This window comes from Heterocephalus glaber, unplaced genomic scaffold (genome assembly GCF_053883595.1).
Source record: "Heterocephalus glaber isolate CG9 unplaced genomic scaffold, H.glaber_assembly_v1.0 deba00001461, whole genome shotgun sequence".
NCBI lineage: Eukaryota > Metazoa > Chordata > Mammalia > Rodentia > Bathyergidae > Heterocephalus > Heterocephalus glaber.
The window spans coordinates 4,825,994-4,970,172 of NW_028258308.1; the positions used below are offsets into that span (position 1 = coordinate 4,825,994).

Sequence of the window (144,179 nt, forward strand, 5' to 3'; positions counted from 1 at the left end):
CAATTCTATGTTTTCTGAAAGGCTTACAGAACATTTAATGGGTGCCTCTTTGCTTTTATTTAGTGTGGATCATATTTTCAAATTATAGGATGATGGTGGTTCTGGCTGAAGTATTTTCAGTAATAGTAATTAGAACAGATTGCAATAAAAGAAGCCAAATAATGTTTATATTTTTGGCTTTATATCTGTTCCGTAAGAACTCCACCCCTCAACTTTTCCCCCTAAGTTCTGGGAGTCCCTTTATAAATTATCTAGGATGTGCTGTCAAGAAGCTCTGTTATTTGTCCTATAGTGGCTGAAATTTTCTTCTTCTCTTATTCTGACTCTCTCCAAAGATGGTTGAGTTTGGCAGGTGCCTCAGATGTTTGAGGTAATTGACTGATATCTTGGAGAAGTATTCATTTTTGCAGGCATGTGCTTTTGGTTTCTCAGACACAGGTGCACCTCAATTTACAATGGTATTACATTCCTATAAGCATATCCTAAGTTGAAAATGCATTTCTTACACTTAACCTGCCAAGTATCACCGCTAAGCAATGCATGCAGTGTAAATGAGACTGTTTTCCCACTGATCATGTAGCTGTAGCTCACTGCTGCTGCCTAGCATCACAAGATAATATTAGGAAAAAAATCAAATTTAAAATTTGAAGTAGAGCTTCTACTATGTGTGTCACTTTCATAGCACTATAAAGTCAAAAAGTGGTAGGTTGAATCATTGTAAATCAGGGACTATTTGTACTTTAAATATTAGCTTCTACTACTTCTTCATTATGATTCTGAGGGATAAACATGAATTCATAGAAATAGAAATAAAAGGAAAATCAGAATGTTAATTACACTTGGTTCCTCTTGTAAAAACTTGTTCTCAAAACAAATTTGCTCATTTTGATTTCTTTATCTATAACATTGGGACAATAACAATATTTGCCCTCACAGGATGTTTGAGGTTTAAATACAATAATGTACATTAATTAATTTGCTAGTAGAAAGCTTAGCACATATAAAAACCCAATAGTTACTAGCTGCTCTTATTTTTGCTGTTGAACATTAAGTCCTAAACTAAATTTTATGAAAATTTACTTTCCAAATGTGCCCTAGCTACAGATATCCATCTGTGTTTCTCTATATTTCAAGTGCTGCTGCTACTGTTGTTCTTTTAGCTTCTGTACATTGGTGCTTTAAAAACTCTTCACTCAAGTCCTTCATCTCAAAACTGTTTATTGCTTCATTTTAAAATAATAAGAGATAGCAAATTGACAAAAGGCTTCCTTGTTTTCCTAAGGGAAGTAATTATAATTATGCAAAGCAGAAGGTAAAATTATAATTTGCATTATATTTTATTATGCTCTACCAAATATTCATCACAGTATTAGTAAAAGAGCTATAAACCTTAGTAGACTTCCAGAAAATAGCAATGAATGCATTGCTATTGAGGAGAGTCATTATAATGCAGGAAAATGCCTGTTTCATTAAACCTTAAGGGAAATTGCACCGGGTCAGACTTGTGGGAATCAATAGCACCCATTCTTCATCTTACAGGAACAAATGATGCTGAAATGACTCAGATTCATGTACATCATAAATAGCAGTATTGGACTTTGGCTGTTTTTTTTTTTTTTTCCCCTTCTGGAGTTAAGCTTCTCATGTTAGAATTTATGAGATGAAAAAAAACTCAGTGAAGGGGAATCAACTGAGGCCAACTGCTGTGTGGGGAAAAATCAAGAGTTCACATGTTTAGACTTGCCATCCTACATATTTTAATAAATATCAGAGGGGTGATATTAGCAAATGTTTACAATGACAATTCATTTTCATGGTTTGGGCTCATTGACCGAGGCAAAGTAATTAATAGCTTTATTTTATTTTATAGAGTAAGCAGCACATTGTGTGTAATATCTAAACTGTTTAGGTGATTGATGTGTTCATTGCATCTTACGGCTTATGATAATAAGTGCATATATCATACAACACGGCCTAAAACAGATATGTCCTGTACCACTTTCATCTCACTCTATTTTCATTATAATTTTCTATCCATATACACTGCACAAGATGTACATACTTGACTACTTGCCTGCAAACTTATGTATTTCAAACTACAAATATTGCTGTTTTAGGAGTCTGCTGGGATGGTTTTTCTACTTCACACTCTTTGAAATTGATCTAGTAGGAATAGCATAATATTTCAAACCTCTTTACTGCAATATAAGCATACTAAAAAGACTTTTTATGTTGATGATTGCCTAGTTATACAGACTTACTCAATAATAGTAATAGTCTTAGAAGGGTTCAGAACTCTGATAACCACATATATTTTATAAATGTAAATGTCATTCTTTACTAAGTTCATGGGTAAGGTGGATTTTATTGATGACATTGTGGTATGTGGTATTTGCTTGCCTGCAACTTTCAAAAATTCTTCTATTTTCTTAAAATTCCTGGTAATGAGACTGAAACAAATGTTTAAAAATCAAGATCAAAGGACGGGGGTGGAGTGGCTGGCTATGTCTGTTTCCATAAGAGGGCAGTATAGTATTGGAAAGAAAACATAATAACGTGGAGGTAGTTTCCGGTACCTTAAATTTAAAATTAAACCTTTTCCTGCAAGGGGACTAGATGGTATTTCAAATCACACTAATAAATCTATGGGTTAATAACATGTGAGTCAGAACAGCATGTACCATAATCACCGCTGTTGATCCATTTGTCTCTCTTTGCACAGTATATTGATTTTTTCTCAGAATGTAACAAAGAAAGAACTTTATAAAATTCTCTCATCTTTAAACTCTGCTTGTTAATATATTCCTGTTGCCACTCATCTATTAGTTATTTTCTGACAGGTAACTATTGCTGTTATAATTTAGAATAGTCTTGAAAAGTAGTTGCTGTGTTTCTGGTGAAACTTATTACTGGTAATTGCCAACATAATGAAACGCAAGTACTAGAAGTTTCCAGCTGAGATCAAAAGTGATCATTAACTCACCTATCTGCAAATTGAAGATTTTTGGGACTTGTGTCTTATGGCAATCTTCTTTCTTTCTCACTTTTAAAAAAGCTCTGCTTTCTTCTGTCAGGTTCATAGGTATCAGCTCTCACACATTTAATACATAGTTTCAGGAACATTTACAGCAAATGAAAAGCTATTAATGCTTAAAAATGGGAGTAAAGGGAATTGTTTATACATATCAATTAAAAAAATAAACTAAGCAGGCAATACAACTGCATATAGAATATTTTAGATACCAACAGTTTCTCATTCTCTCTTTGGGATAATGTCATATACTGCCATGGAATCTATGGAATCACAATTCTGATTATTTAGCTCAGACAACTTTCTTCACTCTTGCAAGAAGCAGATTAGAATTTAGTGTTCTTAACAAGCAATGACTTTCTTCCCTTTGCCCATCCTGCTTCACTTTTTTTCTTTCCAAAAGTGGGGATAGAATTTGAAGAGTGATGGGGCAGAGAGGGGCTGAGCTTGGAGTTTGACTCCTTGATACTTCTTCAGGAGGAGGCTGCAGAGGAGCTGAGAAATAAGACACGGCAAAGCAGCTCACAGACAAGAGTGGAAGGTGGCACACATTCTTTCTATGACCAAATTTTAGTCAGAGTCACTCTGTTATGGCTTGTGTCCAGATGTCTCCTCAAAGCCTCCTGTCCTCTTAGGTGGGGCTTTTACAGAGGTGGCTGGATGTAGGGTGTGTGATTGATTCATGGTTCAATGCTAGGCCAGAGGACAATAGGATTAAGGGTGTGAGTGCTACCCACTCTGAGTAGTTTGAATAAGATAAAAAGGGCAAGAAGATGCTATTAAGGTCTCTTGTTCTTTTGCTACTGTGCGGGTGCTATGAACTGTTTATCCTCTGCCCTGGGCCACTCTACCTGTGCCTCCAATTATGGACTGAAAACTCTACAAACCATAAGCTAAATAGACCCTTTCTCCTTTAACTTTGGGTGTCGGATATTTTATCTCAGCAAGGGGAGAAAAGTAGCCAAGACAGACTTTTCTGAATTCTCTTTTCAACTAGGCCCTGACTTTCAGGCTTCTGTGTTCATCTCTGCATTGTTTAATTTTAGCAAAAATCATGGTAAGGCAGTTTGGCCAGACTCCTCTACCCAAGATATTTAGTCAGATTCTTCGTTCTGTTCTCTGGGTGACATCTGATCACTATGGCCTGCCTTCAGCAAGAATCCCACTAAGTTGGTTTAGTCAGAGTCTCTACTTACTTCTGATGTTTCCCTTTAATAATTTTCTACCCATTGACCCAGACGCTGCTCCTGGTCTATAAGTTTTCACTTCTTCATGTTGTATTTGGAGTTGCACTCAATCTTCCCCGAGTGCAGATGCCATTACAGTGGCCCAAACATCTGTCATATAGTATACCCTAGAATAAAGTCTTTCTTAACATCTTTAACAAATAAATGAATAATTTTATTATTTACCAGTTATGTGGCTGTGACTCTGCTAGAATCTATTTAATTACTGAATCCTGGGACTTTTCACTCAAGACTTCAAGTGGGCACCATTGAGTACTTTGCCTTTCCTCCTGCCTGCCTGGTCAGAGAGATCTTTGGTGAGGCTGACTCCTGGACCATTGTTCTAGATAAAGATCTGTTGAAGCTGTTAGGGCAGAGTTTGAAGCTTGATTGTGAGTGACATCTCTAGAGCTGGGTTATAATATTTTCAAAGGAATCTCTTGGGCTAGAAGTTTTTCTTTCTGTTACTATAGCTTGAGTGAGGCTAAATCTCTACTCTTCTGCTTCTCTCACGGGAATACTTCAGTTGGCCAAAAAGCCCCTCTTCTTGAACTTTTTCAGGTACAATACATCTGCTCCCTTCACTTTCTTCTTGTTGGTATGGTTTTGCTAAGGATGATTTAGACCTTTAGTACTCTTTTTGGAAAACTCCAGATGAGTCCTTGCCACTTCTGCTCCTTTTACCACCCTAGAATCGGTCTCCTCTTTAGCTGCCTCACACCCTGGAATATGCCATCTGCAAATCCCTGCTTCCTTTTTTCCTTCTGTCCACTCCTGCCAGATCATATCGCATCCCACTCCAGCCCCTCAGTCACTTGAATTTTAGATCATCTGATCTGACTGGGGACTATCAAGTGTCTCAAGGTCTCCTAAAAGCAATGATCTGGGGCTGAAAAGGAAAAGGATAATTGGAAATAGTCTGAATATTTGTCAATTCAGATGAGCTTTGGAGTCATCCAGAAAGCCACAGGAAAATAAAGATATCTGTTTGGCAGTGATTATAGTTTATATAGGAGTAGAAAAGAATGTGTTTTGATAACATTTTTAAACTCAGGGATAATGTAATAGATCTAATGTAATAGAAGTTCTTATAAGTGCATACTTTAGGTGGGTGATTTTAATTATTGCCTTAAAATTTAGAAAGTAGAAATTCTTCAGTTAAAGAATTTATTGAATTATATATTAACATATAAATCAGAACAAAATTGGACAGAATTTAACTACTGCTAATATCTCTAGAACAAAATTTCTATTTTTTTATGTTTATCATACATTTCCTCAAAGTGTTGAAGTACTTGTTACATCTTTTCATTTAGAAAACCTACACATTTTAATATATCCTACTCTTCTAAAGTTAATATTATTTTGCTTAGTATTGGTGCAAATGAATTCTTCACTTAGCCATTTAGCTGACATTTATTGACTACCTGCCATTTGCCAGCTCTGTGTTGATGTGTACTGAAGCTTATGGCAGAATATGAATAGTTTATTTGGGAACACTTTTAATCGGTTATTCTCTAAGAAGTTATTGGTTTTAACTAAAAGGGAGGCACTTGAGCTCTAGTAGAGATGGCAAGAGAGACCTCCTGAAGGGTTTTAAACACAGAAATCTGAAGTATTGTTGTGAAGGTGTAGTCCTGTGCTTGTCAGGAGGATTCATTACAATTCCTTCCAGGTGTAAGACTTTGTATTGAATTCTCTGGAATAACAATCTCTTTATCCACATTGGTAATTCCATATCTCATCCTACACTTTTTCTAATTAATTTTTTTTCCTTTTCTCTGTATAGCTTCTGTGGATTTGCAAAACAAAACAGCAGAATGAATATGGCTTTAAGGAAGGACTGGAGCCACTTTCAAATCCCTATGTTCTATGTTGTTGCTATGGAACTGATTTATCTTTTGCATCATTTTACAGAAATCATTTTATTTCATATGTTTTAGCCACACTTTTAAATGGTTTCTTTTCACAGTGTCTTTCCATAGTAAGACCCTCGTCACAGATATTATTTGAATACCAGCTGATAGCCTTGATAGTGAAAGACAGAAAATAATGTCTCAGTTTATGTTTCTATCTGAGGAAAAATGCTTTGCTCATTTATACCTAGTTTGCATTTGGCACTTGAGTGCATTGACTGAGTCCTCCGCTATTCACTTTGACAAATACATTTAAGTCAAATCTAATGCTGATATTAAACATAAGAAATTCCCAGTCATTAATGACTTTAATTTTGTTAGAATATTTAGAAACAAGTAATTGTACTTGACAAGAGAAACATTGGTACAATTTAATTTCATAATTTAACAAAATCTTATTTTGGATATTGTTTTCCTTCATTCTTATTATCTACATAGAATCTAGTTCTTTCTAGTAAGATGTAACTTGCTATTATTTCCTTAAATAGAAAGAAATTCTTTTTCTTCTTGCTATTTTAAAAATATAAATGAAAACTGAAAGTATAGTTTGATAAAAATTATATTCAATGAAAACTGATTTGCAGAAATAACATATAAAATATGATATGTAACATTATTCTGAACATATATATCAATATTAGTATAAACTTTGGGTTTGAAAATATATCTATTTTATATAGACCACTGAAATTCATAGCCCATACATTATCTAAGCAAAATTATTTTCCTCCAGGTATTCCTTTCTTTGTTAAAAAAAATACTTGCATAAAGAAATTTAAAGACTTGGCAGTTTTTGGATTGGAAATATAAATGAGAGACGCTATACAATAAGTCTTCATTGATTTATAAGTGAGAAACAACTTCCATAAATAATCCAGACATTTTCCCACCTCTATTTAGGATTGGCTAAACTGATTTAGACAATAATTTAATAAGTGTAAATAAGGACTATGTAGCGTGTAATTTTTAAAGTGTAAATAAGGACTGAATGGTATAATAGATAATGTGAAATAGGAAGAAAAGGGGCAATGGGGAAGGGGACGTGGGAGGGGTAGGGGAAAGGAAAGAAGGGAATGGAATTAATATGAGAAAATGAAAAAAGTGGAAACAAAGTCTTTGGAAATAGGGAGGGGTGGAGGGGTTGAAGGGAGGGCAAGGGAAGGGGGAAAAATAAGAACCAAGAGAGATTATGTAAAGGTGCAAATTTCCAAAGATGAATGTCATTATATTGTATACCTAAATTGTACCAATAAAATAAAAATTTAAAAACAAACAAAAAGAAAAACATTATCATTGCTTGTTTTAGAAGGTACATTCAACACAGGGCTCAGATTTATTCATGATCCACACCTGTTAAAGCCCACTGTCTGAAAGCTCGCTGATGAATAAGAGAAGCATATCATTATGATCCCAGAAGCAATGTTTTTTGTTTCTGATATAAAATTAAATGTTTTTCATAATTGATGATATTATGATGACAATTTGGATACATTCAAACTAGCTTGTTGAAAGTATTTTTATTTATCACAGCATTGTAGAGTCTGAAGCTTGGAAGCACCCTTAAATCCACCTAGTCTCATCACGTACCCTGCATGTCAATTATTTCTTCCAGTAGTCTACAAATTCTGTCATAGTATCACCCAATCTATTTAAATGTCTAGTACCAGGATGTTCTGTTCATTTGGTTTGAGAGACTTTGTTAGAAAGTTTTTCTTTTATTGAGCTATTTTTCTTCTATATAAAACTTTCCTTTGTAAGATAAAATCCTTGGCAGCATGCAGAATTCAAATAATCCTTCTTTCACTCCATATAGGAGGAATACAGGAAGAAAGCTATTGCGTCCTAGAAAATATTCTATTCATCTCCTTTCTTAATCACTGAAATATTTTTCTGCTACTTCCACTTTGCAGACACATAGAGTTCTAATAAGCTCTACATCCTACACCTATTCTACTTCAACTGATAACTGTTCTATTTTTATGGAGTAGGGTATAAAAATAATAATAATTTTTATATGAATCCACAGGAAAGGAGACTTCACAGTCTAATTGATCTCTCCATTGTCATAAATTTATTCTAGGGAAGTTGCTAAGATATGTTCCTGTGGCTGAGGCATCCTTCCATTTCCTCATTCCCTAAGTCTCTTCTGGAACTCTTGCACCTTACTTTTGAGTTTCCTGCTGCTTGAATGGAGGCAGATAACCATACGTGAGAAACATAGCCAGGAGTTGCAAATCCTGGCTAAATCTCTTACTGTGCAGACTTTGCCATGCTATCTTGACTCTTTCCACCCTCTTGAATTCTACCACAGTAATAACATAACATTGGCAATAATTACCATAAAAATAATAGTAATGATACATGCCTTTTTGGATTGAGGTAAACAAAGGTACATGCAGGCAGTTTGGTGCTGGATGGAACTTTGGCTCTGTGAGTAGGCTAAAATCATAGTATCTTTCTTATCTTCATTCCTAAGTCCAAAATTCTATTGAAATTGCCAACCTTCCTCAGACAGTCATGGAAAAATAGTGGGTCTTAGTTACTTTGCCTTCATGTGTATAGGAATGATAAAAAATATCTATCTCTAGGATGAACCTGTCTGACAAATTACATGTTCACTTTCAAAGTTTCTACTGAAATCTTTACTTGCTGTGTAATAATTTACCCAAACTCACCATGTTCAACTTGAAGTTCTGATTTCTCCTCCTACCCACACTGCCTCCACAAAAAGCCCATTCCTCTTTCACTTGATAAAAACTTGTAGTTACTATGTCCCAAGACTTATTTGACACTTCCTTCTTTCCACACTATTTCTAATAATTAGGCAATCTTGTCTGAATTCTAAAATATATCTAGGCTCTGATCTTTTAATACTGCTTCCAAAAACTAACATCTTGTGAATTTTTAAATTATGGTATCAGACACAAACATCATAAACAGATCTTTAACTTTTTTCAGTGTATCACTATTCTCAACACAGAAATTAGAACTGATTGATTGATTGTGGTTCTTGGGATTGAACCCAGGGCTTTGGCATTGTGCTACATCCCCGGCCTATTTATTTATCTATTTATCTATGTATTTATTTATTTATTTATTTATTTATTCATTCATTCATTCATCCATTTATTTAGAGGCAGGATCTCTCAAAAGCTCAAATTTGTCCATATTGAGTTTAAACTTGCCATCCTTCTCCCTTTACCTTCCAGAATGCTAGAATTTCAGGTAAATTGTCTTTTAAAAAATGTCTTTTCAAGCCTGGTATGGTAGTTCACACCTATAATCCCAGATTTTCTGAAGGCAGATGCAGAATGATCACAAGTTGGATGCCAGCCTGGGCAAATTATTGACATGTATCTCCAAAAACTAGAAAAGAAAATGTTTCACATAACTGAAAACACTGTGATTGGGATGGTCAGCTGCTCTTCTGTCTGCTATTCCTAGCCCTGCTCTTCTCTCACATGTTCCAGCCAACACCTGCTTTCTTGTTTAGCTATCCTTTGTGGTCAGTCTTTACTCTGGCTAGTTCTTCAGTCTGGAACCCTTGTTTAGCTATCTTTTGTGGTCAGTCTTTACTCTGGCTAGTTCTTCAGTCTGGAACCCTTGTTTAGCTATCTTTTGTGGTCAGTCTTTGCTCTGGCTAGTTGCTCAGTCAGGAACCCTTCCCCACTCTCATGCAATGTCTCTCACCTCTTTCATCACATCCATAGAATCTTTATTCAAATCTCTCCTCTCAACAGGACTGCACCATAGCTTTAAAACTGTGCTCTGGTCCATACCTCATCCCACTACTCCAAAACGTCCATCTCCCCAAACACACATCATCTTTTCACATTGCATAGAACTTGTTTATTTTTTTTTCACATTTTCTTATTTCCTCTTTCTAGGAGAAAAGTTAACAAAGTTGAAATGTTTGTTGATGTATCCCAAGTGCCCTGTACAGCAGCTAGTACATAGCAACATTCAGTAAATATTTGTTCAATGGATGAACAACAAGAAAATGTTAAAAGCTTAAACACCATTTGGAGGTATCTGTATGTTTCAAGAATGTGCTTATTCATCCATAGGAATCTGTCTCCTATAACAAAATTCCGTGTAGTGTGGCAGATTTCTGGAGGATATCGTGAAGCTTCACTATCATTTGTATTATACATTTTGCACTTCTGAAACTGCAGAATTAAAACCTGTCAATATAAAAATGGACAAAACTATTAATACATGTGGAGATGCATGTGTGCATATTATGCCATAATACACACACACGCACACACACACACACGTACTTATTAGTAAGAGCTCCCAAGAGACGTACATAGCTTAGTGGTTGAAATAAAAGGCTCTGTGGTCCCAGTTAAATCATGGTTATTCACTTTGCTGCACAACTGGAGGAAGGTTAGTGGAGAGCTGTAGGGATATTCTTTCTCTTCCGCTGTTAGGAACTGCACTTAGCTATGTCAGATACTGTATATGGGGAAAAAAGCCCATAATAGGCTATCTACTTCTTATTAACTACAAAATAATTATAACAAAATTTGTGTGTGGAGATATTTATATTTGCAATATAAATTCTTATGTGAGCCAGTGAAGTACATACTATGTGAGTCTTCAGGAATCTTGATTGATTGATTATTGATTTAAATTCACAAATAAAAATTATATGTATTTACGGTGTACCACATAATGTTATGAATTATCCAGACATTGTCTAGATGAAATTTTATATTCTCTTTATTAACATATTCCCAATTTCCCCAATCCATAACTCTTGGTAACCACTGTTCTATTTTCTGCTTCTGTGAGTACAACTTTTTAGAATATATGTCTAAATGAGATCATATAATATTTGTCTTTTTATATACCAGTAATGGAACTGCTACATTATACAGTAATATTTTAGACATGATGATGATTGTAAATGTCTCATAGAGTTATAGAAATAAAATAATCCTTTTCTCATATTTTTTCTTTTCCCTTCTTTCCTTTCCCCTACCACTCCCACTTCCCCTACTCTTTTAGACCAATGATTAATGTAACTATATTGTATACCTAAAAGGTACCAGTAAACTTAATGAAAAAAAGAAATAAAATAATCCTCATAAAGTGCTCAGAACAATGAATGGTATGTAAGCACTCAGTATTTGTTGATTAAAACAAAACAAAATAGAGTTCACAAAGATTAAGTTTTTAGTCATAGCTTTATATTGAAAAATATACCAGTGATTTTTTTAAATTTTACTAACATATTGCAATATATGTATCATTTTATTCTTTAAAGATGTGGTTTATAATATTCGCTCTGCAAAGAAAGAACAAAATATAATTATATTGGTTCCTCCAGTGACTTACATGTATGATCATTATTTGTTTTATAACAAAGACAACATTTATTGTTGAAATGTTACACAGAAAAGCATGATGGAGGCAGATAGAAAATATCAAGGAAACATCCTTGATAGGAAATATCCTTTTCAAGGTGAAGTCATTCTTGTGAACTGCAACATAGCAGCACTGCAGGATATCCAATTAACCTGTTCAATGGAAAGTTTTCATTGTTAAAGAACAGGAGCACATTTCAGAGTTAAAAGTGTATTTGTCTTCTTTACTTCAACTTCACTCTTCCTTTTATGTTACTTGAGGTTTTTCAACTTCTCTGTTTATCTTTCCTGAAAAGAGCAAAAATAAATAATAAATAAACAAACAAAGAAAGGAAACCCAGATGCAATATTTGAAGCTAAAAAGTGAATTGTACAAAGGAATTTAAAAATTCAAATGGGATCATAAATCACTTTCTCAAAGCATTGAAATTTTTATTTGAAATGGAACTACACATTAAAGGATTTCAAAATTTTATTATAATGAATGACCACTGGGAAGTGGATGAAGAGAAAGGAAGGAGAGGATGTTATATTTTAGTTCTTTTTATTGTTATCAACTGTAGTAATTATGATTTACAAGGAGCTGATGGAGGGCTTCTGAGTTGCTGGTCTGGTTCTATTTCTTGATCTGTGTGGTTATTTTATTCACTTTGTATGATTCATCAAACTCTACAGAAATATTTTGTATACTTTTACTCATATGTGACATACTTCAACTAAAAGTTTATACAAAAACAATAAAAGCAAAAAGAGTACCAATTGTATTAGAAAGCGAAGATTGAATTTTATTGTGTGTTTTCCTATAGTTAGGTATTGCAGTTAGCTAGTGATGGCTACAGGAAAAAGAAGCATAATGTTTCTTTTTTACTTTGTAATATAAAATTCTCAGATTTGTTTGGAGAGGTTTACCTTTTTGGAATATATGTTCTTATGTGAGCTAATAAATTGTATATTAGGTGAGTCGTCGGTGATCAAGTTTGAAAAAACCATCATTCTTACATTTTCTTCATTTGATCCTTTATAAGAGTAAAAAAATAGCATTAAATGCTGCAGGAAGAAAAATATTAAATTCTAGATATATTTCTTTCTGTTGATTTTACAATATCATGTATAAACACGGTGATACCCAGGACAATAAATGCTAAGCAATTAAATATTATACCAAGTATTTTGGAAAATATTTGCCAGTGTTGGGGATATTGTGGTTGATTTCTTTGATTAATGTCAGAACCCTCTTTTGCAGTGAAGAGAGAATTATGTGCCTTGGATTCCTAATAGACAGTAGGTAGAGTTTGTAACTTCGGAAATATAAGAACCACACAGAAGTGGACCTCACCCTTAAACTGAAAGTCCAGATCCTTTCTTGGAGAGAAAAACGGAAGATAAGAGAGCTTTTTCCAGGCTGGGACCACCCCTTTCCTGGGCCCTTTGGAAGTCTTCTAGATTGCCTGGTTAATTCTAGAATTCAGTCCTATATTTCTGTGGCTCAAGTTTCTAACAGAATGGTATATAAATAGAAGAATTGGAAAGATTAGTTTTCTAATCCTCAATGCATGGCCAATAGATGCTTGTTAAGTGTAAGAACTGGGAGTTAGGGCTAAATCCTAAGAGAGGAAATGATTTACTTCTTTGCTAATAATCAGAAGCTGTCTAGACATGTTTGAAGCCTATTAATTGCATTATTTTAATTACTTAAGGTAACTAGGGGAGAAAAGTAAAGCAGAGAGAAGAAAAGACAGGCAAGGAAAATAATAAAAGGAAACAAAAAACACTTTGTATTCAGCAGGGTTGATAAGTTTCTAAAAATGGGCCTCAGGTCACAGTACAAATTCCTGTGTGATAAATACCTTGCTGTTGACCAGTGAGCTAATTTCACTTGAAACTAGGACTTTTTTCTTCTCTTTTTTACACTGAGCATGAGCCACCAAAAAGCTATAGCAGAAAGAATACAAAGAGATGCATCTGAAAGTATTAATTGCATGCATTTTGAGTTACGTATTTTTAAAGTTTAATCCTTGAATTGAGGATCACTATAAATTTTTATTTTAAAAAACCTTCAAATTTATAATCCAGGATTTAGAAGCTTTTGATTTAATTGACAATTGTGTAAGAAAAGTTTTAGTTCTTGGAATCATATTGGAAACAAATTTTAATCAACCAACCCAAACAAACAAATTGAAAGCAAACAACAGGAAATTCAGAATGTCCAGGAAAAGATCCAGGAAGAGAATGACAAAAATGAGAAACATCTGGAAACCATGTTGTGTGAAAAATTGGGCTGGATAAAGGACCAAACTAAAAAGTGATAGATGATTTCATATAAAAGGTACTACTTGGAAGTCAACACAGACCAGCTTCCTTCTGCTGGTAATTTTCAAAGCAGGAGGGCTGGGCAGCCTCAGGCAGTAGGGTCTCTTGGAGGAGGGGGTGCTCAGCACACTGAGCAGGGCCTGAGGGACATCTCTCTCAGTAAGATGGGTGCAATTTGGCTAAGTTATCTGATGAGATTTTTTCCAATTTTTAGATTCTATGAAATGTACTTTACTACAATGACATGTGAAAATACCTCCCTATTTTTTCTTTGATTTTTCTATAACAGACAAAGTAGAGTAGATAAAAAGATATCTGGGAATAAATAGCAGAGTGCATATAGACACATTTCCTGCATAGTGGAAACTCAGTGTTCAGCAGAATAAATGTGAGATTCAAATATCTAAATCAAATCGAGGAAGGAAAATATGTGTCAATTTTTCCTGAAAATTAAGCTATTATATTTAATATCTGGCTTACTATTAGGTACTTTATATTGGTTATAATGGTTATTACATTGTAAGTATAAGGACGAAATATATTTAATAATACCTATTTTAATAGGAAAAATGAGCTTAAATGCTGTAGGACATTGAGTTTTGTAGAAAATATTAACTGTTGCACTATTTCTCATTTTTATGAGGGAACTGGATGTACTATCCTCTTAAAAGGAGAAAAACATAATAAGCTTTGAAAATTGGCCTAACTCATTATGTCCAAAGACAAGAAGAGGATGGGTCCTAGAATTTTCGTCTGCAACCTAGGTAGGGCTGTTTACTAAGTCATGCATATGTGGATATGGAAAATACATTTTCAATTAATTGAGTGCCTTTGAGGGATTAGAAGTAGAGAATGAATAAACTATATTATTTTTACACAAACAGCTTTAGTCTAGTGAGAGAAATAGATAGGTGGACCTAGAACCGCAGTATAGTAGGATAGATGCTGTATGAAAATCTCATCAAATTGCTGTAGGATCAGAGAGAAGATGCATTTCTTCTAAGAAGAAAGTCAGGGAAGGCTCTATGGAAAATGTGAGTTTGGAGCTCAGACTTTGGAAAAATGGATTCACTTTGGCTCGATGAAGAGGAATGAAAGGTTTCCAACAGTCGAACTGACTTAGGTATCAAACAGCTTGAGTTCTCCAGGGAACTGCCCCCCACCCCAAGTACTGGAGCAATCATAAAGTAGAGAAGGAAGCAGGGGAATGGAGCACTGAGAATGTAATAAAAGCAGTTGCCTAGCCAGAAGGGGAGTGCACAAAACAAAAGTTGAAATCGGGCATTTGGAGGTAAGCCTGATATATGGGAGGGGGCTGAAGGCAGGTCTGAGAATGAATCTTCTGAATATTACCTTTTTATATACCTTTCTCTGGAGTGCAGCTTGGTGGCTTTATGGATCATGGTGGCTTCAGGATAGCATCAGACACCCAGGTTGCAGCTTCCAGTAGCACTGCTTGGTGACTTGCTGGGAAAGCCAGATATTGGCCTATTGCTTTTTGCATGAGTTTTATAAAACTGCAGAAATTGCTGGGGAAGTGGAAATAAGATTAGTTCTATTTTTCTGCCTGGAGAGAATGCAATTCTAGCAGAAGAGAAATGATGTACTCAATTACATTTTGTCATATTTCATAAGTGTGAACGTAAAAAATAATACAAAAACAATCCTCAATTTCCATGCAAGTAATTATTCCAGGTGTGTAGGGAAGACGGTTAAGAATGGATGGAGCTTTCTGGTCTTGGGTTGTCCTGGAGCCTGATAGCTCCTCTCTCCTCGACTGTCAAATTTACACTAGTGGATCAGCTCTGCACCTCTGATACCATGATGGCATTAATGTGGTCAACAGCTTGACTAAGCTTTAGACAGTTTTTTTTTCCTGAATATAACATTTGATCTCTCTTTTCTTAGAGCATTTATGTCAGAGAACTTCTCTTTCCTTTAGAGATATATATTTTTAAAGCCTTTTGTCAGTTTTGTAATGCAGGAATGTCTTTTTCAAGGGCCTTGGAAAAGCAATCATGAAGAAAGAGAAGACAGGGCCCTATATCTTAGAATATGTGAGAGAGGAGGTAAGAGCTAAATTTCTATGAGCAACAATTAGCAAACACATGTGCCTAATCATATTGACTAACTCCATTTTACTGTCCTTCTGTACTTTTTTAGTAGCTTACCCCAACACTTAAAACCTCTACCATCTTTGATTTCCACAGCATTGAATCCAATCTCTTTCCCTACTGCAATAATATTAACCCTTAATTCATTAGTCTTGGAAAAAGTCTTCCTCTTTTGTGTAACTTATTTGTTGCAATTATTCTTTGACATAGGGTGTGGAATCACACTGAAAGATTGACATGTAGGGTCCAACATGAGGTAAAATGGGTTATAGACCAAGTTCTCATGCTTGGCTACTGCAAATTTTGAGAAATTAGATAATGAGAATATTCATTCTCTTTCAATTCCACATGTACAAAAGAATCTTCAGGAGAGTTTCCATTGGGGTGAAGCCTAGGTCAAAAATTCTTTTGAAAGATGTAAAAATGAGAACTGCTTTTGGGCAGATGATTAGCTGTGCAAATGAAGTGAATATGGACTACTCAGACAAGACTGGAGGAGGGATAGAATTATTCTTCTGCACATTTAATGTAGTGAGTTATTTTTTCCTAGGGATCTGATAGAAAATTAGGTAATAGATGCAACGAATCTCTTTTTTATGATGTTGAGCTTTTTTGTGGACTTCTTTTCTCCCTTCTAATGAGTGAAGACAATTAGATAGGTTATTTTAATGATTCTTATTTGCTACCTTTGCTTATGAAAACAAAGTAGGTCAAAAATGCAAATATAGCATTCTGCTTTAATGCAAAGATGGGAAATAACATAAGCAATTAACTGACAAATGGCAGCTGTTTAAACTGCAGGATACTAAACTGGTTTCTTAGTAGGAGTGTGATTATCTATAGGCTATTAAAAGTTTGTTTCTTTATTATTTTATTTTTATTGGCTTAGGTTTTAAAAAGGGAGAGATAAACTCTCCAAGTGAAGGCTTCATTACTTTTACTACATGAGGGTTGCTCTAGTCCTAGAAAGACAATCATGTTGATATAGAAAAAATATAACTCCTGACCTGTTAGGTGTCAAATGTGTTGAGTTTGTGGTCTCACAACATTGAGAAGTGAAGTGGCCAACCAGAGGAGGAAGTTAGGAGAGTTTTATTGGACGTAAGAAGAAATAATTGTTGTGCCCAGATTGTGAAGTCCCAGAGACCACCAGGAGGCCGTTTTCGATGTAAGCACACAAGGGTCGTTTATTCAAGCTTAAGCAGGGACTCTCAACTGTCACCGACACAGCGGATCGAGATTGAGAGCCCTGAGTCCCTAACTAGCAGGGTTTTTATTGAGAATACAACAAGCTTTGGTTATTAGTAGCCAGGTGATTGGTTAATACTCAATACATATGAAGTGTAGGGTTTTGGTTGGCTAGGCTTTGGGGGTCGAAGGGGATTACGTATTGGTTTTTGTGAGGGAGAAAAGGGGCAAAGATTAACGGCCGGTTGTTACATACTGATCGTTAGCAGACCCACTAATGGCCGCATCTATCTTGTGTGGACAGTCAGCTCATTAACTGCTTATCCTACAGATAGTGTGCCTGGAACGCTCTCTCCCCGGGTACACAGGTGGTTGGGTAATAAACTCAGGAATTTCAAGTGGTGAATTTCTAGTTTAAGCACAAATTTGAGAGAACAAAGGAGACGGCTCCAAAATGGAGTCATTTTGGTCCCACATTCCCCCCTTCTCATGATGCTATAGAGGGCCAATCATGGGCCTCTGGGGGTTAATTCTATCAAGTCGGTAGGAATTGGCTGGTATTGGGACCTGAGCACCATTAACTGAACAGCGTTAATTCGTTTTTTGATGAACGAAACTAGTCTATTGAGCATACAAGGTCCAAAGGTCAACAGTAGTAACACGATAAGCAAGGGGCCTAGCAGGGTAGAGATTAGGGTAGTTAGCCAAGGGGAAGAATTAAACCAAGATTCGAACCAGTTTTGAGATAGTTTTCTTTTTCGCTTACGTTTGGCGATGTCTTCCCTAACTTTAGCCATGGACTCTTTGACCACTCCTGAATGATCTACATAGAAGCAACATTCTTTACCTAAGGCAACGCAGAGTCCTCCCTGTAGAAGGGGGTGTCTCGTAATATTGCCCTGCGAATTACATGGTTGCAGCCCGGTGTTCGTGAATCGACCGGGGGGAGGGTACACCCCTTTTTTGTTTCCCCACATTCAGGCCTTCCCCGTGACTCTAGGCTCCAGTGTCCGATATCCCAGCTGCCAGTGGCTAGCCGACAGAGATCAAACTCTAGAGCAGGCCACCAGGTTAATGGTGGGCTCACTTTGGACGAGCTGTTAATAATGTCACCTGTGGCGGTACTGATGATCATCCAGGTTAAATTTAGGGGAGCATGTGGGTTCTGTCCTCCTAAAATCAGTGTCAAAAGTACAGTTACCACAATCATGACCTTCGACGACGCAGCTTGAGTTTGAGGGGATTGTCTTGGTCTTTGGACACCTGCCATGATGGAACGAAGTCCTCTAGGACAGCGTGAGGATCTCGACCTTGAGAGTGGTGGGCGTGGTCAGGACTGTGACGTAGGGTCCTTTTCAACGGGGCTCAAGGTCCCTTTGTCGGTGTCTCTGGACGAAGACCCAGTCTCCTGGTCGATAGCGATGGGGCTCGGGAGGCGGTCCAGTTTGATATAAGGCTTTTAATTTAGGCCAGATATCCTCGTGCACACTTTGGAGGCTTTTTAAAGAAAGTAACAACTTTTGGTCATCAAATTTAACAAGCACATTTGATTGAAGGTTGGGAATAATGGGAGGGGGAATTTCAAACATGATTTTAAAGGGAGTTAATCCCATCTTATAGGGTGAATTGCATACCCTATAGAGGGCGAAGGGAAGGAGAGTCACCCAGTCACCGCCAGTCTCTAAGGTTAATTTAGTTAAGGTCTCTTTTAATGTTCTATTCATCCTCTCTACCTGTCCTGAGCTTTGGGGTCTGTATGCACAATGTAATTTCCAATCCGTCCCCAATATCTGTGCTAGGGTTTGACTCACCTTGGAAATAAAGGCGGGTCTATTATCTGATCCTAGCATTACTAGAAAACCATACCTTGGCAGGATGTCTTTTAGCAGTTTTTTAGTCACACTTCACGCTGTTTCATGTTTGGTAGGAAACGCTTCTGTCCATCCTGAAAAAGTGTCTACAAAAACTAACAAGTATTTATAACCATACCTTCCAGGTTTTACCTTGGTGAAGTCCAATTCCCAATAGGCTCCAGGTCGGCTTCCCCTCAGCCTATTTTCTGGGTTGGCCCTATTGTGGGTGGCATTTGTTAATTGACAGGCTTTGCAGGTAGCAACAATATGTTCAATTTTAGAATTAGCATCACGGATCTGAATTTCAGCATGTCTCAGGAGATCTTGCATTTTTCGAGTGTCCATGTGGGTGGTCCGGTGCATCTTGGAGAGAACTTGTTCTCCCAGCGCTTTAGGCAAGATGACTTTACAATCAGAAGATTTCCACCACCCGTTGAGGCACTGAGGCATAGGTAATTGTTTTATCCAATTTAAATCTTCTTCAGTGAACTGGGGTTTTTCTGGTAGGGCTGCACTTCCCGGATCGGGCAGCTGAGTGGCCAGTGTCAGATTAATCTTTAAGGCTATTTCTCGGGCTGTCTGGTCAGCTAAATTATTTTCTCTGGCAATTGGAGTGTCGCCTTTTTGGTGTCCTGGGCAATGGATAATGGCTAATTTTTTAGGTAGCCAGAGGGCTGTTAAGAGGGCAAGGATCTCCTCTTTGTTTTTAATAGTCTTTTTTTCAGCTGTCAGGAGTCTCTTTTCTTTGTAGATGGCCCCATGGACGTGTGCAGTGGCAAAGGCATACCGGCTATCTGTGTATATATTTAACTTTTGGCCCCGTCCTAGAGTCAATGTCTTGGTCAGAGCTATGAGCTCCGCCCGTTGTGCTGAGGTCCCGGTGGGCAATGGTTCTGCCCAAATGACCTCAGTCTCTGTCACCACTGCTGTTCCTGCATACCTGCGGCCATCACGAACAAAGCTGTTCCCATCAGTGTACCAGGTATCATCTGCATCTGGCCATGGTTGGTCGCTCAGATCTGCTCGAATTCCATGTACCTGGGCTAGGATGTCTGTGCAGTCGTGAAGCGGAGCCTCCAAGTTCGGGTCTGGCAACAGTGTGGCTGGGTTTAAAGCAGCCGGGGCCTGAAAGACAACTCGGGTTGGATTTAGGAGTAAGCTCTGGTAGTGGGTCAGGCGAGCATTACTGAGCCATCGATCCGGAGGCTGTTTTAGGACTCCCTCAATAGCGTGAGGGGTGGTCACGCACAGTTTTTGGCCTAATGTCAACTTGTCAGCATCTTTGACCATTAGAGCCACTGCTGCAATCATTCTTAGACACGGGGGCCATCCTGATGCAACTGGATCAAGTCTTTTTGATAGGTACGCCACTGGGCGGCGCCATGGCCCTAGATGCTGGACCAGGATGCCCTTAGCGACTCCTTTGTTTTCATCAATGTAAAGGTGGAATGGCTTAGTAATATCGGGCAAGCCCAAGGCTGGTGCCGTCAGCAAGGCTGTTTTAATTTGATCGAAAGATTTTTGTAGCTTTTCTGTCCATTGAAAAGCCTGATTGTCTTTGGTTGCCTCATAAAGGGGCCTTGCGAGCTCTGCGAACCCCGGTATCCATAGGCGGCAGAAGCCCGCCGATCCCAAGAACTCTCTGACTTTCCGAGGAGAATCTGGTGTGGGTATCTTAAGAACTGTCTCTTTTCTAGCATCCGACAGCCATCTCTGCCCTTCCCTAAGCATGTACCCCAAGTAGCTTACCTCGGGTTTGCAGATCTGGGCCTTTTTGGCGGACGCCCGGTAACCCAGTTCTTTTATGACTATCAAGAGTCTCTTGGTTTCACTTAGGCAGTCTTCCCGCTTTTCAGCTGCTATGAGGAGGTCATCTACATATTGTAACAGAGTTAGTTGGGGGTTCTGGAGGCGAAACTCACCCAGGTCTTCATGTAGGGCCTCGTCGAAGATGGTGGGAGAGTTTTTGAATCCTTGGGGTAATCGGGTCCATGTCAGCTGTCCGTTGAGGCCTTGTTCTGGGTCACTCCATTTAAATGTAAAGATGTGTTGGCTTTTGGGTGCTAGCGGAAGGCTAAAAAAAGCATCTTTGAGATCCAAGACTGTGTACCATCGATGGCTCGGGGGAAGTGAACTCAAAAGGGTGTATGGATTAGGCACTGTGGGGTGGATGTCCATAACCCTCTTGTTCACTTCCCGGAGATCCTGCACTGGCCGATAGTCATTAGAATGAGGTTTTCGCACTGGCAACAAGGGGGTGTTCCAGGCTGATTGACAAGGCCTAAGAATCCCCTGAGCAAGCAACCTCCTGATGTGTGGAGTTATTCCCTTCTGGGCCTCTAGGGCCATAGGATATTGGCGAACTTGTACAGGATCTGCCCCAGGTTTTATTTCTACAAACACTGGTGCTGTGTGTGCAGCTAACCCCATGCCTCCAGTCTCTGCCCATGTTTGTGGGAACATGATGAGCCATTGTTCCATGTCAGGATCAGGAGGGGCCCTCTTCTGATGTAGCAGATATTTATCTTCTAGGTTTATGGTTAGTACCTGAATGGGCCTTCCCTCTTGATTAAGGACTTTTGTGTCCCCGGGTTGGAAATGAATTTGAGCCCCTAATTTAGTCAGTAAGTCTCTTCCCAATAAGGGGTAGGGGCAGTCTGGTATAATCATAAATGAGTGGGTTACTTGGCCCACTCCCAAGTCTACTGTTTTTTGGGTTGTCCATGAATACTTTTTCATGCCTGTAGCTCCTTGAACCCAGGAGGTCTTATCAGAAACATGGCCACATGGTTTAAGTAGGACCGAATGTTGAGCCCCTGTATCCACTAGGAACTCGATAGGTCTCTCCTCCACTTTTAGGGTTACCCTGGGCTCGGGGAGGGGTGCCGAACCCCGTCCCCCCTAATCATTTAATTCATCCATAGCCAGGATAGGGGCCTTGGGGCGTCCTTCCTGTTGTTTCTTTTTGGGACAGTCTCTGGCCCAGTGTCCATACTCTTTGCAATGAGCACATTGATTTTTCCCCAACTGGGGGCGCTCTCTGCGTCTCTCTTTGTTTTCTCCTTCCACCGCAATCTTTCTTAGTCTACGTTCACGTTCCTTCTGTTCTCCCGCAGTGGCAGCCAGAAGGATCCGAGCTAAGTTTCGGGTCTGGCGGTCATCAGCTTTTTCTCGTTTCTCCTCTGCGGTTTTTCTATTGTTATACACTTTCTCTGCCACTGCCACTAAGTCCTGAATACTCTTTTCTCCTAACCTATCTACTTTCTGTAACTTTCTCTTAATGTCTGGCGCCGCCTGGTTGACAAAATGTATTATTACAGCTGCCTTTGTCTCAATTGCTTCTGGGTCCATAGGAGTGTACCTACGAAAAGCTTTCTGAATTCTTTCTAGGAAAGCAGCAGGGCTTTCATCTAACTTTTGTTGTACATCCCCTACCTTAGCCAAATTTGTAGGCTTCTTCGCTGCTGCTTTCAGACCTTTTAATAGAGCCTGGCGATAGACCCGAAGCCTCTCCTTACCTTCCGCCGTGTTGAAGTCCCAGTTGGGTCGGGACAGAGGAAAAGAAGTGTTGATAGTGTCAGCATTGGTGGTGGGTTGACCATTGTCACCAGGAACCAATTTTCTGGCCTCATTCTGGATCCTCTCTCGTTCCTCAGTGGTGAACAGGACCTGCAGAAGCTATTGACAGTCATCCCAAGTGGGGCTGATGGGTAAACAAAACAGTTTCTAACAGGTTAATCAAATCTCTAGGGTTATCAGAGAAATTGGCATGTTGTCGGCGCCAATTATAAAGATCACTTGTAGCAAAGGGCCAGTAATGGTGAGGCTGGTTCCCATGCTCATCAGGGGGCCCTATCGCTCGCAGCGGACAAACAGTAGAGTCTGCTGGTCCTGCGGGCAAGGCGGCGCGCCGGTGACGAGTATTTTGGGCGGGACCATTACGGTTGCCAGCACCCGGGGCGGGCTTTTTCTCCCTAGCCCCGGCTGGGACTGGGTCATTTCTTTCAGCCTGCTGTTGTGGAAGAGAGGGGAGAGAGTAAGGGGGAGGGAAAATAAGATCTTCTTCGGTCCCTCCCTGGAGGACAGGGTAGAGTGGCGCGGTCGGCTTGGTTTCGGTCTGCTCCTCGTCATCGCGCCCTCTAGGAGTCTTCTTACTGGCTGTCAGGATTAACTCTGGCTGCTGTTGCTGTGAAGGCAAAAAAGGCTTAACCCACGGGGGTGGGTTAAAGATCAGAAATTCCCAAATGGCAATGTAGGGTACCTGGTCGGGATGAAGGATGGCTTTACGAACTCTGCGTATAATTTGCAAATCAAAAGTTCCCTCGGGGGGCCATCCTACCCCAAGGGTGGGCCACTCCGAGCTACAGAGGGTGATGAACTTAGCCTTTTTAATTTTTAAACTTAGGTTACGAGCGCTCTCCCTAACTTTCTTGAAATGATCTTTCATGAGGGAAAGAGGGGTAGTCACAGTCTGTCCCATCGTCTCAGTCCAAGTCAGTACAACACACAGACAAACACAACAGAAAAACACGCGAGACAAAATCGTCCTCCGCCTGATCGGAGGCAATGCAAATGGGACGACGGCCTCCTGCCGTGCCGCGGGAGCGACCCGCACCGTCCCTTTAGGAGTCTCACTGACTCGTACTCTTGGGGCACTCCGTCCCCACCAGCGGAATCCGGAACGTCTTCCAGGATCCCGGGTCGGCGACCCTTGCAGCGCGTCCGCCTAGACCGTCTGCCGACCTTCCCAGAAAATAGGCCCAGACTTTACAAACACAAAAAAACACTCACCAGCCGGCGTTGACCCTCCGGTACGGGAGTCCTGAAGGTCTTGGGATCCCGGACGAGCCCCCAAATGTTGTGCCCAGATTGTGAAGTCCCAGAGACCACCAGGAGGCCGTTTTCGATGTAAGCACACAAGGGTCGTTTATTCAAGCTTAAGCAGGGACTCTCAACTGTCACCGACACAGCGGATCGAGATTGAGAGCCCTGAGTCCCTAACTAGCAGGGTTTTTATTGAGAATACAACAAGCTTTGGTTATTAGTAGCCAGGTGATTGGTTAATACTCAATACATATGAAGTGTAGGGTTTTGGTTGGCTAGGCTTTGGGGGTCGAAGGGGATTACGTATTGGTTTTTGTGAGGGAGAAAAGGGGCAAAGATTAACGGCCGGTTGTTACATACTGATCGTTAGCAGACCCACTAATGGCCGCATCTATCTTGTGTGGACAGTCAGCTCATTAACTGCTTATCCTACAGATAGTGTGCCTGGAACGCTCTCTCCCCGGGTACACAGGTGGTTGGGTAATAAACTCAGGAATTTCAAGTGGTGAATTTCTAGTTTAAGCACAAATTTGAGAGAACAAAGGAGACGGCTCCAAAATGGAATCATTTTGGTCCCACATAATAATAAGACGAGTATGTAGGGGACAGGGGAAGGGGACGTTACCAGTACCTCTGCAGTTAGTCCTGGTCTCCTGCGAGCCACGGCAGCACACGGCGAATTACAGGAAAGGTAGAAAAATGAGACTGAGAAGAAGCTGAGCTTTGGGTCTGATCAGTGCTGCTCTGGGCAGCAAAGACAAAGCCCCCAGCTTACCACACCTTTTATTCAGTACATCGGGAGAAACAAATGTAACAAATGACTTGCAGAGAGTTCAATAGTTCACATTGGGATAAACAAGGTGTAACGGAAGGCTTGCAGAGAGTTCAGTACATCTCCGGCAAAAAAGGTGTTAATCAGTCCAAGAACAATGAGGAACTGAGCAGATGTTTGTTCTCCCAGGATGTTTCTTGTCCTGGAGAATCACAGCATCACTGGATCACTGAAGTCTCAGTTGTGACCGTAGGCCAAACTGGAGTTATTCTGTAGCTGGGCTGTAGGCAAGAGAACTAGGCTAACCAAATGATTTATCCCTAGAATTATGTAGCATTGCTCCCAACATGAGTACCTTCTAGATTTCCAGGAGGGCACCTGAGTGGGGGGCCATTGAGATCCTTTGTTGGGATAATTTATACAGCAAAATCACTATGAGGGTATAACGTGGGTCAAACTACAGTCAACCTATAGGACCACAAATAGAGCTAATATTGATCCAGTTGGGAAATGAGTCATGTAGTAAGGGAACGATCAAAGGCATTTTAGAGAAAAAAGGTGAGTATGGATCCAGATTTAATGTCTCCTGCCTACCTGGGCCCACTGGACCAGGTGGTGCTAATCACGGTACAATCTCAAGGTGCTGTTTGTCTCTAGGGAAACCTGCAGGCCTTGTTATTGCTTCCTGAGTCCTGTTATGGCTTCCTGAGGCCTGGCTCCTTTCACATTCTCCTCCAGGCACAATTCTGATGTCTTTTTTGTGTGTGCTGACTTCCTCGAGGGCCCAACCCCTCTCTGATTGCATATAAATTTCTATCTAACTTAGCTGTTTATAATATTATTACTTGATTAAAATTTGAATTCCAACTTTTTATTATTTTTATTTAGAGATAAGAAAAGTATTTGAATGTATTTGTGTGTGGAAATACGTAACACTGAAGTTAACAAAACTTATGTTGACAGTATTCTTGTTAAATGTGACATTGCAAATCATACAAATCAGTGAATTAGTAAAGTTTGGATGTATTTAGCATCTAAATATAGAACATACTACTACATAGAATTCTATTTGTCCATATGAAGTGGGTAGGTAGATGGGGCTAATTGTAATAGAATCACAAAGTGAGGGCCTGGGATTTAGCTCAGTAGTGCTGCCACTTGCCTCTCAAATACAAAGTCCTGAGTTTGATACTCAGTATCCAAAAACAAAACAAACCAAAACAAAAACAAAGTGAGTTTTCTTATCATTTTTCCTATTTACTCTTTTTCTCCTACTCCAAGTGCCACTTCCCTTTTAGGTATTCAGTACTCTACTAATTGTAATCTAATCTCCCCTGGAGAGAAAATGGTAATTACACATAGGTTCATGAATACCAATTGATGCAATTACCTCATTATTTTTCTGACATGACATCTACTTTAATAGATCAGAGCAAAATATGTACACTTAACATCTTAACTTCATCAAGAACACAACCCAGGTTATCTCTGATATATTTGTGCATTAGCGACAGAAATATAATCCAGGTGTCAGTATCCCTAGATACATTAACGATTCAATAGAAATCCTATTATTGAACTGCTATCAACAAGAAAAAAAGTTCTATTTGTGCAACGGGAAGCTATGTTAACCACTTACAGGTTACCTTGAGTGTCACTCAGGCAGCACGTTCATGTACTGACCATCCAAAGCACTGTTTCAGCAGGTGTCATTTCAACCAATTGATTCTTGTATTAAGTAAATTTGATAAAATTGTGAATTTTATATTTCCTGTTATTATCTTATAAAAGTTGACAAAAATATTCAATTTTTTGGTTATCCTGTCTTTAAATAATTGGATTGTAAGTGGTTTTCACTCATGTAGAAACACACTTTTAAAAATGTGATTTGTGATGTGTAGCCTGGAAGAAAAACAAGCCTATTGTGCTTGATAGCAGCAAAATCCATGGAAAAAAGTTATTCTCCAAATTGTGTTCTTCCTTATACCATCACTTCCAGTGAGGATGAAAGTAAGACCTACACATGTAGTCCCAAACTCAGTGAAGGTGGAAGCATATGTGGCACAAGGCCTGCAAAAAGGAGCTGAGATTTTAGTTAAAAATACATTTATAGTCAATCACCTGACTTATGTGTTGTCATAGAAGTTAGTACAACTTCAGCTAAATGAATATAGAAATGTAGTTTAGAGAACAAGGGAAATATTAGTGCTCCCTTTTCTGTGTGTAGGTAATGTTTTGGTGAATGCTTTTGGTCCTAAGTGCCACAGTGTATATACAACATGAACACATTGAGGACATTTAAAGGGAGTCGGGGAAGAAGATGCCATAGAAGAACTCGAGAAGGCATTAAATTTGATGGAATGTCTCTGCAAGCATGCACACATGAGTGTGTGTGTGTGTGTGTGTGTGTGTATAAGAGGGGTGAATATGAAATGGAGATATCTCAAGAGCTGTGTATCAAAGAAAGGTTATGTGTAGTTCATTTACCTCTAACAAGTAGAGTTAGAACATAAATACTCTAAATGGGGAAATTTTTTGTGTTTTAAAACTTGACGAAATGTCTAAAGAGCTGCTTTATGTCCTGCCACTCCCAGCCCAGAGGAAAGGGCTTTTGGGCCCCTGTCCACCCTGCTGCTCCTGGCCCAGAGGAAGGGGTTTCTGAGCCACTGTCCCACAGCTACCAGCCCAGAGGTAGGGGCTTCTGAGCCACCGTCCCACTGCTCCTGGCTCAGAGGAAGGGGCTTCTGGACCACCATCTGTCCTGCCACTCTGAGCCCAGAGGAAAGGGCTTTTGGGCTGCTGTCCATCCTGCCGCTCCTGGCCCAGAGGAAGGGGCTACCAGCCCAGAGGCAGGGGCTTCTGAGTCACTGTCCCACTGTTCCCAGCTCAGAGGAGGTGAGCCACATAGGCATCAACAGCACCATCACCCCCAATGCCCCACCCGGGTCGAAATGAGAAGACACATAAATAAGTCTCAAAACCAGACTTCCAGATCACCTGCAGCAACCCCAAATGGAAATGAGATGGAACACTCTGATACTCAACCACCAGGACCCACTGAACTGGCAAAAAAAAGAGGATCTGGAAAAAATGAAATCAGAAATAATTTCTCAGATAACAGGAGAAATTGTGCTCATAGTGCAAGACATGATTAGTAAATCTAGAGAGGAGCTGAGGAACATGATGGAATCCCAACATAGGAAACAAATGGAATCCATAAAACAGATGCAAATAGATTTCCAGGAGATTAAAACCTCCACTGAAAGTCTATGCAGCAGAATGAACCAATGTGAGGATAGAATTTCACATATAGAAGATAAGATTGCAATTAGTGACCAGGAAAAGAAAAATTGCTTCAAAATTATAAGGGAACATGAGAAATCAATCCAGAAGCTGCTAGACAATGCAAAGAAGAACATAAGACTGATTGGAGTTAAAGAAGAAACAGGAGAGAGTGCAGATGACATAAAAAAACTATTCATAGAAGTATTGGCAAAAGACTTCCCAAGCAGGGGAAAAGAACTTGACATACAGATAAGTGAGCCATATAGGACTCCAACTAGCCTTGATCAAAAAAAAAAATCTACACATAGGAATATAATTGTTAAGATTCCAGAAACCCAACAGAAGAACAAAATTCTATAAGCACATAGAGAAAAGAATCAAGTCACATACAAAGGAAAACCCATCAGAATCACAGCAGACTTCTCAACACAAACCATGAAGGCAAGAAGAGCTTGGAGTGACATTTCCAAGCCCTAAAAGAAAATAGCCTCCAACCCAGATTGATGTACCCTGCAAAACTATCTTTCAAAATGAATGGAGAAATAAGATACTTTCATGACAAAGAGCACCTTAGGAACATCATGAATACCAAACCAGCACTCCAAAAAATTTTACACAATATCCTATGAACAAACATTGAAGATCACAACCCCAGGAAGCAAAGCAGAATGAACTCATCTGGTGTGACAAGAAATTAAATATAAAGGGGGAGAAAAAAGATAAAGTCATTACAATGACAAGTGAATATGTTTCAGTTATAACCATCAACGTTAATGGTCTCAATTCACCAATCAAAAGAAATAGACTGGGAGAATGGGTCAAGAAGCAAAATCCAACAAAGTGGTGCACACAAGAAACACACTTAATTCAAAATGAAGCTCATACACTGAAAGTTAGAGGGTGGGAAATAATACTCCATGCGATGGGAACCTGAAAAAAAGCAGGAGTAGCTATCCTCTTTGCAGATCAACTAGATTTCAAATCAACACTGATGAAGAGAGACGAAGACGGACACTACATCCTTGTAAAGGGAAAAATCCAACAGAAAGAGATGACAATCATAAGTATCTATGCACCAAACACTAGTGTGCCCAACTATATAAAACAAATACTAACGGACATGAAAAGTCATGTATGCACTAATACAATTGTAGTAGGGGACCTCAATACCCCACTGCCACAAATAGATAGATCAACTAGACAAAAAATAGGTAATAAAATACTAGAATTCAATCAAACTCTTGAACAAATGAACATAACAGATGTTTACCGAGTCTTCCACCCCACAAAATCAGAATACACATTCTTCTCAGCTGCACATGGGTCATTCTCCAAAATAGGCCACATATTCACACATAGAACATGTTTAAGAAAGTGCAAAGGAATTGAAGTTATCCCCTGTATATTATCAGACCATAGTGCGATGAAATTGCAGATCCATAGCAAAAGAAACAGCAAAAATTTCATAAACATGTGGAAATTGAACAACACACTTCTGAATAACCAATGAGTCACAGAGGAAGTTGAAGAAATCAGACAGTTCCTTCAATTAAATGGCAATGACAATACAACATATTGGAATCTATGGGACACAATGAAAGCTGTCTTATGAGGGAAATTCATAGCAGTGAATACTCATATTAGGAAAACAGAATGAGCCCAATTAAACAACCTGATGCTGAACCTCAAGCTTCTAGAAAAAGAAGAGCAGGACAACCCCAAAGCTCATACAAGGGAAGAAATTATAAAGATCAGAGGAGAAATCAATGCAATGGAGACTAAGAGAATGATACAAAAAATCAATGAAACCAAGAGTTGTTTCTTCAAAAGAGTCAACAAAATTGACAAACCCTTAGCCACCCTTATCAGAAAAAGGAAAGAAAAGACCAAAATCAATGCAATTAGGAATGAAAAGGCTGAAATTACCACAGACCCAGCAGAAATCCAGAGGATCATCAATACCTACTTCCAGAACCTATATGCCAATAAGAGGGAAAACACAGAAGAAATGGACAGATTCCTAGATACATACGAATTACCAAAGTTGAATGAAGAAGACCTAAAAACTCTAAACAACCCAATATCAACCAATGAAATCTAAAATGTAATAAAAACTTATCAGCCAAGAAAAACCTGGGCCCTGATGGCTTCACTGCTGAATTCTACAAGACATTTAGAGAGGAACTGCTGCCACTACTGTTTACAGTCTTCATTGAAATTGAAAGGGAAACAATACTCCCAAATTCATTCCTGGAAGCAAGCATCACCTTGATCCCCAAAGCAGAGAAAGACCCAACCAAAAAGGAGAACTATAGGTCAATCTCACTAATGAACATAGATGCAAAAATCCTTAATAAGATACTGGCAAATAGAATGCAGAGATCATCAAGAAGACCATACACCCTGATCAAGTGAGATTCATCCCAGGGATGCAGGGATGGTTCAACATAAGCAAATCAATCAATGTAATACACTATATCAGTAGAGCCAAGGACAAAAACCATATGATTATCTCCATAGATGCAGAAAAAGCATTTGACAAAATCCAACATGCATTTATGATAAAAACCCTACAAAAACTTGGAATAGATGGTCTCTACCTCAAACTGATAAAAGCCATCGATGAAAAACCAGCAGCCAGTATCATACTAAATGGTCAAAAACTGAAATCCTTCACACTAAAAGAAAAGGATGTCCACTATCACCACTCTTGTTCAATATAGATTTGGACACATTAGCCACAGCAATTAGACAAGAGAAAGAAATAAAAGGAATAAAGGTAGGTAATGAAGAAGTCAAATTGTTGTTATTTGCAGATGACATGATACTGTATGTAGAAGACCCCAAGAACTCCAGCAAAAGTCTTCTAGACTTAATAACCAAATTCAGTAAAGTAGCTGTATACAAGATCAACACACAAAAATCAATAGCTTTCCTCTACACGAATGACAGAATCAATGAGAGAGAAATAGGCCAAATAATTTCTTTCACAATAACATCCAAACAACTGAAATACCTAGGAATCAACCTAATGAAAGAAATCAAGGACCTCTTCTCTGAAAACTATAGCACTCTGAAAAAAGAGATTGAAGATGATATCAGAAAATGGACAGACATCCCCTGCTCCTGGGTAGGAAGGAGTAATATAGTGAAAATGGCCATACTTCCAAAACTGCTATATAATTTCAATGCAATTCCAATTGAGTTCCTAGCAGCATACTTCACAGACCTTTAGAAAACAATCCACAAATTCATTTGGAACAAGAAGAGACCCAGAATAGCAAAAGCAATTCTAGATAACAGAGACATGGCAGGGGGTATCACAATCCCCAACCTGCAACTCTACTACAAAGCTACTGTGATAAAAACAGCATGGTACTGGCAAAGAAACAGGCTTGAGGACCAGTGGAACAGATTAGAAGATGCAGAAACAACTCCAGACACACTCAGCCATCTCATCTTCAATAAAGGAGCCAAACACCCTCACTGGAGGAAATTATAGCCTCTTTAATAAATGGTGCTGGAGAAATTGGGTTTCAACTTGCCAAAGATTAAAACTAGACCTATATCTCTCACCATGGACTAAACTAAAATCAAAATGGATTAAAGATCTAAATATTAAAATAGAAACACTGAACAGGCTGAAACAGAGGTTAGGTAGAGCTCTTGAAAACATTGGTGTAGGAAAAGGCTTTATGAACAAAACCTCAATTGCCTGTGAACTAGCACAAACAATCAACAAGTGGGAGTGGGATCTCTTCTCATTCAAAAGCTTCTGCATAGCAAGAGAATGCACCAACAGTGTGAAGAGATGACCTGTAATGCAGGGAAAATATCTTCTCCTGCTTTTCCTCAGACCAAGGTCTACTATCTCGAATATATAATGAACTTAAAAACGTCAGACCTCCCAAATTTAAAGACCCAATCTGAAAATGAGAATCTGAAATGAACAGCCATTTCTCAGACAAAGAAGTAGAAATGGAAAATAAGCATATGAAAAAATGTTCAACATCACTGCTCATTTGAGAGATGTAAATGAAAACAACACTGAGATTCCACCTCACTCCAGAAGGAATGGCTGCTATCATGAAATCAACCAATAACAAATGCTGGCGGGGCTGTGGGGAAAGAGGAACCCTGCTCCACTTCTGGTGGGAGTGTAGACTGGTGCAACCACTGTGGAAATCAGTATGGAGATACCTCAAAGAACTACGACTGGAAGTCCCATTTGACCCAGCTATTACTCTCCTGGGTATCTTCCCCAAAGAATTAAAAGAATCATACCACAGTGATATATGTGCATCCCTGTTCATAGCAGCACAATTTGTAATAGCTAAAACTTGGAAAGAGCCCAAATGCCCATCAACTGGAGGCTTGATAAAGAAAATGTGGTTTTTTAATGAAATGGAGTACTACTCAGCCATAAAAATGGGAAATTAGAGACATTTATAGCTAAATGTATGCACATTGAGGTTATACTCTTAAGTGAAATAAATAGGACACACATGTATAAATACTGAATAGCTTCTCTGGTGTGAGAAACTGAAAGTGTAAATAAGGACTGAAAGGTATAATAGATAATGTGAAATAAGAAGAAAGGGGGCAAAGGGGAAGGGGAAGTGGGAGAGGTAGGGGAAAGGAAAGAAATGAATGGAATTAATATGAGAAAATGCAAAAATGGAAACAAAATCTTTGTAAATAGGGAGGGATGGAGGGGTTGAAGCGATGGCTGGGCAAAGGTGAAAAATAAGAACCAATAGAGATTATGTAAATGTGCAAATTTCCAATGATGAATGTCATTATATTGTATACCTAAAATGTACCAATTATTAGAATGAATAATTGGTAATGCAAAATAGGAAGAAAAGGTCCAAAGGGGTAGGGGTAGTGGGAGGGGCAGGGGAAAAGAAAGAAGGGAAAGGAAAAATGCTGAGAAATGGGAAAATGGAAATAAAGTCTTTGTAAATAGGGAAAGGTGGAGGGGGTGAAGGGAGGGCTAGGAATGGGGAAAAAATAAGAACCAAGATGCATCATATAAAGGTACAAGTTCCCAATGAGAAATGTAAATGTGTTGCATACCTAAAATGTACCGATAAAAGAATTTAAGTAATAAAAAAAATAAAAAAAATAAAGAGCCGCTTTAGGGTAGAATGCAGAAGGTGTCCACACATTTCTATACAATAATAGTTTTATATTTCTTGGTAAATGGATGAGCTTTCATAAGAGTTCAATGTTACTTTCTATGCTTAACCTTTTTTTGCATATAAGAAAGCCCATGGGAACAGCTTGTTTTAAAAATAATCCTTCTATTAATAGAGGCGATAACTGTATGTGTTATATTCAAGCTACTTAAATTCCCTTCGGGTTTTTATTATTAGTTATTTAATTACAAATTCCATTTCTATTTGTGTTTTAATACCCTCTGTTAACATCTGTAGTCACAGTTGTTGACTAATAAGATAGTTCCTAATATGTCGAAAGTAAAAATTTTAATAAGTCATTAGACGATCTGTGTGATGGTTTATGCTTTTATCTTGTGTTGCTTTTTGTACTAAGCTGTTCACTTTTATAATTTTGTCTGGGATTAGGTTAATCCTTCACCTTGATAATGGTTAGTGCTCAATATGGCTTTGAAGGATCCCAATCTCAGCCATAATAAAGACAAGAGTCCCCACTTCTATTCACATTCTTGCCATACAAAAGGATTCTTAAATAAAATAATAAATCAATTAATAGTTCATATAAGTGGAATCATGGAGCATTTATCCCGTGATTGGCTTACTTTACCTAGCAATATGTCTTCAAGATTCATCCATTCCATTTATAGGAGACAGAGGTACCTAAAACTAAAATCATAGAAGCAGAGAATAGAATTGTAGTTGGCAGGAATGGGAGGGAAAGGGGAATGAAGAGTTGTTGCTCAATGGGCATAAACTTTCCAACAATGAAGATCAAAAAATTTTAAAGATCTGAGGTACAACAGTGCCCATAGTTCATAACACAGTATTGTACACTTAAAAATTTAAGAGAGTAGATCTTATTTTAACTGTTCTCACCAGAAAAGCCAAGACAAATAAAACAAATACAACATAAAGAACACTAGGAAAGTTTTGGAGATGATAGGTACTTTCAATAACTTTATTGAGTGTTACTATCACAGTTGAGTATGTATGTCCAAATTTATCAAATTATGTGTATTAAACATGTGCAGCTTTTCTATGTATGACTTACACTTCAACAAAGCTGTTAAAATTAATTGATATCAAGATAAACTTAAAACATTTTGCTACACAAAATGTGAGATTTAAAGAAATATGAACTCTGGCTGAAAGTTAGTGAGATCTCTAATTCTACCTTCTTTTCTTGTTCTCATCTACCTTATGATGGGTCTGTGTAGATGTGAATAAAGCAAACTCATTTTGAAACTGTCTTGATTTTGGGTCTTATCTTTTCATGACCTAGAACAAAAAACTGTTTTTCATTTATAGCCCCAAATGGTTTCCTCTCTCTTCTAGGCTGTCTGCTCTCAGGGGAAGGTCCTTCTCAGTGTTTTTTTGTTTTTTGTTTTTTTTTGGATTCCTCATTAGGTTTCTACTATGTTTCTGAGAATTCCTTTTTTTCTCCTTCATATATCTTTTACTGCAACAGAAAGGGGGAAGAAAGGGGGAAGTTGTATAAGTTGTTCTGTGTGAATCCTCTCATGATTTTATCACCACAGTCACCAGCTTCCTTGCAGTTTCATTTCAATGTTCTTTTACCTTAGTTAGTGTGTTCTTGCTAATTTAAAAATAAGGATATGAGTTACTCATTAAATTCTGCTCTGTTGGTTCCCACAGCAATGGTCTTAAAAAGGTTTCTAGATCATTTACAAACCTGCATTGGATTTAATCTTCTTTTAGTTACAGTCCAAGCCTCTTACATGAATTTTTAAAGCATATTTAAGTCTAAAATAATTCATAGTTTAGAAACAGAGATATAAATTGATTTTGAAAAGAAGAACCTTCAGTTTTCTAGTCATGTAGACTTACTACCTGAGAGATTGATTGATGACTTCATTTTTTTTCATTATGTTTATTGGTACATTTTAGGTATACAATATGATGACATTCATCATTGGGAATCTGTACCTTTACATTATGTATCTTGGTTCTTATTTTTTCCCCCTTCCCCTGCCCTCCCTTCAACCCCTCTACCCCTCCTTATTTACAAAGACTTTCTTTCCATTTTTTCCTTTTCTCATATCTATTCCTTTTTGAAATACATCTTATTGAAATTTGTCTGAAGGTTTTGGTTTGGTTTGTAAGTTATAATATTGAGTGTTACTTTCTTAGGTAGTTTAGTCACTAGAAAGTTTATAATGCAATGAGAGAAGCAGGTGATGAATTCATTGATGTTGAAATATTTACTAAATATAATTGATATTTTCAAATTTACATCTATTAGACTGGCAAAATAAAATCTGAGCTCTCTATTCCTGAGGGATCCTATTTTTTGCTATGACCAGGAAATGCTGACTGCTCACAGCTGCATTGTTCTTTATCAAGTCTTCTTGCTTTCTTGCTTTCTATACCAGTCAAGTCATCTGGTTCCCAGGAATAAATTATTAGCTTTAAATCTATTTATGACAGCTGTGCATACTTTTGTAATTCAATATTATAGGAAACCTTCAATAAATTGCATAGTGGGACTCATGGATTACTGAAAGAAAGGTGTTTGGGGACTTCAACCAATGCAGTCAGTCTTAAAGAAAAGAGCCCATGTTCTGTATAAATATGTTGATAAATGTTTGTGTTTTTACATAAAATGGAGAAATTAAAAATGTGTATGTTTTTACTCCTCTTTCTAACTACTCTTTTAAATTAACCCAGTATTTGCTTTGCCTATGTATGTTAAGGACTTTTATAATGACATGTTTTTTCTTATAAATTGGCAGCAAACTAAGTATCAACAGATAAATGATTAAAAACATATATATCACATTTTCTTTATTCATATATAAATGTGACATATGATATATATATGCAAGATGGAATACCACTCAGTCACATTATAATGGAATAGTATCCTTATGCATATATAATTAATGGGATACTATTCAGCCTTAAAAAATAAGGAAACTTGGGCATTTGTAACAATATGTATGAACCTGGAGGACGTTGTCCTAAGTGAAATAAGCAAGGCACAGAAAGGCCAATGCTGTATGATCTGTCTTACATGTAGAATCTAACAATGTTTAACACGCAAAAGTAGAGTAGAGTAGTGATCACCAGAGGCAGGAGGCAGAGATGGGGAATGAGGGGGTGTTCAAAGGGCACAAGGTTTCCATTAGATAGGAAGAATAAATTTAAGAAACCTATTGCACAGCATAGTGATTATAATTAATAATGATGCATTGCATAATTAAAACTTGTTAACAGTAGATTTTAAATGTTTTCACTACAAAAAAAGACCCAATAAATGTGTGAAGTGATGGATAGGTTAATTAGCTTGATTTAAACATTCCACAATGTAAACATGTATCAAAGGATCACATTGTTCCCCATAAATTAATATAATTATTATTTGTCAATTAAATGAGATAGCTTCAAGGAAGGGAGAAATGAAGTGGGGTGGTAATGTACTGATAAGGGTTTGCTTTGCATTTTTCAAAGCCTTTTCATAATAGTTATCTTATAGGAAATACACAGGAACTTCAACAGTTTATAGGAAAACAACAGTCTGCTTCATAGGAATGTAAAACTCTCCAAGTTTAAAATGGAGTCAAGTCGGTGGTGGCTAATTCATCCTGAACATAGGTCTGAGACTTGTTCCTTATTAACTCCTCACAGGCAGACTCTTTTGATTCTGCAATGGCAATAGCTGTAAACTGGGAGTCTGGCAAATTCCAAGCTTCAATGTATTAGCTTGCTTCTTTGCATGTCACAGTGGTAAGCTGGGTAGTGGGCAATGCTTTCTTTTCTGGCTTGCAGTCTTATTTTGGGATTTAATGAGATAATGGAATTGGACATACTGTGCTAGAAGGAAAGGCATACACACAAGCCATGTGTGCTGTTTGCTGTATGTATGAGATTAGGATGCAGTGGACATTTTATGATTTTGTCCAAACACAGACTTTTGAAGAGGGTGTTTCTCTGCTGTTAACATATTTTAGATGAATTGCAGAACACCCTTTAGGGACTTGAACATCAATCCGTAACTTACTTTTCCACTTCAGCCCAGCTGGCACAGTGGCACTCTCTCTACATAGCCAAAGTGAAGAAAACTACTCAAGGTTGTCACTTCATTAGAGAATCTGCTGCCTGTTGTCTTTTTGCAAATTTTTGCTTTGTTTTCTGTCATGGTGATTGAGGTCTAAGAGGTCTTCTCATCTTGATAATTTTGCTAAAATTATCTCAAAGAGTGTCAATAACTAGAGTAGATGTTAAGATGTATAATAGATGTCATTGTAGATAAATGTATGTTAAGGTCTCATTTAAAAAGACAATAGAGGCCAGGCATGCAGGCACATGCCTGTAATCTCAGCACTCAGGAGGATGAGGCAGGATGACCCCTGCAAGTTCTAGGATGAGAACTTTGGTTCCCTCAAATTAATAATACAGCAGATAGGAAGGAAGGTCCACATTCTCCACTTCTCTGGACTTTCATCTTAGTAATTATGAAGAGTATTGCAGTTGATACATCTGCCTGATATTATAGGCTAAGCTTTTGGAAGAACTTCTCAGCAGATTTCATTGGTAGCATATTAGCACAAATTTATTGAACATAAAATAATAAAAATTGAGTTGAAAGTTATGATTTGGATCTTAAATGTTCCCAAGAGGTCCATATACGAAAAGCTTGATTGCCAGCCTGTGGTGCTATTGAGAAGTGGTGAAACATTTAGGAGTGGGCTTAGGAGAAGGAAGTGAATTTAGTAGAAGTTCAAGGGAGGATACCCTTGAGCGAGATATTGAGATGCCAGTCTCTTCTCTGTATTTGACTTCCTGGCTGCCGTGAGGTAAACATTCCTCTACTACTTGCTTCTTGTCATTATGTACTGTGCCACACAGGCCCAAACTGACAGGTCAAGCAACTATACATTGAAACCTCTGAAACTGCCAGCCTTATTCCAAGTTAATTTTCTCAGGAGTTTTGTTACAGCAGTAAAAAAAATGACAAAGATGTTGTTTTCACTCATTAGGCTAAGCAAATTCATTAAACAAATTTTGGTAAGTAGAGGCTAGTTGGAAGTTTCTATCATTTCTCTAGGCAAGGATTAATTTAAAATAATTAAAATAGAGGAAGTCAATTGTTCATTGGTTTAATTATTGTTTAATAGATGCACAATGAGGTCATAATTTGTGTGTCTTACTGCTGGGCCTCTCTGAAACATGGGTGGTACATGCATGACTGTCCCATAAAGTGGCTTGGGGCAATCACATTGGGTGGTAGAAGCCAGTGGGAATGTGTTAAAACATCTAACAGAGAAGAAACAGCTCCCTGTAACTGTTCAAGATCAGTCAAATAAACAGATCTCTTGGTAAGAGTATTAGATTGATTCTAGCATTTTTATAGTTCATAATATCCATTTAATTCACAAAAACACCAGAAAAAGAGATGTTTGAATTTGTCTATCTCTAATATTTTGTTATCTAAAGCTATTTGTTTTCCTGATGAGTTAAAATACTTATGCTGTTTTAACCTCCAATAATATGTATAGTATATAGTTTGTAAAATCTGAAATTTTATTCTGACTTTCATGTGAAATGAATGCTTTATCTAAACACATGAGAAATACAAACTTAAAAGTTGTCTTGCTTTGGCTGTTTATATACTCAGTTACTGTGGTCAGACAGACTGACTTGTTACTACATATGAATCTGGTCAGCCCAAAGCTTGGCCTTTTTGCTACCCTGGGGGAAAGTAAGCAGCCTTTGCCTCAGAGCAGATGTTCTTTTTTTTGTCTTGATCCCTTTTATTAGGTACTCAGACATTACACTTAGGTTCCGAATCCAGTTCCTTAATGGCAGAATCCCATGCCTTCTTGGTTCATGCTTTTATATTTCTGTGGGTCCCAGGTCCCTGAGAGACAAATACAAACTCATTGTCATTCTCTCTTTCCTGCTTGGGCTACTCTAACAGACTTTTGATATTTGTAAGAATTATCCACCCTACCATCCCATTCCCAGTCTCCTCTACTGGGTTCACAGTCCTGATGTCTTATGGGTTCCACTACCCTAATGAACTTCCATTATTCATGTCTTTCTCTGGATTGTCTGATGCTCTATCCAAAGGCTGTTAGAATTATTCTCCTCCTATATCTCAACCTTATCAACTAGATTCACCATCCTATTGAATCATTCTCTTGGCCACTTAGCCTGACCCATTAGAAAGACAAGTTTCTTGACAATAATTAACTTTAACATTTTTGTTGATCAGGTTTTCAAAGCTGAGATGACATAGGTTTACATTACAATCATCATAATTGTTTTCCACCTGCAGAATAGAAAGGAAACACTTAGGTTTAAAACAGCACTGAGGTAACTATGGAGATTTTATTAAAAATTCTTTATTATTTTTTCATTACTTTTTAACAGAGTATAATTTATTTTTTCATTACATTTTTCAGGTCAAAAAACAAGGGATCAAAAGGAAAAGAAAAAAGGATATTAAAAGTGAGCTAACAACACAAAGATATATTAAAGTGTAATCAAAACATTTTAATTAAAAAAGGCTTTAAAAAGCTAATTTTAGCTTTTTCACTTATACTCAACAAAACTACATGTAGCCATTATTTTTATATCAAGTTATGGGTGAGGTGTAATAAAAAACACCCAGGTGCTTATTTAATAATTCATTCAAAAATATATAAATATCTAAAACAAAGCTCAAGTTTTCTCTGTGGTCTCACCTCTTAAATTTAATCACAAATATCTGCAGATTATTCCCAGACCCAACGGAAAAATGAGTTGCTTTTTTTTCTAGTAGAAAATACTGTGGAAAGCCAAGTGATGTAAACTGAAAGTTTTTGCTGCCCAAGTTTTCCTTAGTAATGGAGTTTGGTTTATCTATACTGCCTTTCAGCACATTTTGTGTTTATAGCATCGGGAGATTTGAAGGGTCCAGGAAATAATAGGTTCATATTTTTATTATATTGTTTCTCTTTTTTTCCCTTTTATTTTGGAAAATGTCTACAACTACATAAATCTGTTTATTTTATTTCATTTTTTTGGTCAAGATATGACTATTGTACTCTGACTTTTCAGTTCTTGTTTTAAGGATGAATGTTTTAATGAAATTTTTTGCAAAAATAATTTAAAATTTTAAAATAGAGAATATTTTTCCCCTCTGGTTTCTGTTTTATGTAGGCCAATTATTTTATTTTGTCAGTTTGGTTGTGGTCAAGAGGTTTTTAACCTTCTCAGTTGACTAAAATTTAGGTGGGCTTCTTCTTTCTCCTTGGCCACTAACCACCCTATTTATTTTTTTCAGGACTTACTTTAGAATATTGGTAATTATAAATTTTTTCTTTGTTCCTGTGAGACACAATCTTTGAAGAAGCCAAAGCCCTTAGCTAGTTGTATTTTATTTTATTTTATTTTAGGAAGGGTCTCCATATAGTTCATACTGGCCTTGAACTCTCAGGAATCCTCCTGCTTCAACCTCCTGAGTGCTACTATAGGCATGTGTCCTCATGTCTGGCTATCTTTAGCCAGTTTTAGAAAATAGGAATGTCTTTTTCCAGGCCTTGGGCACCATCTCTTGGAAATATCACCATCCAGAAAGATACCTCCCAGACTCTGTGGCTGAGTAGGAGTCAAACTTCTGATGGGCACCTTGCTCCAAGTTATAAAACCACATGTTTTCCTGAACATAGGGCAGAAACCTTACTTGTCCTTAGGGTAAGCCCCACTAGTAAACACACATGGAATTAGACCTCCTCTCATTTTTTTTTTTTTTTTTTGGATACTGGTGACCTTTACAATTCTTAAATAAGTCATCCTTGCCAATTTAATGTTGTCTGATGCAATTTTTCACTTAGATATTTGTTTCTAATCAATCTACTGTCTTTTGAAAATAGTCTTAATGGATCCATAATTTACACATCATAAGCTATCTGCTTTTAGTTGTAAAAATCAATGATTTTAAATAATTTTACAACTTTGTGCAACTATCACAGCAATAAAGTTTTTGAATATTCCTATTACTCCAAGTAGATCCCTGTTGTCCATTTGGAGTCAATATATCATTGTCTATTACTTTTATCTTTTTGATTTTCTTCATGTCTGGGTAATTTTTGGTTGTCTGTTGGTATTTAAATGTGAAAGATAATTTCCTGTAGATTCCCTTAGATATGCTTCCCCTAAGGAACTCTCCCCTGAATGCAAGTCTGGCTGGCAGTTCTCTGGCAAGAGTGGGGCTTGTCAAAGGGCAAGATTTATTTTAAATTGAGCATAGGTAGGCAGCCAACTATACAGTTAAAGACCTGCAATGCTTTTCTTTGATCACCACATTTTGTTCCAGTGATACCTAGTTTTTCCCCAGGAAAATGTACATGTTTTAAAACCAACTGTTGTCTTACCTTCTTACCTCAGATGGAGAAGGAAGCATGAAATTTGTGCATGCAGGAAAGAGAGATGGGGGGGGAGAGAATGTAGAAGGCAGAATTAAGAAAAAATTGACATAACTATTTCAAAGACATTAATTTCAATTATTTTGCTTGTTTCATCCTAACTTCATGCTCAAAAAGAATCTGTTGTTCTGTTTCCAGCCCTGTGGGTTCTGGTGCTGCCTTTCAGAAGAATCAGATGGGCACCTTGGCACAGGAACAAGCCTCCTCATTATAATACTCTGGTACAAGGGAGGCAGCACATGGGAGGGGGAAGTCTCAGGTCTACTGAAACAAAGGACAAAGATGTCTGTTTATTGTGTTTAAAGGGTTGCAGGTGTCTGATCTTTTGATGCCATCACATCTAGAGCTGGAGGTGTAGTCACACCTGTGCTCATCATCATGCCTCTTCATGCACTTCATGTCTCATTACATCTTAAGTCTCCACCTTGGGTGTGAATTATACTATATTAGTAGAGTAATAAAATATGTTAGTGGCTATTCTACACATGTGCATGTCTTTTACCACCTGGAATTTGCCCCTCATTGTCTGAGAAAGTTTATAATGGGATTTTGGAGCAGAGCAGATCACTCCCTTGCCTCAGAGAGGCTGGTTTTAATGATTTTTTAAAAAAGTTTCCTTGGCTCTGGCCTCTTGATGTCTACCCTGGTCACATAGACTTTGAAGGCTGAGTTGACTTTCCACTGTTCCATTTCCAGGTGTATTATCTATAATCTAAAAGGTGCTATATCTATCCATAGCACTTTTTAACTCCCAATTGTTGGTATGCTTGTTAAGCCCATAAAACTGAAGCCTACCTTAGCTCTCTTAATTCTACCTGGGAAAGCAACTTCCATCTCCACAAAGTGCCCACTTGTATGTATTTTGATCTGAGGTTTTCAGATCTTTTTTGCTGTTGTTAGCTTTATTTTAATTTATTAATTAAAAATAAAAATTGTGTATTTATTATGTATGACATGTTTTCAAATATGTATAAATTGTGGAATGACTATTCAGTTAACATATGCATTACTTCATATACTTATTGTTTTCAGATGGGAGCAATTAAAATCTACTCTTCAGCACTGTTCAAGATGTTTTCTTAAATCAATAAATACTCTTCCTTTTATCTTTGTTTTCCATAAATGTTTAAAAATCTCTAGACTGTTGATGATCCATTATGTTCTCTACTGTTGTGACTTATTTTCCTTTACTATAATTTTAGTATTATCTCAGATATTGGGAGGTAATTGGATGTATTCTGTGCCATCTTGAATTGCAGTTCAGTTTTTTTCTAAGAAACGATACTGAAATCAGATTATAATTATTTCAATAAGATGCCTCTGGCAATATAGTGGCTAGGTAGTTTGCTCAAAGTTTGGATTAAAAAAAACAATATAAGTTCTTTTCTTTTTATTTTGGTACTGGGGATCGAACTCTGGACCTTGCGCTTGAGAGGTAGGCAGTGGAACCACTGAGCTAAATTACTGGCCCCATAAAACCAATATAAGTTCTATATATGGAACTTATGGAAGAAGACATGACAAGATAAAAATTTTAGTTCAAAATATATTTGAGATCAGAAACCCAGAAAGGTAAGTGTAGCAATGGAGTTGATTTTGCCATCAGGGTATTTGCAATTTAATTTTTCTGATGTAGCAGTAATGGGATCAAAGTGCCAAATGTTTCTCAGAAGACAAAGACTAGAATTCTATTAAATTGGAAGTCTGATATGAGAACTTTAGAAAGCTGGAATTTAGCTGGTATATGCCTTCACTGTGAGGTAAAGAGGAAGATCCCCCCTTCCCCTACTTTCCCTACTTTCTGGGAGCTTCAGAAATTTAGCCTTGATGCATTTTAAAGAATGGGATGGGAAACTGAATTGAGAAGTTGTAATCTCAATCCAGCATGGATTTAGTTTGCAAAGGTAAATATTTTGGATTATCTGTAAAATCCTAAATCATAGATTTATTGTATTTCATTGATTCTGTGATAATTAATTCTTTTACATTTTAATATAAAATTTCACTTTACAGTAAACACAATTTAAATGCAATCATATGTTAAAATTTAAAATATCCTAGTGGGAGCTAAAGCAAATCCTCTCTGGAGAATTCAACTTTATCCACATTTCAGAGAATTCACACAAATACTTTTCAGGAAAATAGGTAGTACCTTACTATAAATAATTACTTACCTTAAAAGAAAAAAGATATATCATGTGTGATATAAAAGATACAATTGTAAATTGATTAGATTATTAGAAATCAACAGATTATTAGAGAAAATAAATTTTCAACGACTGTGTTTAAACAAGTAACAGACATTTGAAAATACCTCCAAGGATCAGGAAATTGCAGAAAATAAAACAAAAAAAGGTCTAACAGATTTGAAAACGAGATTAATAGACAATCCAGAAATGCCTTGAATTTCTTTATTTATATAGAGTAGTGTTTTCATTTTTCCCTTAATGATAACAGAATGAGATTTTTATTTCTCACTCCATACAATTTTGACTTTCTGATGTCACTCTTCAAGATCAGAGGACATTTGCCTTTTAAAGAGAAATCCTGTGAACATTTTGCTTATGTTAGCTACCGTAACATAGTCCTTGTTTGTATAAGACTGTGTTGTTTCTTATTTCCACATAGAAAAAAACACTCATATTTTCAACTATGGGCTGTTTTGGTCATTTTTCAGTGTTATTTTCTGTCCTGGAAGTATGAAAAATGGCCTTGTGACACATTAGTTGTATGTGTGGACAGCAATATTTCTTCTGTAAGTGATATATTCAAGACTATTGATGTTATATATTGAGTCTAATCTCACTAACTTGGAAATGTCTACCTTCCATTTGAAGTGCACACACTACATGGAAGATGAAATTTAGAGTACTGTTTGAGGGTGTTGCTGGTAGCAGCATTGGTTGGAAAATAAAACAGAGGAGGCAACAAATGGGGCTTCTTTCCTGGGTGTCAATTTACTTTATATGAAATTCCAGTCCCATTTTGTACAAAAATGTGAGCTGGAAACATATTAGCTGTTAGATAATTTCAGTACAGAAAAATGCTAGAGATCATCCATTGTATTCCTGGTGTTTAAGTGTCACCATTGTGTATGAACGATTACATCTCAGAGAAATTATTTTGACTTATTTGCTTCCAGTTCTGAATCTTTTTGTAGTTGAAAATGGTACAAAAATGACAAATCTTTAAGAAAAAAACTTCTTTTTGTCATCAAGGCCATTTCTACAAGCTATATTGTACAAAGACGATCTTTTTCTTAAAGCAAGTTGTTTCTGTAGAGGAAAAATTCTCTGTAACCTTTTTGGAGTTGATGGACATGGTTTGTTTTCATGCCTTACTTGTCAGTAATTTTTTTGGAATCACAAAGTGAGTCAAATGCATTTTCTGTAATTTTTATTTGTCTTAGGCATTGGTGAGTAAAAATGACAAATGTCATCTTTGATGGCTGTTAAATTTCTATGTCTTCTTTATAACAAATGATAAATGAAGTTTGTTTTTCTCTTAATGTGACAGCCTCTTTTTGTCAAAGGATTTTTTTTGGATACTTCAATAAATGTGTGACAAATACAGCAGAATTTTTAATTGTCTTGAGGAATTTCCAAAGTTTTTAGACCTCAAAATCATATCACTCACCATAATCATGTAAAGGCTTCAGAAGTGGCTAGGAGAATGAGGAATAGATAGTCTACACTTCCCTAGTACTAGGGACTGTTTCCAATCAAATAAAGTCACAAGCCAAAGGTACAAACTGTCACAGCCACAAGTATTGGTAGAGATGGAATATTATAAGTCAACTGTGTCAGTTAAGATTCTTTTTTTTTTAAAAACAAAAAAGTCTTTTTTTTTCCTTTTAGTTTATTGGTACATTTTAGGTATACAATATAGTTACATTCATCATTGGGATCTTGGACCCTTACATGAGTATCTTGGTTCTTACTTTTTTCCCCATTGCCCTGCCCTCCCTTTACCCCCTCAACCCTTCCTTATTTACAAAGACTTTGTTTGCATGTTTTCCCTTTTCCCATATTTTTTCTTTTCCCTTCTTTCCTTTCCCCTACCCTCCTACTTCCTCTACTCCTTTAGACATTTTCTTCCTATTTCACAATATCAACTAAAAATTTTGATTCTTATTTACACTTTTAATTTTTCACACCAGAGAAACTATTTGGTATTTACATATATGTGTCCTATTTATTTCACTTAAAGAGTATAGCCTCAATGTGCATCCACTTAGCTACAAATGTCTCCAGTGTCAATTTCTTTATGGCTGAGTAGTACTCCATTTTATTAAAAAACCACAACTTCTTTATCCGGTCTCTAGTTGTTGGGCAATTGGGCTGTTTCCAAGTTTTAGCTATTAAAAACTGTGCCGCTATAAACTTGAGTGCACATATATCACTGTGGTATGATTCTTTTAATTCTTTTGGGAAGATACCAAGTAGAGGACTAGCTGGGTCAAATGAGACTTCCAATCCTAGTTGTTTGAAGTATCTCCATATTGATTTTCACAGTGGTTGCACCAGTCTGCACTCCCAGCAACAATGAAGAGGGGTTCCTTTCTCCCCAAAACCCCACCAGCTTTTCTTATTGGTTGATTTTAAGATAGCAGCCATTCTTTCTGGGGTGAGGTGGAATCTCAGCATTGTTTTCATCTGTGTCTTTTGAATGACCAGTGATGTTGAACATTTTTTCATATGTTTATTTGCTGCTTTTACTTCTTTGTCTGAGAAATGTCTGTTCATTTCAGATGCCCATTTTTGACTTGATTTTGGGGGTATGATTTTTTAAAGTTCTTTATATATTCTAGATAGTAGTCCTTTCTCTAAGGTACAGCTGCTAAAATTTTTTGCCCACATTATAGGTTTTCTCTTAGCTCTGTTAGTGATTTCTCTTGCAGTGCAGAAGCTTTTTAATCTGATGAGATCCCAGTTGTTGATTCTTTGTGCTAGTTCCCATGCTATTGAGGATTTGTTCATTAAGTCCTTTCCTATGCCAATGTCTTTGAGAGTTCTACTTAACATCTTCCAGCAAGTTTAGTGTTTTTGTTTTAATATTTAGATCTTTAATCCACTTCCATTTTAATTTAATGCATGGTGAAAGATAGGGGTCTAGTTTTAATCTTTGGCAGGTTGAAATCCAGTTTTTCCAACACCATTTATTAAAGAGGCTATCTTTCTTCCAGTGAGGATGGTTGGGCTCCTTTGTCAAAGATGAGGTAGCTGAGTATGTCTGGAGTTGTTTCTGCATCTTCTAATCTATTCTATTGGTCTTTGGGTCTGTTTCTTTGCCAGTACCATGCTGTTTTTATCACAGTGACTTTGTAGTACAGTTTCAAGTTGGGAATATCCCCTGCCATGACCCTGTTGCCTAGAATTGCTTTTACTATTCTAGGTCTCCTCTAGTTCCAGATGAACTTTTGTATTGTTGTCTCTAGTTCTATGAAATATGCTGTTGGGATTTCAATCGGGATTGCATTGAATTTATGTAGAAGTTTTGGAAGTATGGCCATTTCAACTATATTGGTTCTTCCTACCCAGGAACAGGGGATGTCTCTCCATTTTCTTATATCCTCTTCAATCTCTTTTTTTCAGAGTGTTATAGTTCTTAGTATAGTGATCTTTTGCTTCCTTCATTACATTGATTCCTAGATATTTCATTGATTCCTAGATATTGTGAAAGGGATTGTTTCCCTAATTTCTCTCAATGAGTCTGTTATTTGTGTACAAGAAGGCTATTGACTTTTGAGTGTTGACCTTGTATCCAGGTACGCTACTGCATCTGTCAATTAAGTCTAGAAGTCTTTTGGCAGAGTTTTTAGGGTCTTTTATGTAGAGTATTGTGTCATCAGCAAATAATGACAGTTTAACTTTTTCCTTTCCTGTCTTTATTCCTTTCATTTCTTTCTCTTGTCTAATTGCTGTGGCTAATGCTTCCAAAACTATGTTGAACAGGAGTGGTGATAGTGGACATGACTGTCTTGTTCCTGAATTTTAGGTTTTATGAAGGTTTTCAGTTTTTGACCAGTTAGTATGATGTTGGCTGTTGGTTTTTCATAGAGAGCCTTTATCAAGTTGAGATAAAGACCATCTATTTCAATTTTTTGCAGGGTTTTTATCATGAATGGGGGTTGAATTTTGTCAAATGCCTTTTCTGTGTCTGTTGAGATGATCACATGGTTTTTGTCATTGACTTTGTTAATATAGTGTATTACAATTGTTTATTTATTTATTTTATTTTATTTTTTTCCCATCAAGTTTATGGGTACATTTTTGGTATAAAATACAGTTACATTCATCATTGGGATTTTCTACCATTACATGAGTATCTTGGCTCTTATTTTTTTCCCCTTCCCTTGCCCTCCCTTCACCCCCTCCACCCTTCCCTATTTGCAAAGACTTTGTTTCCATTTTTTTTCTTTTCTCATATTTTTTCTTTTCCCCTACCCCTCCCACTTCCCCTGAAACTTTAGACCTTTTCTTCCTATTACACAATATCAATTATACATTTTTAAATTACAGTATCAAGATCTAGGAGACATTACCATAGATTTTACAGAATTTAAAAAGATACAGAAAGCATATTTCAAAAATCTGTTTTGAAATAAATTTGAGAACTTCTAAGAAGTATCGTGGAAGACAAATTAATGAAACTAACTCCAGAGGAAATATAAAATTTGAATAGCACCTATTGGAGAAAGTATATTCCTAGCTTGAAAAACTACCTATATGACAACAGCAGGCTCATACATATTTTAACTGATAAATTGTGTCAAACAATTAAAGCAGAAAAAAGAAGGAACACTTCTCCACTCATTTTAGGAAATCAACATTGTGCTAATACTAAAACTGGATAAAGAAAATAGAAGAAAAAAGTATGAACATAGATAGAAATTTGTTTAACAAAACAAACTATTAGAAGTCAGATCTGGCAGGATATAGAAAGTGGTTTTGTTATAGGGATGGCAGTGTTGGTTCAGGATTGGAAGATCCACCCCCAAAAGTCATCGTTTTAACAGAGGAAAGGAAAAAGCCATATGATCCTGTCACTAGTTGGAGAAAAAGTATTGGACTAAATTCTACAGCTGTTCACAGTAAGAGCTATCAGGAGGCTAGAAGGAGAACAGAACCTTCTCAACAGATTAATGACATGTACTCCATACTTCCAGTGAGAACGCCTTATATGAATGGAGAAGATACAATGCTTTCTCCTTAAGGTGGGGAACAAGGGCAGATATGCTTACTCTCTATCTGTCCATTTGAAACCTAGGCTCAACCAAAATAGACTGGCAATAAAATGACACAATTAGGATAGGATTAGCAAGTAGAAGCAAAATCTTTATATATAGATGCAATGATCATCTACAGAGAAAATACTAAGAAATCTCTAGGAGCCCCTAGAACTTGTATTTGAATTTAGTAGGATTAGAAAACACAAGGTATATATAAAAATTCAGGTCTGTGTATACTTGCTATAAATGAAAAACTGGATATTGAAATTTAAAAGTTATGTAGGAGTACAAAAGACCTAGAAAAGTTAAAAAAAACAAAATACAAACAGTGTTGGAAGATGTTTAGTACCTAATTTTAAGTCTTCTTCTAAAGCTGCAGTAATCAAGGCAGTGTTGGTGTAAGGAAAGACATTTAGATCATTGGAATAAAACAGAGAATCTAGAAATAGAACCACATATATATGGTGCACTGAGTTTTGAAAGATTATTTAACATTACCTTTTTATATAATATAAATTCAATTCGAGAGCCGAGGAAGAGATAGTGTTTTCAGCAAATGGCATTAGAACACCTGGTATCCGTATATAAAAAATTAACCTCAACCCTTTATTTCCATATATGAAAATAACTTGAAGGGATCTATGGACCTAAATATGAAAGCTTAAAAGTATAAAACTTTAAGAAGAAATTATAAGGGAAAATGTTTATGAATTCAGGATAGGCAAGAACTACATAGGATATAGAAAACATGATGTATAAAAGAAAAAAATTGATAAATGAGATTCCATCAAAATTTAGAACTTTAAATGACATCATTAAAATGAAAAGTAGTCCTTAAACAGACCATATTTACAATGCATATAACCTAGGACCAGAATATATAAAGAATTCCTAGAGCTCATTAATAGACAACCCAATTAAAGTGTAGACATAAGAAGATGATAAATAGCCAGTATAGAACAACAAAATGTGTGCAACTCTAGAATTAGAAAAATACTAATCAGTACAATAAACAGATTGAATTATGCACTTATTAGTGAGATAAAGTTAAAAGTTTTAAAAGCCTTGCCATGACTTTTTCTTTTTGTTGGATTCTCCCCCTATGCATTTAATTTGTCACACCCAACGGATTCATTCTGCTGGGTTTCCTGGGGTTGTGATCTTCATTGTCCTTTCCTAGGGTATTGTCTAAAATTTTTTGGAATGCTGGTTTGATATTCATAAAGTTCCTGAGGTGCTCTTTATCATGAAAGTATCTTATTTCTCTCCATCAATTTTGAAAGATAGTTTTACAGGGTACATCAATCTGGGTGGGAGGCTGTTTTCCTTTAGGGCTTGAAATACATCACTCTAAACTCTTCTTGCCTTGAGGGTTTGCGTTGAGATGTCTGCTGTGATTCTGATGGGCTTTCCTTTGTATGTGATTTATTTCTTTTCTCTCACTGCTTGTAGAATTTTGTTCTTCTGTTGGATTTCTGGAATCCTAACTATTATATGCCTATGTGTAGATTTTTTTTGATTAAGGTTAGCTGGAGTCCTATATGCCTCACTTATCTGTATGTCAAGTTCTTTTCCCCTCCTTGGGAAGTTTTCTGCTGTCACTTCTGTGAACAGTTTTTTATGTCTTCTGCACTCTCTCCTCTTTCTTCATTGACTCCAATCAGTCTTATGTTATTCTTCTTCACATCATCTAGCAGCTGCTGGATTGATTTCTCATGTTCCTTTACAATTTTAAAGTAATTTTTCTTTTCCCGGTCACTAATTGCGATCTTATCTTCTATATGTGAAATTCTATCCCCACATTGGTTCATTCTGCTGTGCAGACTTTCGATGGAGTTTTTAATCTGGAAATATGTTTGCATCTGTTTTATGGATTCAATTTGTTTCCTATGTTGGGATTCCAACATGTTCCTCAGCTCCTCTATTTTTTTATATGAATCGTCTCTAGATTTATTAATCATGTCTTGGACAATGGGCATGATCTTTGCTGTTATGTGAGAAATTACTTCTGATTTCATTTTTTCCAGCTCCTCTTTCTATGCTAGTTCAGGGAGTCCAGGTGATTGAGTATCAGTGTTCCTTTCCCTTTGGGGTTGCTGTAGATGATCTGGAAGTCTGGTTCTGTGGCTTGTTTACTTGTCTTCTCATTTTGAAATGAGGAGGGGTGGTTTAGGGTGTGTCTGTGTTCCTGTAGCCCTCACCGTTCACCTTCTCTGGGTTCAGAGCCATGGCACTCCTACCCGGAAGGCTTCTGCTGCCTGGGAGCCATGGTGTGCTGGTCTGGAGGTCTCCTCTGGGCTCGGAGCCATGGCACACCTACCTGGAAGCTTCCTCTATGCTGGGAGCTGCAGCACTCCTACCCAGAAGCTTCCTGCTGCTTGCAAGCCATGGTGCACCAATCTGGAGGTCTCCTCTGGAAGAATCAGAATACACATTCTTTTCAGATGCACATGGGTCATTTTCCAAAATTCAGGGAGTCTATGTGGTTGAGTATCAGATTGTTCCATCTCGTTTCCTTTTGGGGTTGCTGTAGGTGATCTGGAACTCTGTTTTTGAGGGTTGTTTATGTTTCTTCTCATTTCCACAGGGGAGGGGGGGTGCTTCTGGCACCTGCGCGGCTCACCTTCTCTGCCCTAGGGATGGCAGCGGGGGAGCTTCCTTCCAGGTGCTGGGACCAGCTCACCTTCTTTCTGTATTACATTTATTGATTTGTGAATGTTGAAACATTCTTGAATCCCTGGGATTAATCCGACTTGGTCAGGGTGCATGATCTTCTTGATGACCCTCTGTATTCAGTTTGCCAGTATCTTGTTGAGGATTTTTGCATCTATGTTCATTAGGGAGATTGGCCTGTAGTTCTCTTTTTGGGTTGGGTCTTTCCCTAGTTTTGAAATCAAAGTAACACTTGCTTCCAGGAATGAATTTGGGAGTATTGCTTCCCTTTCAATTCATTGAAAAGTTTAAAGAGAAATGGCAATAGTTATTTTCTAAATGTTTGTGGAATTCAGCAGAAAAGCCATCAGGACCTAGGCTTTTCTTTGTTGGTAAGTTTTTAATTATGTTTTCCATTTCACTCATAGTAATTGGGGTGTTTAGAAGTTTTATATCTTCTTCATTCAACTTTGGTAATTCATATGTATGTAGAAATCCATCCATTTCTTCTGTGTTTTCCATTTTATTAGAGTACAGGTTCTCGAAGTAGGTATTTATGATCCTCTGGATTTCTGCTGGATCTGTTGTGATTTCACCCTTTTTGTTCTTAATTGCATGGATTTGAGCCTTTTCTTTCCTTTTTTTGATAAGGTTGGCTCAAGGTTCATCAATTTTATTTATTCTTTTGAAAAACCAACTCTTTGATTCACTGATTTTTTTTTTGTATCATCCTCTTAGTCTCCATTGCATTGATTTCTGCTCTGATCTTTAGAATTTCCTCTCTTGTATGAGCTTTGGGTTTGTCTTTCTCTTCTTTTTCTAGGAGATTAAGATTTAGCATTAGGTTATTTGAGCTCTCTCTGTTTTCCTAGTGTGGGCATTTACTGCTATGAATTTCCATTGTAGAACTCCTTTCATTTTGTCCCATAGACCCTTGTATGTTGTATTGGTATTATAATTTATTTGTAAAAACTGTCTAGTGTCTTCTTTAATTTCTTCTGTGACCAATTTCTTGTTCAGGAAAGTACTTTTCAATTTCCATGTGTTTGTGAAATTCTTGCGGTTTCTTATGCTATTGATCTCCAATTTAACTGCACTATGGCCTGATAATATACACAGGATAACTTCAATTCCTTTGCATTTACTTAAACATGTTGTATGAGCTAGCATGTGGCCTATTTTGGAGAATGACCTGTGTGCAGCTGGAAAGAATGTATATTCTGATTTTGTGGGGTGGAACACTCTGTAGACATCTATTAAGTCCATTTCTTCAAAAGCTTGCTTCAGTTCTAGTATTTCATTATTTTTTGTCTAGATGATCTGTCTGTTAGTGACATTGAGGTATTGAAATCCCCCACTTCAATTGTACTAGTGCTTATTTGTATTTCATGTCCCCTAATATTTGTTTTCTACAGTTGGGGGAATTCATATTTGGTGCATATGTATTTATGATTATCATCTCTTCCTCTTGGGTTGTTCCCTTTACAAGTATGTAGTGACCTTCTTTGTCTCTCTTAATTAGGTTTGGTTTGAAATTTACTTTGTCTGCAAATAAGATAGCTACATCTGCTTTTTTCTGGGTTCCTCTCACATGGAGAACTGTTTTCCATCCTTTTAGTTTCAGTGTATGAGTTTCTTTTTGAACTAGGTGCATTTTTTGAATACAGCATATTGTTGGGTTTTGCTTCTTAATCCATTCTGCCAATCTACTTCTTTTGATTGGTGAACTGAGGCCATTAACATTGATGGTTATAACCTATATGTATTGACTTATCTTTGTCATGTTATTTACTTATTGGCAGTTCTTTTTAATTTTTTCCCTCTCCTTTTAATTTCTTGCCTTGCCTGATGAATTTGCTCTGTTGGGCCTCATGGAGTTGTCACCTTCATTCCCTTTTTCTAGGATATTGTTTAGAATTGTTTGGAGTGCTGGTTTGCTATTCATGAAGTTTCTCAGGTGTTCTTTGTCATGGAAGTCTCTTATTTGTCCGTCAATTTTGAAAGATAGTTTTGCAGGATACATCAGTCTAGGTTGGAGGTTGTTTTCTTTTAGGGCTTGAAATACCTCACTACAGGCTCTCCTTGACTTCAGGATTTGTGTTGAAAAGTATGCTGTGATTCTGATTGGCTTTCCTTTGCATATGATTTGTTTCTTTTCTCCAAATGGTTGTAGGATTTTTTTCTTCTATTGGGTTTCCGGGATCTCAATTATTATGTGTCTAGGTGTAGACTTTTTTGATCATGGCTAGTTGGAGTCCTATATGCCTCATTTATGTGTATGTAAAATTCTTTTCTCTGTTTGGGAAGTTTTCTGTCATTAATTCTTGGAACAGTTTTTTTAATGTCATTTGTATTTTCTCCTGCTTTTTCATGGATTCCTATCAGTCTTACATTATTCTTCTTTGCATCTAGGAGCTGTTGGATTGATTTCTTATGGTCCTTTACTATTTTTAAGTGATCTCTCTTTTCATGGTCACTGACCGCCATCCTGTCTTCTATATCTGATATTCTGTCTGCCGATTGGCTGAGTCTGCTGTGTATGCTTTTAATAGAGTTTTTAATCTCCTGGATATCTGTTTGAATCTCTTTCATGGATTCCATTTCTTTCCTATGTTGGGTATTCATGGTTACCATTTCTTTCCTATCCTGGGCATTCATGGCTTCCAGCATGGTTCTGAGCTCATCTATTTTTTTTTTTAATCTTTTTCTGTTCGAGAGTCTCTAATCATATCTTTCATTCTGCTCACCATCTCTGTAGTTATCTGGGAGATTGTTTCTGTTTTGAATTTTTCTAGAGCCTCATTCATCTGTTTTGTTACTTCCTATGCTATCACTTCAGGGTATACAGGTGGTTGATCATCAGACTTTTCTCCCTCATTTCCCCCAGAATTTGCCTGTGGTGGGGTGGAAGTCTGGGTTTATGCCTTGTTTAAAAGTCTTCTCATTTTTGTTTTTGTTATTGTCCTTAATTTAATTGCTGGGTTGAAACTTCAATATTGCTTATTGTAAGTATATTTGTTGCTTGTATTTAGAACCCTTATGGAATGATTTCTTCTCAGAGGTGTCTTCCAGATATAGCTGGTCTTTAGGTTTTGAGTCTTTAATGACTCTGTGGCTATCTCATTTTCATTATACCAGGAAGGACAACCAATTAAATCAATCACAATACCTTAGCCCAAGTGATACAATCAGCAACAAAATAGCATCAAGCACAGCTTCAAAAATGACAATTTGTGATAGTAATTAATCTATCACCTTTAACTGTGAGAATTAAATCAAAATGGAGGAGCAGCCCAACATATGTTTATAGTGAATAAACTCTTCAATATAGCAACTTTACCCTTCAGGATGGGGTAGATGGAGTTGGGGAGGGAGGGATAGATAGGTAGAAGGATAGGGAAAGGTTAGCAGTGAGGCCGGAGGACACAGGATGATTACACAAACTCTAGGAAACTGTTGAAGACAAGAGGAAAAGACAGAATGAAAGAGCAAATATGAGAACAGAATGACCTAACAGCAATAGGAAAGGTAGAAACTGTATTCACTTTCCTTTTAAACTGACAATCGAGAGAAGGAAAAAGAGGAGAAAAGAAAAAGAAAGAAGAAATCTGAATTGGGTCAGAACAGGCACAAAAAGGGAGATGAAGAACAATGTGGAACAGTGAGTGAACAAGAGAGTGAAAGAGAGAGAGAGAGAAAAGAGAAAAAGAAGGAAAAAAATTTGAAAGAGTAGAAAAAATAAAAATTAAAAATTAAAAATAAGAGAGAAAAAAATAATTTTGAAAATAACAAATAAAAAATAAAAATGAAGGGCCTCCTTAAGGGTATGTCTTTGCTGTCACAATAGACAGCATAGGCAGCAGTGTAGAGATAAATAAGTCAATTAGCCTCAGCAAACCAGTAGCAGACCCGTGAGATTCAGGCAGATTTCTGGCTGCAAGTCCCAAGTTGAGCTCCCTGTCCTCCTACAGGATTGAGCTCTGCTAGGTTCTACTGCAGGTTCCAGATGCCCTTCCCCTTCAGAGAGTCCAGGTTCTGATGGAAGGTCTTGATGGCTCCAGTGTACCAAGTACGGTGGTCTGGTGTGCCTTTATTGCAGAGATTCTGTTCACTTTTCCAGTGGGCTTCAGTTTCAACAAGGAGCCTGACAGAGGCCCTTTTTCTGTTGTTCACTTCTGCTTTATCTTCTGGAACTCAGGACAATAGCCTTTATGACGCTCTGTGCCTCTGTATTGTGCAACCAGGTTCTGCACTGCCAGGAGGCTAGAGGTGGGGGATAGGTGGGGGGTACTGCAGGCCCCTGTGTGGCTAAGCTGGTTGCTGGCAGGCAAGGCATAGGCAGGACTGAGCCCCACTCTATGAGGCTGAGGTCCTCAGCTTCCACTCGCTGGTCACTGGGAGGTAGGGCCTCAGGTTTCTTTAGAGGAACAGAATCACTATATAAAATATAATTACAGGGTCAGAGGTGGGAGAGTCCACAATTCACAATGGAGAGCCAGAAGATACAGTTGCTCTTTAGCCCAAGCACCTGGACGCCTCAGAGCAAGAGGGATCAAGGGTGCAGCACCAGTCTGAGACTGAAAGCTTTGGAGGCTCACTGGAGAGGTATGGGTCTGCACTGAAAGACTGAAGAAGCTGGAGTCCGATGTCCACAAGTTACAGCAGTAGCAAAAGACCCTCTTGAGCAAGCAGAATGGAGCTTTCCAAATGAGGCTGACTTTCCCCTCACTCTCTTTTCATTTTCTCCAGGATGCAAGCCTACTGGATGGCATGGCCCATAGTCAGGGAGAATCTCCCTGGTCAGCTTATGGGCCTGTGTATCTGCCATTTCTGGAATCACTGCCGCTGACATACCCAGAAGTGTGCTGTACTAATTTTCTAGGCATCTCTTCATCCAGTCAAGTAGAAAATCACAATTAACCATCACATCAGGGTTCCTCAATATTTTAGACTCGATACTTCTTTGTTTTGGAGTGCTGTCTTGTGCACTGCAGGATATTAGAATTTCTCTTCACCTCTATCCAGGAGATGCCCCCAGTTACAGTAGTCAAAGGATTTCTGAACATTGCCGAGTGTCCCTGGGAGAGGGATGAAGTCAATTGCTTTTTGTTGAGGACTACTGTTGTATGTTACATCATAAATCTTGGTCTAGTGCAAGGCTGGAGAGAGACCCAGAGGTTTAGAAATTGCTGTCGGTGTGATTTTTGTGCATCAGGTTGAGAAAAAGTGACTTCTTAAACTGTCAGCCTCATCTCAGGATGTCTTCTGTGGTTCTGAATTTCTCCTATGTATTCTTTATTTTTACATTTTTTGTGTGTGAATGGAAACAGGATTTTTTTCGAAGAGAAAATGAAGTACCAACAAAGGCTACCTTACCTTGAGAGTTGTCCTTGTTTAATGGTCAGCTTCGCAGGTAGTGTAGAGAAGATATGTCAGGCCGAGTGGTGAGGACACGGATTCTTGAGCTAGACTGTCTAGGTCGGGAGCCCAGTTCTCTAAGGTCAGCTGGGTGACACTGACCAAACTTTTCACCCACCTCAGTTTTCTATAAATAACATGATAATTACCAACGTAAAGGGGTATGATGAAGATTAAATGAGATAATATGCACAAAGTGCTTAGAATTAGTACTTAGTGCATAGAAATGATAGATAAATGCTGGAAATACAAAAAAAGTATTTTACCAGAAATAACAGAGATGAGTTGATTAAGAATTTCATGGCCTGTAACCTCTTTAATGTAATTAAGTCATGTCTGTTTAATAAGCTTTTGACAATAAATAATTTAATGTTGCTATTATAATGATGAACCACAAATGGAGTTTGATATGCCTTAAGTGAAACCATGACTTTATAAGATATAAACAAAAGCTACAGTTTCTTGATATAAAATGGCTGGCCCATAAGGAGAGGTCAGTCTTATCTTCAAACACTCTCTAAGAGAGATGTGATTGAAACTCTGTCTTCCCTGCCCATGGCCATCAACCTTGTACTTCATTGCAGTTTTATCTCAGAAAGGACAAATTCTTGTCCTTTATTCAGTTCATCTACTCAGAAGCATTTGTTCAGGACATCCAAGCCCAAGGAACATGAGGTTGTATGACCTGGACACCACAGGAGGGCTGTTCTGGGGTTGGTATTCCAGGGTGAGGACCAGAGGAAGACTAAACATAAAGATGTAACTAACAGTTGCTCAAATCCTGAGTCTGCTCAAGTTCTTTTTATTCAGGGCTACATACACAGAGAAATTTAGCTATAACCTGAAGCACTGCATAACTGCAGAAATAAAATATTTTTAGAGTTTAGATTTTTGAAAAAGGTAGGCAGCAGGTTTTTATTGTTTCATATGAGAGTGAATATAGGTACTTCAGGTTCCTAGAGATGGCAGATAGGCCTGGGTTCCAGACACAAATATGAGTTTGTGCTGACATCCATTCCTTGTTGTCTTAAAGAAGTTAGTTATTAAAAAGCCTAACTTAAGTCTGACTTGTAGCAAACATTATGTGGATATTATTATTTTTTGTGGCAACAGTAACTCTACTTTAAGATCCTAGGTAGTATATGATTTTATAGTTTAATCAAATAGAAACTGTCTAAAGTACTTCAGGGCTTGGAATAAGAACAGAAAGAAATTATTGTGTGTGGTATGTACTAGGCCAAGTTCAGGTGTAAAACAAAGGCATCAAAGTCTCTGCAAGGTTCTGTTTTGGATTCCTCCTCCTATGGCAGGAATCTCATATGAAATGAGGGTCAGCAGAGCTCCTTTCTTAAGTATGCCCTATTTGTCTGCCCTAGAATTATCTTTTGGGTTGGCCTCTTGGCTCAGTTACTTCTCAAAAACTATTTCAGAGTGGCTTTTGACATTTATACAGACAACAAAGAAGGAGAAGTTCAGGAGACTGTTCAGACACCATCACCTTTACTGAACAATAAGCTACATACCTATTTGCTATGAATTGTACTTCACAAAATGGGCAAAAACCCACCACATAAATATATACTTAATTTTCTTAAAAATAACCCAAATATCCAAGCTCTCCTCCTTGCCATGTTCAAGTTAGTGGAAAATTTGAAGTGAGCATTTTTAGAGCACATGTCTCTCTAATAGTAGTTGTGTGTGAATCATATGTACTCCTGCAGAGGTTATGTTTTAACTGGGAAAACTAGGAAATGCCTGTCAGCCCATCATGGTGGCCAGCATAGTTATCAAAGGTGGACAATTACACTGCAGCCATGGCAGCAGATGCTGGGTTCACTGAGACAGGGAGGGGTCTTGGTGTGCAGAGCCTTATCCTAGAATCCAATCCTGGTTAGTTTTCTGTGTCCTACTTTTTTTCTTTTTCTCTTAGGGCATTTACCCTACAGAAAACATTTCAGTTCTCTCTGTAATGTAATACTCTGTTGTTAATTTTCAGAAAAGTCTTTATCAACTATACTTTATAGCTTTAATTCCCCAGGTTCCCAATTTGTTACCAAAGGTTTATTATCCTCTAGTGCAGACTCTGAAAATGCCATCCTCATTGTCAGTTAACAAATATGGCTCTGCTTTCTTTTTAAAATCTCTCTTGGCTTTGTGTCTCCTCTTCTTTGCACTGGCAATAAGAGGTTGTCATAGACAGTCCTGACTTTTGGCAGGGGAAGCACAGCTTCTAGGCTAAGTAATACCTGAAAAAATCTACCCACTGTGCTGAAGTCATTTCTTTCTGATGCTTCTAGTGCCAGGGCATTCGGAGCCTTTGTGATCATTGCAGCCCAGAGTTTAATTGCTTCATGTGTTCTCTGGTTGATAGGAAAGTGAACAGGACAAATCTGAATGAAGAAAATTGAATAATGGTCCATCTTTTCCTAAGTTTTCTTTTTGGAGCATTTTATTCATTTGTCCCTGTCCATTATTTTCTCTTACTTTTAAATCTCTCACACGTTTTGCCATGGGGATAACCTAGTCTATTTCCTTTACATAAAAGAACCTGAAGAAGTCGTGTGTGTTTGATCTCTTATGTGACTGCATTGCAATGGATGTTGAAACAGATTGCTGTTTAAATCTTCATTCACACCTCACACAGAGGAATGGGAAATCTCACTGACTTAGTTTAAACTTATAATGAGAGGTGACTGAATTAACAAGCATCACACCAGCACAAGATGCAGCAAAAGTAGGCCATTTAGTTTGCAGTATGTTCATCTTCAACTCTATTTAAATACAAATCATTATGCCACTAACCTATAGTAATTAAAGAGATCACTTTCTTTCCTACTGTATTATTGTGCCTATTATCAAATGTAGCACTCCAAATAACTTGATATAGTTTTATTGAAACACATTTATTTGGAATTTTCTGTTTTAAAATCAAAGGTAAAATAATTTTTTTACTGTTTATTGTCTTCAGAAATGTATTTTTGGAATGAAGTATGTTGAATCTGAAAAAAATCTTTTTATGAAGGTTCAATATATAACAAAGAAATGAAATTTAATTTATGGTCATCAAATTAATGCCTTCAGGATCTACAAGAACCAAATTTAGTTGGTACATCTTCTCTTTCTGTTTATCTTGCTTTCCCCCACTTTCTCTGAAGGGGAATGAATTATCCCAGTCTGAACATTTTTAAAAAATGAAACAAGTATGATTTCAAAATATTTTATAGTTTCCACTTGACTCATTAAATGAGAAAGTATTTTCTAAAGGCAGCAATTAAATATTTAAAAAATTTCAGAGAATCAGTAGTTCAAGTTTTCCTAGTTATAATTAATTTGGTTTTATAAGGGGTGATAAAAATCAAAATACATAGTGAATGTTTAAATTTAAAAAAATGATTACAGTAAAAAACACATTGCCATTAATTCTCCTCAAAATACTCTCCCCTCTTTGAATATTCATAGCCTATTATTCTTGCCACTTTCTGAAGCAGTTTAGGAAATCTGTTTTGTAAGTGTCCGTATGAAGTGTGATAAAAAATGCTATGAATGCTTTATTAAGTGGCATTGTAAAGGTGAGCACACAAAAACATTTCCATGTGTCCTTATTTACTTTATTTATTGGATCTGGCACTGTATGACATCTACTATCTATACTTAACCAGTCTCCAACTGTGTGGAATCATTAATCTATTTTCTGTGTCTATAGATTTGATTCTGTACATTTCATATAAGTGCAATCATACAATATATAGCATTTTTGACTTGCTTCTTTCGCTTAGCATGATTTTTTTTCAAGGTTCATGTGTGTTATAGCATTTATTGATATGTTGTTCCTCTTTGTGGCTAGTTTCCTATTATAAAGCTTTGCCTACTTTTGTTTATCCACCAATTGATAGAGAGTTGAGTTGTTTCCACTTCTGCTATTATGAACATTTGTGCATCAGTTTTATGTAGACATACGTTACATTTATCTTGAATGTACACTTAGGAATAGAATTTTTGGGTCATAAAAACTTCTCTGTTTAGCATTCCAAGGAGATGTCAAATTGTTTTCTAAAGTGTTTGGATTTTATTTATTTTTTATTTTATAGCTTCTTTCAAAAAGTACTTGAGTTGACTCCATATGGACAGTTGGGTTTGGCATTGTGTTTCCTCTCTGCATCTTTAAGATAATCACATTTCTTTATCCCTCCCTTGTGTGTTCTGCAAAATCAAATGATCAGAATAATTGAAGGTTTTGTCTCCAAATTGGAGAATTTGGCTTTATGTGACTTTCAATGCAAGATGGTGCTTCAGTTACTTGGAAACTTGTCAGTTTCTTTCTGTATTGTTTTAAATGCCCTCAAGTGGTGACCATTAGCTTTATCCAACCAAGAATAGCAGGCTAGGAAGAGGAGTTCCTTAATGGGAAGCCATACACATCTGAATGCTTTCATGTAAGAGAAAGAGTTACAGATAATTCTTTGACAAAATATGGGTTATTCAGAAATATTCTTGTAACTTGATTTGTCTGTATGCCATTATGACTTATGAGAAGACAGGAAGAAAATTTCAGGATTATGGATAAATCTGTCAAATACCTGGAAATAGAGTCAAGCCTAGGGGAAGTGATGTGCTTTGATTGCCACCCAATGAGCAGTAAAGGGCATGGAGAAGAACATGCCCTAGGATGAATAAAACCTGCAGAGATAAAGGGAGCTGAAGGGGCCATGATGTACACAGTGTTCTGAGATGTTTCAGATACTAGTTGCCTTGAACAATCTAGATAGCTCTGCAAGCTCCAGGAGAAGTCTTTAGGTTCTGACTTTTTTAGTGGCAGTCTGAAGCACTCCTTATCTTTCATTCATAGAGGAGTAATTCTTTAAACAACATGAGGCACTACAGACCCATGGATAGCTGTCTTGGGCAGCTGGGAAGAGCCACTGGGGGCTACCAACAATATTAATAGCAGCTGATGAGAACAACTAGTGTCCAGGGAGAACATTCTCTGGGAATTGCTTCCAGAGCATGGGCTCTCAGCACCTTCTCCTGGGAGAAGCACTTAAGCATCAATTTGGAGAGAGCTATTTTCAGAGGGTGTCTTACAGCCTCTACCAATTGAGGTTGACTTTTTTCAAGGAAAAAGTGGTTAGTTAGGACAGTCATCTTTCACTTATTTCTTGCCTTGTGTGTGTGTGTTTACTCAAGAGTTGAGAGTTTTTCTCAAGAAACATGCATGGTTATTGGTCCTCCCAGAGGGATCTGATGTGATTAACCCACCCTGGTTTCTGGTATTAAATGCAGTCTAGAGGGAAGTTATATTAATTCTGAAAGTTTCTATGTTAAAGCTCTAGAGTTTGTTTAAACCATTTTGGAAATTATAAGATAAAAATTTAGGAAATGTAATAGACAGAAATTTTCCACACTTACAAGTATTTTTGTTCTACATCGATGTCTGATATATGAAAGTTTCCTCTAACATTTTACCTAGCTGTGTCACTGTTAAAAATGGTCATTCGTTAAGATGAGGGATTTCTGTTACAAAGCATTACTGTCTCATGTTGTAGTCAGCGGGAAGAACATGGGGTATGAGTTAGTCAGAGCTGACTTTAGCATTCCATTCTAGCACATGTTAATTTTAGAGCATGGCTTGTAGACATGGACAGTACCTATCCTGGAAACATTTTACCTGCTGGAACTGAGCATGTTATTTTGGCCATGAGTTTTGTTCTTTATCCTAAGTCATCAGCTAGGATATCTACTTTTAAAACTCAATATTTGTTTAGAATAGTGGTCTTCAGTTTGTAATGGCTTCACCCGTAAGGGTACAATGGAGACATTGGTGGTTGTTCCAATTTGATCTGGGAATTACTGCACTACTGGTAACTAGTGAGTATAGACTAGGGATACTTCTAAATATCCTAAGATGCACAAAACAGGTCCCTTCATAACCCTCAAAAAGACTTCATTAGTGTTCAACTTGACACTTAGGAGGAAGAGAAGGGATGATGCTCCCACTGGGAGACACACAGCATAAAGGAAAAAAATATTAATGTGTGTGGTAAATATCCCTCTATTAAGAGATTATGATGAGGAAAAAGAATTCATTGAAACTGGATAATATTGAAAAAAGTAAATATTTACTTGAGAGATATGGAGATTGTAAATATGTAACAATGCATTAAGAATGTTTGAAAAGATGTGTTATGAAAAGGTGCTTATCTAAAGGCAAGATGTAGTGACTATTGTTATTCTCCTATTATTTTGTTATGAAAATTTGCTTTATTTTTTAATAAAAGAAAAAGAAAAAATGCATATAAAAAGGGGATTTGAACCTTGTAGATATTGCACTGAACAGGAAAAAAATAAAACAGGAACTTAAAAGTACATATGACTGGATTCATTCTCACATCCAATTCTTGTTGTCTTTCTGACTAAACCTCTCTGAGCTTTGTCTCTTCATTGTGAAGTACAAAATAATAATATCTGCTTTTGAAGATGTTAGTTTGAAATTTCTTTTAGGATGAATGAGGTGATAATGTTTCTGTATGTTGTACAAAATCAATCAATGTCAGGCTTTTTTGTTGTTATTGTTTTGGCTTTTTTTGCTTTCCCAAGATAAAGTCTAGGAGGCCAGGGGATTTAGCTCCATGGTTCTGGCACCTGCCTCAAAAGCGCAAGAACCAGAGTTAGATCCCTGGTACCACACACACACACACACACACACATACACACAATTTGTTATTCTGGGAAGAAAATGTAAAAAACCAGCTTTAAGATTCCATATAGGCTCTTTAGATTTAAATAATTTTACTAGCTTATTTGTGCATATGACCAAAAAGAAAACAGAACAGATTGTGTTCTGTAAAGTAAGCCTGTCTCCCACTCTTTTCTCTTGTCCCCCAGTTCTTATGCTGGAGCTAAATTTCCTGTGTGACTTCCATTTTCTCATGTATTCTAGACAGAAAAGTTCTTGATATTCTGGCCCAAAATATTGAGATTAAGGACATAATCTCTACCAGGCCCCATGACCAAGGGCAAGTAGAGATGGCAGGTCAAAGAACACTCATTGTTATAGGTCCATTTCCCAGAGAGGAAAATTGACAGTCTTGGGCAAGACCTAGGATGGAGAAAAATAGAATAGAGGAAAAGCATTTCTGGAAGATAGCACTGGGACAATCAGCTTAGATGAGTCTGTGGGTAATGATGACCCTACAGATAAATGTTATATATAGTAATTATATAAGAATATATTTTGAGTCTAGATAAGACTGTATAGTAATACTGTATACAATTATGTAATGCACAATATAATAATGTATTATGAAATATCTTTGGACTCTACTAATATTAAACTGACTATGGCCTGACAGCAGTTTCCAGAAAAAGAAAAGTGATTCAAATGGAAAAAGTTTAGGGCCAGAAAGGAATTAAAAAAAAAGAAGGAATTCCTCCTTTTTGTCCATAGCCTAACAGGGAAAAGTCATTCTGAGATTTACCAAGGATGAAGATGGGGTGATCCCTCTTTCCAGCCCCATCTTGACAAACCAGAAGCCTCTTGACCTGGTAGCATAGAAGGATTTACGTGAGTTCAGGAGAATAATTTACTATTGAGTTTCTACAGGTCTGAGCAAGAATTGAACAGGATTTTATATTCTAGTTGTTGACAGGCTATATCATGCCTCAGATAATCTTTGACAGTCTGCATGCAAAGGAACAACTTACTATTCTTTATTTTTAAGCCATTCACCTCCAGCCACTTATATGAAACCCATTTCAAAATAAACATTTGTCTAGAAAAGTTCCTTACTCTTAAGACAAAGTGCTTCCCTCTCATCATGCGTGCCTGAACTCTGTTACTTTCACTCTTGTTTCTTCAACCACCTTATTCTTCCATTTCCATTTGCTACTCCTTTATCACAATACATTTCTCATTCATTACCATACATGGCTTCTAATTTTAGGGTAAAGTCTTGCAGCCTCATGGTTGAACCATGTTGGTGTTCCTGGCTGTACCCATGTCTTTCTGCTCTAGCCTACTGTTTACATCAGCCTATTACACCCCTCTTGAGTCTGGGGAGGCATTATTCCTCTCCATGAAATGCGATTATGTGCAAATGTGCATTTTCTTGCTTTCATTCAGCTGGTGATATACCCATTTCTTCTGGGTAGCCTCACTGATGTCCCCAGGCAGAGTTGAGTGTTTTGCTCCATATCCCATACATATACAGGGGTCCTGTTAGTGTCATGGGAGGCCTTATACTTATACTTGTACAATCATTTCTATTTTTACTTTAAAATATTATTAGTATACAGTATTTACAGCATTTTATTATTCATATTAGAAGTTGATAGAAATAGTTTACTCTGGGTTTCATTTGGCTTAGTAACCTTTTCTAAATTTCAGGAAAAACAGAACTTTCAGAGCCTGTCTCCTTCTCTATCCTATCTTACTTTCTTCCCCACTTGCTAGTAAATCTCCCTTTGGAATCTATTCTTCTCTTTCATAGATGGCATATTTTTACTAGTTAATAATCCACACTCAGCTATGGCAGACTGCTGCTTTAAGGCTAAATTCATCAGCTGGGAGGTTATGGCATTTTGGTGGTTTATGGTTGTTTATGATTCCTGTGTAGATACAAACAAGGACTGTCATGGTCCTCTTGCCCTCCTCGCCAGTACACCATTGTGCCTTACCATCCATGGAGCAAACCAAACAGACAAAAACCTATAATTGCAAAACCGGTCACACCTCTAGTAGAGAGAAGCCCCATGACTGATGGCCCCAGGCAGTCTCAGGGACAGTAGCACACCACAGTGGTGCAGATGACCTTGAACTGCCTCAGTTCTGGAAACAAAATCAGTAAGATATTTTGACCTCCTCATTACATACCTGCCTATCATCAATAGTCATGTGGTTACCTTCTGTGTCTTCTGGAAAATTTTCCAGGCAAGTGTTTGAAAAAGAGAAACAAAAGAGAGGAAATATAAACAGCCTCTTATGCTATACCTTTGCTATTAGTTAATTATTAGGCCAACGTTATTGAATAAGGCATGGGCAGTGGGACAGCTTGTAAGCATAAAAATAATCTGGTTCAAATTTAGTTTGTAAAACTGACAAGAGATGGCAAGGATACAAAATAATCTGGGGGAGAGAAAAATGGAAATGATCCCAGCCTGTGGTGTATGCGCTATACTTGGGATATTTAATGATAAAAATTGCTGGAAAATGTCAAACTGTCTGACCTGTTTTTTAAACACCATTATTTAAAACAGAATAAAAGTGAGTATTCATAATTGGAAGAAATGTAAGGGAACACATGGGAGTTTATATTAAGGGAAAACATTTTTAATGGCTAAATTGATGAAACATATGGTAATTAAATATACTCAATTGCCAGACTGTCAATTGTACTAAAAATAAATACAGAATTTATAGAAATAAAACAGCAAGTAGTGGTAGTGGTTATTTAAATGATAAAGTTGTTCATTATAGAGATTTATTCTTAAAAATTAGCATATAATTGAAATTAGTTGTTATATGAGGTCCTTATTTATGTTTTATTAAATATTTCTAAAATAATATAATTCTATAGCAATTTTAATTTATATTAGGTGGAAGATAATCCCCTTGTGGGGGAGGGCCAAATTCTTAATGGGTTTAACATGTAAGAAAGTCCTTTGTACATTGAAATATGCAATACAATTATAAGCTATAAAAAACAAAATTTGAAAGTTTCAAAAAATTTAAGTTTCAGATACTCTGAAGAGTTTTTGGTATTAAAAAAGTTCTTAGAAGACATATCAATCCTTTCCCCCTGCCCCCTATAGCAAAGTAGGACAATTCAGTTTTCCACAATGTACATTCCTGAATGTTAATGTGCTTATTACTTTAAAAATTAAAAGATTAAGACCATGGTTATGAAACAGTACCATTATTTCAAAGTTTTAAATGTATATATTATTGTATAATTTCATATTTCATTCATTGCTCCTCTTTCCATTGGATCTTCCTGTTTTCTTTTCTTGCCTTTGCAGTTTGTACCCACAGATACATCTCTTGGGACTTTGGCCCTGTCTATAATGTATATTTTATGATAATTTTATGTTGACTCTGAGGAAATGAAGAATATCTTTGTCTTAACTAATGTAATGTGTCATAAGAGGACAGTGATGTGTTTGGCAGAGATGTGCTTATACAGTTCAGAGATTTCCTTCGATGAGCAAGAACACTGAAGTTTACCAAGACACTTAGGTAACTGGGCCCTGTAGCACACCACCACATAGAGGCAAGGGATTCCCTGGACTCCACATAGCTGCCAGCAACTTCTGCTGTCACATCTGAATGTATTGAAGATGCCAGTCAATCCAAGGTCAGACTTCCAATTTTCATAAGTACTTTGCACATTTCTGGCCTCTCAGAAGAAGCTACCTAAAAAGAACAATCCTGGCAATAGTCCTTCTATTAGCTTTCCAACACTGGGACAAAATACTGACATACACACCTTATAGACAGAAGGGTTTATTTTGGCTCATGGTTTCAGTCTATGGTCAGTGGGTTACCAGGTAGAAATGGTGTGGTGGAAGGGCCTGGTGAAAGAAAGCTGTGCAGTTCATGGCAGCTAGGAAGGAGAGAGAAGGGAGAAGCTGGGAATAAGAATACACCCTTCCAGGTCACACCCATAGTGGCGTACCTCCAACAGACTTCCCCTCCTAACAGTACATCCAGCTATGAACCACCAGTGGATTAATCCACTGATGAATTTAATGCCCTCATGATCTAATCACCTTCTAATAGCCCCACCTCTGAACACATGAGCCTTTTATGGGACATTTTAGATCAAGCTGTAGCAGTCCTAGCATTTAAGAAATATGTACTAATTTTTGAGGGTCGCTATAATAAAGTACTCCAAACTGAATGACTTAAGTAACAAAAGTTTATTCTCACATTTTTGAAATCCAGAAATTTAAGATCAAGGTTTCAACAGGTTTGGTTCCTTTTAAGGCTGAGTGAGAATCTGTTCCATACTTTGCACCTAGCCTCTGGTAGTTTATTTGCAATTTTAGGTAATAACTTGGCTTATAGATGCATCACTTTGATCTCTGGCCCTGAGAGCGGAGACCACCCCTCTATATGGAATTGGGAACTATGAGTTAAGTGTGTTATTAGGGAACTATGGGGTAACTAGGTAACTATGATCTTTGTAGAATGTACCTGTGTACTCATGACAACTTCTGTAATCTGTCACCAAAGGAGTGTAATGAACTCAGAAAGTTGGGCCAGAACTCTTTGCTCTCCCCCTCTCCACTGCTCTGTTTTGTGTAAATCCTGCTTGCTATATTCCCAGGGAAATTCCAATGAAATTAAGCTTTGTAGATGTAAAAAGAGGTATATAAGGAAGCTCAGACTTCTACTCAGGGCTCTTGAGACTGACAGGAGTCACTCATTGAGCTGTCAGCATCATTAAAAGCCATTTTTTGCTCCTATCTTTGTGTTAAAGAGTTATCTGTCATGGGGTCCTCACTGTTTCCTGCTTCAGCCCTATGGTTATATGCTGGTCTCCCTGTTGCTTTTGTCCAAATTTCTCACTTTTATACCCCCAGTATGACCCCCACATTGGGACTTTATTTTAGTTTATTTTATTTTTGGTACCAGAGATCAAACTCGGGCCCTTGCACTTGTGCAGCAGGCAGTGAAACAGCTGAGCTAAATCCCAGGCCTTGGACTTAATTTTAACTAATTGTATCTACAGTAACACTATTTCCAGTTATGGTCACATTCTCAGATATAAGAGGTTTGGATTTAGTATATACATTCTGGTTGGTTGGGGTACAAAATTCAATCCATAACAAATTATCTAGGAGGCCAGTCATTCTGGAGCACCTGGAATGGGGTAGAGTGCAGAGAGTGATAAGGGATGAGGTCAGAAAAATAACAGTACTTCAGAAGTCCCTCCTCATCTATAGGGGGATACATTCTGAGACCCCTTGTGGATGCTTGAAACTTGAAATCCTGTGTATGCTGTTTTTTTCCTATACATAGGTAACTATGATAAAGTTTAGTTTGAAAATTATGCTCAGTGAAATTAGCAAAATAATCTTAAAATAGAATAATTATAACAACATATTGTAATAAAACTTTGGGACAATTATTAAGTAAAAGAAGTGTTCCTTGGTGCACGCCCTACCGAGGTCGCAAGTAGTGCAGAACGTGACAGAATCAGCCCAGTGCAGACAGGCAGGTCTTCGGATGCCCTTCCGAGGTCACGAGTCATGCAGAACATGCCAAATCAGCCCACGCCAGGGAACAATCCACCGACCCGCCCCACCCCTGCTCCTCTGTACAACCACCTGGTTCCACACTACAAAGATGCAGAGGACACCGGACCACCAGACCATAGTACTGAGTCCCGCTGCTCCCGGCCCAGAGGTAGGGGCTTCTGAGCTGCTGCCCCACTGCTCCCAGCCCAGAGGAAAGGGCTTTGGGGCTATCATCCCTACCGCTGCTCCTGGCCCCTGTCCCACCTCTCCCAGCTCAGAGGAGGTAATCTGTGCAGGCACCAACAGCACCTCCACCCCCAGTTGAAATGAGAAAACATATAAATAAGTCTCAAGACCAGACTTCCAGATCACCTACAGCAACCCCAAAGGGAAATGAGATGGAACACTCTGATACTCAACCACCTGGACCCACTGAACTGGCAACAAAAGGGGATCTGGAAAAAATGAAATCAGAAATAATTTCTCAGATAACAGGAGAAATTGTGCTCCTAGTGCAAGACATGATTAATAAATCTAGAGAAGAGCTGAGGAACATGATAGAATCCCAACATAAGAAACAAATGGAATCCATAAAACAGATGAAAATAGATTTCCAGGAGATGAAAAACTCCATTGAAAGTCTACACAGAAGAATGATCCAATGTGAGGACAGGATTTCAGATAGAGAAGATAAGATTGCAATTAGTGACCAGGAAAAGAAAAATTGCTTCAAAAGTATAAGGGAACATGAGAAATCAATCCAGCAGCTGCTAGATGATGCAAAGAAGAATAACAAAGACTGATTGGGCTCAATGAAGAAACAAGAGAGAGTGGAGATGACATAAAAAATCTCTTCACATAAATAATGGCAGAAAACTTCCCAAGCAGGGGAAAAGAGCATGACATACAGATAAGTGAGGTATATAGGACTCCAACTAGCCTTGATCAAAAAAAATCTACACATAGGCATATAATTGTTAAGATTCCAGAAACACAAAGTTCTACAAGGAGTTAGAGAAAAGAAACAAATCACATACAAAAGAAAGCCCATCAGAATCACAGAAGACTTCTCAACACAAACCATGAAGGCAAGAAGAGCTTGGAGTGACATATTCCAAGCCCGAAAAGAAAACAGCCTCCAACCCAGATTGATGTACCCTGCAAAACTATCTTTCAAAATGGATGGAGAAATAAGATACTTTCATGACAAAGAGCTCCTTAGGAACTTCGTGAATACCAAACCACCACTCCAAAGAATTTTACACAATATCCTAGGAACAGACATGGAGGATCACAACCCCAGGAAGCAAAGCAGAATGAACCCATCTGGCATGACAAGAAATTAAATATAAAGGGGGAGAACCCAACCAAAAGAAAAACTCATGGCAATGACAAGTGAATACATTTCAGTTATAACCATTAATGTTAATGGTCTCAATTCACCAATCAAAAGAAATACACTGGTAGAATGGGTCAAGAGGCAAAATCCAACCATATGCTGCATACAAAAAACATACTTAATTCAAAAGTAAACTCATAGACTGAAAGTTAAAGGGTGGAAAACAATACTGCATGTGATAGGAACCTGAAAAAAAGCAGGAGTAGCTATCCTCTTTGTAGATCAAGTAGATTTCAAACCAACACTGACTAAGAGAGATGAAGAAGGACACTACATCCTTGTAAAGGGAACAATCCAAGAGGAAGAGATGACAATTATAAATATCTATGCACCAAACACTAGTGCACCCAACTATATAAAACAAATACTAATGGACATGAAAAGTCATATATGCACTAATACAATTGTAGTGGGGGACCTCAACACCCCACTGTCACAAATAGATAGATCAACTAGACTAAAAATAAGTACTGAAATACTAGAACTCAATCGAACTCTTGAACAAATGAACTTAACAGATGTTTACAGAGTCTTCCACCCCACAAAATCAGAATACACATTCTTCTCAGCTGCACATGGGTCATTCTCCAAAATAGACCACATACTCATGCATAGAACATGTTTAAGGAAGTGCAAAGGAATTGAAGTTATCCCCTGTATATTATCAGACCATAGTGTGATGAAATTGGAGATCCATAGCAAAAGAAACTCAAAAAATTTCATAAACATGTGGAAATTGAACAAAACACTTCTGAATAACCAATGGGTCACAGAGGAAATTAAAGAAGAAATCAGATAGTTCCTTCAATTAAATGACAATGACAATACAACATATCGGAATCTATGGGACACAATGAAAGCAGTCTTATGAGGGAAATTCATAGCAGTGAATATGCATATTAAGAAAAGAGAAGGAGCCCAATTAAACAACCTGATGGTGAACCTCAAGCTTCTAGAAAAAGAAGAGCAGGACAACCCCAAAGCTCATACAAGGGAAGAAACTATAAAGATCAGAGGAGAAATCAATGCAATGGAGACTAAGAGAACGACACAAAAAATTAATGAAGTCAAGAGTTCTTTCTTCAAAAGAATCAATAAAATTGACAGGCCCTTAGCCAACCTTATCAGAAAAAGGAAAGAAAAGGCCCAAATCCATGCAATCAGGAATGAAAAGGGTGAAGTCACAACAGACCCAGCAGAAATCCAGAGGATCATCAATACCTACTTCCAGAACCTATACACCAATAAGATGGACAACACAGAAGAAATGGACAGATTCCTAGATACATATGAATTAACAAAGTTGAACGAAGAAGACCTAAATATTCTAATCAACCCAATATCAACCAATGAAATTGAAAATGTAATTAAAAACTTATGAACTAAGAAAAGCCCAGGCCCTGATGGCTTCACTGCTGAATTCTACAAGACATTTAGAGAGGAACTACTGCCACTACTATTTAAACTCTTCAATGAAATTGAAAGGGAAGCAATACTCCCAAATTCATTCCTGGAAGCAAGCATCACCTTGATCCCCAAAGCAGAGAAAGACCCAACTGAAAAAGAGAACTATAGGCCAATCTCACTAATGAACATAGATGCAAAAATCCTTAATAAAATACTGGCAAACAGAATGCAGAAGATCATCAAGAAGATCATACACCCTGATCAAGTGGGATTCATCCCAGGGATGTAGGGATGGTTCAGTATACACAAATCAATCAATGTAATACACTATATCAATAGAGCCAAGGACAAAAACCATATGATTATCTCCATAGATGCAGAAAAAGCATCTGACAAAATCCAACATGCATTTATGATAAAAACCCTACAAAAACTTGGAATAGATGGTCTCTACCTCAAACTGAGAGAAGCCATCTATGAAAAACCAACAAGTAATATCATACTAAATGGTCAAAAACTGAAATCCTTCACACTAATATCAGGAATAAGACAAGGATGTCCACTATCACCACACTTGTTCAATATAGTTCTGGAAACATTAGCCATGGCAATTAGACAAGAGAAAGAAATAAAAGGAATAAAGATAGGAAGTGAAGAAGTCAAATTGTCATTATTTGCAGATGACATGATACTCTATATAGAAGACCCCAAGAACTCCACCAAAAGTCTTCTAGACTTAATAACCAAATTCAGTCAAGTAGCTGGTTACAAGGTCAACACACAAAAATCAATAGCTTTCCTCTACAAGAATGACAGACTCACTGAGAGAGAAATAGGGCAAATAATTCCTTTCACAATAGCATCCAAAAAACTGAAATACCTAGGAATCATCCTAACGAAAGAAATCAAAGACCTCTTCTCTGAAAACTATGGCACTCTGAAAAGAGAGATAGAAGATGATATCTGAAAATGGACAGACATCCCCTGCTCCTGGGTAGGAAGGATTAATACAGTGAAAATGGCCATACTTCCAAAACTGCTATATAGATTTAATGCAATTCCAATTGAGATCCCAGCAGCATACTTCATGGACCTTGAGAAAACAATCCACAAATTCATTTGGAACAAGAAAAGACCCAGAATAGCAAAAGCAATTCTAGGTAACAGAGACATGGCAGGGTGTATCACAATCCCCAACCTGCAACTCTACTACAAAGCTACTGTGATAAAAACAGCATGGTACTGGCCAAGAAACAAACCTGAGGACCAGTGGAACAGATTAGAAGATGCAGAAACAATGCCAGACACACTCAGTCATCTCATCTTCAATAAAGGAGCCAAACACCCTCACTGGAGGAAAGATAGCCTCTTTAATAAATGGTGCTGTACTTAGTGCTTGGGATGATTTCCTGATTATACTACATTAGAAAAGTGGGACTTCAGTCACTGCAACTCTGGGAAAACTAATACACAACCATACTGAAGGTCTTGACACTAATTTTTATGATGCAAATTTATAAACTGATTTTTGTAAAGGTTGAAGTTTTAAAAATGTTTTTAACTTATGTTTTGTATCAGCATAAATTAAAATGGGGGTCATTAGTAGTCATTACAAACAGCTGCCACAGGTAATCTGCCTGAAGGAAGACACCAGCACATGGCTATTATGTTGGAATATGTGCTGCCCATGCCAGCACTATTAACTTGGAAGTGTTGCTTCTTACAGAAGAGATGTTCAGAATGCTCACACTGAAAAATGCCTCTTTTTAAGTATAAGAAACCACCTTGAGTGGTGTCTAGATTTCTAATGAAAAATGATGATACAGTTTGGATTAAGTATCTTGGACTGGTTTTACACAGAGCTTTGTAGCAGATTTGCTGAAGCATCTGTCCAGCTTGGTATCCTGTGAAAGTTTATTATTTTCTGGGTTGACATTCTTATAGAGTATTGTCTTTAAAAATAAGATCGTCTCTTCTATATTGAAAGCATTTTTATGTTTTCTAATTTAAAAATTAATATTTTCTTATAGATATTGTGCAATAAAGTTGAAGTAGGATGTGTGGTTTTTGCAAATGCTTTAACAGCTGATAAAATTTTACATTTGTAAAATTAATATATTGTACTGGTACAAAATAGTTTTAAATTTTATTTTAAAAATCCCCCCCCCCCAAAAAAAAATGGTGCTGGAAAAATTGGGCTTCAACTTGCCAAAGTTTAAAACTAGACCTATGTCTCTCGCCATGCACTAAACTAAAATTGAAATAGATTAAAGAGCTAAATATTAAAATAGAAACTCTGAACCAGTTGGAACAGAGGTTAGGTAGAACTCTTGAAGACATCAGCGTAGGAAAAGATTTTATGAACAAAATCTCGGTTGCCCATGAACTAGCACAAACAGTCAACAAGTGGGATCTCTTCTTACTAAAAAGCTTCTGCACAGCAAGAGAAGCCACCAGCAGTGTGAAGAGACAACCCACAATGTGGGAAAAAATCTTCACCTGCTCTTCCTCAGACAAAGGTCTACTATCGCGAATCTATAAAGAACTTAAAAGGATCAGACCTCCCAAATTTAAAGGCCCACTCCCGAAAAGGGCATCTGAAATGAACACATTTCTCACACAAAGAAGTAGAAAAAGCAAATAAATACATGAAAAAATGTTCAACATCACTGGTCATTTGAGAGATGCAAATGAAAACAACACTGAGATTCCACCTCACTCCAGAAAGAATGGCTGCTATCATGAAATCAACCAATAACAAATGCTGGCAGGGCTGTGGGGAAAGAGGAACCCTGCTCCTCTGCTGGTGGGAGTGTAGACTGGTGCAAGCACTGTGGAAATCAGTATGGAGATACCTCAAAGAACTAGGACTGGAAGAACTAGGACTGGAAGTCCCATTTGACCCTGCTCTTCCAGTGCTGGGTATCTTCCCCAAAGAATTAAAAAATCATACCACAGTGATATATGTGCACCCATGTTCATAGCAGCACAGTTTGTGATAGCTAAAAGTTGGAAACAGCCCAAATGCCCATCAACTGGAGACTCGATAAAGAAAATGTTTTTTTTTTTTTTTTTTTTTAATAAAACAGAGTACTACTCAGCCATAAAAAATGAGAAATTTGAGACATTTATAGCTAAGTGGATGCACATTGAGGCGATACTCTTAAGTGAAATAAATAGGACACACATGAATCAATACTGAATAGTTTCTCTGGTGTGAGAAACTGAAAGTGTAAATAAGGACTAAATGTATAATAGGTAATGTGAAATAGGAAGAAAAGGGGCAAAGGGGAAGGAAGTGGGAGGGCTAGGGGAAAGGTTAGAAGGGAATGGGATTAATATGAGAAAATGGAAAAGTGGGAACAAAATCTTTGTAAAAAGGGAGGAAGGGAGGGGTTGAAGGGAGGGCTGGACAGGGGTGAAAAATAAGAACCAAGAGAAACTATGTAAAGGTGCAAATTTCCAATGATGAATGTCATTATATTGTATACCTAAAATGTATTAATGATTACAATGAATAATTGATAATGCAAAATAGGAAGAAAAGGTCCAAAGGGGTAGGGGTAGTGGGAGGGGCAGGGGAAAGAAAAGAAGGGAAAGGAAAAATGCTGAGAAATGGAAAAAATGGAAATAAAGTCTTTGTAAATAGGGAAAGGTGGAGGGGCTGAAGGGAGGGCTAGGAATGGGGAAAAAATAAGAACCAAGATGCATTATGTAAAGGTACAATTCCCAATGAGAAATGCAATTGTGTTGTATACCTAAAATGTACCAATAAAAGAATTTTACAAAATAACAAAACAAAATAAACAAACAAAAAAGAAGTGTTCCTTGAACACAAGCATTGTGTACCTTTTTTTTGATTGGTACTGGGGATCAAACTCGGAACCTTGCACTTGTGAGGCAGGTGGTGGAACCACTGAGCTAAATCCCCGGCCCAAGCATTGTGGTACTATAATAGTTCATCTACTACCTGAGATACCTACTTAGTGACTAGCAAGTTGATGATGTATACCATGTGGATAGGCTAAAGGATGGTTTATATTCTGGACAAGAGGAAGCCAAATGGTGCAAGATTTTATCACACTATTAAGAATGGCACAAAAATTAAAACACAATTTTCCATTTGATTTTTCATATTGCTATTGACTATGAGTAACTGAAACTCTGGAAAGCAGAAGTTCAGGTAAGGGAGGACTACTGTAAATTGTTAAGAGCCTTTAGGGTTATCATAACTCTGAGTGACTCAGCATTTTTAATGGCAGAATGATTTGAAGTAATTTTTTAAATGCTAACTCTGACTGGTATATTGAAAAGAGACTTAAGTTGGAAAGGATAAAAGCAGAGAGACAGTATGCTATCATTGATATCTTGAGAGATAATGAGATCACTGAAGCAGTAGAGTTGCTGTCAAATGGTCAATTTCAGAATTAGAATTTTAAAGGTTGATAGAATAGGATTTACTAATCCCTTGTGGGGTGTGAAAGAGAGAGAAGCCAAACAAGAAATTAGCATTTTTATATGAGTATTGAGAAGGAAAGGGTTGCCATTAACCAAGATGGAAAAATATATGCACCAGGGATTTAGCTCATGGACTCTGTGCCTGCCTTGCAAACACAAGGCCCTGAGTTCAATCCCTGGTATTGGAAAAAAAAAAAAAACAAGAAAGAAAGAAAAGAAAATGTATGGGTGTAGCAGCTTTAGGTAACAAGATAAAAACAATCTGAAACTCCTATTATTTGTGCCTTAGGTCTCCTGGATTGCAGGGTTTCTATTTAGTTGTGTTTTCCTCTGTCTTTTTGAGGTATATATTTGATCTTTCTGAACACAAATCTCAGTCTCGAGAGAGATGTTTTTGTCTTTGACTCATCTCTGCATTGTACTTTTCCTCTATTATGATGTTTCATTTATGTTAGTTACCACTTAGCAAAAGAGTAATGTCTCCCTAGGACATTTCAAAGAGAAGTGCCCATTTGACCTTCCCAATTCCTTACTCTTCGCCTTTTTATTCTTTCTTGTCATGGTCCAGCAAACAAAGAGGAACAATAGAGTGCGGTATGATATAATGACCTACTTAAGAACACACAGAAAGACTTTTATATCTGTCTTATTAATATGCTTGGAAATTTCTTCTTTCCTTTATTTAAATAACCCCCTGTAAAAACAGCTCACACAAGAATATTCTGCACTGGATAAAGATAGCCTTCCTTTAAAGCATTATACCTCTTCCTGGCCAGTAATATTTAGAAACAAACAGGTAAGATTTTTAATGAGTATATAGATACTGTTCATTGTTGATATAGACACTTGAAGCAGAAATTATGTGTTGTATTTAACACCTAGCTTATTGACATTCATTAATTTATTAACATATTGTTCATGCAATTGAAATTCATTATTGAGTCTCTACAAGTAGGAGGAATTATGGAGAATAAAGTATAAAACTCAATTTTGACATGTTTTTTTTTATTTGAGAAGCCTTTAAAAATCCTTAGTGATTTCACTGTTAATGCAGACCACACTAATTTATAATCTATTAAGGCTTGTATGGATAGCTAGGTTTTTATTGCTGCTTGTACTTGATCACCTTAGGCTACATTATTGTGTGTGTTAAGCAGCTTCTATGGTCTGTGACTTCACCTCAGTGGTTGAGTATCCTCAGCAATTTGGTGGTGATATCACTCTCTTTCTGAGTCCACCTCCTGACCCAGTCTTCCTAGGATGGTAGGACAGCATGGGAGCCAAATCATGTGGGGTGGGGAGACAGGATGATAGGAGATATGTTTCAGGCATGGATTTCTGCAATGGTCATTACCAGTGAGCAATACACAGTTTCTTAATCCTAATTTGGGAGACAAAATATGCCTAATTAAAGAAAAAAAAAAGTCTGCAGCAGATTTGACAACAGAAGAAATGAGTCAGTATGAATCATGTGACCCCAAACATCAACAGCGTATCTCAATGAACCATCCCTTCACCCAGGTGTTTTTAGAGCTAAGTGCTTTCAGCTGGATAACAAAAGACTCCTAAGTAGATAAGGATACACACATATTTGGTAACTAGAATATGCCTTCCTAAATCCATCTGTATCATTGCATAGTATGTGTCTTTAGACTGGGTTTGATCAACAATTCCTGAGTAAACCATGGTGAAAGGGAGAAGTTGATTTAATTCTACTTTTTGCAGCCTCTCCCAGTGGGAGAAACCTCTGCTATTTTTTTTAGGCTCAGCTTCTGGAGCCTTTCTTAGTGCTGTTTAGCTTCTAACTTACTCTAGTTGATGAACTTTCCTTTTGTTTTGTCTGCTGATCTTATACTGACTCCAATTTATGAGGCCACTGACCTCAATCCTCACATATATCACCCTGTTCTTAACCTCTCTGAGAGCCGTGTATCCTCTTGACTATGTCCTATCTGATGCTGCTTCTGATCAAGACTGATGAACCCAGAGTTCACTTTATCTACTCAGGGCATACTGTCTGTTACTACAGGCAGAAGGGAGCTTCTTCATTCTAAATCAATGCACATTGGCTAATATTGGAGTCAAGTTTTTCTTTAGTGTTCACAGCAAATTTTCATAGCTCACAGTTTGACTAGGGTAAGAGTTTTACATTTGTCTGTTGATGGTAGAATCAATAAATGGCAGGCATCAACCATATATTACTGCTACTACACAATATTCCACCCTATTCTACATTGTTGTTACATGATCCTAAACATACTGTAAGCATTCACATTCCAATTTTTCCTGTTCTGATGTGGGAGAGGGGGAGAAATGTGAAGCAATCAAAATATCTTTTTGTATTCATATTTGCCTTTGTTTTTCCTAATTCTAACTGGAGATCATGATTCAACAAATGGCGAGCTGGTCTCTGGGTACAGATGACTATACAAGTTTATGTAGCTGGAAGGAAAAGTTAGAATGTAATGGTGGTGCATACCTACAATCCCTGCACTGAAGTTTGCAAGTTCTAGCCTATACTGAGCAATTTAGTGACTTAGTGAGATCCTGTCTTAAGATACCAACAAACAAACAAACCTGGAGATGTATCTCAATGAGAAGGTCTTAGGTTCAATCCCAGTCACAAACCAACAACAACCACAAGAGAAGAGGAAGAAGAAGAAGAAGAAGAAGAAGAAGAAGAAGAAGAAGAAGAAGAAGAAGAAGAAGAAGAGAGTTGGAATGTAAGAGAAACAGAAAATGATACCTGACTGTCAAACTCAGTTTGTTCCAAATTTGTGTTCAAACACCAAAAAGTTCAAGAACTGAATGTATTTTTTTCCATAAAAATAATGGAGAATGAAGTAATTGGTTCTCAGGCCCCAAAATTACACTTATAAATTCATTTTCCAGAACTTTAACAAATTTTGCAACAATTTCTTTGTTTAACGCTATCACGGTTCTCACAGTTTTCATCTTAGCTTTGCTGCTGGTGTCACTAGCTTTCTTTGGGGCCCTGGTTATGATATCTTATGCAAATAAAGGACACACACACACACTCACACAAAAGCACAACAATGAATGTTGTAATGGACTGATACAAGCACCATATGTTTTCTGGGTGAGAGTGAAGCTTAGACTGATGTGTTGCCCCTTTGCATCCATAGTGAGATGTGATGTGTGACCCACTCTTCTCTCCTCCATACAGATTTTCACAAGTTGAATTTTCAGCTCAACTATCAGGCAAAGTTATGAACACCAACTAGACTTTTTTTTAACTCTGTGTTCCAGTAGTGGAAAGTTCAAGCTTGGAGGTATTGACAACTGAGATATCACTGTAAAAGTTTGAAAAGTGATGATATAAGACCAAATTAATAAGATTATAAGGATTAAAATATTTTTCAAAAATGCTAAAGTGAAGATTCAGAAAAAGGAGTCATTGTCTTGTAAGAGAAAATCTAATACAAGCATAATATCTTCTTAGAGCTCTGATGAAAGCAAAGGTACTGTTGAATAGAATCGCATGTTCGATATGAATATAAGAAAGGACATACTAGAATTCCCACCTCTCCTGTCTTTCAAATACTGTCCATAGTGGGAGTTGTCTTATATTTTTAGCTGCTTTTCAGATAATGCATCAGAAAATATTGTTTTGTCACATATTACTAAGTCAGTTTTTATAATATCCCAATTTTCTTTTTTTAAAAAATCACAGAATAAAATAAAATAAAATGCAGAAAAAAATTTTAGCTAGACCAAGTGACAATAAACTGCCAGTAGCCTAAAATATTATACATTTCTCAAAACTTAACTTAAGTTCACTTTTTTTCAGAAGGGAAAAAAGGCCCTTCATTGAGTTTTGAAGGTGAATCAGGACTTTTAGGCAGAGCTGGGCACCAGGGTATCACTAGCTCTGTGTGGATTTTGCTGCACTCCAATAAGATTATAATAGCCTCACTGGGTTTCCAAGTGTTTTGCATAAAGCCTGACTAGAATTAGAGATGGAGCTATGTACTTTATAAATATGTTTTATCTTTGTCAAGCTAATATTTTGTTTTGAAAGCTCATGAAAATGACACCTATTTTAAGAAATATTCCCAAACTGAATATCATATCCCAGAAGGGTGCTATAGTCAGGTCATGGTGGCTCAAAAGGTATCAAGAAAGATTGGATAGAGCTTATTGAAGGATTTAAGGAATTTAGAAATGTTCCAAAATAGTGTGAAACTTATATCATAGATATTGATATTTGAGGATGACTATGTTGTCAATAGACAGAAGTTATGTCAAAGGATAAGAATGTGGTCAGTAGAATTTAGCCTGATCCTCTCAGCACTAGAGATTTTCCACATGGATAGGTACAGAGAGCTCATGTTCAGCTGGATCAGCATAGTATTGACCTTTTTCTACTGGAGTGTACCTGAAATTGTCCATTATTCTCTCAACTTTGTCTTTCACAGGGACTTGATTTTCTTACTTTCTTCTTCCCATTTCTTTTCTTTTTTATTCTTATTCTTGGGATGTTGAATATATATATTAGCTTTTCTTCTGATAGAGAAGGGAAATGTGATTTAATAGTTTTTTTTTCCTAACTGACTGTAAATCACTAGCAAGTTAAGAGCTGTGTGCTAATTGAGGAGCAAGGAAATGATTCTCTTTTTTTTTTTAAGAGTAGAAAAAACTTATTGAGAGAAAGAAAGCTTCTGTCTAAGAGAGACAGAAGGGGGACCAGAAAGTGGAATGCATGCCCACCCCACTTTTCAAAGATGTTTTATACAGCAAAGCTGTGTGGAGAGGCAGGCACAAAGTGGGACAAAACTATAGGACCCAGTGGAAATTTACAAGGTGGGCATGAGGTGGGACAAAACCACAACTAACCAATAAGATTACAAGTACAGTCACCCAGGTAATATTGATTAAATGGGAATCAAATGGGGGATCGACTCAAGTAGCAAGCTAGCAAGGATAAAAGGATTTTCAGTAAGGGGGGTCAGGGATATTTCCTGGAGAGGCTGGATTAAGACCCTGGCGGCCCCCCCCCACCCAGGAGATTGATACCTACTTAGAATATCAATCACTGCTATTCAACCTACATGGGTGTGGTAGTTTCTCTTCTTTTACAATGTTGACCTTCAGTGAATATGTCTTCACTGTCCTCCATGTTGGCTCCTTGACTGTCCTCCATTTTGGCTCCTCATGGGCTGGCCCTGTCTAACTGCCTACAAGATATCTAATTAACACTTGTCTGCTATATTTCCCCCTCTGAAGAAGTACCCCTAACTGCTGTGAGGGGGCAAAGGGCAAAGACAGGTCTGGCTACTTCTGGCTGAAAAGGGACCTAGTTGTGATCAGTAGTTAGAGTTACTCTACAGAGGCTCTATCTAAAAGCCTTCGATGGGCACTAAGCATTGTCATCTTGGTAGCTGTATAGCTTTGGGTCTGGAGGATACAAAGCCAAAGAAACAGTTAAGAATGCATGAGCCAAATTATTAGGTCATCAGGATTGCTACACAAGGATTGCTATATAGCTAACAAGTGTTTTCACTGGGAAGAACTAGTAATAGCCTCCCACAAAGAGGATAAGAAGGTCCAGAGGACTTCAGAATCCAACATAGAAGTCATATTGTATAGTTCAGCAGTTATGAGTTGTTTACAAGGTTGATCTGGTGGATTCCGGTAAAATAATTTTAGCACATTTGTAATTGGTTTCATTTGTATGACTGTTTGGAGTTTGACAGCCTCTAGGAAAGAATAAACAAAACTCTTAAGAAATGAGAGCATGAAAAATCTAAGCATGAATACACTAGAATGGAAGGGCAGGTTGGGGAGAAAGTCACGCTTAGAAATTGAAATAGTGATTGTAACGTGCTGACTCTTAGATTCTTTCATTGATGGAGGTTATCTATAAATCTGATACTTTGTCATAAATCTCTCTAGTTACAGTTGTTAAGAAGATAAGAGACAATTTGAAGAACAAATCTCGCTTAAAAAATTTAAAACTCTAGCTGAGCTCTTATAGATTTTACCATAGTTTTTCCTAATGATCCATAATTGTGGTCAGCTACTGGTGTAGTTAGAAACTGCCAGAAGGGGTCAGTGACTGCAGCCCCTTTTTATATCTAGCTTTATTACTGTGACATTATTTTATACCTCTTTTGGTTATTCTTTTCTGCTGAGTGTTTAAGACCAAGTTAAAGTGAGACCTGTCAATCAGTATGAACCTCCTGCTCTATCAAGATCAGTTAAGTCTCCTCAGGCATTACTTTGGAACCATGCATAGAGCCTGTCAGCTCCTGTGTCCGTGTCAGACATGAGGATGGGTCACAGCCTTGCTTGACCTTGTTACTTTCAGTGAAAGTGTGGGAGAGTTTTCCCTCTTGGTGACCCCCCCCCTTGGCACACTATCATTTGTCCTCTGGTGTTCAGCAATCTTCCTGCTCAGGAGGTTGAGTAACTTACCAAAGATGTAGGATCCTATAGGAAAGGTTCCTTTGTGTCCTGGATCTTTGTTGACATTGAAGGGCCAGGTCCAAAATATTGGCTGTCCTCATAGCCCAGTTACCTTTCTAGTTTTGGTCTCCAAACTTAAGTTGTTGAACACCAGAAGAGAAGATAGTAACATGTTTTTTAGTAGGAGCAGTGAGTTTAACTATTATAATAGTTAAAACATCAAGCACTTTTGAAATTTAAAGCACAGTTAGAGGGCTGTTATTTCTTACCAACCATGGTTGTTTTAGTAATTGAATCCCTGCAGAATGTTAACAGACAACAGCTATGTATTACAGAGAAATTTAAGATCAAGAGCTACACATAGTATTTTAGTATGACAATCATGATGTTTTCTTTGTGACACTTACATGTTCATCTACTATGGAATAGTCTTTCAGTCAAGCACCTCCATCTAATCACAAGACATTAAGTGACAGAAAGAAAAGTCTTATTTGTTATCCTTTAGTAGGATACCATCTAAAGAGAATATTTATATTGGGGTATAAATGTACCTTAGGAGTTCATAATGTCTAGCCTCTAATTTTAGTGTGATGTTGTTTCAACTGTTTGGCTACTGAACATCCCTAAGTGTGGTGACACATAGCATATCTATTACGTAAGTTCTTAAAAGGAGTATTATTTGATTGGTTATCTCATGTTGGCTTGATATGTATCTCTTATCACAAGTAGCTGGAACACAAGAGAAAGGCAGATACCTGAGTCAAAAAAGATCATTACCATAAACAATAACTTTTTCAAAAGCTTTATTTACATTTCATTAGAGGCAATGCTTTGATGCACCATGAAGTTCTTTTCAGCAATGCATATGGAACTTAGCATATGGAAATCCATACTAGCAATCCATTTCATTGGTGTCATGGAGACTTCTGGATAGCTCAGGGGGAAAGGACAATTACTGAACATTTGAAACAGTGTCTTTGCACTGAGTCTTTCTTGTTTGTGTGTGAGGCAGACCATCATGGGTCTTCACACATTAGCCTTGCTGTACCCATAATATACAAGAAATCATGGGGTTGATGGGTTATGATCTCTGATAAACCTATCCTGAATTGAAAAATATAAAAAATGTGTTCATACACCAAACTTACTGAACATCAGAGCTGAGCAGCTCCATGCACTGTGGCATGCGCAGTTTCCTTGGTGACCTATCATCTGTCTGGCTAGAAGCTACACCCCACTGCCCCAGTCCAGCATGGTGGCATGTGAGGGTATCATGGTGGCATGTGAGGGTATCATAGTACCTTCTCGCTAGCCTGGGAGAAGACCCAACCTGAACAGTTTCTACCTTATGTGCATCACTTTTGCACGATTGTGAAGTTGATAAAATGCAAGTGAAACCATTCTAACTAGAGTCAGTGTATATTTATTTTTATGGGGGTTTTTTGTTTACATTAGTCCCATATATTCTTTTTTAAAAAAATTTTTTGGTACTGGGGATCAAACTCGGGTCCTTGTGCTTGCACAGCAGGCTGCAAAACCACTGAGCTAAATCCCTGGCCCTACATTCTTTTTTTAAAACTTTATATATCATTTGATTGGTACATTTTACATACACAGTATAATGACATTCATCATTGGAAATTTGGACCTTTACATAATCTCTTGGTTCTTATTTTTTCTCCCTTCCCCTCGCCTCCCTTCAGCCCCTCCATCCCTCCCTATTTACAGAGTCTTTGTTTCCTTTTTTTCATTTTCTCCTATTAATCCCATTCCCTTCTTTCTTTCCCCTACCCCTCCCACTTCCCCTTCCCCTTTGCCCTCTTTCTTTCTATTTCACATTACCTATTATACCTTTGAGTCCTTATTTACACTTTCAGTTTCTCACACCAGAGAAACTATTCAGTATTTACAAGTGTGTGTCTTATTTATTTCACTTAAGAGTATCATCTCAATGTGCATTCTTTTAGCAATAAATTTCTCTAATTTCTCATTTTTTATGGCTAAGTAGTACTCCATTTTATTAAAAAACACATTTTTTTATTTCAGTCTCCAGTTAATGAGCATTTGGGCTGTTTCCAAGTTTTAGCTATTACAAACTGTGCTGCTGTGAACATGGATGCACATATACCACTATGGTATGATTCTTTTAATACTTTGGGGAAGATCCCCAGCACTGGAAGAGCAGGGTCAAATGGGACTTCCAGTCCTAGTTCTTTGAGGTATCTCCATACTGACTTCCACAGTGGTTGCACCAGTCTACACTCCCACCAGCAGTGGAGCAGGGTTCCTCTTTCCCCACAGCCCCACCAGCATTTGTCATTGATTGATTTCTTGATAGCAGCCATTCTTTCTGGGTTGAAGTAGAATCTCAGCATTGTTTGCATTTGCATCTCTTGAATGACCAGTATCTTAGAAGACCTGTACACCTGGAAGACATGAATGATATTTAGTATACCATGAAATAACAATGAATATCAGTTACATGAAATCCTTTGTCATTTAATTGTTTTGTACCAAGAACATTTTAAATAAAACCTTGTTTTCCCACAGAAAACTTAGCCTTTGACCATGACCAATGTATACATATCAATGATATGTTTAGCAATGTATTTCCCACAAGGCTATGGAAATTATTGTGATTGCCTTGTGAACAAAGGCTGGAATAAACTTTTTCCAGGCAGCTCATCCTTTATTTAACAAGGGGAGTCCTGTCTGGTAGTTTTCCTAAGCCCAAGAGTCGTTATTTAATTATCTTAACAAATTTCTAGATGACGTATGAGAGCAAGAGCATAACAATTAACACATTATTATTTTTTAAAATTTTTATTGGTACATTTTTGATATACAATACATTTACATTTATCATTGGGTGTTTGTATCTGTACATGATATATCTTGGTTCTTATTTTTTCCCCCATTACCTGTGTGCCCTTCACCCCCTCCTCCCTTCCTTATTTACTCAGATTTCATTTACTATTTTCTCTTTTCTCATAATTTTTCCTTTCCCTTCTTTCCTTTCCCCTTCCTCTCCCACCACCCCTATACCTTTGGACATTTTCCTATTTCAAATTATCAATTATTCATTTCAATCATTTTAATCCTTATTTCAGTTTCTCACACTAGAGAAACTATTCAATATTTACGCATGTGTCCTATTTATTTTACTTAAGAGTATGGCCCCAATACGCATCCATTTAGCTATAAATGTCTCTAGTTTCTCATTCTTTATGGCTGAGTAGTACTCCACTTGATTAAAAAAAACCACATCTTCTTTATCCAGTTACCAGTTGATGGGCACTTGAGCTGTTTCCAAGCTTTAGCTATTACAAACTGTGCCTCTGTAAACATGGGTGCACATATATTGCTGTGGATTATTCCTTTAATTCTTTGGGAAAGATCCCCAGCAGGGAATAGCTGGGTCAAATGGGACCTCTAGCCCTAGTCCTTTGAGATATCTCTATACTGATTTCCACAGTGGTTGCACCAGTCTGTACTCCCACCAACCATGGAGAAGGGTTCCTTTCTCTCCACACCACTGCCAGCATTTGTTATTGGTTGATTTCTTGACAGCAGCCATTTTTTCTGGGGTGAGGTGGAATCTCAGTGTGTTTTCATCTGCATCTCTCAAATGACCAGTGATGTTGAACATTTTTTTCATATGTTTATTTGCTGCTTTTACTTCTTTGTCTGAGAAATGTCTGTTCATTTCACATGCCCATATTTGAATTGGGTCTTTGAATTTGGGGGTCTGATTTTTTTCAATTCTTTATATATTCTAGATAGTAGCCCTTTGTCTGAGTTACAGCTGCTAAAAGTTTTTTCCCACATTGTAGGTTGTCTCTTAGCTCTGTTTGTGGTTTCTCTTGCAGTGCAGAAGCTTTTTAATACAATGAGATCCAGTTGTTGATTCTTTGTGCTAGTTCCCGTGCTACTGAGGTTTTGTTCATAAAGTCTTTTTCTATGCAAATGTCTTCAAGAGTTCTACCTAACTTATCTGCCAGCAAGTTTAGTGTTTCCATTTTAATAGATCTTTAATTAATTTCAATCTTAGTTTAGTGCATGGTGGTAAGTATGGGTCTAGTTTTAAGCTTTGGCAGGTTGAAATCCAGTTTATCCAACACCATTTATTAAATGGGCTATCTTTCTTCTAATGAGGGTGGTTGGCTCCTTTGTCAAAGATGAGGTAGCTGAGTATGTCTAAAGTTGTTTCTGCATCTTCTAATCTATTCCACTGATCCTTGGGTCTGTTTCTTTGCCAGTACTATGCTGTTTTTATCACAGTAACTTTGTAGTATAATTTCAAGTTGGGGTTTATGCTACCCTTTGCCATGTCTCTGTTGCCTAGAATTACTTTTGCTATTCTAGGTCTCTTCTGGTTGCAAATTAATTTTTGTTTTCTCTAGTTCTGTGAAGTATTTTGTTGGAATTTCAATTGGCATTGCATTAAACCTATATAGTAGTTTTGGAAGTATAGCCATTTTCATTATATTGGTTCTTCCTACCCAGGAACAAGGGATGTCTTTACATTTTCTAATATACTCCTTGATCTCCTTTTTCAGAGTGCTATAGTTTTCAGTGTAGAGGGCTTTTGCTTCCTTGGTTAGGTTGATTCCTAGATATTTCATTTCTTTGAATGCTATTGTAAAAGAAATTGTTTCCTGAATTTCTCTCTCAGTGAGTCTGCTATTTGTGTATAAGAAGGCTATCATTTTTTGCAAGTTGACCTAAAATCCAGCTACTCTACTGAATCTGCCAATTAGGTCTAGAAGTCTTTTGGCAGAGTTTTTTGGGTCTTCTATGTAAAGTATCATATCATCAGGTAATGATGACCGTTTAACTTCTTCCTTTCCTATCTTTATTCCTTTTATTTCTCTCTCTTTTCTAATTTCTGTGGCTAATGTTTCCAGAACTATATTGATTATGGGTGGTGATAGTGAACATCCTTGTCTTGTTCCTGATTTTAGCAAGAAAGTTTTCAGTTTTTGACCATTTAGTATGATACTGTCTGTTGGTTTTTCATAGATAGCCTTAATCAGGTTGAGATTAAGACCTACTATCCTAATTTTCTGTAGGATTGTTATCATGAATGGGTGTTGGATTTTGTCAAATACCTTTTTGGCATCTATTGAGATGATCATATGATTTTTGTCCTTGACTCTGTTAATATAGTGTATTACATTTATTGATTTACAGATGTTGAACCATCCTTGCATCCCTGGGATAAATCCAACTTGGTCAGGGTGTATGAACTGCTTGATGACCCTCTGTATTCTGTTTGCCAGTATCTTGTTGAGAATTTTTGCATCTACGTTCATTAGGGAGTTTGAGCTGTAGTTCTCTTTTTGGGTTGGGTCTTTCACTGGTTTTGAAATCAAAGTAACCCTTGCTTCCAGGAATGTATTTGGAAGCCTTGCTTCCCTTTCAATTTCCTTGATGAGTTTAAAGAGTAAAGGAAATAGTTCTTTAAATGTCTTGCAGAATTCAGCAGTGAAGCCATCAGGACTTGGGCTTTTCTTTGTTGGTAATTTTTTATTACATTTTCAGTTTCACTCATTGTAATAAGGGTGTTTAGAATTTCTATATCTTCTTCATTTAACTTTCACAATTTGTATGTATCTAGGAATCTGTCCATTTCTTCTGTATTTTCCAATTTATTAGAGTACAGGTTCTCAAAGTAGGTATTGATGATCCTCTGGATTTCTGCTAGGTCTGGTGGAACTTTATCTTTTTCATTCTTAATTTCATGGATTTGAGCCTTTTCTTTCCTTATTTTGCTAAGGCTGGCTAAAGCTTTATCGATTTTATTTATTCTTTCCAAAAACTAACTCTTTGATTCTTTAATTTTTTGTTTTGTTCTCTTAGTCTCCATTGCAATGATTTTTGCTCTGATCTTTATAATTTCCTCTCTTGTATGAGCTTTGGGTTTGTTATGCTCTTCTTTTTGTAGGAGCTTGAGTTTCTGCATTAGGTTATTTATTTGAGTTCTCTCTCTTTTCCTAATATGGGCATTCACTGCTATGAATTTCCCACGTAGAACTGCTTTCATTGTGTCCCATAGATTCCTGTATGTTGTACTGGCATTATCATTTACTTGTATAAACTGTCTAATTTCTTTTTTAATTTCCTCTCTGACCCATTGGTTGTTCGGGAGGGTGTTATTCAATTTCCATGTGTTTGTGGGAGTTTTCCGGATTCTTATGTTATTGATCTCCAATTTTATAGCACTATGGTCTGATAATATACAGGGGCTAATTTCAATTCTTTTACATTTACTTAGACATGTCCTGTCAGCTAGCATGTGGTCTATTTTGGAGAATGACCCGTGTGTACTTGAAAAGAATGTGTATTCTTATTTTGTGGAGTGGAACACTGTAAATATCTATTAAGTCCATTTGTTCAATAGCTAGGTTCAGTTCTAGAATTTCATTGTTAATTTTTGTCTAGATGATCTGTCTATTTGTGATAGTGGGGTATTGAAGTACCCTACTACAATTGTATTAGTGCTCATTTGTTTTTTTATGTCCATTAGAGTTTGTTTTGTGTAGTTGGGGGCATTCATATTTGGTGCATATATATTTATGATTGTCATCTCTTCCTTTTGGATTGTCCCCTTCACAAGGATGTGGTGACCATCTTTGTCTCTCTTAATTAGTTTTGGTTTGAAATCTACTTTGTCTGCAAATAAGATTGCTACCTCTGCTTTTTCCTGGGTTCCTGTTGCATGGAGAACTGTTTTCCATCCTTTCACTTTCAGTCTATGAATTTCTTTTGAGGTAAGTATGCTTCTTTTATGAAGCATATTGCTGGATTTCACTTCCTAATCCATTCTGTTAGTCTATTTCTTTTGATTGGTGAATTTAGCCCATTAAGATTGAGAATTATAATTGATAGATATTGACTCATCCTTGTCATGATGTTTTGCTGTTGTTGGCTCTTTTATTTCTTATTTTTTTCCCATTTCCCTTCAGTTTCTACCTTGCCTGGTGGCTTCCCTCTGTTGGGCCTCATGGATTTGTGACCTTCACTGTTTTTTTCTAGGATATTGCTTAGAATTGTTTGGAATGCTGGTTTGGTGTTCATGAAATTTCTCATGTGTTGATTGTCATGAAAGTATGTAATTTTCCTATTGATTTTGAAAGATAATTTTTCAGGATGCAGCAGTCTAGGTTGGAAGTTATTTTCTTTTAGGGCTTGAAATACTTCACTCCTGGGTCTCCTTGACTTGAGGGTTTGTGTTGAGAAGTCTGCCATGATTCTGGTGGGCTTTCCTTTGTAGGTGATTTGTTTCTTTTCTCTAACTGCTTGTAGGAATTTTTGTTCTTCTGTTGGGTTTCTGGTATCTTGAGCATTGTATGTCTATGTGTAGATTTTTTTTTGATCGTGGCTATTTGGTGTTCTATATGCTGCACTTATCTGTATGTCCAATTCCACACTTCTGTCTAGAAGTTTTCTACTGTTACTTCTGTGAACAGTTTTTTTTATGTTAATTGTACTTTCCCTGTTTTTTTGTCAACTCCTATTAGTCTTATGTTATTCTTCTTTGCATCATCTAGCAGCTGCTGGATTGATTTCTTGTGGTCCCTTGCTATTTTGAAGAGATCTCTGTTTTCATGGTCCTTAACTGTGATCCTGTCTTCTGTATCTGATATTCTATCCTGAGATTTCTTTAATATGCTCTGCATGCTTTCAGTGGAGTTTTTAATCTCCTGAATATCTGTTTGAATCTGTTTCATGGATTCCATTTCTTTCTTATGTTGGGTGATCATGGTTTCCATTTCTTTCTTATTCTTACAGAAATCTCAGAAAGAAATGCTCAAAGACACAGAACTCAGGTAAAACAAATAAGATTTACTTGCAAGCCAGGAAGACTGCCAGAAACTGGTCTGGTCAAAGTCTGACCCCTCTTTTGTTAGTCTCTTCTCTTATACTTTTGTTAGTCAGTATCTCCTTCCTTGTGGTTTTTGATGTGTAAATACAATTTCAGTTCCTATCTACAAGTCACAGACACAAGATAGGCACATATATATTGTAAACTCACTTAGGCATTTGCAACTTTGTTAGGTTAAAATGTTATCTATAATTAAATTACTGGTTAACACCTTAAACATAGAGCAACAGGAAAAAGCAAATCTTAAAGGAATACACTACTTATTTTGCTTCTACAATTACCTTCATAGTCAATCTACTAAACTACTTAAAACTTTTTCTATCAATGTGATTTACCAGAAGCTTCAGGTCTATGTGTACTTTTGCTAGTAAGGCATGGTAATTGTTTTTATGTTTGGAAACCTTGCCCAATTCAAGTGGGGGTTTGAGGTTAAGAAATGCTGCAGGCATTTCCTTATCTAGGGATGGTGCTATTGCCTGTAGTCATTTTACATATTCCTTAACATTCCCCCATTTGTTTTGGTTCATGGTGATTCTTCATCATTGGCATCACTGATGTCCCTATACTCTTTATGTCTTGTGGAAGCCAACATCTGGTAGCTCTGGATAGAGTTTATTCTTTGTAAGATGAACTTGGTTATCCAATTAACAATACAGGGGCCTATCATGGCTAAAGCTAGCAAAGCGAGTAGTGGTCCAGTGAGGATTCCTAACCATGGGTTCCATTTAGATAAGGTCCAGTTGCCCCATGAATCTGAACTTTCAGTGTTAAATTGCTGTCCCATTTTATCTAACCTCCTTTTAAGCTTATCCATAGATTCTTTCACTACTCCAGACTTGTTAGTATAATAACAGCATTCCTCTCCTAGATATAAGCAAGTTCCCCCATGCTTTGCAGTTAGTAAATCTAGTGCCCTCCTATTCTGTAGCACCACATCTGCCAGGGAGTTAATTTGCCCTTGGAGTGTGAGGACAGAGGCTCTTACCTGCTCCAAACAATCTTTTACTTCCTTTCCTAAAGACAGGTATTATTGTTGTCCTAGACCTAGAGCTGTTCCCCCTAGGGCAAGACTTCCAGCAATAGCTAATCCTGCCATTATGGGGACAATAATAGGGTCTCTTCTCCTCCTATTGAGACTTTTGATTGTGCCAGTCCTCAGAGGCACTTGTGTCATGTCAGTTGGGGTATAAACTGACAACCTAGGAATTAAAATTCCTAAAGCACAAAGTCCATGGATTTTGGGGGAGAACACTCTATAAACCCCATCTCCACAAACAAAGAAAGTCCCTTCTGGAGCAGAAACATTATTATCTCTGTACACAGTGATACTTGCACACTCACAGGTAGCATTTAGGTGTAGTTTGTTTCCAAGAAGGTAGGTACTGTTACCTATGGCCTCAGTAGGTTCTTCAATTAACAGGGCTAAGGCCCCAGAGGTTGGGTTTCCAGCCATCATGTTATTTACTGTGATACCAAGGGCCTGGTATGACATTTGGCTTAAGGGGGCATAGATCCAGCAATCAGAGGCCAACCCCGGATCTGCTGCTAATAGGAGCCAGTGGGTGCTATTGATTGTTTGGACCATATCAATTCCTGTGTAATTGGTCTGGCTTGTTCTAAAATTTTTTAGTAATTTCAGAGATGGGCCATCCTCAATGCTTGAGGGGGGCCTTATTGTAGTCCAAACCTTTGTCATGAGCATAGTCCAGTATGGCCCTTTCCAGTATGATGTCCCACTTGGGACAATCCTAACTTGCAACCAGTGCTCTTTTAGCCATTTAGAGTCCCACGGGTCTCTCAGGTGATATTTTACTGGAACACAATTGCCTTGCTGGCAGTCATGACAACTTGGATTTATAAGAGCCTTCTGGCTTGGAGGCCTTGTTGATTCACCTTCTGCTAGGAAGTAAATAGGCCCTCCAGCTTTGCAGAGGCTCTTCTTCTGTTCATAGCCTCTGCAATCTTTTGTCTCAGGCATACCAGAGTGTTCCTTGGGACAAGCATTGAAAAACAAATCTAAAGTTTGTCCTTCAGGCTCCCACTTGACAACCTTGATGAGCTTAGTTTGTGCATCAAACTTCTTATCCCTTGGTTTATAAACACTCAGCTCAAAGTCCCAGTGCCCTGCCAAAACTCCAGTGCCCATAAAAAGACCTACTTCAAAAAGGATAAAAAGATCAGGATACCTTGTGCACCTAGGTAACATAAGAAAAGACAGCATTTTTCCTTTTTGCTCCAATAGCTAGGTGCAACAGCTACTAGGCCAATACCAAATATCAAGATGATACACAAAATTAATATCAAAATGAATAAGGCAGGGAAAGATATAGTCCATAAAGGGGCACAGTCACTCAGCTTCATGTAGAACAATCCTCAATCTTCAGCTGTGCATTGCCCGTCAGCCTCCAGAGTGACAGTTGTAGAGCTTTGAGTGCGTTGTCTTTTTTGTCCTTCAGCATTGATCTCAGTATGGGATTTCTTCACTTGGGAGTGGTGGATCCACAGTTGGGTCTTGGCTACCTTTATAGCTGTAGGAGTAACCATAACTAACATACTGTCCTCCCCATATAGGTTGCAAGGGTGTCTTTTTCCAATTCTTAACATAAATTAAATCACTGGGTTTAATCAAATGTGCAGGAGTCATGTTGGGTAGGTTTTCCTTTGATCTCAACTGACCTTGCATATTGTTAAATGCTTTACCTAACTGTAGCATTTGCAATTCTATAGTGCAAGTTCCCAATTGAGTAAGGTTACCTGTAAAGTCCCTAAGTATGCAAGGGGGTCTTTCAAACAATATTTCATAAGGAGTGAATCCCATATGGCCTGGAGTGTTTCTTATTTTTAATAAGGCCATAGGGAGCAAGTCTATCCATGGTCCCTGTGTAGTTAGACAATACTTAGTTAAGGCATTTTTAATAGTTCTATTCATCCTTTCTACTTTCCCAGAACTTTGTGACCTATATGCAGTATGTAAATACCATTTGATGTGTAACATTCTAACCAAAGTTTGCAAAGTATCTGCTGTAAAAGCTGGTCCATTGTCACTCCCCATAGAGAATGGGAGACCAAAGTGAGGAATAATCTCCCCTAACAGAACTTTACACACTTCTGAGGCTTTTTCTGTTAGAGTAGGGAAAGCCTCAGGCCATCCAGAGTATGTACAGATGCAAACTAACAGATACTTATAAACTCTACAGGGTGGCAATTCTGTAAAATCCACCTGGATATCCTCAAAGGGGCTAGTAGTACCTCTTTGAATTCCTGGGAGCAGTTTTGGTCCTGTTGCAGGATTTATTTTCTGGTAGGTTGGACATCTCTGAGATACCTGTTCACATAGATCTGCCACATGAGGAATATAGAAATATTTCTCTAGTAATTTTTGTAATGTGGTCTTGCCTCCATGTGTTAACTCATGATACCGCTTTACCCAGTAATAGGATGAAGCTTCAGGAATAACTAATCTTCCTTCTGGAAGTACCCAAATGTCTCCTTGTTTCTCTGCAAGCTGTTCCTTAGCCCAGATATTCTCCTTGTCTGAATATATTATAGGAGTCTGTGGCTCCTGAGCACTTTGTCACACAGCTTGTGTCTGAGTCAGCACAGCCATCTGTAATTTTTGCTTGGCAGCCTTCTTGGCTTCTATGTCTGCTCTATGATTACCTTGTATAACTAAGTCTTTGCCTTTCTGATGCCCTGGGCAATGAATTACTGCAACTTTGCTAGGTTCCCACAATGCCTCTAGCAACTGCACAATTTCCTGTTTATTTTTGATTTGTTTCCCTTCTGCTGTGAGAAGACCTTGCTCTCGATATATCAGGCCATGGATGTGCAAGGTAGCAAATGCATAGTGAGAGTCTGTATATATATTTACCCTCTTACCCTTTGCCCATCAGAGTGCCTGTATGAGGGCCCAGAGCTCTGCACACTGGGCAGAGCAGCCAATGGGGAGGGGCCCAGCCAGGACTACCTCATCTTTCCTGGTTGCCTCATATCCAGCATGATGAACCCCATCTTCCATGAAGCTGCTCCCATCCGTGAACAGGACGAGGTCAGCATCGGACAAGGGTATCATTTGCAGGTTGGGGTGGCTGGAAAAGAGCTTGTCAGTGACACTCAAGCAGTCATTATCAGGAGGTCCTGTCTCCATGGGCAGAAAGGTAGCAGGATTTAAAGCTTTTACAGGAATAAATTGCAAATGGAGATTCTCACAGAGAAGGGCTTGGTACTGAGTAACCCGATTATTTGAGAGCCAACAATGCCCCCTTGTGTTTAGCAGTTCTAGGACCATGTGTGGAACCTGCATAGTCAGTTCCTGACCTAAAGTCAGTTTGTCTACTTCTTGAATCAACAGAATTGAAGCTGCTAAGGCTCAAAGACAAGGAGGCCATCTTTTTGTTGTGGGATCTAAATTCTTAGATAAATATGCCATGGGTTGGTTCCACAGGCCTACTTCTTGGGTCAACACTCCAAGGGCCACATGGTTCTTTTCAGTCACATATAGAGTAAAGAGCCACTTTACATCTGGTATGCCTAGGGCTGGGGCAACTGCCAAAGTCAATTTTTATTTCTTAAAAGCTTCCTCCTGTTCTCCAGCCCAATGCAGATGATTCTCCTCCTGTCCCTTTAGGGCTTCATAAAGGGGCTTAGAGATTTCTGCAAAACCTGGAATCCAAATTCTGCAGAAGCCTGCCACCCCAAGAAACTCTCTCAGCTGCTTCTTGGTTTGGGGTTTAGGGATGGCACTGATAACCTGTTTTCTTTCATTTCCTAGGCAATGCATGCCTTGCGTTATTTGAAATCCTAGCTATTTAACATGCTGTGCAAAAATCTGGGCTTTTTTCCACGATACCTTATACCCAGTTTCTTGTAAGTGAAGCAATAACTTTTTGGTGCCTTCCCAGCACTGTTCTCAGGTTGGGCTGCATAACAGTAAGTCATCTACATACTGTAGTAGAACACAACTATATTGTTCCACAGGGAAAACAAGCAAATCCTTGGCTAGGGCTTCCCCAAAAAGTGTGGATGAGATTTTAAATCCCTGTGGCAATCTTGTCCATGTAAACTGAGTCTTTCTCCCATCACTTGGGTCCTCCCATTCAAATGCAAAGATTGGTTGACTAAGAGGAGAAATACGAATGCAAAAGAAGGCATCTTTCAAGTCCAAACAAGTAAACCATGCTGCCTCTGGGGGTATTAAACTCAACAAAGTGTAAGGGTTAGGGACTACTGGATGCAATGTCACCATTCGGTCATTTACAGCCCACAGATCCTGCACTGGCCTATAGTCCCCATCAGGTTTTCGCACTGGCAGCAAAGGGGTGTTCCAAGGTGACTTACATTCTCTTATAAGTCCAAATTCTTTTAACCTCATGATATGGGGCTTGATTCCAATTCGGGCTTGCCTGGACATTGGATATTGCTTTACTGAAATGGGGGCAGAGTTATCTTTTAATCCTATAACTATGGGCGGATGATTTTTAGCCAGGCCTGGAGGCAAGTCTTCTGCCCACACTCTGGGAAACATAGCTTTTAGTTCTCCTGGAGCCTGATAAACATCATCCACATTGTAACATTGCCATTCATCTTCTCTTTTAGTAGTTACCATCATGATGAGATCCTTTTCTGGGTCTAAATGCAGAGATGCATCACATTTCCCCATTGAGTGAAAGTTATTGTAGCTCCCGATTTAGATAATAAATCTCTTCCTAATAATGGAATAGGACATTCTGGCATATACAAGAATTCATGTTTCACCTTATGTCCTCCAATTTCACATGTCCTTTCATAACAGAACTGGCATTTTTCTGAGATCCCAGTGGCACTGATTACTTGGATGTGTTTTCCACTCAGAGGGGCAACTGGAGCTGTTACTACTGAATGTTCTGTGCCACTATCCACCATAAATGACATATTTTGGCCCCCTATCTTCATATTGACCACGGGCTCACAGGGGCCTAGCTGCATTGAGCCCAGTCTGTCTCAGTCACTGTCCTCCATTACAGGCAACAATGCGCCAGTGTCCCTTCTTTCCTTTGAGTCTTGCTTTCTCTTTTCTTTGAGCTTTGGGCACTTGTTCTTATAGTGTCCTTTCTCTTTACAATACACACACTGGTCAAACTCTAAGTCTTCATGTCTAAAACCTTTCTTCTGCTTTCCCTCTGGTTTCATTTCCTGACTTTCTTTCTCTCTCTCTTCCTTGGCTCCCATAGCCACTGCTATATATCTGGCTCTCCTCTTATCTCTCTCATCTTCCTTCCTTGCTTGCTCTCTCTCTCTCTCTCACCAACTCTCTGTTCACATACACTTTCCAGCTAATTGCAGCAGTTGTGTTATATTCATGCCTTCCCAGGTCTCTTGCTTCTGAATCTTCCTTCTAATGTCTGGAGCTGACTGAGTTACAAAGGTTGTATTGATTAACTGATGGTTATCTGGAACAGCTGGGTCAAATGGTGTATACATCCTATAAACCTCACAAAGCCGCTCATAAAATTTCTCACGGCTCTCATCAGGCTCCTGCTGAGTCTCTGACACTTTAATCATATTTTTGGGTCTTTTGCTCGCAGCTCTTATCCCTGCCAGAAGGGCTGCCCAATAATTTCTTAAGCTCTCCTGACCTGCTTGGGTATTGGGATTCCAATTGGGTCTCATATTTACTGGAAACTGTTGTTCATGCCAAGCATCTGGATTTTGTGTGTATCCTGGCATTCTAGGGGCATTTATCTTTTTAATCTCCCCTAGGATTTTCTGCATCTCTTCAGTAGTTAACAAGGCTCTGCAAAGTTCTTTACAGTCCTCCCAATTAGGACAATGGACTGCAAAGATGGAAGCAAATAATTGTAACATTTTGGATGGATCCTTGGTAAAAGAAGGAGTACTTCTTTTCCAATTCATTAAATCAGAATAACTGAAGGGTTGGTGCAAGTGAATAATGCCTCCTTCTGATAGGTATTCTCTCAAAGACATTTGGAAGGCTGCTGCTGGGTCAGCTGATCTAGTTCTATGAGCTACTGGGGCAGACAATGCTGCCTCAGGGAACTGAGAAGGGGCATTCCCTGCCTCTGGTGGTGGTGAAGCACTAGCTTCAGCTGACCTTCCTCTGTAGGGGGGCAGAGAGTCTAACATATCTTTCTGATCTAGTTCCTCTCCCTCTGTTTTTAGTACAAAGCAAGTTGACATGTTCCCTAAAACATAGACCTGGAGCCAGGGTGGTGGCCTTCTGCATAGGTCTAGACAAATGTCCATATATGGAAATTCATTCACTCGGCTTTTCCTGGTTACTTTATTCCACACCTGTCTTACTTTCTTTAGGTCTACAGTTCCCTTTGGTGGCCATTCGGATACCAGTTGTGGCCATGACAATTCGCAAAATTTCTTTAGAATTTTTGATTGTAACTTCATCCCATAATCTCCCACAAATCCCTTATCAAAATTCTGAATCATACAATCTAGCACAGTTGGTTTAGTATTTGTGTTCCCCATGATCACAGATAGTTATTACAACCCTTGAATGGTGACACAAGACAAACAAAGGTGGGGGATCACTCACTCACCTGCCCGGCTGTGGGCCTCTTGGCCACTTTAAGGTCCATTTAGGCTAAGGTGGGCTGTCGCTTAAGCCCACCGTTGTGCCTTTGTTAAATGTGACCACAGAATCACGGGACAGAGCACACACAAGCTCCATGACTCTGGGAAGGATCTTTAAGCATACACGCCCCTTCCCTTTGTCTTGGTGCACAGACGAGACCATCTATAAAGTTTCATGGCTCATTACACTCACTCTCCTAACCAAGACTCTTTCACTCACTCATTCATTTAGAAGTTATTACATTCCCTCCTGGTGGACCCCTAACCATGTCCAAAACAAACGGAAGGAGCTACCTTCCCAAATGGCAAAGCACAAGGGGTGATCAGGCCCCTGCACTGTATTTGCCCAAAGTTACAAAATACAAATTCACCAAGTGAAACCAAAAGTTAACAACTAGGGTATTTCTGGGGTTTCTCACCCAGCAAAGGAAAGAGACAGATGAGACACCAACAGCAGCAGCCCTCATTCTGTTGTCTTCTATCTCAGGTTCAGGTGATCTGCCACCAGCAAGCAAGTTTCTGTGTCCTGTTGGGGAGCCTAGGAAATTTGTCCCAGGGGTACACCTTTCCCCTCAAGGAGGCAGAGAGCTGCTCCCTCTGGTGGAGTTTGGGCCAATGCCCAAAAAGGCCACTTCTTTCCCAATTCCCGATCAATGCACCAAATGTTACAGGAATCTCAGAAAGAAATGCTCATAGACACAGAACTCAGGTAAAACAAATAAGATTTACTTGCAAGCCAGTGAGACTGCCAGAAACTGGTCTGGTCAAAGTCCGACCCCTCTTTTGTTAGTCTCTTCTCTTATGCTTTTGTTAGTCAGTATCTCCTTCCTTGTGGTTTTTGATGTGTAAATACAATTCCAGTTCCTATCTACAAGTCACAGACACAAGATAGGCACATATATATTGTAAACTCACTTAGGCATTTGCAACTTTGTTAGGTTAAAATGTTATCTATAATTAAATTACTGGTTAACACCTTAAACATAGAGCAACAGAAAAAAGCAAATCTTAAAGGAATACATTACTAAGCAAATCTTAAAGGAATACACTATTTATTTTGCTTCTACAATTACCTTCATAGTCAATCTACTAAGCTACTTAAACCTTTTTCTACCAATGTGATTTACTGGAAGCTTCAGGTCTACGTGTACTTTTGCTAGCAAGGCATGGTGATTTTTTTTGTTTGGACACCTTGCTCAATTCAAGTGGGGGTTTGTGGTTAAGAAATGCTGCAGGCATTTCCTTATCTAGGGATGACGCTATTGCCTGTAGTCATTTTACGTATTCCTTAACATTATGCTGGGCATTCATGGCTTCCAGCATGTTTCTGAGCTCATCTATGTTTTTGTCTGTTTCTGTTCTAGAGCCTCTAATCATGTCTTTCACTCTGCTCACCATCTCTGTAGTTATCTGGGAAATTATTTCTGTTTTCAATTTCTCTGGAGCCTAATTCATCTGTTTTGTTACTTCCTGTGCTATCAATTCGGGGTGTCCAGGTGGTTGATTATCAGACTTTTCCACCTCATTTCCCTGAGAATTTGCCTTTTGTGGGGTGGAATTCTGAGTTTGTGCCTCGCTTAAATGTCTTTTCATTTTTGTTTATGGTACTGTCCTTGGTTTAGTTCCTGGGTTGATACTTTGAAGTTGTTTAAGTATCTTTGTTGATGTATTTGCATCATTTATGGAATGATTTCTTCTCAGAGGTGCCTTCCAGATATAGCTGGTCTTTAGGCTTTGAGTCTCTAATGGCTCCAAGGCTGTCTCATTTTCATTATACCAGGAAGGACTACTGATTAGATCAATCACAACACCTTAGCCCAAGTGATACAATGAGCAACACAGTAGCATCAACTACCTCTTAGAAAATGACAATTTGTTGTAGTTATTAATTTTTCACCTTTAACTGTGTGAATTAAATAAAAGTCAAGGACCAACCCAACATATCTTTATAGTGAATAAACTCTTCAATATAGCAAATTTACCTTTTGGGATGGCGAGTTAGAAGGAGTTTGGGAGGGAGGAATAGGTAAGTAGAAGGATAGCAGTGAGGCCAGAGGGCATAGACAAGAGAAGAAAAGAGAAGAAAAGAAAGATAAAGAAGAAATATAAATTAGGGACCAAATAGGAACACAAAGGGACATGAAGAACAAGGTGTGACAACAAGGGAGCGAGGAAGAGAGAGAAACAAAAGAGAAAAGAGGGGCTGGGGATTTAGCTCAGTGATTCTGTCACTTTCCTTGTAAGCGCAAGGACCCGAGTTCCATCCCTGGTACCCTGCCCCCGCAAAAAAGAAAAGAGAAAAGAATGAAGAGAAAAATAAAAATTTTGAAAGAGTAGCAAAGAAGACAATATTTAAAAATAAGAGTAAAAAATAGTAATTTTGAAAACAACAAAAGAGAAAAATGAAGGATCTCCTTCAGGGTATATCTCTGCTGTCACAATAGACAATGTGGGCTGCAGTGTGCAGTTATAAGTCAATGAGTCTCAGTAAGCCAGTTCCTGATGTGTGAGATTCTGGCAGATTTCTGGCTGCAAGCCTCAAGTTGAGCTCCCTGCCGTCCCACAGGGTTGAACTCTGCAAGGTTCTACTGCAGGTTCCAGCTGCCTTTGCCCCTAAGATAGTCCAGGTTCTGATGGGAGGTGATGATCTCTCCAACTTACCAAGCATGGTGGTCTGGTGTGCCTTTATTGCAGAGATTCTCTTCACTTTTCCAGTGGGCTTCTGTTTTCATCAGGGAGCCTGAGAGAGGCCCTCTCTCTGTTGTTTACTTCTACAGCTCAGGACAATGGCCTTTATGCTCCCCTGTTCCTCTATAGTGTGCATCCAAGAAGCTGTACTGCCAAGAGGTGGTGTGTGGGGCACCTGTTGTAGCAGGTGCCCACACAGCTAAGCTGGAAGCTGGTGGGCATGCCTGGGGGGTCTTCACTGGCTTGGTCTCCTGGTCACAAGTGGGCAGAGTGAGCTGGACTGAGCAGGGAGCACTCAGGCTGCACCTGCTCTGCCCACACACATGGCTATAACACATTATTTTTGACCAATGAAAGATTCCTGAGATATTATATATCTGTAAACATCCACAATCCCAAAAGAAAAAAGCTCAAACACAACAGCTGTATGTGTTGTAACAAATTGAACAGAGAGACACACATATAAGGCAATTTGTTTATAAACCAGAGCGCACTCAGATATATTTGACCAAGTTGAATTATATAACTTTTATAATTTTTAGGTTTTTAACTATAAAAAGACTAGTCAGAAGTTTATAGATCAATTAACAGAGATCTCTTGTAATAAGAATCAAAAGGAATAAAAATCTTCTATACTTGTGAAAGCAAAGACCATGTTAAGATGGGCCGTAAGCTGACAGTTTATCTGTAATACCCAGCTACACAGGCTTCTCATTGTTGCTTTGATAACCATAGTTGTTTGATAGTCACATGTAATCATTCACTCTAAAGGGAAAGACCATTAAAGGTAATTTTAACAGTCTCCAGTGGGGGTCTTCCCAGGCCAGTATTGCATGTAGAAGAGACTAGATGACACTCTTTGGAGATAAGTATGAATTTCAAACAGTGAGGGTAGAAGGCCTGCCAAGGCTCCAACCTGCTGTGCTGCAGATGTCTACCTATGATAGTTTTTCCCATTTTGAAAAAAAAAGGAAAAGAAGGCATCCCCATCTACCTCTCTTGTTCTGTGCCCAATCTAAGGTGGCCCTTAGACTTTATCTCATCTTGTGCCAGTGGTGGCAGACTAGAGGTGCAAGGAAGTGGCCAGAGCCAGGTTAGCTGTTTTTACCACTCTCTAATTTTGTCTGAGGGCTGAAAGACAGAAAAATCTGAGCTAAAACTTTTACATTTATTTTTTGAGAGTTTCAAGATTAAACCCAGTCCAGTTTTCTATATGGCCCAGAGATAAGTGAAGGTCAGCTTTACTGTGGAAGGATTCTAGGGAGGGGAAACTCACCATTCTGGAAGCTTTGTCTTGAAGTCCAGAAGCCACAGAAGAGGGAAGTGCCTTGAATCAAACTGCATTATTTCTCAGGAGCAGGACAGTGGAGAAGGGACAGAAGAGTGCCTTTAAGTATGGCAGAGGAACTAAATCTTAACCATCTCAGGTGTAGAAGGACAATTAAGATCAGGAGATTTTCCAGAGTGGCTCTGCAATCCTTAGCAAAACGTGTCTCCAGAGACAAAAGCTATGATTGACTCCAACTGAATTACCAAGCAGAATCAAACCAATAATCAAAGAACCTGGATGGCTGCTTTTTGCCTCTTGAAAAAGAATGAAAGTATTTTGATTATACTGTTTAGGGCTTTTTATAAAATAAATTATTTTGAATCTGTAACATCTAATTTATGATTTAAATACCCTACAGGCTGTTGAGCAGCTCCCTTATCTTGTAGAAACACTCCCAAAGCTATGTCTCATCTTTTATTAACATACAAACTGAAATGGTGTCCTGTAGCAGGCACTTAGAAGTGCTTGTTTGAGCTTATGGAATGCTGTCTGGGAATGAGGTTCCCAGGTGTCTGCTCTTGGGTTTTTCTATAAACTAATAGAGGGGTCATGCAATTTCACTATATTGTGCTATCTGAAGGGCACAAAATCCTGTAATTTCTAGGAATCTCCTTAGCTATTTTAGAGTCTTGAGATGTGGAAAGGAAAGAATTGGTTTAATTCTTTCTTCTTCCAGTCTTTGGGTTCCCTTAGATATAATAAGGCCTAAATATTTTACCTCAAGGCTGCAAAGTTGTTCCTTAGATCTAGAAATATTATAACCCCTGTCAGAAAATTCAGCAGAGCACAGGTGTCTTAACTAGAAAGCTCTTCTGAGGGGACACAACACTATACCATGTACATATTGCAAAGACTGTGACTTGGGAAAAACTGTAGTGTTTCCTTCTATCAAATCAGGATCCAGGGATGTACTCAGCTTTTTCCTGGCAAATAGTTGACAATTTAAAATAATTGAAAGACTTAGTTATCATGTTTCTTAGACCTTCAAGAATACATGCCTGAAAATGTCTTCTATTTTAATCTCCTGTCTGATTAGCAGGCCAGTAAGGGTCTTGTATAGGAAATGTTTGTGTTTTAGTGGAGACCAGTTGTTCACCTGGCTGCCTATCTTTTGAGCTTCCAAAATTAAGATAATATCTGTCTTTACATGTGGTAGCAGCTTGTAATACTTCTTGTCTCTCATTAGAAATCAATGTTTGATTTAAGAGCAACATTACATCTTTTTAATCTATTCCATAGGTCTGAGTAAGTCCTCTAAAGACCTCAATGTACATATTGGGGTCATCTGAAAACTTTTTTCAGTCTCATTTAATCTGTCTTAGATCATTGAGAGAAAAAGACACATGAACACAGGTAGTCCCATATTTGCCACTTACTTCTTGCAAGAGATATCTTTGAGGGACCTGAACAACTTAGCTAAGGATGGATATAGCCTCATAGAGATTAATTATGGCTGGTTTAGAAATTCCACCCTCAGTACCTGGTGGTCAAGACTTAAAGTTGTCTTGGAAACTTTGTTCTCAAGTTCTAAGGGGCGAGGAGTAGCCTCAGGCTTAGAGGTACTGAATGTCTTAAGAGTGAGGTGTCTCTCATTTTTCTATGTCCCACATTTACATTTGAACACAAGCAAGAACTACTTCTTAGTGTAAAAAAAAATCTCAACATAAGATGATTTTGATCATTTTCTCTCTTTTACAGTATAATTCTAATTGTGAGATAGCATCATAATACTTTCCTTTGTGTACTTGGCTTTAGGAGGTAGGCACACCACACGTGGGTGTAGAGAAATACTAAATTGCTCCTTAATACATTCCAAAGGAGTAAGAGGTTCAGATATGGGGTTCCTAATCTGAAACAAGAGAAACAAATATGTTATCCCATAAGTCTCTGGTTGATACCTGTGCCCCCTAGGGTGTGCCCAGAGCAAACCCCAAGGTTTATTCCACAGCAGGGTAGGTCACTACCATCTGGAGAGAGACCCAGAAAATAAAACTGGACTGGACTGTCTACCCTTTACCAGTGTGGGATCTTATCTTCTTCAGGGAACTCATATCCTTACTCCAGTAGGTACTCACAAAATGCAAGTTACATTTGACTTTAGCCATAACAATCATGTTTATAGAAGGAAGTATTGCTAGCAAACCAAGAGATTTAAACCTCTGCTTTCTAGTTCCTTGAAAGAGAGAGGAAAATAAGTCAACAGTCAAATTATGTCACTTTTCCTGCAAAAGAGGTCACCTTCAGAGATGGTAAGACAGAGATTCTACACTGGGCCCTAGGGCAGAGAAAGCTTTGAGATGTTTCTGTTGTCTATTCAGTTATTTAGGCAACTTTTATTAGCAGCAATAGAAGACTACTCCTTTAAGATCCATTTTAAATTCACTAAGTATTTGAAAGTTATAGGTCCTCCTAGAAGCCACAATCTACATAGTAAAGGAACTCTTATGGACTTCCTATGCATGCCTGAATGAAGAGAAAGGCTGACCAAGATAGTCCCATATTCTAGATAGCATGAAAAACACAGATGGAGGTTACCAATTGCTATTTTCCCTAGTGTAAGACAAAACAGTTGTTGCAAGTTGCCTTGGTCTGACTTTCTGGAAGGAGGAGCAGTCTGACTACAAGAGATTCTCAAATGAATTCCCAATAAGTTGGAGAAAAGTTTAAGTGGAGTTTTTAACTCACTAGCAGAGAGAAAAAGCCCAAATAAAGCTCAAGCTGGTTAAACATCCAAAAAAAATCACCATATAGCACTCTATAATTCTGCAGTAAAAGTTTCAAAGTTCACAACATATCAGCAAAGGTATTTTTCTCCCTTACACACATAAATAATGAAGACCATGCCTAGGGAGGAGAAAAGTTTCAGGTAGTTTTACTCTATCAAAGATTAGGGTTTTTTTTAAACACTTGTCTAGAAGTCTGTCTTATTAGTAGTAGAGAAAGCAGTCCAAACCTATAGCTCAACTCCTAATGGAGGTTTAAGAAAGGGCTCTGAAGACATCATTTCAGATCACTCTGAGACAGAGGATATCTGATGATCACTGACAGAGTTCCCCTTTCACCAGTCCAGATAGGGAAAAAGTATGGAAATTTTCTGCTGATTATCTAGATGGGCTGTTGGGAGCTAATTTCTTCTGAGGGACCTTTGCGTATCTGCCAGAGAGTAGCCCTGGCCATGACCCCTCAGTCATCGCCTCAGTTTCTGCTAATTCCATGCAATCAGAGATCTGTCTCTGAAAGGAACCCAATTGCCTGTCTGGTCAACATTCCACCCACCATTGGTGTCAATGGGAGTGGGGATTCACCAGAGGACAACTGGAGAAACCTGTCCTCTGCTTTGAGAGTGGCAGGTGCCCTAAAGGCAATTACTAGCTGGAAAAATAACCACTGTTTGGCATTTTATAAGGGCCAGATAAAAGCCTGAACTGTCTTTATCTGAGGTGATTTTATAAGAGACCCATTTTACATTTTTAAGCAACTAAGTCCAAATGCAACATACACAAAACAAGAATAAAATGTAATTTTAACAAGGGACAATGCATAAGAATAACAAGAAATTTGCAAACATTTAAATCACACAACTAAAAAATTAAAACATTTTTGAAACAAAAGCCAAAACAAAGGCCAGAATTTATGAAACAAAAACCAGAATCTATGAAACAAATGTTGAGAGCTTATGAAACAAAAGTTACCTTCTATGAAGCAGAAAGACCAAAGTTAAAACCTATGGAACAAAAGCAAACTCACCTCCAACCAGTAATCTCGGTGGAAGACCTCCAAAATGATATGGGGGAAGAGATGTAACTCCCAAATCTATTAGATATCCAAAATGAGAGTTCATGTTCTCTAAAGTTAAAGAATGAATTTTAGGAACAATGGAGGTTTAGAGTAGGAAAAATTTATTGAGAGAAAGAAAGCATCTGTCAAAGAGAGACAGAAGGGGGACCAGAAAGTGGGTTCCCCCAGAAATGATTCTAATAATACATTGACATAAGATTATCTGACAATATTCATCATAACCACACAGGAGAACTTTTGTTACAAATGGAAATTTGCATGAGTTTCCAGGTACAAGGGAAGAAGTGTGGACTTCCATGTTGAGCTCATGTTGTCCTTAGGTTGTTGTCCTGTTGTGTCAGTTTTCCTCCAGTGCCTTCTTTCCAGAAAATGGTTCGTGGGAGTAAAGTTGGCCTGATTATAACACTAAAATGGGTAAAGTGACCTTAGGAATTCCCTAGCCATATACAACTGGACGTTTTAAAGAGATTGCAATGTGGAGTGTGCCAAAATGTTCTGTCTCCTGGTAGAGTTGTTTTGGAAGCTCCACTTTCTCTACTCTAAATGAAATGCATTATCTTTTTCTCTCAACTATGACTTGGGTCTCTGTGGGGTGCACAAAACCAATAATGACAGTGGAGGAATCCCCCAGAGGGGATAAGTTACTTTTCTTTTTCTTTTATAAATCAAGCGCATCAAGTGTCTGTGCTTCAAGTTTTATAGCCATAACATGATGTCATTTTCATATGAAACATCTTTGAAGTAGTTTTATTGAGAGTTTTATATTTATTTCTATGAAAAATCTATTTCCATGACTGCAGGCTCTGCTTTTGGCACAAAAGCTTTTGCTGTGCTGTTCAATCTGAATCAAGCCCTATTCTTGCACCTGCTTTCTGTGGCTGCAGATCCCAAGAAACTGCTGCTTTGGCTGGTTCCTTGCTGATATAAGTGCTTGTTCCTTAGAACAGGGATCAGAGAGGACACATATTTAGCAATCAGTAGAGATTATCTCAGAAAGATAAAGAATATAAATTCCAGTCATCTTTTGAACTCATGAAAGAAAAAGTGCTATATTCTATGTCTCCAGGGCCTAGAAATTAAGGGAAATGCATGGAATATAGATAGTGAAAGAACTGGTGTTAAATTCTGAAGAAGGCAACAGATACCTCAAAGGTGAAATTTTTCTTTCATTCAATTTAGAACAGGTGGAAAAGAAGCCTACAGTGTTTATTGTTCCAGGAAAATGAATTTTGTTCCCAGTGTAATAAAATAGACTCTCTGGGATTCATTCTGTTTGGTAGACAAACTTAAATGTTAAATTGAACTCTCTGGTCAGAGGTTGTGTATAAGAAGAGATAAAGCTCAGTTAGCACACATATTTTAAAAACACTTAAGGCAACTCCTCATGTCCCACTCATAGAGAAGGGGAAACCAGAGGCTTTCTCTGGGTGTGGACAGACTTTAGTGCAGGGTTGCTTTGTCTCCATATCACATCTATCTTGGAATACAAGAATTCAGAAATTAGTGAATGTTGGTGTGTGCTGGAAAATGCGGGATATCAGGAAACAAAGCACTCTGCTATTAGAGAGCTTTTACTCAAGCAGTGAGCTGAACAATCCACATGGTTTATTCATTCTGAAATTTTCACAATATTGGAGCAATCTGAAGAAAGTTTGCCATCTCATTGAATCATAGGAAAATACCCAAAATTAACATTGGAAGTAGGAAACTATTCTCGAGAATTCTTTTTAACAATGATCACTATGTGTATATTTTTTATTTATAAAAATCAGTAACTTTTAGTTGTGTTCTGGAAAGAAATCAGGACATAACACTGAATTCCCAAATCTTGACCAACTTCTGTCTTCCTTACTAGGCTTATAAATTACTTTTAACCTCGTGAAATGATTCCAAGGAAATGTCCATTTTATTAGTAGTTCAAAGTAATATGTAATGTCTTATCACAGTGAATTTGGTGGTCTATGTCCCAACCTTGATTAATTTTCTTGCCTCAGTCAAGCAAGGAAGACTGAATTTCCTGCTTTGTGCCACCAGACTTCCAGGCCTACATCCTACTGCCCTCTAAGGCTTATTACTCTAATTTTCAGAGGTGATGTGAAAATAATTATCACAGTGTATCTCTTCTTAAAACTCAGCTATTTAACTCATTAAATAAGTAAAGGTGAGTGCTGTACACCATAAGTCTATGGTCTTTATGACTAATTTTACACCCACATAATAGATGCTAATGATATAATAAGTAGTTTGGGATACTGGCCTCTGAATACGATTGTGTAGATTCAAATTCCTGCTCTGTTGGTTCTTAGCTGTGTGACCCTAGGCACATCACTTATCCTCTAGTGTCTATTTTCTCATTTGTCAAGTGGAGACCATAATGATCAGGTCCCTCAGAGGATATTAGTATGTAGATGCAAAATACTTGGAACAGGGCCTGGCATAGAAGAAACTTTCTTCATGTATATTATACAAGAACTCATCTTCCTAAGGCATAAAATACATACAAATGGGTTGAGTTCTGTTAAGACCTAGAATATCTACTCAATATTTAAAGGTTTTAATAGAGAATCTTTTTTCCTTTAAATGGTGGAAAAATTAATGGCTTTAAATATATGTGAGAAATTATAATTTAAATGTCCAACAAGACTTATGATAAAGTTGATCATATAAAATGTGAGAAAGTACTTTGTAAGTTGAAAACAGTTTTAATAGTAGTGATAACAATGACATCTTAAAATTATTTTAAGTCATTTTGGTCTCTAATATATCCTTTTGTTTACCTTATTGTTTTTTCTCTTACACAAACATACACAGGCATTCTTTTATTTTTTAAAACACTTTATTAATACATGTAGTGCATAATGATTACATTCCTTGTGGGGAACTGGTACATGTGCAAAATACATCTTCATTTTTTTTCTTCATCTCCTTGGCTTTCACTGCCACTGAAGCCACAGAAAGCATGGCAGCAATGCAAGGAGAATCGAAGGGTTTGTTTTCAAAGGTCAAGGTCCTAACCTAAACAATATGCTTAGAAAACTACTATTGAGACAGGAAGGAAATTGGAGAGGATGTCAATGTGTGCACTGTCAATGGGAATCTGTAAATGGAGCTCTGCAGCTGGTGATCTGGACCTGGATCTCAGGAGGGCCTCAGCTAAGTCAAGAAATATGCAAGAGGGAAAGGATGATGTATATTTACAGTTTATCTTAGATGGGGCTCTACTTCCATTGTATGTTAGCAGTGACCTCAAGATGGCCAATGGCATCATCAAGGGAAGACTCATCTTGAGACACTGTCAGGAGAATTCTTGCAGTTGAGCTTCTCTCTACTCTTTGAGAAAGGCATGGAAGTAGGTTGACAGAGAGTGTCTTGGTCACTTTCTCACTTCCCAGACACGATACTATACACCCACAATCTATAGGAGAGAGGTTTATTTTGGCTTACAGTTTCAGAGGTGTCAGTTCATGCATGGTTGACTGGCTGCAAGGGAAAAACAGCATGGTGAAAGGGCTGCTCCTGAAAAAATTGCTCACATCATGGCATCCAGGAAGCAAAGAGTGAAGGAAGAACCAGGGATGGAGATACACACTTCCAGGTCATGCCTTCCAGTGACCCGCTTTTAACCAGGTCCACCTTGCCATAACACACTCAGCTGGTGAATCCACCCATGAGCACAGCAACTGCATGATCCAATCACCTTCCAAAAGACTCCAAAATCATAGCCTCTGATCTCAAGAGAAAGTTGGGGGATGTTTTAGTTCTAAATTGAGGGAGAAAGAGACAATGTTGGAGGGGAGAGAGAGAGGGAAAGAAAACAAGTACATAAGGAGACCTGAATGGATCTCTATATTAGAAGAAGTAGGGATGGCAGTCTGTGAGGAATGAACTAGATGATCAGATTCTCTGAGAAGGAGGCTGGATCATACTGGTGGTGTACAGGCCAACCAGAGGTGAAAGCCTCCCCCATGCCAGGATGCTAGTACCTAACAGAATAGAGGAAAGTCCTCAGAGAAAACAGGTAAGGGAATGAACTGACTGGAACAATCGATTAAATGAATTTTCTCTCAATTAGCAAGGCAAAGTTTTCAGAAACTGGCTGTAGAGGCATCTTGAGATACAAACTACACAGTTATAGTTATTAATGATAAAGTTTTCACTCCTTTGAGCTTTGTGGATTGAGAATTCAGGCATGTGTGTGTGCGCGTGCACACACACACACACACACACATCATACTACATTTCAGACAACAAAATCAGGGATATTGTCATCCGTGAAGTGAGTTCTCATCCTGGATGGAGAAGAGCTGTTGCATTAAGAAGAATATAAGATCCCCCTGCAAGAAAAGCCTAGTGGACAATGGATAAAACTATATGGGAGTGTTCTTCTTTTCATCTTAGTCAGGAGGATGGAAAGGTGCTCACTTCAAGAGCTGTAGCTGGTTTTGGTGACCCAGAGCATAGCCATCACTTTTGTTTCCTGCCTATTTTGCTAAAACACACTTATTGACATTTTGGTCTGGAAAATTCCTAGTTTTGGCGGGGGGGCTACTCTGCCCTTGTAGTACATTTGATAGATTTCTTGGCCTCTACTCACTAAATTCTGGTCATATCCCTCCCCCAGTTGTAATAGCTAAAATTATATCCAAAAACTGATAAATATCCTTTGAGGGGCATTATCACCTCCATTTGAGCCACTGTTCTATGGTGTAAATTCTAACTATAGAAACATTTCCTTGACTATAAAATGGAAAACAAAAGCATCAGCACTCTGCATACAGAACGGGTAACCTAAGGAAGGTAAGATATAAGAGATATGAGAATATCTGAAAATGGCAGGCATGTGAATTTCAGGGGGTTGGCTTTCAAAATGTTTACTCACATTTTCTTTTAGACTCAAAGTTAAGTAAATGTCATTGAAATTCAAGACCTTGCTTGGGAGAACTGTTATTGAATATATTCAACAGCAGCTTTTTATTTTATCTAAAACATTGTCTTTGATCCTTCTTTGTGTCCTCTTTCCTAGGCACTTAGTCACGTTTATTGCACACCTTTGGATTATCTCCAAAGTTTGCATGTTGGAATAAAGTCAGGATGCTGACAAAGGAAAGAAAAGAAAAGAAATGGTCAAAGAAGATGAAGAAGAAAGAAAAATGAAGAAAAAAAAGAAGAGTGAAGAGACTAGGAATTCCCATACTAGACCAAGATTAAGATAGCAGAAAATTTTACTAAGAAGTGTTACAGGGAAGAGGGGATTTGCAAGGATGAAGGACATATTGATTGATGGAACTTCTTGTATTTCATCTTGAATTTAATAAAATGTAAAACAATATTGTGACTTAAAAGTTTTGAGATGCATTAAAGAAATAATCTATGAAATACTATGAAGCTAATGTAAGGAAGTAGGCAGTAAACTAGAAAAAAACCCTCTGCTGTCACTCTTATTGACTGTCCTGATTGTACTCCTAGGCAGAGTTTTATTTAGGTTTCAGAGTGAAAGAATTGTGTAAATATTTCATTCTCAGGGAAACTGAGACTCACTGGGGATGTACTGCCTCTATCCCTTGGTACTTTATTCAGCTGTCCCAAGGCTCACTTGCAGTTTACTGTTACACTATTTTATGTTGTCACATCAACAAGGCTTTACTGTTTTAATAATCTGGATGATTTATAGGTTTTTACATAAAAAGCTCTGTCATCATCATGTTATCTGATTTCCAAACTTAATTTTTCTCTTTGAGTTAGGATTTGCACCTGTGATTAATTCAGCAACTTTAACTGCAAAATTCTTGCCTTCTAATGAGTTCCCAGGTGACATGCAAACCTCATGGTTCAGGTAAGATGAAAATTGGTATGTGTTTCTTCACCAAAGAGCTAATGTGATAACAGGATTCAATCCATGGTTACATCAGGATGTCTGATCAAGTCCCCAAATGCTAAAATGAGACTGGACTTATGCTGGGCTTCTCCTTCCAGCTGAAAATGGGGATGTGACTTGGGCCTTTTTATTATCCACCATGTGCTGTCACCTGTCTTACTCTAGAGTAGTTTTCTGGGCTGGAGACTTCACTTGTTTAGCATTTTGTGTATCATGACCTATCTGAGCATACAGCTCCTAAAACTTCTGCTACACGGGCCAAACAAATGCAGGGTAGGAATACTTCAGCACTTCCTGAATGTTTAAGTTTTCCACAGACACAGCATCAAGAGTCTCTCTCTCTCTCTCTCTCTCTCTCTCTCTAGCAAGGGTTAGGTGGGATCATTTGCCTACCAGATGTGTTTCCAAAAATTTATTATAGGGCATATATTATTATCCTTGATGCTATTATTGATGTATGCTGCGGAGGTGTATTTTAGAAGTGATGCTCTGGTCCCAGAGGTGATTCTAAGGTTCATTTACTCAGCAGCCCCACAATCCAGTACTCAGAACCCTAGAATAACTGCTCAAGGAATGAACACAGCACTTCTTGTCTATTGGCTTTATGGAGAAATGTTTTAAAAATCCACCCATGAAATATCACTTCCTAAATATCATTGTTTAATCTTCTATTTACATAGCCCAGTGTTTTTAGAAATGCTCTGGGTACTGAGGAAATAAAGTTGTTATGTATCCTACTTACAGTCCCCACCAAAACATTTTAAGGAAAAGCTTACCTGTAAAACAGAATCTCTCATTTCACTGAGGAATAGGCTGACATTTTAGTGACTTGTCATAAATAGTGCAGTGGGACTAAGTAAACTGAGTTTAATGATGAGTTTTACAAGGTAGTTTGTTCCTTCTCCTTCTTGGGCTCAATGATCTTTCCCCAGGAGAGGTATTTCTGGGCAATCTACATCTCTCTTTTATATTCTTCTGAAGCCTTAGCTCACTAGCTAGGAGCAGAGGAGTCAAGGGGAAATAAAGCAAAAAGTGAAAGAATGGTAGAAGAGAGGTGGAGAAGGAGGAAAACAGAGCAGGAAATGCTTTCACCAAGTGAAAGAAAAAAAAGACAGCTTTGGGTCCCTGAAAGGAAACCATTAGAATTAGAAATCTGGGGGTGAGGAAATAATTAGCAATAAACCAGTGTGATAGGGGATCTTAATCCTTCCGCCATACCCCATTGCTCCTCAGTAAATGACACCACCATCCAGTGTTGCTTGGCTTAAAACCCTGGCATCTTCCTTGTTTACTCTCCTTTACATGCCTTGCCTGCCCTTTCTTACTCTACCCCTGCATTTCTCATTTTTCCAGCTAGTCCTCTCCCTTCTGTCAGCTTTCATTGTATCTCATCTCTCTGTCATAATGGAATACTTTATTTGAGTCACCACTGTCTTTTTCTTTGGCTGCTGCAAAATGCTTCCTAACTGGTCTCCCTGCTTCTCTTCTTGTTTATAGCACACAGGTTCTCTACAGTGTAGCTGTGGGAGTCTCTGCAAAATGAATTCTTATTGTGTTATTCCCCAACATAAAAAAATGACTTCTTAATTCAGTTAGAATAAACACCTAATTGAAAAATATACTATACATAAATGTACAAATAAAGAGCAAAATGGAAGAGAGATAAATAGAACGTAGAAAGAAGTCCAAATACTTCCCCAAATTACACATTTTGTTGTTTCAAAAATATTTTAATATATATGCTGATATGTTTCATTTATACTACAAGTTTACCTTAAATCATTGAAAAGAAAGTTTTGTGTTATTATCTGTTTCTTGTTTTGTGAGAATCTTTTTGGTTTATGACTTGTACTCTAACTATTTGAAAGTAACAATACACAATGTTTTTACTATTGTTATTCTCTTATTTTGTTATAAAATTTTGTTTTATTTTTCATGAAATAAATTCTAAAAAAGACCTAATTTGTTTTTAAACATAAGAACTATATTATATGATTATTATGATATGTAATATATATGTACATATATGTAATATATATGCATGGACACACCAACAACAAGAAGAACAGTATAGATGGCAGATCTCATAGTAAACTACTGGTGGAACATTCAGTAATCTAGATTTTTCAATTTCCAAGACATTTTCTAGAAGTAGGACTTAATTTAAAACCTTTTTAAGCTATGAGAATAAATCTTAAGTTTCTTTAGGTGTGAAGTGCATCTTGAATTTTGCTGGTCCTAGTTTATAGGTGTTGATTAATTGGTAATTTGAATATTCATTTAAACTTGAAGAGACCTGGCTGCATGCCAGGCAGTGAGCTGGAAGTTGAGATAATAGAGATGATCCTAGACTACAGGGAGTTTGGGTTTCAATGTGGATACAGCTAGAACTGCAAATCTTTACATTTATATCCAAACATCAACTTTGATTCTCCTTAGGACATAGCAACAATGATGATAAAAATAGTAGTAATAACAGCAGAATTAACAATTAATTACTATTAGTAATTAACTAACAACTAATTACTAGAATTGTAGTGAGATCTCTACATGAATTATCTCACTTAAGATAACAGGTACTATTAATATCAATCCCATTTTATATGTGAGAAAACTGAGGTTCCAGAGAGTAATTTCTGACTCAGCTTCTTTATATGCTAAACTAAGCCCAGCTCAAAATAAATAAATAAATAAAAAATAAATAAACTAAGCCCAGCTCTAAACTGTCATTTAATGGTAAGTGAGAAATAGAAAGATGGAGAAAAAACTACAAAGGTCTGTATCAACACTTTTCATAAAATTACTGTAAAATTGTCCTTCTTCCATTCAAAAAAATAAACAATTTCTTCTAAGAAAAAGATGAATATAAACAAATCATAATTGTTAGCTCGAGGACATTTTCCTCTAGAAAGATGGATCTTTCTGTCAGAGCACATAGGAAACTTTACACTGGTCATCACAATTGAGAAATATGACAGATGGTGAGAACAAGAAATCATTTAGTTGGCCAGAAAGGTAGGAATATGGTTTGAATATATATGTTCCCTCCAGAATTCACGTTGAAATTTTTTTTTTTTTTTGGTACTGGGGATCAAACTTGGGTCCTTGCGCTTGTGCAGCAGGAAGCAAAACCACTGAGCTAAATCCCCAGCCCTGAAATTTAATCTTAATGTAATAATATTAAAAAGTGGAGCCTCTAGGAGGTAGAGCCTTTAGGGCCCTTTAGATGCCTTACAAAAATAACAATCCTTCTAGCCCTTTTGTCCTTCAGACTTACTATGTGAGGATATAGTGCCCACAGCAACAAATTGCCATCTTGGAAACATACCCTCCACACACTGAATCTGCTGTTGTCTTGATCTTAGACCTCCTAGCTCCCACAACTGTGAGAAATATGTTTCTGTTGTTTGTAAATTACTCAGTCTGTGACATTTTATTATAGCAGCAGAAATGGTCTGAGAAATTTCTTGAGTTTTCATAAAATATATATGTGCATTTATTTCTCAAATCCAGCATGGATTCATGGTAAAAACCTTGAATAAAATAGATATAGAGGACCTTAGGTCAATTTGATAAGGATCATTTAAGATAAATGTATTTCCAACATCATATTAAATGGAGAAAAGCTGAAAGCTTTCTCTTTCAAAACAGGAATAAGAAAAGGGTTCAATACAGTACTCAAAACTAGCCAGAGCAATCAGGCAAGAGAAAAAAATAAAAGGAATACATAGAAAGGGAAGAAGTCAAACTATCATTATTTACAGATGACATGATATTTTACATAGAAGACCCAAAAATTTCACCAAAACGACTCCTAGAAATAATAAAATTCAGTAATGTAACATTATCTTTCATTAGTAACATTTAAAGAAGGTAGTAAAATAAGAAACTTGCTTTAGCCTTTAATAAAGGGAACTTTTAATAAATGAGGCTAAAGAATCATTAATATAAATCACTTTTTACCTCAAACTAGGACAGAAAAAATACTGCAGCATCTTATTTGAGCAATAATAGACAAGCAGCCTCTTGTTGGGTGAAAAAGCTGATGATTCTCATGGTCTCTGTGGAATACTGCCTACCAGTGTGGGGAAAGAATCCATGAGGGTCCTTGGGAGCCTACAGTAGGGTTTCTAACCTGAGGTTAGACTATTAAAACTTTGAATTAAATGACTATTAAAACTGAATTATGGTGAGGTCCTGCGAGTGGCTTGGAGCCCCGCCTTCATCCCGTGCTCCTCTTAGCTGCTCTGGCGCCTGTAAGGCCCAATTCCACCCCCCCCCCACCCCCGCCTTCTGGCTCTTCTGTTATCTGGTCCCACACTACAGAGGCACAGGGGATTATACTTCACATAGTTAAATGTGATAGATTAATAACTACCACAAATTGTCATTTTCTAAATTGCGCTTGATGCTATGGTATTGCTGACTGTAACATTTGGCCTAACATGTAGTGATTGATCTAATCAGTTTTCCTTCCTGGTATAAGGAAAATAAAATATCCTCAGAGTCATTAGAGCCTCAAAACCTAAACACAAGCCATATCTGGTAGACACCTCTGAAAAGCAATCATTCCACAAGGGTTTTAAACACAAGCAACAAAGATACCTGCATTAAGCAATTTTGAAATATCAACCGAGGAATTAAACCAAGGACAGTACCAAAAACAAAAATGAGAGGACATTTAAGCAAGGCACAAACGCAGGCTTCCACATCACAAAAAGGAAATTCTGGGAGAAATGAGGTGGAAAAGTCGGATAATCAACCACCTGGACACCCTGAACTGATAGCAAAGGAAGTAACAAAGCAGATACATGAGGCTCTAGAAAAATTCAGAGCAGAAATTATCTCCCATATAAATACAGAGATGGTGAGTAGAATGAAAGACATGATTAGAGGCTCTAGAGCAGAAACAGACAAGAAAATAGATGAGATCAGAAACATGCTGGAAGCCATGAATGCCCAGCATAAGAAAGAAATGGAAACCATGGTCGCCCAACATAAGAAAGAAATGGAATCTGTGAAACAGATTCAAACAGATATTCAGGAGATTAAAAACTCCATTGAAAGCATGCAGAGCAGACTAAGAGAATCTGAAGACAGAACATCAGATATAGAAGACAGGATCACAGTTAAGGACCATGAAAACAGAGATTTCTTAAAGATAGTAAGGAACCATGAGAAATCAATCCAACAGCTGCTAGATGATGCAATGAAGAATAACATAAGACTGATAGGAGTCCAAGAAAAAACAAGAGAGAGCACAATTGACATAAAAAAGCTGTTCACAGAAGTAATAGTAGGAAACTTCCCAGACAGAGGTAGAGAATTGGACACACAGATAAGTGAGGCATGTAGAACTCCAGCCAGCCATGATAAAACAAATCTATACCTAGGCATATAATAGTCAAGATCCCAGAAACCCAACAGAAGAACAAAATTCTACAGGCAGAGAAAAGAAACAAATCACCTAAAAAGAAAAGCCCATCAGAATCACGGCAGATTTCTCAACACAAACCCTCTAATCAAGGAGAGCCTGAAGTGAAGTATTTCAAGCCCTAAAAGAAAATAACTTCCAACCTAGACTGTTGTATCTGGCAAAATTGTCTTTCAAAATCGATGGGGAAATTAGATACTTTCACAACAAAGAACACCTGAGAAATTTCAAAACCAAACCAGCATCCCAACAATTTTATGCAATAGCCTAAGAAAAGACAATGAAGGTCACAACTCCATGAGGGTCAACAGAGAGAAGACCCATTGAGAGAGAAATATGGGAAATAATTCCTTTTACAATAGCATCTAAAAAAATGAAATATCTAGGAATCAACCTAACAAAGGAAGCAAAAGAGCTCTACACTGAAAACTACAGAATTCTGAAGAAGGAGATCGAAGAGGATATAAGAAAATGGAAAGATATCCCTTGTTCCTGGGTAGGCAGAATTAATATAGTGAAAATGGACATGCTTCCAAAACTACTATATAGATTTAACGCAATACTAATTGAAATTCCAACATATACCTCACAGAACTAGAGAAAACAATCCAAAAATTCATTTGGAACAAGAAGAAACCTAGAATAGCAAAAGAAATTCTGGGCAACAGAGGCATGGCAGGGGGTATCACAATCCCCAACTTGAAACTATACTACAAAGCTACTGTGATAAAAATGGATGGTACTGGCAAAGAAACAGACCTGAGGATCAATGGAATAGGTTAGAGGACGCAGGAACAACTCCAGACATACTCAGCCACCTCATCTTTGACAAAGGAGCCAATTTCCCTCATTGGAGAAAAGATAGCCTGTTCAATAAATGGTGTTGGAAAAACTGGATTTGAACCTGACAAAGATTAAAACTAGACCCATACCGATCACCTTGCACTAAACTAAGATCGAAGAGGATTAAAGAGCTAAATATCAAGACAGAAACAGTAAACTTGCTGCAAGATAAGTTAGGTAGAACTCTCAATGAAATTGGCATAGGAAAAGCCTTTATGAACAAAACTTCCGTAGCATGGGAGCTAACACAAAGAATCAACAACTGGGATCTCATCGTATTAAAAAGCTTCTGCACTGCAAGAGAAACTACCAACAGAGCTAAGAGACAACCTACAATATTGGAAGAAATTTTTAGCCATTGTACCTCAGACAAAGGTCTACTATCTAGAATATATAAAGAATTGAAAAAAATCAGACCTCCCAAATTCAAAGACCCAATTCAAAAATGGACATCCGAAATGAACAGACAATTCTCAGACAAAGAAGTAAAAACAGCAAATAAATATATAAAAAAATGTTCAACATCACTGGTCATTCAAGAGATGCAGATGAAAACAACACTGAGATTCCACCTCACCCCACAAAGAATGGCTGCTATCAGGAAATCAACCAATAACAAATGCTGGCAGGGTTGTGGAGAGAAATGAACCCTTCTCCATTGTTGGAGGGAGTGCAGACTGGTGCAACCACTGTGGAAATCCATATGGAGATACCTCAAAGAACTAGGACTAGAGGTCCCATTTGACCAAGCTATTCCCCTACTGGGTATCTTCCTCAAAGAATTAAAAGAATCATACCACAGTGATGTATGTGCACCCATGTTTATAGCAGCACAGTTTGTAATAGATAAAGCTTGGAAATAGCCCAATTGCCCATCAACTAGAAATTGGATAAAGAAGATGTGTTTTTTTTATAAAATGGAGTACTACTCAGCCATAAAGAATGAGAAACTAGTCATTTATAGCTAAATGGATGGATATTGAGGCCATAGTCTTAAGTGAAATAAATAGGACACACATGTGTAAATACCAAATAGTATCTCTAGTGTAAAAAACTGAAAGTGTAAATAAGGATGAAAATGATTAAAATGAATAACTGATAATTTGAAATAGGAAAAGGTCCAAAGGTGGAGGGGTGGCAGGAGGGGAAGGGGAAAGGGAAGAAGGGAAAGGAAAAATTATGAGAAAGAAAAAAATGGAAACAAAGTCTATGTAAATAGGGAAGGGTGGTGGGGGTGAAGGGCGCATAGGGAATGGAGAAAAAAATAACTAAGATACATCATGTTCAAGTACAAACACCCAATGATAAATGTAAATGTATTGTATACCTAAAACGTACCAATTAATGTATTAAAAAAAACACACCAAAAAACACCTTTGAATTAAATGCCCATTGTTTGGGGGAGCTATCCTGTGCATTGCAGGATGTCCCTCAGCATCCCTAGACTGAACCAAATGGATGTCCCTTTCCTTTCCATCCTCAACAAAGTGCATCAACTACAAATGTTAGATATTGAGGCTTGCTTACATTGAACTGTGGACTTATTGCAGAGGTCCTTGTGGCTTCTCTTTTTTGAAAACTCATATTGAATGCTCCAAAAGCAAGTGAATTGCAAAAATGAGAAAAATGCATTTTACATATGATATTTTTTACAATGAAACAAAAGATTCACATCATAAACATGCCAGAATAAAATGAATCAACTCTTTTGCCATAAATTTACCCTAAAATGCCTAGAATCTAAGCAGGGATCTCATTCAATTATACAGATTTATCTGTGATACCTGTGCATTTCTTAAAATAATTTATATACTGATACACTAAACCTTATTGATATGACATCATAGTATTCAAGACCATATGCAAGTCAATGCGATTGTTATTTCCCAAATAACAGGATGCCAAATTATATTTTTTTAAGAATACTGAAAAATATCAAATTGAAAGTCTATTTTTCCTTGATTTCAACAAGGTTTTATAACAATTTTTTAAGCTTAACATTAGAATTTTACATTATTCTACTTTGGGCTTTTAACGTGATAGCCACTTCAGACTCCACTGAGTTTTAGGATAAGATATGTATTTGAAGTGACTTTTTCACTAATTTGCCTCCTGAGAAGCAATTTCATTTTTAGATGGCTTTGGAGGTGAAGAGGGGAGGTAGAGAAGCTCACTGTGCTTTGTGAAATCCTAGAGCATCCAGAAAGTATTTTCACAGAAGGAAAAAACAAAACATTGGTCATTCATAACATTTTAGCTCTCAAAATAATTCCTGTGTAAAAGCATATGTTAGTTCTTTTATTTTAGACAGCATAGGCAGTAGTTTTAATAGTGTAGATAACTCATCCTGGCTTCTTATTATTATACCCTCAAAAGACTTGTCTTTGGTAATCTGTTTTGTATTTAATCGCTGTTTTAGATAAGATAGAGTTTACAGTCTACATTTAACAGATAATTATAGTGATGACATAATTATACTATTTTCAAGTGATACTAATTTGCTAAAAGACTTATTCAACGAAATATTTGACAAATGATATATTTTGGTACTATCAACCCTAGCTGCATATTTAAATCATCTTTTGAATGTCAAGCAGATAACTTGAATTCTATCTTTTTCACTATAATTTTTAAGTTGAAATATAAGCAAAAGATAAATTTCAGATTCCAAAATTGTTGCTAGAAATTATGTCTGGGGGTGAATTCATATCTTTATGTATCATGATAGATTTGGTTAACCTCAAAGTCTATGACTAGTCTTCATGATCACGAATGTAAGACTGAAGGATATAATTACTGGACTTTTGCTAACTTTGTTTCAGTCTTTCAAAGTAACTAAAATCATCCTACAGAGTTACTTAAAAACCCCATTCAATGTGTGACATATTTTTCTGAAAGTATGGTGGATCTTTACTTTCCAAGTCAATTTTAAGGGCATCTCTGAAATTTAAGTGCCCACACATCTAAGTGCCCATAATTAATTTTTATGTTCTTTAACCTAATATTCTTGGGATTTTAGGAATTTCACTCACTGAGGTTTGAAATAGTTAATGAAGTCATGATACTGTTACTCTCTTCAGCTACCTTACTGCTAATAGTTTCTCTTAACTTTTTTTTTAAACAGGACCTCAATAAATGCAATTATCCTCCCCTCAAAATGATTCTTTTTCAGTAACTTTTTTGTCTCAATAATACTAATTTAATTTTGAAATCTTAAATCTATTGTCTGCAAAGTCATTCCTGCTTTCTTACCTATATCCAATTCCACTCAGTCCTACCAATATTTATATTTAAATAATTAAAACAAAAAACTGGGGGCCTTGTGCCAATTCATGTATTCTTTCTCTTGGAACCAACATTTAATTAACCTCCCTTCTTATATTCTTTCTCCAATTAAACTGTTACTACATACTGATGCCAGATCTATTTCCCCAAATACTTACTTTCATATTGTTACTATGCCTCTAAAATCTTCAATCTTTCCCTATTGTATGTAAGATAAAATCAAAATCCTGTAGTCTAACATTCAAATCCTTTTTCATAATCTGTCATTTGTTAACTTTCTACACATATTTCTCAAAATTCTGAATGGAATACCTTATTGTCATGGTTTGAATGCCCCTTCCCAAATACATGTTGACCTTTAATTGCATTATAACAGTACTAAAAGATGAGATCTTTAAAAGGTGATTAGGTCCCCAGGGCTGTGTCATCATGAATGTATTAATGTCACTATTGCAAGACTGGGCTAATCATAGGGAGAGAAAGCCCTTGATTAATAAGATGAGTTCAGTCCAATTTTCCTTTCTGTTGTATGAGTATTCACTTCTATTGGGTTATGTCAAAGCATGAAAGACCTCAGCACTCAGTGCCATGCTGTTGGGCTTTTCAGCCTTCAGAACTGTGAGTCAAATAAACTTCTATTGCTTATAAATTACTCAGTTGTTGGTATTCTTTTAAAAGCAAAACAAATGAACAAATAAATCCTGGATGACTCTCTCTAGGTGAGAATTTTTACTGTCCATAAAATACATCATACCGTTTACCCTTAATATAAATTGATCTCCCATCTCAGAGTTCAGATATTGCTTTATTCTTTTGAAAAATTAAGAAAGTTACTCACTGGACTCAAATATTTCATGTCAATGAATTTGATGATATTATAGGGAGTCATTGTGGAAATTTCAAAACTCATTCATTATATAGTTCATTCAAATCTCTTTGTGTTTGTTAGTCAGCTTTCTGTCACTGTGATAAAACACCTGATAAAATAAACTTAAAAAGCAAAAGATTATTTTGGATGAGTGTTTCTGAGGTCTCAGTCCATGGTTACTTGGCCCCGTTGCTTAGGGGCTGTGATAGCATGGTATCTCATGGTAGTAACGCACATTAGAGAAGATCTTTTTGCCCCATGAGGTCAGGAAGCTAAAAGAGAGGTAGCCAGGGTGTGCAAGCCCCCAATATTCCTTTCAAGGGCATGCCTCCAGTGATTCAACTTCGTTCCACTAGGCCTCATCTCCTAAATGTTCTGCCACCTCCTAATAACCACAGGCTGGTGGCCAACTCTTTAACGCAGTACCCTTTGGGGGAAATCCCTGATCCAAATTGTTGCAGTATTCTAGTATAGCTGTGGAAGTGGAAAATATAGAGGTGCTAAACTGTTTCAATTAAACTGCGCATTTTACAGTACTTGAAAACTTAAATATTTAGTATGCACTTATGTATTGTATGTACTTTAGAAAAGATTTTTTTGGCTCCCCAAAAGATAAGCATTGTTATCTATGTGTGTGAATAAGTGTGTTTATATCTTTTTTATGGTGGTGGATGGAAATTTGAGACAAAGTTTATTGGATGAACTTGTAGAGTGGGACAGGGTATACTTACCAGATAGCACAGGCCAAGTAGAAACCTTTACTTCTCATATGCAATACCTAAAAGCATGGTTAGTGAAGGCAAATCATTGTGGAAAGCAGACAGGTGAGATGAATGAGTGAGGTAGAGGAGAAGAATTGGTAGGAGTGGGGACCTTTTTTAATCTGCAGCTCAGGTATAGCTATTGTTATATCATGGACTTTCAAGCACAGTCTTGATCTAACTTCAAGAAGACAAAGATTTGAATTGTTATATAAAACATTCCTTTTTTTTAAAAAGTTGACTGAATTTGTCCTGCAGCCCACTAGTTTGCTCCCTCAACTCCACAGATACTTTTGTTGTTGATAATTCTGCAATTTTAGAATTCTCTAATTCAATGCAGTCAGCCTTGGTAGCTGATCAGTTAGTTCGGAAGTTAAAACTGCAAATAATGACAAAATGATTGGCCTGTATTGTGAAATCCTTATAATAATACATAATGACTCACATGCCAAATATTTTGTGTTAACTTACGACACATAACTAAATTAAGTTCTTTCACCAATGTTTCTATGCTATGGTGAGAGCTTTTCTGAGTCTGAGTTCACTGACTAAATTCCTAAATTATTTTCCTCCATTTTCAGGCTTCATTTACTTAAAGTGGAGGGAGAACATTTGCCAGATAGGGATGGTATAGAATCCTTCTAACTTTCTATGACTTTCAGTTTTTTCATTGCTTTGTCCCCACATGAGACTATATTATTTTTATAATTTACCTTTAATCAAAACATTTGATTGAAGCATTCAAATCAGTCTTCTTGGAAATGATTCTCTTTTCATTCTCTTATTTTATCAGTTTACATAATGTTTAATTAATCTAGATAATTACAGTGTAAAATAAAAATAGTGAAACAAGTTTAGGAATAAATAAAACTGACTCCTGGAAACCATTCAATTCAACAGATGGGAGCAGAAGTGCACAGGAATATGAAGATGATTTCTGCAGCCACAAGATTCAGAAGCTAGTGCTTTGAAGGAAGATTAGAGATTATGGATTAATCCACTCAGTTAATAATATGTTAAATTATTAGCATGAAATAAATCAGACAGGGAAGGTTAAATACTGCATGGTTTCTTTTATATGAGAAACCCAAAGTATAAATAATTTAAAGAGAAAAATTAAAAAAAAATAGAAGATAGGAAAAAGGGAGGAGGACCTTTTGGAGATGGGAAGGAGATAGATGGACAGAGGAAGAGGCGAGGGAGGAGAGAAGGGGAGGTAAAATTATTGAGATCCAATGTGTGTCACTTCTCATGATATGTTCCTCGAGTGTATCAAATATGTACTAATAAAAGTAAATTAAAAGTCAAAAAATGCAACATGCTATACATGACGTCATAGCACTCATCTATAGTGTTGGCTTAACTCTATGAAATACTTAGAAGAGTATAACAGTAGTGGCTACTAGTGATTTTGTTACTCTAGCGTTTTGGCTAACATAAGGCTTTAGTACATTTTGGCCATTTTCATGGTGGAAGGGTTGCTTTCCTTCTAATCTCAGATAAAATATACTATATACAGGAGGGGTTGTATTGTGGAAATCATTTCTGTACTAAAATATTTTCATACAATTTTACCTTTTGCAAGTATACAGAACCATACTTTGGAAAGAGATACTGAGTAAATGCATTACAAGAGCAAGAGAAGAATATTCCAAAGTTCATCTTCCTTCCCCAGGAAGAAAAAAGATCCATTTTCTCACTTAGAAGTTCATTTCTCAGGTCTTCCATAGATCAATTATTTATGGTAAAAAAATGGTTCACATTTGATGAGTATTCAGATTTTATTTGTCCTTGTTAAGCTTAGTATGTTCTTTGTTCTTAGTTATTAGTTCTTATTAGTTATTAGTTCTTAGTTATGTTCTTTGAAGTGATCTAAAAATGTTCTATGTATTTATTTCCTCCATGTTTATTATTTTTAATCTATTGTTGATGATTGTCATTCTATGCACATTGAGCTGACTACACTAAATCATAGAGGCATTGTCTGCATTTCTTTTTTAAGTAGTACATAGATTTATATTGCAGCATTACAAAAATAAAATGTTTAGCTGTATAAACAGTTGTTTTTAAAAATACTTGTAGCAAACTGACTTTTCATAGTGGTTTAATAATTGTCAATAGCAATAATACATAGTTAAATTAGATATCTTAATACTCATTCACCAACAAACATTTAAAACTATCCAGTAAGTGAGATATTTGCCCCAAGGGAGTGTCAAATGTTTCTCAAAATAGTCCACAAATCTGTAGAAGTTCAGTTTGCAGTTTCTTGGACTCATCTATTTGGTTGAATCTTTAACTAGAGAGTCTAGATTTTGCATGTTTATCAAGCCCTGATGGCGATATTTTACATATAGTGATATTGAGAACCAGTGCTCTTAGTATTTAAATTCCATTGAAATTATAAATTAATTCCTTCTAATGATAGGCCCAAAGTAGAGGTTAAAATTTCAGCAAGGCAAATAACCTTTCCCTGAGATTAGAAGTCACACTGAAGTGTTTGCCTTCTTCACCATTATGCCTTGCTGAATTCTGGAAATTTGCTCCAGTCATTCTGAGAAATGACTAATTACTAAATAGAATACACCTACAAATACAGCCATGCAGGTGGTGGTGACATGGTATTTCACCAAGTAGATTCCATGCAGGATTTCACCCACGGATTAGAGAAACAGACAGGATATCTCAATGTAGAAACTGTATGAGAATCCACAGGTAGTTATTTCTCTGGTATACTTCTTGTGAAACATGGAGGGTCCTAGGCTCTCAGACACTGCTTATAGTCAGTAAGGAGTCATAAATCTACAAATAGGTTGCTGTCTAGGTTGCTGTCTAACTAGCAACCTAGGAGCCAGTGTTACCACATGGGCTGCCTTGACTCTCAAGATCTGATCAATGTTTCAGGGCAAGTGGCTTTGCATCCATCCCTATGTCACAGACATTTAGAAACTGAGCCTTATTGATAGTTCATTGTAAAGAGTTTGTGAGCTGTATAATAGCTATCAATGAAACAGCAGCATAAAGGAATCTTTTTGTTCTGCATATTGTATTTTGCTTCAAAGGGAATCTCATTATATTTTCACAGATAAGTGCCATTCTGGAGTTGATTAAAGTCTATTAAAACATTTCAGGTATCTGATATTTAACAGAAGAGCGGTCTTTCATTTTCTTATTTGATGAATGAACAATAGGCAGAGAATTCTGCTTAAAATTTTATTTGCTACAAGTGTCATGAAGTGCTAGAAGACACAATATTCTAATTCATATCTATGTTTACTTTGAAGGATACATATAATTCTTTTTTATTAAATCAAACTTTATGTTTTTTTACCTTTTGAAAATGTCATGTGCAGCCTTTTAAAATTTAAGACCGCAGCTAATCAGAAGCTGCATATAGTATATATTATAGGTGAATGTCTGGAATGTGGTTAGCTGCTGAGAAAGGTTACAGGGCTCAGACTCTGGAGGTCTTAAGGAACAGGGTGAGTGCTGTTTTCTTGACATTCTTTCATAACAACTCTGTTTGAAACAGGTGCAAAAAAGAGACTAGACTATTAATGCTGTCCAGGTATTGTACTGTTCAGCTTTCCTGGTGCTGGACAAAATACCCGACACTCCCAACTTTTTGTTTTTTTTTTTGGTATCGGGGATCGAACTCAGAACCTTGCACTTGTGAGGCAGGCGGCAGAACCACTGAGCTAAATCCCCAGCCCGAATTTTTTAAATTTTTTTTTTTTTGGTACTAAGGATCTAATTCCGGTCCTTGTGATTGTGCAGCAGGTGGCAAAACCACTGAGCTAAATCCCTGGACTCTCAATTTAAGAAGGAGAAGTTTACTTGTTGCACAGTTTCAGAGGATTTGGTCTGAGATTGGCTGGCTCCAGTGCAGGAATATCATCATGGAAGGTTGTGGTGGAGCAAAGATGCTCAGTTCATGGCTACTGGGAATCAGAGCAGGGGAATAGCACCTGAGAGGAAGAGGTGAGGAATAAGATATGGACCTCAAGATCATGCTTCCATGACTCACTCAGACATGCTCAGAAGTATGCCTTCCTAATCACCCTGGCTGGCTCCTAGGCCAATGTTGTTGACAATTACAGCTTCCCTGACACAGGTATGCACTGGTTTCTATTTGCAGAACTATGTCTTCACTGGACAGCTGTTAGCAATGTTAACTTATTTCCATTGCCTGCAGCCTTGTCCTGAAACTCCTTACTGCATCTCCAGCTTTTCTACTTTTCTCCATTTAATGGGACAAACAATAATAGTTTGGCAATTTCTTATTTTTGAGAAGTCACCTCTCAGTTGTTTTTCAAGGCTGGAAAACCAGATTTTTCCTCATTATTTCTCATAATCCAAAGACTTTTAAATCCCAAGGGATATATTAATAATTTAGACCACTGACTTCTTGGGCCTAGGTTAAATATGATTTGGTCCTATTTTTTGTTCTGTGATCAAATTCATGATCTTATATACTGATCATGTTTGTGCTTAAGGAAAGGATGTTTTGTTTATTACCTTGGCACACTTGACGTATATAAAGATTTCAAAAATTTACTGTGGTATCTCTGAATCTGACAGTCAGCTCTAATCTAGATTATTTTACTTTTCTTTACTTGTTTTATTTTTTCTAATACTTCAGTTAAAATTTAGTTATTCTTATCAAAAGGAATTCAAAAGAAAGAATTTAATTACTGATAGAATAAGTTCTTTCTGACATGACAAACAGTGCAGGCTTACTTAGGCAAGGAGCTAATACTTGTGTATCTTGAATATATGTTACAGTATAGAAAATTAGGAGTGTTAATTTCTCTAAACAGGGATTTTCTATGCGTAAATACTAATTGTTTCTAGAATACAGTCTATTTTTATATAACCAGCAGATTAATGGCTTCTAAAGTTGATTTTGTACCTAAAATTAGTCACTAATTTTTAAAAATAAGCAATAATACAGAATGGTACTACTTTTCCATCTATTACAAAATTACACTCTAAATGAGAAAGTATGGCTATGTTTTAGGACTAAGCTAATATTTTAGTTGTTATGCAATTTTTAAATATAAATAATAAGTGAAATTAGTTATTTTGGCAATGAAAAAGAAGTGGCAAGTTTATTTTTTCGTATTGGAAGTTTGTCCAGGAAACAATATAAATATATTTTTTAAGTATTTTTCTATTGCATACCTAAATGTACCAATAAACTTAATGAATAAAAAAAGAAAAAAGTTTTCTGCTTTTCATATTGTTGTCTATCATACACACTGTAGTCTATATGTGCCACAGTATCTGAAAGACAATATTCAAGATACACTTTTACAGTAATGTTTACTTAAAATTTTGACATTGGATAAACTTTCTTAATCATACAAAGAATATCTGCAAAACCCTGTAAGTAGTATACATAAGGGTCAGAAAATAGACTCTCCCAATATCAAGAATAAGATAAATATTTCCTCTTTTAACATTCCCGTTCACCATTGTACAGTGGTACCTCAGTTCACAGATGCTTTTGTTTGAGAACAATTTGGTTTGCAAACAAGATTTGGCAAAATTTTGTTTTTGTTCGCAAACTCTGCATCAGGTGACTAACGTGGCCATGGCCATCTTTCCTGCACATACATGAATGTTGCCATCTTTTCCAGACTTGTGGAACAAATTAAGTTCATAAACTGAGGTACCACTGTACTACAAGAACTAGTAATGCAATAAGACAATAAAATGAAATAAAGGCATGTAGATTTGGAGTGAATAGACAGATCTGTCTTTGTAGGTGACTATTTAGAAAATCTCAAAGACTCAAAAATTAGTTGAACTAATAAGTAATTATTTTAACTTATATTAACACAAGTGATTAAGCAATAAATGATTAACAGACTATAAAGTTAATATTTAATATCAATTGGTTTTTTAAAAAAAATTTTATTTTATTGGTACATTTTAGGTATACAATATAATGACTTAATCATTGGAAATTTGCACCTTTAAATAATTTCTCTTGGTTCTTATTTTTTCCCCCTTCCCCTGCCCTCCCTTCAACACCTCCATCCCTCCCTATTTACAAAGACTTTGTTACCATTTTTTCATTTTCTCACATTAATTCCATTCCCTTCTTTCCTTTCCCCTACCACTCCCACTTCCCCCTCCCCTTTGCCCCTTTTCTTCCTATTTCACATTATCTATTATACCTTTTAGTCCTTGTTTACACATTCAGTTTCTCACACTTGGGTATTTACATGTGTGTCCTATTTATTTCACTTAAGAGTATTGCCTCAATGTGCATCCTTTTAACAATAAATGTCTCTAATTTCTCATTTTTTATGGCTGAGTAGTACTCCATTTAAAAAAAACACATTTTCTTTATTCAGTTTCCAGTTGATGGGCAATTGGGCTGCTTCCATGTTTTAGCTATTACAAATTGTGCTGCTATGAACATGGGTGCACATATATCACTATGGTATGATTCTTTTAATTCTTTGGGGAAGATACCCAGCAGGGGAATAGCAGGGTCGAATGGGACTTCCAGTCATAGTTTTTTGAGGTATTGCCATACTGATTTCCACAGTTGTTGCACCAGGCTACACTCCCACCAGCAGTGGAGCAGGGTTCCTCTTTTCCCACAGCCCCACCAGCATTTGTTATTGGTTGATTTCTTGATAGCAGCCATTCTTTCTGGAGTGAGGTGGAATCTCAGTGTTGTTTTCATTTGCATCTCTCAAATGACCAGTGATGTTGAACATTTTTTCATATGTTTATTTGCCATGTCTACTTCTTTGTGTGAGAAATGTCTGTTCATTTGAGAGGCCCATTTTTGGATTGGGTCTTTAAATTTGGGAGGTCTGATTTTTTAAAGTTCTTTATAGATTGTAGATAGTAGACCTTTGTCTGATGGACAGCTGGTGAAAAATTTTTCCCACATTGTGGCTTGTCTCTCCACACTGGTGGTGATTTCTTGCTGTGCAGAAGCTTTTTAGTAAGAAGAGATCCCACTTGTTGATTGTTTGTGCTAGTTCATGGGCAACTGAGGTTTTGTTCATAAAATCTTTTCCTACACCAATGTCTTCAAGAGTTCTACCTAACCGCTTTTCCAGTCGGTTCAGCATTTCTGTTTTAATATTTAGATCTTTAATCCATTTAGATTTTAGTAGTGCATGGTGAGAGATATAGGTCTGGTTTTAGTCTTTGGGAAGTTGAAACTCAGTTTCTCCAGCATCATTTATTAAAGAGGCTATCTTTCCTCCAGTGAGGGTGTTTGACTCCATTGTCAAAGATGAGATGGCTGAGTGTGTCTGGAATTGTTTCTGCATCTTCTAATCTGTTCCATTGGTCCTCAGGTCTGTTTCTTTTCCAGTACCATGCTGTTTTTATCACAGTAGCTTTGTAGTATATTTTCAACTTGGGGGTTGTGATACCCCCGCCATGTCTCTGTTACCTAAAATTGCTTTTGCTGTTCTGGGTCTCTTCTTGTTCCAAATGAATTTTTGGATTGTGTCCTCAAGGTCCATGAAGTATGCTGCTGGGATTTCAAATGGGATTGCACTGAATCTATATAGCAGTTTTGGAAGTATGGCCATTTTCAATATGTTGATTCTTCCTACCAAGGAAGAAGGGATGTCTTTGCATTTTCTGACATTGTCTTCAATTTCTCTTTTCAGAGTGCTACAGTTTTCAGAGAAGAGGCCTTTGATTTCTTTTGTTAGGTTGATTCCTAGGTATTTCAGTTTTTTGGATGCTATTGTGAAAGGAATTTTTTGCCCCATTTCTCTGTCAGTGAGTCTGTTGTTTGTGTAGATGAAAGCTATTGATTTTTGTTTGTTAACCTTGTATCCAGATACTTTACTGCATTTGGTATTAAATCTAGAAGACTTTTGGTGGAGTTCTTGAGGTCTTCTATATAGAGTATCATGTCATCTGCAAATAATGACCATATGACTTCTTAATTTCCTATTTTTATTCATTTTATTTCTTTCTCTTGTCTATTTGGCATGGCTAATATTTCCAATACTATATTGAACAGGAGCGGTGATGGTGGCTAACCTTGTCTTGTTCCTGATTTGAGTGTGAAGGATTTCAGTTTTTGACCATTTAGTTTTGGCTGTTTTTTTTTCATAAATGGCTTTTATCAGATTGAGGTAGAGACCATCTATTCCAATTCTTTGTAGGGTTTTTATCATAAATGCATGTTGGATTTTGTCAAATGCTTTTTCTGCATCTATTGAGATATTTTTGTCCTTGGCTCTATTGATATAGTGTATTACATTGATTGATTTGCATATGTTGAACCATCCCTGCATTGCTGGGATAAATCCCACTTGGTCAGGATGTATGATCTTCTTCATGATCTTCTACATTCTATTTGCCAGTATCTTATTAAGGATTTTTGCATCTATGTTCATTAATGAGATTGGCTTATAGTTCTCTTTTTCAGTTGGGTCTTTCTCTGCTTTGGGGATCAAGGTGATGCTTGCTTCCAGGAATGAATTTGGGAATATTGCTTTCCTTTCAATTTCATGAAAGATTTTAAACAGTAGTGGCAGTAGTTCCTCTCTAAATGTCTTGTAGGATTCAGTGTTGAAGCCATCAGAACCCGGGCTTTTCTTAGTTGGTAAGTGTTTAATTACATTTTTAATTTCATTGATTGATATTGGGTTGTCTAGAATTTTTAGGTCATCTTTGTTCAACTTTGGTAATTCATACATATCTGGAAATCTCTTCATTTCTTCTGTTTTTCATTTTATTGGCATATAGGTTCATGAAGTAGGTATTGATGATCCTCTGGATTTCTGCTGGGTCCACTCTAATTTCATCCTTTTCATTCCCAATTGCATGGATTTGGGCCACTTCTTTCCTTTTTCTGGTAAGGTTGGGTAAGGGTTTGTTAATTTTGTTTATTCTTTCAAACAACCAACTCTTGGCTTCATTGATTTTTTGTATCATTCTCTTAGTTTCCATTGCATTGATTTCTGCTCTGGTCTTTATAATTTCCTCCCTTGTATGAGCTTTGGGTTTGTCCTGCTCTTCTTTTTCTAGAAGCTTGAGGTTCACCATCAGGTTGTGTAATTGGGCTCGCTCTGTTTTCCTAATATGAGTATTCACTGCTATGAATTTCCCTCGTAAGACTACTTTCATTGTGTCCCATAGATTCCTATATGTTGTATTGTCATTGCCATTTAATTGAAGGAACTGCTTGATTTCTTCTTTAATTTCCTCTGTGACCCATTGGTTATTCAGAATTGTGTTGTTCAATTTCCATGTGTTTATGAAATTTTTGCAGTTTCTTTTTCTATGGATCTCCAATTTCATTGCACTATGGTTTGATAATATACAGGGGATAACTTCAATTTCTTTGCATTTACTTAAACATGTTCTATGTGTGAGTATGTGGTCTATTTTTGAGAATGACCCATGTGCAGCTGAAAAGAATGTGTATTCTGATTTTGTGGGGTGGAACACTATGTAAACATCTGTTAAGTTCATTTGTTCTAGAGTTTGATTGAGTGCTAGTATTTTGTTGCTTGTTTTTTGTCTAGTTGATCCATGTATTTGTGAGAGTGGGGTATTGAGGTCCCCCATTACTATTGTATTAGTACTTATATGATTTTTCATGTCTGTTAGTATTCGTTTTATGTAGTTGGGCACACTAGTGTTTGGTGCATAGATATTTATGATTGTCATCTCTTCCTCTTGGATTGTTCCCTTTACAAGGATATAGTGTCCTTCCTTGTCTCTCTTAATCAGTGTTGGTTTGAAATCCACTTGATCTGCAAAGAGAATAACTACTCCTGCTTTTTTTTGGGTTCCTGTTGCATGGAGTATTGTTTTCCACCCTTTAACTTTCAGTCTGTGAGTTTTTTTTTAATTAAGTGTGTTTCTTGTATGCAGCATATTGTTGGATTTTGCTTTCTGACCCATCCTGCCAGTCCATTTCTTTTGATTGGTGAGTTGAGACCACTGATGAGACACTGATGGTTATAACTGATACGCACTGACTTATCATTGTCATGACTTTTTCTTTTTGTTGGATTCTCCCCCTTTGCTTTTAATTGCTTCTTGTGCCAGGTGGATTCATTCTGCTGGGCTTCCTGGGGTTGTGTTCCTCACTGTCTTTTCCTCAGATTTTGTTTAAAATTTTTTGGAGTGCTGGTTTGGTATTCATGGAGTTCCTAAAGTGCTCTTTGTCATGAAAGTATCTTATTTCTCTATCAATTTTGAAAGATAGTTTTGCAGGGTACACCAATCTGGGTTGGCGAATGTCTTCCTTTAGGGCTTGCAAGACTTCACTCCAAGCTCTTCTTGCCTTGAGGGTTTGTGTTGAGAAGTCTGCTGTGATTCTGATGGGCTTTCCTTTGTATGTGATTTGTTTCTTTTCTCTAACTGCTTGGAGAACTTTGTTCTTCTGTTGTGTTTCTGGAACCTTAACAATTATATGTCTATGTGTACATGTATATTTTTTATCAAGTCTAGCTGGAGTCCTATATGCCTCACTTATCAGTATGTCAAGTTCTTTTCCCCTGCTTGTGAAGTTTTCTGCCAATACTTCTGTTAAGAGATTTTTAGTCATTCCTACTCTCTCCTGTTTCTTCTTTGACTCCAATCAGTCTTATGTTATTCTTCTTTGCATCATCTAGCAGCTGCTCAATTGATTTCTCATGTTCTCTTACAATTTTGAAGCAATTTTTCTTTTCCTGGTCACTAATGGCAATATTATCTTCTATATCTGAAATTCTGTCCTCACATTGGTTCATTCTGCTGCATAGATTTTCAATGGAGTTTTTAATCTCCTGGAAATCTATTTGCATCTGTTTTATGGATTCCATTTGTTTCCTATGTTGGGATTCCCTCATGTTCCTCAGCTCCTCTATTTTTTTTATTCTGTGTCTTCTCTAGATTTATTAAACATGTTTTGCACTATGGGCACAATCTCTGCTGTTATGTGAGAAATTATTTCTGATTTCATTTTTTCCAGATCGTCTTTTGTTGCTAGGGAGTCCAGGTGGGTGTGTATCAGATTGTTCCATCTTGTTTCCCTTTGGGATTTCTGTAGGTGATCTGGAAGCCTGGTTCTGAGGCTTGTTTATGTGTCTTCTCATTTCAACAGGGGCAGGGGTTGTGCTGCTGGTGCCTGCGTGGCTCACCTACTCTTTGCTGGGAGGGTGATAGGTTGGCCTGGAAGTCACCTACTCTGCACTGGGAGCTGTGGTATGTTGACTCTGAAGCCTCCTCTGCAGTGGGATCTGCAGCATGTCAACCTGGAAGCCTCCTCTATGCTGGGAGCAGTGGTAGCCTGGCCCAGACGCCTCCAACTCTGCACTAGGAGCTGCACCATGTTGACCTGGAAGCCATACCTGTATTTCTTAAGATGCTTTAAAAAGTTCTTCAAGCAGAAAGAATGAAGACACATATTATCCAAGTGATTTGGCCTCCTCTTGCTCTCCTGTTCTTTCCCTCTTGTCTTCTGTCATGAAATGAGGACAAGAAGGTCCTCAGAAGATGAAGCACCTTGACATTGGACTTCTCAGCCTTCTGAACCAGTGATTCAGAGTGTGGGGTGTGTTAGAAATGGCTTCTCTGAGGCCATGACTGTTTAGCAGCATGCTGAGCCAAGACATTGACGAAAGAGCATGAGAGCAATTGCTTTCTTATATACCAGGAATGAACAATTGGAATGTGAAACAAATCCACCACACAATTTACAATAATTGTCACCCTCATCCTTCAAGCATTTAGATATAAAATCTAACAAAATATTTACAGGATCTACATGTGGAAAATTATAATAGCCTGATAAAAGACAGAAAAGAAGATAAAAAAATAGAAGGATATTTTATTTTCATGGATTGGAAAACTCAATACAATCAAGTTTATGTAAGGGCATAAGAGACTCAAGATAATCACAATATGAAAGAAGAATAAAGAAGTTGTTGGAATGATTCTGCCTTGCTTGCAGTCTTCTTATAAAGATACAATGATTGATACAGCATGATTTGTAAAATAATATGCACAGAGTTCACTGGAACAAAAAGGAGAAAATAGAAATAGATTCATACAGATATAGTAAATAGTCAATATCTTCATCAGAGAGGCAAAGACAATTGTATGGACATTGAATTGTTCATACAATTCATTGGACAAAGGATAGTCTTTAACAGATGGTGCTAGAATGATTGGATTTTGGTGGGTGAAAAATGAAATACAGACACAGGCATACATATCTTACAACAATCAACCTATAAAAAAAAATCACAGACCTAAGAGTAAAGTGAAAATCAATGAAGATCTAAAGGAAATCATAAAAAAAACTAAGTGACATTGATGCTAAGTGTTTAGGTACAATACTAAAAATACAGTCTGTAAGAGAGAAAAAGTAGTAGTTTTACTAAAATTAAAAACTAAGAATGACACTATGAAGAGATTAAAGAACAAGCTACAGACTTGGAGAAAATATTTGCAAAACATATATGATGAAAGACTTACATTAAAAAATAACAGGAAACACTTAGAACATAAGAATAAGGAAAATAAAATACCCAATTAAAACATGCACAGAATATTTGAATAGATACCTCAACATATATACACAGATAGAAAATGATATGAAAAAAATTTAAATTTTATTATGCTTTGTAACTAGATGTCCTTCCAAACCCTCATGCGCTCATAGGTGGGGATTTTCAGAGGTGTTAGATTAGGATGTGTGTTTAATTATGTGACAATGAAATTGGTTTGGCATAGACCTGGGTGTGGATAATGGGAAGGTCCACCCTGGGTATGGATGGAATCACCCAAAAGGCTTACATTTTGGTGGGATAAAAAGGAGAGAGAGGCTTGCTGCTTTGCTGCTGCTGCCTTCTGCCTACTCTGCTATGGGTTGTTTCTCCTCTGTGTTGATCCTCTGCTATGTTGCTCTACCTTGGAGCCAGTCAACTATGGACTGAATCAGTCTTCCACAAACTGTGGGCTGAAATAAACCTTCCCTCTTTTAGCTTTGGGTGTCAGGTATTTTGTCTCAGAAACAAGAAAAGTAACAAAGACAGATTTTGGTACCAGAGAAATGGGAACTTGTTGTGATGCTACCAGGCCTTGTGGTTCAGAAGCCTCTGGAATTGGTTTGTGGAAAGAGTTTGGAAAGGTTTGAAGATGCTGACTGAAGAAGCAGCCCTGAAATACTATAAACTGAGCTTGAGAAATTCTGGTAAGAGCTCAGAGTGCTGATAGAAATGCTATCAGTAAAGACCAGGATCAGGAGGTTTCTGTTGGGGAGAAGGACTGCATTGGCTGTTTGGATTCCACATTATGTGAGCTAAGCTTTGGCAGAAAATTTGTCTACAGTTTTCTCTTGTCCAGAGACTGCCTGAGATTGAGATTAAGTGCAGTGGACTAATCTGGTAGTAGAAATTTCAAACTGTTTAATGTTAAGGCAGTGGCATGACTACTGTTGGGGGCTTTTAGCCAGATCTATGTTCAGGATTAAGAGCAAAAGGACCAGCACAATGATTTAAAATGTTTTGAGTTTGGCCAGAGATGAAGCTATAGTAAAGCTATGGACTGCAAAGATAGAGTAGAGGAGATCTTAATTGCTGAGGAGGAACAGAAGAATAGAAAAGATGACCTGAGGACCACAAGAACCAGCAGGACTCCAGGCTTTACAGCCTCAAAATTACAAAGGTGAAAGACTGCTTTGAGAAGAGGGCCTATCTTCCAGAATGGCTATGGCCTAGGAAAGTTGTTCCTTAGGATTTGGTTCATAATGCTCAGCAATCTAGACAATTGACCCTTACAGCCAAAAGAAAAGAAAGCCTGGCTACTACTCCTTCAGCTGGTAGAAGACCTTGGTATTATGCATGTGGTGCTCATTTTAGGTTCATGAAATGTGCAAGAGTTGTGGAGTCAGGAAGGCTTTCACCCAGATTTCAGAAAGAAGACTCGGGAGTCTAGGAAGTGTGCCCCTAAGAGGGCAGTGTGTGAAGCTGAATGTGAAGCCAAAGGTGCAATGGAGACCCAGGAAGGTTGGAGAAGCCAGGGATGTGGGTTGTCTGAGGAAAGCTGAGAGGAGAGGGCAAAGCCAGCCCAAGAGAGAAGCTATGAGAGTTCCAACCAATGACAGTACCCAGTGTATGGAGCAAGCCAAGTTCATTGGGGTTCACATCTTGTAACAGATTGCATCAGATGCTGGACATGGAACTATGGAATTTTATGGAACTATGGAATTTGCCTTTGTGGATTTTGGACTTGCTTTGGACCCATTCCTTTCTATCTCCCTATTTCTACCTATTGGAATGGTAATATTTATCTTGCACCATTGTTTGTTGGAAGTGTTTAACTTTCTTTTCATTTGTATAGGTACTCAAAACTAAGTTTGCTTTAAATCTGGGAGGAGACTTTGGATTTAAACTTTTCAGCAATGTTAAAACTTTTAGGACTTTGGCAGCACTTAGAGATGGACTAAATGCCTTTTTCATGAACAGATGCACAGGAGTCTTTTGGCGATCAGGGATGGAATATTGTGGCTGGTATCTAGATGTCCCCCAAAGCCTCAGATGCTCATAGGTGAGCCTTTTTGGAGGTGCTGGATTAGGGTGTGTGATACTGGGATTAAAGGCATGGGATAACTAAATTGATTTAGCATAGGTCTGGATGTGAGCAATGGGAATGTCCACTCTGGGCATGGGTGGAACTACACAAAAGGCTTGTAGCCTTGATGGAATAAAAAAGTGGAGGGAAGCTTGCTGCTTCACTGCTGCTACCTTCCACCTGGTCTGCCATGGACTTTTTCTCTTCCACAGCACCATTCTGCCATGCTGCCCTTCTTTGGAGCCAGCCAAGAATGGATCAAATCCTCTATAGACTATGAACTGAAATAAGCCTTTCCTTCTTTAACTTTGAGTGTTCAGTATTTTGTCTCAGCAACGAGACAGTAGCTAAGACAGTTGCAAACTATAGTCACTCAACTGTGCTGTAGAGCACTATAGCTCATTCCTCCTATTGATATTTTGATACCCATTATCCAGCTTTCTTTTCCTTTCTTTCTTTCACTTCCCCTATGTTCATCTCTCTGCTTCCATGATATCAACCACGTAGCTTCCATGTATATTATGACATATCTAGATGTCCTCCCAAAGCCACATGCAGTCATAGGTGGGACTTTTGGAGGTGGCTGGATCTAGGGTGTGTGATGCTTGGATCAAGGATATGATGATGGATTGATTCACTGTACAATGCTAGGATTAAGGGTGTGAGGATATAAGAGACAGAAAGGGCTGCTGTTGTCCTTGCTTGTCATTTGTTGCTTGCTACTTCTTTGATCTTTTGCTGCTTTGCTTTCCACTGCCATGCCACCCTGTGTTGGAGCCAGCCAATTATGGACTGAAAACTCTACAAACAGTGAATTGAAATAAAGCTTTCTTTCTTTAACTTTAGGTGTCAGGTATTTTGTCTCAGCAACTAGAAAAGTAACTCAGACAGTGTATGAGCACAAACAAGAGGAAATTTTCTTTCTCTGCCTGGCTTATTCCATTTAAATTTCTCTGATTCCTTCTTTATTACTGCAAGTGATAAGACTTCATTCTATCTCAGAAAGGAATAGTATTCCATTTTGTACATGTAACACATCTTCTTTACTTATTTATTAACTGATGGACATTTTGGTTAATTCCATTTCTTGGCTATGTGAATAATATTGCAATAAACATGACACCACAAGTAACTGATAAACTCATTTATTTTTTTGAGTAGTAATAAGATAGCTTGATCATATATAGTTTTATGTTTTAAGTTTTTGAGGAGCTCCCATACTGTTTTTCAAAATGGCTGTGCTGTTACATCCCACTAACAATGTATAAGACTTCCTATTTCTTTATTTGTTATTTTCTGTCTTTTTTATTATAACCATTATCATAAATGGAGGTGAGCTTATATAGCACTATGGTTTTGATTTATAGAGTTGTGCTACTTAGTGATGTTGAGCATGTTTTCATATACCCATTGGCAATTTATTTGCCATTTTTTGAGTAATATCTATTATGATCATTTGTCTATTTTTAATCAGATTGTTTTTTGCTGTTTTTAAATTACTTATAAATTCTGGTTATCAATCTTTTTTCAGATAAATAGTTTGTAATTGGGTTCTGTCATTCCAAAGGTTGTGTCTTTATTGTTGATTGTTTTGTTTGCTTTGCAGAAACGTTTTAGTTTCAAATAATTCTATTTTTAAATTTTCCCTCTTTTTTTGCTTATGCTTTTAGGCTTTTGTTCAAGATGTCATTGCCTATGTTGATGTTTTAAAGTGTTTCCTCTGATTTTTGCATGGTATCAGGTCTTATATTTAGGTCTTTGGTCCATTTTGAGTTGATATTTCTTTTTATGTGAGGGAGAGTGAAAGATTTGTTGGTTGTAGATGCATTGATTTGTTTCTAGGTTCTCTGTGCTGTCTCACTATTCTATGTATTGGTTTTTATGCCAGTAACATGCTATTATGGTGACTATAGCTTTGTAGTATGTTTTGAAGACAAGTATTGTAATGTCTCTGATATGTCTGACCCTATTTGCCTCCAGCCACCAGCATTTACAGCATTTCTGTTCCCAATAACCTGAGCCCCAAAATAATAACTCCACATCCTGTTGTCACCCAGTCTGCACTGCTGGGACAGGGGACACCTGCCCTGCCCATACTGCTACATTCTTGTCCCCTTTCAGATCTTAGAGGAAGCACTTTTAGCTGTTCTTATTCAGTATTTTAGCTGTGGGTTCCTCACATATATCCTTTCTTGTCTTGAGGTACATTATTCTATACCAAATTTGGTCAAAGTTTTTAATCACAAAAGGATGTTGACTTTTATCAAGTGTGTTTACTGCATCTGTCATATGATTGGGTGAGTTTTGTCCTTTAATCTGTTGAAATGAGGTTTTACATTTATTGATTTTTATCTGTTGCATTTTTTTGCATACCTGGGGTAAGTCTCACCTGACTATGGTGAATAATACTTTTGATGTGCTGGTGAATTTGGTATGCTGTGTTTTTTGAGAATTTTGCATCTGTAATTCACCAGGAAAATTTGTTCAGAAAATGTAAAATTACAGAAACAGTGAAAAAATAAAGTCAGTAGTTTCCATCAGAAGGATGGAAGAGGAAGAAATAGGTGAAGCACATGAGATTTTTAAATTAGTGAAGCTATTCTGTATGGCACTATATAGGTAGATATATGACATCATCTATTTATCAAAACTACATAAAACAGAGCAAATTTTAACATGAATTGAGGATTTTAGTTAATAATAATGTCTACATATTGATACTTTAATTAGAACAAATGTACAACATTAATGCAAGGTGTTAATTATACAAGAAACTGGGAAAACTGGAAGCTCTATAAGTATAGCATATGGGAACCTCTCTGCACAAAATTCTTTATAAACCAAAAACTGCTATATAAAATACAATCAATTAAGAGAAAAATTCTTCATATACCATTCATCCATCTTCAGTAATTTTTAACATCTGAATCCTATTACCTATTAAACTGCTAAAGAAAAGATGGGAAGATTTTTCAAGGCTGAAGTGAACTAGCAGGAAAGTACTAGAGGAAGTTAGGGGAGGGATTGATCAATGGGTTATGTTAGGCACGTTATTATTCCTGAGTGCATATGTTTTGCTTTATGATTAGGCCATCTATGTCTGCTAATTGGTGCTCACAGAAGTTAGGCTTCTACTCTCCCACAGATACAAAGACAGGAACACTATCTTTCTTGATGATTCCATTACATGTGGGTAGCCCCCAGTCTTTGAGAAAGACACTCATACTCTGTATTATAAAACTGGCAAGAGGCTTTTTAAAAAGATTTATATCACAAAGAGAAGAATCAACAGTTACAAATTTTCTAAAGTAAATGGTGTAAGAAAATGAAGGTCAAAGCTGAGGGAGGAAGAAGCCTGTCTAGATTTTAGCCAGGCCCAGGGTAAGTTGAATGTTGTCTTGATCACTTTCATTTTTTTCATGTCTTGTCCCAGAAATACAACTTATTGAAGGAACTGAAGTCCAATTTTGAATCCCATTTTTTCACGTGCTAAAGTTTTGATCTTAATTTACTGATGTTCTTTATTGTTTAGAGAATGTTTCAACTTACTGATGTTCTTTATTGTTTAGAGAATATTTCAACTTCAAGACAAGAATGTGGAAGAGCAAAAACAGAAAGTTTATTCTAAATCCTGTAGAGTTTGTGATGAGCACTGCAAATACTATGTGGTCGCAGATCCTTAATATGTAATTTGAAACAAAATAAAAATTGAAATATAAAAATTATAAGGAATTCCAAACATGTCTTGATTTTTAACATGATTTCTATTTCAATGCTATTTCTTTTTTACATATTTGCTTTATTTTTTAAAATTTATTTTTATAGTATATGTTTAGGATGTACAATACAAAGTTTAGATATAAATATATGCAGTAAAATTGAGGCAGGATAAAGAAAGGTAGAAAGGAGGAAAGGTAATTTTAAAATTATATTTTTAAACGGACTATACCTTCAGAACACAATCATAACATTATTTGTCTTTCCTCTTAGTCTTTTTTTTTCTTTTTTTTCCTTCTAGGTTCATCATACCCAAATTTCTTAAAGGTACTGTAAATCCATAAATTAACCTAGTTGATAAGGTAAAGGACAGCAACTTGAACTCAAGATGAAGAACAGATTCAAAGGTATAAAAGAATATTTTTAGGTCAAATATCTTACATCATCCACCTTCAAGTCCACATATAAAACCCCACTCCAAAGCATAAGTGCCTCTTTTTTAAGGGTTCAAACTCTATCTTCTCTGTGTATTGCTTTAATTTTGCCTAATAAATCTTTTCTATGCTTGTCACTGACATGTCCTGAAATTCTTTTCTGTGATGAGAGTCAAGAATCTACTGAGTTGAAGTCCCTACTTTTTCTTTGGGAAAACTTCTTTGGTCCCCTCTGGTGACAAAATGATAATTACTATTAAGCAAAGTAACATGTACATAATCTTCCATAGTTAACTTTTTATGGAAATAGTGTATAAAATCTACTTAGAGAAAATCTTCAGAATGTTTTATGATATTATTAACTACACTCCTACTGTGGTATATTAGATCTTCAGACTTAATTATCCTGCCTAACTGCAAATTTGTACCCATTAACCTACTTTTCTCTATTTCCTCCTCTCCCCACTTTTGTTAACTATTACTCTATTTTTATATATTCAACTTTAAAAAAATTTTTAGATTTCACATGCATTTTTTCTTTGTGTCTAGCTCATATCACTTTTCATAATGACATATGAACTCATCCATGTTATTGTGAATGGCAGTATGTATTGCTTTTAAAAGGCTGAATTATATATCCCATAATTCTTTACTCACTCATATGTTCATGGAAACTTGGATTGTTTCCATATCTTGATTACTGTAAATAATGCTGCCATGAACATGTAGTATAGATATCTCTATGAAATATTGATTTTATTTACTTTGTGCATACACCCAACAGAGGGATTTCTGGATCATATGGTAGCTTTATTTTTAATTTTTTGAAGAACCTCTGTACTGTTTTAAATTCTATCAGTAGAATTTATATTGGCACTAACATTATACCCTGGTTTTCTTTTCTCCATATCCTCTCCAGCATTTGCTATCACTTATCTTTTTGGTAGTAGCCATTCTAACAGATGTGAAGAGATATCTCATTTTGGTTTTGATTTACATTTCTTATTTCTAAAGTACAAATTTTCAAATCACTATAAAAATTAACACTGGACTCTCCTTCTGTTTAGTTGGAGCTTCAAGCTTTGATGCCTGTTTGTGTAGTTTGTACCAAAGAACATTATTTCTTTCTATTTTGGTAACAAAATTGTTAGTATTAAATTCTGTATTTTTTTTTCTTTTTGTTTGCCCCCAAATCATTGTTTCACGTTAACTTTTTTTCCTGACACAAAAGTTAGGATTTGAAGAATGCTATATTTCTTCCCTACCTTCTTGCCTATTCTTGAGTTTCACACAGGAAAGCATTATCATTCAAATGTTCTTTTAATCATCCAGTCCATAATATTACCAGCAGTCAGAACAGACTTGTAATTTGTGAGCCATGTGGAAGGAAAAGATATCTTGCTTCACTGAGAAAATAGATAATTTTGTGAAATATTGGCCATTTATCTGTCAAAGCAGGCCATTATACATTGAACCATGGTGAGAAGCTATCACACACCTCCAATTTTTTCATTTAAGCTTTAATGGAAGGTTGTTTGTTTTTTTTTAAATCTGCTGCAAGGCTGATCCAAATTCTATATTTGAATTTTCTTTGATAAAACTGGGTATTTGAAAATATCAATCAGACAAATACATTTAGAAGAATAAAATTAGACTACATAATCAGACCAAATGCATATTTTAATTAAAAAATCATCACTGTGAAAACAGTGAGGAATAAAAGAAAGGAAAATAGCATGGATTATCTTTTATTCCACTACCTCTTCTTATCATTCTTGGGTGGCTTCTAATGCATGAGACATGAATGCTGTTCTATTATCTGCATTTAGGAGGCATTATTCCATGTAGGACATTCAAAATGCTGAATTTTTAAATTCGGTTGGAATAAGTATAGAACTGATTATCAGAAGGCTTGTTTTTCAGTTCTTGTTCTATGCTCTACAACATATAAATTATGTGACCCTGGTTGAGTCATTAAATCTAAGTCCTGACTACTTCATCTGAAAAATGAGAATAATAAAAGTATTCTTGTTTCCTGTTACAAAGTTGTAATAAGAAGCAAATTATTTAATGTATGTGAATGCCTACTGAACACTGAGAGCATGATAAAGGACTATTATTTATGCTTCAATGCATGCATTGATATGTTCTGTATAATCTGTATTTTCAGAAACTAACCCTCCATCATGTTGACATTTGCTAATTTTAAATCATACTGCAAATGAATGGTTCAGATTGGAACACCTGCTATCATCATTTTTTAAGAAAATGACTATCATTTGATTTACAAGAACATTTTATCTTAATAAGTTCAGTTCAGTATTTATTAGCATGTATTAGCCTGAAACTTCCTTAACAGAATTTTGTAC

General features: G+C 37.3%; 2 protein-coding genes across 2 annotated transcripts; both read right to left on the reverse strand.

Annotated features, from left to right (window-relative positions):
* Positions 1 to 21,912: 21,912 nt before the first annotated feature.
* LOC147826716 (uncharacterized) lies at positions 21,913 to 91,074 on the reverse strand. The gene is made up of 3 exons (XM_087216927.1): positions 90,961 to 91,074; positions 23,805 to 24,014; positions 21,913 to 22,691 (listed from the first exon to the last, which is right to left on the reverse strand). Exons 1-3 carry the CDS (start codon positions 91,072 to 91,074, stop codon positions 21,915 to 21,917), a joined length of 1,101 nt encoding a protein of 366 aa, XP_087073053.1. The 3' UTR covers positions 21,913 to 21,914.
* A 578-nt stretch (positions 91,075 to 91,652) lies between these two features.
* Positions 91,653 to 92,846, reverse strand: LOC147826717 (endogenous retrovirus group S71 member 1 Env polyprotein-like). The gene has a single exon (XM_087216928.1). It carries the CDS (start codon positions 92,844 to 92,846, stop codon positions 91,653 to 91,655), a length of 1,194 nt encoding a protein of 397 aa, XP_087073054.1.
* Positions 92,847 to 144,179: the final 51,333 nt, after the last annotated feature.

Coding starts and splice junctions, on each gene's coding strand:
- LOC147826716 (XM_087216927.1), bottom strand. CDS start 91,074: ATGCCTGCAGCATTTCTTAACCTCAAACCCCCACTTGAATTGGGCAAG. Junction 24,015..90,960: donor ACATAGACCTGAAGCTTCTG/GTAAATCACATT, acceptor AAACCCTGCTAG/TTAGGGACTCAGGGCTCTCA. Junction 22,692..23,804: donor CGGAGGGTCAACGCCGGCTG/GTGAGTGTTTTT, acceptor GACTGTCAATAG/CTTCTGCAGGTCCTGTTCAC.
- LOC147826717 (XM_087216928.1), bottom strand. CDS start 92,846: ATGCTGTCTTTTCTTATGTTACCTAGGTGCACAAGGTATCCTGATCTT.